The sequence below is a fragment of the Schistocerca gregaria genome, chromosome 2 (genome assembly GCF_023897955.1).
Source record: "Schistocerca gregaria isolate iqSchGreg1 chromosome 2, iqSchGreg1.2, whole genome shotgun sequence".
Classification (NCBI taxonomy): domain Eukaryota; kingdom Metazoa; phylum Arthropoda; class Insecta; order Orthoptera; family Acrididae; genus Schistocerca; species Schistocerca gregaria.
The window spans coordinates 469298281-469442459 of record NC_064921.1 but is presented as its reverse complement, the minus strand read 5'-3'; the positions used below and the strand labels follow the sequence as shown (position 1 = coordinate 469442459).

The 144179-nt window shown below is 41.8% G+C and overlaps 1 protein-coding gene and 1 non-coding gene across 2 annotated transcripts; one reads left to right on the top strand and one right to left on the bottom strand.

The window, feature by feature from the left end:
- Positions 1–53779: 53779 nt before the first annotated feature.
- Positions 53780–120331, top strand: LOC126335840 (brachyurin-like). The gene is made up of 8 exons (XM_049999309.1): positions 53780–53809; positions 60479–60578; positions 72856–73006; positions 77871–78049; positions 85744–85842; positions 91501–91640; positions 94979–95123; positions 120234–120331. The coding sequence occupies exons 1-8, from the start codon at positions 53780–53782 to the stop codon at positions 120329–120331; spliced, it is 942 nt and encodes a 313-aa protein (XP_049855266.1).
- On the bottom strand, positions 92085–92159 carry Trnap-cgg (transfer RNA proline (anticodon CGG)). The gene has a single exon. It is a non-coding gene; the product is annotated as a tRNA-Pro (tRNA).
- Positions 120332–144179: the final 23848 nt, after the last annotated feature.

Here is a 144179-nt window from a genome sequence, read left to right as displayed (position 1 = left end):
CTCATTTTTGAGACGTTTGTATTCCTTTTTGCCTGCTTCATTTACTGCATTTTTATATTTTCTCCTTTCATCAATTAAATTCAATATTTCTTCTGTTACCCAAGGATTTCTAGCAGCCCTCGTCTTTGTACCTACTTTATCCTCTGCTGCCTTCACTACTACATACCTCAGAGCTACCCATTCTTCTTCTACTGTATTTCTTTCCCCTATTCCTGTCAATTGTTCCCTTATGCTCTCTCTGAAACTCTGTACAACCTCTGGTTCTTTCAGTTTATCCAGGTCCCATCTCCTTAATTTCTCACATTTTTGCAGTTTCTTCAGTTTTAATCTACAGGTCATAACCAATAGATTGTGGTCAGAGTCCACATCTGCCCCTGGAAATGTCTTACAACTTAAAACCTGGTTCCTAAATCTCTGTCTTACCATTATATAATCTATCTGATACCTCTTAGTATCTCCAGGGTTCTTCCACGTATACAACCTTCTTTCATGATTCTTAAACCAAGTGTTAGCTATGATTAAGTTGTGCTCTGTGCAAAATTCTATAGGCGGCTTCCTCTTTCATTTCTTAGCCCCAATCCATATTCACCTACTATGTTTCCTTCTCTCCCTTTTCCTACACTCGAATTCCAGTCACCCATTACTATTAAATTTTCGTCTCCCTTCACTATCTGAATAATTTCTTTTATTTCATCGTACATTTCTTCAATTTCTTCATCATCTGCAGAGCTAGTAGGCATATAAACTTGTACTACTGTAGTAGGTGTGGGCTTCGTATCTATCTTGGCCACAATAATGCGTTCACTATGCTGTTTGTAGTAGCTTACCCGCATTCCTATTTTCCTATTCATTATTAAACCTACTCCTGCATTACCCCTATTTGATTTTGTGTTTATAACCCTGTAGTCACCTGACCAGAAGTCTTGTTCCTCCTGCCACCGAACCTCACTAATTCCCACTATATCTAACTTTAACCTATCCATTTCCCTTTTTAAATTTTCTAACCTACCTGCCCGATTAAGGGATCTGACATTCCACGCTCCGATCCGTAGAATGCCAGTTTTCTTTCTCCTGATAACGACATCCTCCTGAGTAGTCCCCGCCCGGAGATCCGAATGGGGGACTATTTTACCTCCGGAATATTTTACCCAAGAGGATGCCATCATCATTTAATCGTACAGTAAAGCTGCATGTCCTCGGGAAAAATTACGGCTGTAGTTTCCCCTTGCTTTCAGCCGTTCGCAGTACCAGCACAGCAAGGCCGTTTTGGTTAATGTTGCAAGGCCAGATCAGTCAATCATCCAGACTGTTGCCCCTGCAACTACTGAAAAGGCTGCTGCCCCTCTTCAGGAACCACACGTTTGTCTGGCCTCTCAACAGATACCCCTCCGTTGTGGTTGCACCTACGGTACGGCCATCTATATCGCTGAGGCACGCAAGCCTCCCCCCAACGGCAAGGTCCATGGTTCATGGGGGGGCTTTAAACATTAAGTACATATTAACAAAATTTATATCTGAAAGGTAGACTACAATCATGTCATTTCAACCACAAGATTTTATTTACATCTGATAATCAAAATTAAGGTTTCTTTTTTATAATTAAGCAGTATGTATTTCCCTGGATTTTCTGTCCTGTAAAGTATGTTAGTCTGTAGTCTACTTTCCTCCAAATAATATCGTGAAACATACAAAAAAATTTCAGATCTCTGGCCCAAATAGATTTTTTGTGCGTAAATAAACATGTTAGAAAATTTAATTCTCGGGAATTTCTTTTTAGGATTATATTTGATCTATGATTGTTGTTTCCTAATACATTTACGCTTCATCATTCTCTTGTTTAAATATTCCTTATCCTCTGTTTTCTTGTTTCGCCTGTTATTTTGACCTCTTTAGTTACCTCGAGGACCTCTTTTTCAGCTTCGGCTACTCTCTTGGAATCAATTCCCAACAATGATAGTCTCCTATAAAACTCAGAATATACTACAACGAACTCTGCAGCTTCACAACTGCAATCTTCCACATAATTTAAATAAATTACAGTCATGATACACAGAACGTCCCACTCATACCACATATACTATGCTGAAGCACCCTCACATTAAACATTCTTAATTTCTACTAAAACTTGGAACTCTGTGCCAGGTGATAAGCCTGCAATCACTCTTTTCGATCCGCTGCCAGTCACAATGTAAGTATAGGTAAAGCTCAATATTATGGAACCATTTAACTGTGGCTCAGTAAGTTGTGGAAACTCCAACGGCTGCGTTTCCTGATCTCGTAATTCAAGTACCTGCTGTTGTTGTGGTGGTGCAGCATACTGCAACAGTAGTTACAGTAAATCAGGTATGTCAAGTGTGCGCTGCTCCTGTGGTGGTTCAGACAACAGAAACTTAACTCCTGCGATTCGTCGTGCAACACTTCAACTGCTGATGCATCAGGAAGCTGTCGTACTGCTGGAAAAGAAAAAAAATTCTAGCCCAAAGCATTGATGATCTCTGCTGCTGGTGGTGCTTTATGATACTGTCACTACGGCATGCTAACTACGAATGACGATACTCACGATTTGAATGATAAAAAAGGGGGGGTGAGGGTGAATCCGCCATTTTTAAATAATCCTATTTTTCTATATGCATAGGGAATGGAGTAGGAGTTTGCCACCATTTTAGTGTCTTCCTGTTAGCCTGTTCAGAGAAGGGGGCAGGTTGATGGGGACTGAAGATACCACTGTAGATGGTGAGGGTTGGCAATACTATCTTAGGTTTTAAAGGTTGGCTACAGCGCGCATACACAAGCTCTGGAGTCTAAGATATTGTTGTCACGCTTCGCAGCGCACGGATTAATTAGTGGCAGTTTGGAAGGCAGTGTAGGAGACCGCCTGCTGTGGTGCGCACGTGTGTTGGGCGACGGGTCGTCGCCGAGCTGCCGTACTGCCGTGTCCGCCAGCAGCGACACAGGATATGGTATTGAGTTGATATTTTTTATAATTTTCTATCGCCCTTATTAATTTAAAGAAAAGGGTTAGTGTTAGTGTAGCAGCAGACGGTAATATTGATAATGATAGGAGTTGAATTCTTAAGGGAAACCATTGTTAGGCGAATAGATTAAGTACTGTAACTTCGTGGCAGATTAAAACTGCGTGCCAGACCGAGACTCGAACTCGGGGCCTTTGCCTTTCGCGGGCAAGTGCTCTACCAACTGAGTTACCCAAGCACGACTCACGCCCCGTCCTCACAACTTTACTTCTGCCAGTACCTCGTCTTCTAACTTCCAAAGTCGTAAAACATGTTGCTGGGGCTGTTAGTTAACGAGTCTTTTGATTTTCTGTGGTACATTCTGCTAAAATACGAATGTACTGTTCCACCACAGTTGTTTCGGGGAGCCTGGTAAACAAAGTTTGACATCTCAGATTCGGTTACTTTGCTATTTGAAATAGGGGAGATTACGTTAGTAAGACCTGTCAGATTCGTTACTTATGGCTATATTTTCTTCCATTTGAAAATTGCGTGTAATGACTGTTACTGCTGCATAATTATTATAAGTAACGGTTTTTCAAATAATTTTTGGTGTCTTTTTGGCTTCTTACTGGTGTAATCAAAGTGATTATCACCTTATTCGCTGATTGTTCAGATGTTTATTTATTTATGTTTGCTCTTAAATGGTAATATAATGACATATGTGCCACTTTTAGCAAAGCTGTGCACCGTTACTATTTGTCTAAGGTTAGTTCTTAGTCTATTGTAGTTCATTTCGTACGAGACTTGCCCCATCCATCAGCACACCACTGGGTGACGAGTTCACACCGCCCACCCTGTCCGTCATGTTACCCCACCTGTCGTCGCGCTGAACTTGGTCACCCACGGACGTGATGCATCGCTTATGTTACTACTATTGTTACCAAATCTGCTGCAGTCATTAAAGACATTACATTTAGAAGTCAACAGAAACAATTTGTAAATGTTAAGTTTTTGATCATTAATATGCAGCTTGGCTGACTTCGGACACCCGTTAATGTTTATAAATTGCTTAGTTTCTTAGTCGTTTAAAAGCTCTTTTCCTCGTTAATATTCGACAATTTGCTACATGGGTTTAAAAGCTATCTTACTGAGGTCGTAAGTTGCTGACTTTTATTTAAATAAAAGGTTATGCATGTTTTCAGTTGTGAACGCTGCTTTTTTGCCTCGTGGCCCACCCCTACTACTCAACAGCGTGTTAAGGTGCTTTAGGGCACCTACCTCCAATTCAATATAGAAAACAAGTTTGTCACACAAATGAAAATGCTAAATCTCTGAGGCCGTATTTAAATTATGTTCGTCTTCTGTCTCAACAAATATTTTAAGTTCTTCCGTCTGTGCAGTGGGCTGAAGTTCCCCTAGAGCTGTACACAGTCTATGTACTGCAAAGATAATCTAAAGGAAGTTTTGCAGCATCCAAAACCAAGAAGATAAGTCTGTCGGTGGCATCGGAGCGTCCCTGGACGTCGAACACAGCGGTGTCTGGGCGGCAGCGAGGACGGCGACGTTGGCGTGGACTTGGATGTCCGAAATGAAGTCCTGACTCAGAGTGAACTGTCGATAGACGACCATTCGCCGGTCTAAACACCATCCAGCGACAGGATATCTTAAGGTGTGTTTTTGATCACGTGCCTCACAGAAGCAAGTCGGTTCTCGCGACCCCGTGACCTCTGGCGGATCTTCTAGAGCCGCCTAGTGGAACACCAGTAAATCTGCTTTCTGGCGAGAGGTGGTTGCCTAGCATACGGGCAACCTACAACGCTGGGATGTATGACGTATTGTCGAACTTGCAGGCGTAACTTGATGAGATGCCAGTAACCTTAATTTTCCCGCCGATTATGTCATACAGTTGCCCGAGAGGAGTGGGTGACCTTTCCAAAGGCTTCACATGTGGATGGCGTCAGGCTATACCATGAATGTTCCACACACAAGCGTCCCAGATGTGCGGGCAACGAATGAGACTACAACGTCATCTAGACATGAGATCGATATGCCCACCACTCTCCTCCTGTTGACCGAAAGTGGTGAGGATGTAGTTCAGATACCGCATCGTTTGATTTTAGCGTCCTCAAGGTGACGTAGGATTTGATTAATAATGCATTAATGATTCCTTATGTTTTGGCAACTCACGACTGGCGTTAATTTTAGTAAATCTTTGTGCATAACCTTATGACAGTGCCCAGTGCATACTACTAACTCCTTTGGATGCCTGATTATCAATCTCTCTCATAACATGGTCAATGCAATTATTTCTCCAGTATCGGTGAATGTAGATTCGAACGTCATGCCTTGAGACAATGTTTTTCGTTTTGCTTCCCCAGTACCTGGTGGCCTACTCATAAGTGTCTAAAATACGAAGCACAGATCTTAATGCTTTTCCGCATGTTCTGATGGATCTCGAATTTAGCTTTGTGTATAAGCAGTGTATGTTTGTTAAAAAGTATAAACAGGTCAGTGACTGGAATTTTTCAATTAATTCTGTACCTAGATTATCCCTGCCTGTATTATTCAGTGATTTACGAGGCCCTTTTTTGCTTTTGAATATCTGAATAAGTGAAGAGCGTTCTGACTACCAGAAAGTCAAGCCAAAATGGGAAATTAAATCGGTACTCGCGTATGGCTCCTCGCAAATCCATCACAAATGGGAATGTAGTTGAAGAGAATGGGAATGTAGTTGTACACTGGACTCAGTACCCCAAACTGAGCAATGATAGCCGGCCGGTGTGGCCGAGCGGTTCTAGGTGCTTCAGTCTGGAACCGCACGACCGCTACGATCGCAGGTTCGATCCTGCCTCGGGCATGGATGTGTGTGTTGTCCTTATGCTAGTTAGGTTTAAGTAGTTCTAAGTTCTAGGGGACTGATGACTTCAGATGTTAAGTCCCAGAGCGCTCAGAGCCATTTTTTGAGCAATGAAAAGTAAGAGCTGGTATCACAGTGGCTTTGTGTAACCTGAGGTACGTTTTAACTTCTAGCTGTTTGCTTAAGAAGAAGAGTTGTCGGAATCAGCAGGCATTTTGTACATTTCTCAAGTATATGATTTGTGAGGCACAGATGTTGGTTGAAGGAAATTCCTAAATGATGTTATTTGACCATGAAATGTTGTGGTCGTTTATTATATTTAGATGAAGTACTTTGTTGGAGAAATATTTGTCGTATGTGTTGTCGTTAACTGCCGTCACTTTATTCATTGTGCACAATTTCACAGTAGAGTTAATTTGTTCTTGGTGGTATTCTGTCAATTAGTTGTATATAGGGCACCATCATCTGCGCATTGAGCTAAGTTCACACCCTAATTCAAAGGTAAGTGATCGATTATTGTATTGAACAGGATTCGTGAGAGCTCCGGGCCTTACGGTGAGCCTCCACCGATTGTCTTAGTTTCTGAAGGTTTTCTGTCTGTGGACACAGTGACACGGCTGTCAGGAGATGGTCCTTGATTTTAATACAGCAATCAGGGATCGTCGTCTTTGCCAACAACATTATCATCATCAATTTCTCTTTCGTATTTCTGGTAACGCTTTCGATTAGCCGGAGGGCTTCCATTTCCGTAGAGAGCTTCTTCTTAAACTCGAATTGCATCACTGCTTGTTTTATCCTGAACGAAGGGTTGTTAAATTCTGATTAGTATGATTTCTTCTAATTCTTTACTCATTGTTGATTCTAGACCCATAGGATTATAACTGTCAGGGTTTAAGGGTTGTTTCAGATCTTTCCCCGGTTTTGGCATCGTATCATTACGAATAATTTTTCAAATGTCTAGTAGATAGTTTAGTATAGAGCATTGGTTTAACACTCTTGTCAGTTATACCAGCAGTTTAATTGTTCGTTTGTTATCATGTCTAATCCGGGATCTGGAATTTCCTTTTTTGTTTTTATGAATATTCTTGATTGGTAGGAAATTTTGTTGCAGACTGGACTGCATGTAGCTAATCAGCAACTTTGTTCGGTGTAAGCTCTAAGTTTAGAAGAGTATTTTGGCTTTCATAAGTAATCGCAAATGTTCCTGTAATAGTCACAGGTCACACGAGAGATCAGTAGGTGTTATTATTGCTCTTTTCCGGTTTTCAACGGGTTTGGAAGCTTTAACAAGTTGTCATTCATCTTCTTACGTCATTAAAAGATTATTCATCTTACCCTCCATTCGTTTTTGTTGTTGTTGTTGTTGTGGTCTTCAGTCATGAGACTGGTTTGATGCAGCTCTTCATGCTACCTTATCCTGTGCCAGCTTCTTCATCTCCCAGTACTTACTGCAACCCACATTCTTCTGAATCTGCTGAGTGTATTCATCTCTTAGTCTCCCTCTACGACTTTTACCCTCCATGCTGCCCTCAAATGCTAAATGTGTGATCCCTTGATGCCTCAGAACATGTCCTACTAACCGGTCCCTTCTTTTTGTCAAGTTGTGCCACATACTCTTCTCCCCAATTCTATTCAATACTTCATCATTAGTTATGTGATCTACCCATCTAATCTTCAGCATTCTTCTGTAGCACCACATTTCCAAAGCTTCTATTCTCTTCTTGTCCAAACTATTTACCGTCCATGTTTCACTTCAATACATGGCTACACTCCATACAAATACTTCCAGAAACGACTTCCTGACACTCAAATCTATACTCGATGTTAACAAATTTCTCTTCTTCAGAAACGCTTTCCTTGCCACTGCCAGTCTACATTTTATGTCAACTCTACTTCGACCATCATCAGTTATTTTGCTCCCCAAATAGCAAAACGCCTTTACTACTCTAAGTGTATCATTTCCTAATCTAATTCTCTCAGCATCACCCGACTTAATTCGACTACATTCCATTAGCCTCGTTTTCCTTTTGTTGGTGTTCATCATATATCCTCCTTTCAAGACACTGTCCATTCCGTTCAACTGCTCTTCCAAGTCCTTTGCTGTCTCTGACTGAATTACAATGTCATCGGCAAACCTCAACGTTTTTATTTCTTCTCCATGGATTTTAATTCCTACTCAGAATTTTTCTTTTGTCTCCTTTACTACTTGCTCATTATACAAATTGAATAACATCGGGGAGAGGCTACAGCCCTGTCTCACTCCCTTCCCAACCACTGCTTCTCTTTCATGCCCCTCGACTCTTATAACTGCCATCTGGTTTCTGTACAAATTGTAAATAGCCTTTCGCTCCCCGTATTTTACCGCTGCCACCTTTAGAATTTGAAAGAGAATATTCCAGTCAACATTGTCAAAAGCTTTCTCTAAGTTTACAAATGCTAGAAACGTAGGTTTCCCTTTCCTTAATCTTTCTTCTAAGATAAGTCGTAAGGTCAGTATTGCCTCACGTGTTCCAATATTTCTACGGAATCCAAATTGATCTTCCCCGAGGTCGGCTTCTACCAGTTTTTCCATTCGTCTGTAAATAATTTGCGTTAGTTTTTTGCAGCTGTGACTTATTAAGCTGATAGTTCGGTAAATTTCACATCTGTCAACACCTGCTTTCTTCGGGATTGGAATTATTATATTCTTCTTGAAATCTGAGGGTATTTCGCCTGTTTCATACATCTTGCACACCATGTGGTAGATTTTTGTCAGGACTGGTTCTCCCAAGGCAATCAGTAGTTGTAACGGAATGGTGGCTACTCCCGGGGCCTTGTTTCGACTCAGGTCTTTCAGTGCTCTGTCGAACTCTTCATGCAGTATCGTATCTCCCATTTCATCTTCATCTACATCCTCTTCCATAGTATTCCATAGTATTCTCCTCAAGTACATCGCCCTTGTATAGACCCTCTATATACTCCTTCCACCTTTCTGCTTTCCCTTCTTTGCTTAGAACTGGGTTTCCATCTAAGCTCTTGATATTCATACAAGTGGTTCTCTTTTCTCCAAAAGTCTCTTTAATTTTCCTGTAGGCAGTGTCTATCTTACCCCTAGTGAGATAAGCTTCTACATCCTTACATTTGTCCTCTAGCCATCCCTGCTTATCCATTTTGTACTTCCTGTCGATCTCATTTTTGAGATGTCTGTATTCCTTTTTGCCTGCATTTTTATATTTTCTCCTTTCATCAATTAGGTTCAATGTTTCTTCTGTTACCCAAGGAGTTTTAGTACCCCTGTCTTTTTACCTACTTGATCCTCTGCTGCCTTCACTACTTCATCCCTCAGAGCTACCCATTCTTCTTCTACTGTACTTCTTTCTCCCTTTCCTGTCAATTGTTCCCTTATGCTCTCCCTGAAACTCTGTACAACCTCTCGTTCTTTCAGTTTATCCAGGTCCCATCTTCATAAAGCTCCCAATGGTAAAGTCTTATTATACTGGAAAAATACATATTTACTGAAATAAAAAGAGATACTCCGATCACCTTTTGAATCACAAATTCCAGTCAGCACATTTTTTTTGACGTTGTTTTATAAGTCTAGGTAAGCTACAGGACGAGATTATTGGATACCAAGTTGGTTGGTTTATAAATAAAATATGTATATACTGACATGTAGGCACTTATAGTAGAACAGCCTCAGCAGGCCGCTGTGGCCGAGTGGTACTGGATCCACGCTGCTGCTACGGTCACAGGTTCGAATCCGGCCTCGGGCATAAATGTGTGTGATGTCCTTAGGTTAATTAGGTCTAAGAAGTTCTAAGTCTAGTGGACTGATGACCTCAGATGTTAAGTCCCTTAGTGCTTAGAGCTACGTGAACATCTTGAAACAGCCTGTAGGTTCCATACCATTACCCCCCAAACGCTGTAGGTTACCTATCCCCCCTGTATGATGGGCACATCGTATGACAAATGAACACTTTGCATCCAGCACTTAACGGATATCTCATATGGTCCAACCGATGTGGTCACGATCCCAGGAGAGGCGGTGCAGGCGGTGTCGTGCTGCTAACAAAGACACTCGCTTTGGTCGTCTGCTGCATTAGCCCGTTAACGCCAAATTTCGCCACACAATTCCAACCGATACATTCATCGTAAGTCCCACATTGATTTCTGTTGTTATTTCACGCAGTATTGCTTGTCTGTTAGCAGTGACGACTCAAAGCCGTCGGCCACTGCGTTGTTCGTGAAGAAAGGTAATGCCTGAAATTTGGTATTCTTGGAACGCTCTTAACACTGTGGATCACAAAACATGGAATTTTCCAACTATTTCTGAAATGGAATGTCCCATGCGTCGAAACCCAACCACCATTCCGCGTTCAATGTTAATTCCCGTCTTGCGGCTGTTATCACTGGCGGAAACCTTTTCACATGAATTACCTGAGTGCAAATGAGAGCTCCGTGAATGCGCTGAAGTTTTAAACCGTGCGTAGGCGATACCACTGCCATCTGTGTATGTGCTTGTCGTTATCCAGTGACTATTGTCACATTATTGTATATAACACTTAGATTTTTATTCATTGTTTCCTTGCATAGAATTTGAAGCGCACCACTGATTGCTCTTAACTTATTGAATATAATGCGAAAAGACGAATGCGTAAAAGAAGAACTCCAACGTCAGCTTATAGAGATACGCAACAGAATAAGAGGTAGCTGCTTGTTGGAAATAAAACGTACACAAATACCTATCGCGATTGTATAGTATTTCGTATTGGCAGTTCCCGTATACGATAAGGCACACATTACATCATAGTGTAGAAAACCTGGTTCCGAAGCATTTTCTAGCTGTGGGGGTATTCTGAATTTCAGTTTCCAATGTAACAGCAGTTTAGATAGTAAATTTACAAGTGACTATTGCATAACAATAGTCCATTTGCATCGAGAGTGACAATGGGATCCTCAGTCAATTAAGAGTCGTGGTAGATTTCGAATCGTATGAATGGCTCGGTAATGGTGCTCATCAGAAAACATGTGAGAGACTGGCCTGCCATAAGTCAGGTATCACTCGATAGTGTCCACGTAGGGGAAGTGAGTAGAGGGGTTAAAATTAGACCCCCACAGCTGATTCTGGTAGGTAAGATGTACAGGATTCGAAGATAACCATGCTCACGAACACCAACCTTACTTGTACTTGTACAATATATTCATCCAGCAATGTAGCACTATGAGTACAAATTTATTGGTCTTTCTCAAAACGTGCACTATCGAACACACAATACATAATACATACAGCAAACAAGAAAAAACCACGTCAGTCCTGATGTTGCTTCTTGATCATACTCAAATATCTGGTGAGCATTTCGTGGAAGCCCCTCGTCTGCTAGTTTCCTGGACGTACAATAGTTAAGTCGCGACTAGGGGCAAGACGGTCCTCTGCCGGGCTACGTATGTCCTGTGCTAACCACTGACTTCTCTTCCAGGCAGCGGACCTGCGGCGGGCCAGCTGGCTGCACTCCCAGTCGCTACGGCTGCCACGTGCGCCGCCTTCTCTCCCTGCAACCAAGAGGATACCTGGTAAGTGACATAGTGACTGTGTGAGAGAACGATAAAATTTAGGCCCGTTATTACACCTTTGGTTCGAGTAGGGACTTTTCACAACATGCGGAACCTGTTGCAATCACTTCAGGCCGAGGACTGGTTTGCTGCAGCTCTCCACGCAAGTCTATCCTGTGAAAAACGATTCGTCCTTGTATAACTACTGCTGCCTTTATCTATTTGTACCTTCTCCATGTAGTCAAGCCTTGGTTTCCAATTTTTGCGCCACAGCAGTTACGTTACCAAACTGACTAATCTTTGATGCTACAGACTGATCCTGCAAAACCGATCCCTTCTCTTTGTCAAATTGTACCATAAATTCCATTTCTTGCAGGATATGATACAGTACCTCCTCATTAGTTGACTGATGTGCACATCAAATCTTCACCCTTCTCCAGCAGCGCCACATTTCGAAAGCTTCTATTCTCATAATTTATGATCTGTTTACGGTCCATAATTCACTTCTGCACAACATTAAACTCTATTTAAATTCCTTCAGAAGGCACTTCCTAGCATTTAAATCCATGTTCAATGCACACAAGTTTCCCATTTTTGGAAACGCTTTTCTTGTAATTGCCAATCTGCATTTTATATCCTCTCTACGTAGGTCTTCATCACTTACGTTACATTTAGTGTCTCATTTCCAAACGTAAGTCTCCCAGCATCACCTGAATTAATTACATTACCCTCGTTTTATTTCCGCTGATTTTCATCTAATAACCTCCTTTTCAAGACGCTATCAATTCTTGTATTAAAAAATTAAATATTCATTGTTTTGAAGTTTTTTTTAAATGACGTGTTTCTCCGTGGTTAGACAGAATCAGCTTAGGTAAAACTGTCAAATGAAGTTCATTCTGCAGGCTACCAAAACTCTGTCAGTCACTACACATAGAACCGTCTCGATGAAAATCTGGTTACCAGAATAAATAAAAGGAACTGCGTAAACCTTTAAACTGTTATAGAAACTATAACATCGAGATGTCTGTCTATAGAGGAATGGCAGCCCATTTTCAACTAGAGAAGGTTGTGACTCTGGGGTCTACGTTCTAAATCCCTCAAGATGTCTGGGCTCGGGACAGGCTAGAGCAATTCAGGAATGTTATTGTCCACAACCATCGTTTTATAGATCCTGTTTTGTAATGGGCTACATTATCTCGCTCATACAAACAATAATCATCTTCCAAACGGTGTAACATCCACGAGATAAATTTTAGCTACAGTGCGACGAGAGGAAATTATGCCTCTAACAGTTATAAGCAATATCTATCCGACATATGAAAAAACAGTGAAATAAATGATGATAAATATTAATTATTTACATAATATTTTATGATGTAGTTGGACATATCGATGTGTATCATACAAAGACAATGATAATATAATTCCTTTTATGATCTGCGTTTATCTTCCTTTGTTTTTACATTTTGTTGGTTGGCTTTTGTAGGTTGCGGACGCAAGACGTATATCAAACTGAGGTCTGTTAAGAAATTGTAATTATTTGTTAATTATTACTTGAGAATACAGTTCATTATTATTATAAATATGAGAGAAGAATTACTTGTAATTGCATTATCTGTGTTAATTATTTCTTTGCGCTGCAAGGAGCGCAGCCATTAATGATAGCGATTTATATCGCGTTTTTATCTGTGTTTCTTACGAAAGTATCAAAGGTTTGCTTGATGAAAGTTAGTCTAAATAGTGCGCAATATGAAAGCAAAGTTTAATTAGCATTTCAGATACCTATCCTGGTAAAAATAAATTTGCTCTAACTATAGAAAATCTCTATCAATTGTCTGCCGCCATCTTAACAATTATCTCAGCGGCAAATTCAAATTACGCAACTCTGCAGTCATAAATGCCGAAGGCAATAAAATTGTGTAAAAATAAATGTGCACCGGTGGTCCGGAATTTATTTTAATGAAAATAATTCGAATCAGATTGGTTCTTTAAAAAACAGTGCTCATAGCACGATCCATATAACAAACTTTTCTTGCTGATGCATGGAGCCGAAATTAATTACTCACGAGTTGCGAAGAATATAGTTTCAGGTAACATACGTCAGTGTTGTGTGCGGCTGTTATTTGGTGGTTTTAATGATCATTTTGCTGAAGGTAGCTGTTTCCATCACAATCAATAGTTGTATAGAATCTGTTGTATGAACTGTGATTTAGTAACACTTACACAACTTAGAAACAACACTTTAACACAACGTTAACTTAGAGTTCTTTAGCAACTTGACCAAATCTTTAGACGGGAGAAAAATAATTTAGTAATTACTCACTGTAATAAAATAAGATTATCGTTTTCATTTACAAATTAGTTAAATACCAAACCAATGAATAACACAGCGAACGCCGCACTGTGAAATGTGTTCATATCCTTCCGCAACAGATTTTTTCTTAAGCGCAGTGTGGGAATACAGCCAGACCGCAAAAGACATCCCATACCTCGGAACACCACCTCATCCGTATTTCACTGTTGGCACACAGGTGATGGCAGGTAAAGTTCTGCTGGTATTCGCAAACCGAAACCGCTGCATCGGACAACCACAGAGTACAGCGTCAGTCATCACTCCAGATCACTCGTTTCCTGCCATCCACTGTCCAACGGCGCCACCGTTTGCACCATCTCAAGCGCCTTAACACTGACTGCTGAAGTGTATGGCTGATGAGGAGCTCCTCAACCACCGCACTTCATTCTTTTAACTTCCTACGCACGTTCATTGAGCCGGCTGGATTGCTGATACCACTTTGAAACACACCAGTGATTCCTTCTGTTGAAAACTGTTGATTTGTTACAACCACAACCCGCAAAGGTTGACGGTCCCTGTCAGTACATGAAGTCTGCCTGGACTATGTTCAGCTGTGGTTCTTCTTTAGCGTCGCCACTTCACAGTGACGTAACCAACCATCGAATTGCGCAGCTTTAAAGATGTTGAAACGTCCCTGATAGATTTGTCACTCAGGTGACATCCAGTAACTATTCGACGTTCCAAGTCACTGAATTGTCGCCACTGATTTATTCTGCTGTTACTGCTTCTTTACGGACAACAGTATGCTCCCCGACATCTTTTGTATTGGTGAGTCCGTATCTTGTGTCATTTAGTGGTCAATTCCGTATTACGTAGGGTGCCGAAATACTTTTGGGCAGCTACCGTAGCACCGGTAGCACCGGACGAATAGGAGCAGTGGTTAGCAAGCACACTGGACTAGCGTTCTCGAGGACGATGCTTCAAACCAGCTTCCAGCCATCCTGATTTAGGTTCTCCTTGATTTCGCTAAATCGCTGCACGCAAATACAACATGGTTCGTTTGAAAGGGCTCTGCCGACTTCTTTCCCCATGCTTCCGTAACCGATGGGATAGATGACCTCGCTGTTTGCTCCCCTCCAACCAATCAACCCACCAATCATCATAGCTACCGTCGACTTTTCAACAACGTGACAAGCTTTCTTTTAAATGTGCAAATCCTATAAATAGTGGTTTGGTGCGTTAAATTAGTTTGATGTGTGTACCATACGTAAGTAATAACAGGTTCTTCGAAACCACTGTGTGCCCAAAAATATCAGTATATCTATTGCCGCATATACGAAAGACGATTAATTATGTGTAGAATTATCTATTGCACCTACTGTAACGTTTAACCTTTAGAAATACTGGCTGAATACTGTGGTAAATATTTCACAACAAAAATCCCACTTCACAGTAACATCCGATAAGGGCGAAGTTCTTTAACCTGATGGCGAAATCGAGGCCATTACAGATTAAAATATTCGTGTACCAGAGCCCATACAAATTCTGTAAAATCCCCGTAGCCGGGCACGTGAATATGTGGTCTGGCATCAGGATGACATCCTTTTCGAACTCACTCCTCTGTTTCCTATGTTCTACGAGTACATAAGATATCTCTATGATGGCTCCACGTCAAACACATAGCGTTCTGTATGGTATCAGGCGGTTTTATTTCACATTGCGTTTGAAGATATAACTGAAGTTGGAAAGCATGAAATTTTCGAACCAGACCGACTGATCACACAATAAGTATTTCACAAACGTATACTAGAGATAGTCTTCTCCATCATTTTTCGTTCCAACGTCTAAAAACTGTTAGTTGTGTTAACAAATCGTTGTAGAAACATGAGCTCGAAGTACTGCCGGGGAAGACAAGACAGGACTACTATACTGACTTTGTACAAGGTTATACTACTTGTCGTTGAAGTTAGATTTACGTCAATAGACTGATATTAATGCAGCTTCAGCATCATCTCCAACTCTAAAAGGAAATTCAGGTGCCTGAAAGCTTTTGTATTTCCAAATACTGATATGTGTCTCCTGAGATAACCAAGAAACGGATCATCTTAGTAGGGGTAGAAGAGGTTTTTGGAAACTTATCTTTTGCAAGCCCGAGATTTGACGCTATCTAAACCGTCCTACGTCATTTACCTTCCCCTGAGACCACCAAGAAAAGGATCACCTACGAAGGTCAAGAAGAGGTTTTTGAAAATTGTTCTTGGACGATCTTGTCATTATATGCTTTTGAGACCGTCCTTTATCATTTACATTGGCTTAATTTCTTATTTGGAGTGTGTCATCCACTTATAAATTCTTGTTCTGTTGCTGAATAGTTAAAATCTTATTCAAGTTTTACGTTCTGTGATGGATGTATACGTATCAGTCCAGAAAGGCTATCGAAGTGGTTTGAGCTACTTCTGCAGTTGAGCCTGACAGCAGCTCGATGAAAAAGTAACTCCAAATGTTTGCCTGAGCTTCATGGTTAATCTTGGTCAAAATAATCTCCGTTCATATCTCATCTGACTGAATTTTCTTACACATTAAATGTATTTGCAATTGCGAATACCTTCAACGCATTTGATAATGGCTGTAGTCGCCGCAGTTCTTTATCTTCGGACGTGCATGCATGTCGAAAGCAACTTTGTATCGCAATTCGGAATAACACAGACACTGCAATTTGTGTACTGAAATTTACACTTCACATTGTATTCTACACAACCTTCTGGTTCCGCCAAACACTTTTTTTTCTCCTAAAGGTCTCGTTGCTATAGATTTCAGTTTTAAGCTAATTTTCATTTAAAATATATTAGCAAAGATTTTCAGAAGTGCCTCAGTCATTAGGTGCGTAATGTCTTAATATCTGTGGGAGTTTTTTCAAGGAATCTGCTACGAGTACTTTGTTCGCTAAAAGTACATTTTTTCAAGGGGTTGTAACAAATCCTTACGTGTATTTCATATGCATTCATCTACACTGGTTGCCTCTCTGGTGCTCACATGAGCCACTTACAGGTGCTTTTAAATTTTACTTCTATGACTCACCACTAATATGCCATAGAATAAACTTTTGCAGAGATGCCAAATTCTTCAGTTTAACATCTCAGACCCAGAGACAGCGGTAAGTCCAAAGGGCAGTGCTGTTTTGCAACATCGTGTCTGACAAGAGGACTAATCATCTCCATCTTCCTTGATTCTCTACTTTAAAGGTCAAGTGTGACGTAGGAGCGCGGTGATAAACGTGCTCAACCATAATCTGTACCTTGCAACACAGTGTACCCCAATGGTTGAAGTGAGACTGTTCCAGTGTTTGCCATTCTTTGGAAGTGCTGATAATTAATACATCCTGTTTCCACTGTACCTACATTTACTGCGTTTTCAGTATCAGATTACATCTACTTCCACAGTTCAGTATAACGTGCGCAGCAGGGGGTACTATTATTCGTACTATACATTAAGGTTTCTTCAGTTTTCCTGGCTGTTATGCAGGCAGCTTGTCTGTTACACACGTTTGAAGCCGTTAGCTTAATCAAGAGACAGGTTCACTTTACCTTTGTCGTTTGAAGCCGTTAGCTTAATCAAGAGACAGGTTCACTTTACCTTTGTAGATAAGTCCGAAAAAAATTAAGTTGTTTTACATCTCTCTCTCTCTCTATTCGTTTAGTCAGTTCCGACTTTTCGTGACCCCATGAACCAAATCACGCCACTTTTTCCTGTCTTGCACTTTCTCTCGTAGACCTTCCAGGTTGGAACGCATTGCGATCCACCTCATCCTCTGACGTCCTCTTCTTCTAGCTCCTTCAATCTTCCCCAGTATTAATGTTTTTTCCAGCGAGGTATGCCTTTGCACTGTGTGTACAACGTAGGTCAGCTTTCGTTTTAACATTAGACCTTCCAGGCAGAAATCTGGTTTTATTTGCTCCAATATTGATCTGTTGGTTCTTTTTGCAGTCCATGGAACTCTAAGAAGTTTCTTCCAACACCACAATTCGGAGGAGTCAAATCTTCGCTGTTCAGCCTTTCTAATGGTCCATGTCTCACATCCATACATCACAAATAGAAAGACCGAAGCCCTCACAATATGGATCTTTGTTGCTAGTGTTATATCTCTGGACCTTAGAACCTTGTCAAGGTTTGACATCGTCTGTCTACCGAGCAACAGGGGTCTCTGGATTTCATGGCTGCAGTCGCCATCAGCAGAGATCTGGGAAGCGAGATAACTGAATGTGGTCACTACCTCCATGGTTTCTCCTGCTATATCCCACGAATTGGTAGGTGTAGTTTGCCATAATTTTCGTTTTCTTCACATTCAGCCTAAGACCCGCCTTTTCACTTTCGTCTTTCACCTTCAGCAAGAGTGTTCTCAATTCTTCTTCACTTTCTGCCAACAGGATCGTATCATCCGCGTACCTGAGGGTGCTTACATTATTCCAGCTATTTAATTCATGTTTCTCCTTCATCTAGCCTCGCATTCCTCATAACATGTTGTGCATACAGATTGAATAAGTACGGTGACAGAATGCAGCATTGCCGGACCCTTTTCTGAATCTTTATCCATTTCGTTGTTCCATACATAGTTCTCACCGTGGCTTCTTGGTCTAGGTATAAACTCCGTTTCAGATGAATGAGATGATCTGGTACACCCACGTTTTCAGTACGTTCCATAGTTTGTTGTGATCGACGCAGTCAAAGACTTTGGCGTAGTCAATAAAGCAAAGGTGCACATCTCTCTGGAATTATCTTGCTTTTTCCTATATCCACCAAATGTTAGCAATTTGATCTCTAGTTCCTCTTCCTTTCCTAAATCCAGCTTGTTCTTCTGGTAGCTCTCGATCTAGATGTTGGCGAAGTCTACTTTGTAGGATTTTCAACATGACTTTTCTAGCATGTGAGATAAGTGCGATTGTTCGGTAATCTGAGAATTCTGTAGAACTTCTCTTCTTTGGAATGGGGATGAATACTGATCTTTTCCAGTCTTCTGGCCACTTCTGCGTGATCCATATTTTTTGACATATTGAGTGCAGCACTTTCACTGCATCCTTTCCAGTGACTTTAAACAATTCTGCTGGAATTTCATCATGTTCACTAGTTTTGTTATCAGCCATATTTTCAAGGGCCCATTGGATTTCGCTCTCCAAAATATCTGGCTCCAGTTAATTTTCTCCATTTCTCTTTTCACTACGTCTAGTTTTCCTTGATACATGGATCTTACATTCCACGTTCCTATGCAGTGCTTCTCTTTGCACCATCTTACTCTTAGTGAAGCTCCTCTCAACCTGGATCACCCCGGAAATCCGATTGGAGAACTTGAAATTCCGGAACATTTTGATCTGAGCGAAGCCATGGGGTTTTCTTGGGATAGTTCAGTGGTGGTTTCCCGTTGCCTTCCACTATCCTCCAACTCCTATCTGCTCACCGACTCAGTTTCCCACTGGGGTTGTTTACCCAACCTTCTGCTGAGTTGCTCGGCTTAACAGGGGCACCACGTGTAGGTAGAAAGTTGGAGAATTGAGATGACAAAGGTTGTGACAACTCTCTTTGTGAGTTCTTGTAATCGCGTACCACCTCGATTTTATGCCAGCGTCTCATGGTGTCTGCAGAGACCCCCCACCCCCCAGGTCATTTCCTGGGCCCAAGTTGTTTTACATAGGTTTATAATAAAGTGTATGCGTATAACGTTTCGTAGTTCTTAACCATAATAGCTGCATAATTAATGACAGAAGGTTATATCTAAACTTCAGATACTTTATATGCCCTACTATTCAGAATCTTTTTCCTTTGTTTACAAGTCTAATATAAATAAGAATGTTTTATTTGGAGAATTTGAATAGTCGATCAGCAAATACGCTCATGCAGAAGAGAACCAGTTACTGTAAATGTTAAAAACTAACTGAGTTTAAAAATCGAACAATGTGGATTCGTTTCTGCGGCGGTTCCCTCATCTCCACCACCTCCTCCACGCTGCTGCGTCGACGCTTGAGTATACAGATTTTGTACTAATAATCGTGCGTTAAGTATATAACAGAAAGTAATATAACCACCAAAGCGTAGGCTCGATATCTCTTAATCAACAATAGTCTCAAAAAATCATACATTTTAGACAACTTTCATTTCAACTTCGATAAATATTTAGATAACATTTGCCTTTTGAAAGCACATACGGGGGCAGTGACTTTTGTCACTGAACTTATAATCTGAAAAAACTGATATTATCAAAAGATGACGGGATGTTTGCTTTTAGAGGGTGGGCAACATGAAACTGACTGAAAATATTTACAACTAGCGGACCTGGCGATCTTCGCAATTGATGAGTATATATGGAAACTGGTTATACGTCGCAATCTCTTTCCCTCGCTCTTCTCTCTATACCTCCCCTCTTAACAACACCTTTTGTCCATCTCTGTCCATCATCTTACCCAAGCTCCTCCCTTACCTCTCTGTCTGTATTCTTCTACCCCTTCTTTATACCCATTTCATTCACAGTTCTCTGTTCATCTCCGCCTCCCTCCCCCCTCCCTCTGACGTTATTTATTCTTATTACAAATGGAACCTTGACTGAGGACAGAAGTCAAAATGAATGGGTAAATAGAATGGAATCATTAACACACGAGGTATGAGAGAGACCTTTCCGGCTGCTCTATCTGTGAGGAAAGGAGCTTTATTGAAAGTATTTCGCATGGTTTTAATCCACGAGCAGGAATAATTACAAAGTTAGCTATATACATAACCTTCCTGTTTTCCGTTAAAAATGACTGCGGAAAAGAAAGCAAACCTACACATTTTCACAGTACAGCTTAGCATGTTCTTTCTCGCAGCCATTGGTGGATAATTTGGGTAAGCTACAAGGGTACCAGCAGAGCTCAACTGTTCCGGAGTAATAAAGGATTTCGCTTGAGAAATTCTTATTCGACTTTCCTCCAAACGCTGTATATACTCTTCGTCAGTTTCACTGACTCGACAATCATGTAGTTGGCCCGCGCTGAGCGTACGCCGAGCGATATTCCAACACCTCACTGGCGGAATTTTGTCAAAATAAATAAACTCGAACTGAAATAAACTGATCCCTTGTAACACACTAAATTACCAAGAGTGACATCAGTTCAATCTTCGCAACACACCAAAGATATCTCCACCAAAAAACACTGAAATACCGCTTTCAATTGTATTATTTTTCGCAAAATATCGAAAATGAACGTGGAATTTGTTGTTGTTACTTAATCATTTGACAGTAGAACCGTCAAACAGAGCGTAATATCTCTTTCATTGAGATTTTCACACAAAAATACCATACAAATTTCCGACTGTGATGGTGGATTTGCTAAAAATTTTCTTTCATACAATCCTTCTTCGGAAAATTGCGAACATGACAAAGAATGTCAGCCGGATCGATGAGCCGTTCTCAAGTGACGATGCGGATTTTTTTTTGTTTGTTATATATGGCCGAGACTACAGCAAAATTGAGCTGTTTTCGGGTAGTTATGGTTTTTATTCCCAACCGAGCCCGCTCCGAGCCATTTAACCACTAAGTTTTGCATTTCAGACTTTGTTGTAGGTTTTGCCAGGGTATTTACAATTTTAATCTCTTTCGCAAACAGCCCCACACATGGTTTCCACAAATTATATGGTTGAATGAGTAGGACTAAAAAATGGTGTCTTCATTAATATTAACACTAAATGTGTGTTCAAATCCTGTAAACTGACTCATTCAATTCCGTTTCGACAAAAGAATCGTTCAAATTATTTATGAAACATGTAGCTGAACACCCCGCTGACAAAATACTATACGCAAACGATTCACATTAAAAAAAAAAACTCAAGAAGATTAGCAAATAACATATAAGAGTAAAAATCCCACATTCGTGTCCTTTGACGTCACCATCCCCTACACAAATATTTCAGTAACAGAAACAATTAATACTACTGAAAACAGCTTGCTACGTGTAGAAAATAACCCGTTACAGGAATACAGGGTATCACGAAACAGCTGAAACTAGTACTAAACCATAATTACTTTGAATCTAGTAATGCATTATACACACATAACGATGGAGTAGTCATGGGGTGAAGCATAAACAATAGCTGATATATTTTCAGACACATCAGAAAAAAAATTTTTCAACACCACAAACACTGTTGCAAAGAAAATGTGCTACTAATAGACGGTTATGACACAGACTTTCCACAAAGACATAAAAAGTTTACTGAACTTCATCCCAACATGGAACTCACAATGGAACCAGAAAACAATAAAACGATCAACTTTCTGGATCTAACAATAAAAAATATTCACAAACACATCAATCTGAAGTCTGCACAGAACACACAACATCAGACATCATCATTAACGCAAATACCTGTCATCTTAAAACACACAAACGTGCATACTTTCATACGATGATAAACAGACTGACGAATCTACCATTACAATATATTAGGCATAGAAATCCTCAAATACATAGCACAACAAACAACTTCAGACTCATCATGGTCGACCAATCTGCGATAAACTCAACAAACCTGTACATATTAAGATTTATAGCGACATAAAATTAACAAGAGAGGCACCAACCAAATGGAAACTAACAAACATACCACAAACATATAAAGGAAATACATCAAACACACGTAAAGAATTACTACAGAATACTCCAGCAATATTTCCATACCGCACTGCACAAGACCTAAGCACAAAAATCTAGTCCAGGACAAAGAAACGTCCAGGCCACACATACTCAAGCGCATGCAGCACATAATTAATTGTAATTACTGTGAAAAATTCTATTGTGGACAGACGGGCAGAAATTTCAGAATCAGTCATCGAAAATATACCAAAAACAGTGATAACAAACTCATCCACAGTCTTCAGCCACATGCAAACAGAAATCCACAATGTAAATCTGATCGAAACTGAGGTTCAAATTGCGGGGTCTAGTTTAGCAGGGGATACAACCCGTCGGCTTTGACCAATGACGTCAGAATTAGCCAGAGATCATATATTATAAAGTTGAAAGAGCTGAGAAGAATGTTCAGAAACAAAGGAATGCAAGAAATAAAAAATGTATTTCACATATATAAGGGCCAGTAGTATTCTCACGTTAATGATATCGCATGTTTGTATCTTAGTATTTCTCCGCAAAATACAATGGAAAGACATGAATGAAATGTATTACTAGCAAAGAATACATCACGTTACATGTATGTCAGTTGTATCTCGAAACTCTTTCGAACTGTATTGCTTAAGTGCAGTACGGGATACAAGTTCAGCGTACGTCGATTTCTTAGTTTCAGCTAGCATTGCTGTCGTGTTGTTCACTTGAACTATGTATCCCCTGCTTCACTAAACCGTAAATGAAACACCGGATACAAATAAAAAGCTCATTCGAAGTGTTTTGCTTAAATACAGTACGGAATACGAGTTTGTCGTAAGTCGATTTCTTCGTTCTGACTAGCATTACTTTCCTGTTCTTCACTTGAACGATGTATCCTCCGCTTCAGTAAACCCTAAGTGGAATACGGGAAACAAATTGTAGATGTGTTATTTATTTCGTCTCCGCTATTACTAACAGTCTTTTCTTACGTACATACCAGTACTACTGATGACAGAAGGACCTACGTATGTAATATATGTTTACCAGACTTCCGTTGACCTCTATATATGTACACTGGTAACGAAAAAGTGGAAATAGACGTACGTTACATTTGCAACCTGAACCTCAATTGAACTACCCGAAGACAAAAAGACGACACATGTACAATTTGTATCATGTACTTCACTATGGGTACAGTTTCCTTGCTGCCTTGAACGCTAATAGTATCCCATTCGTTACGTGAGCTATATAGCTATAAGCAACATTTCTATCTTGAAACTTCCTGGCAGATTAAAACTGTGTGCCCGACCGAGACTCGAACTCGGAACCTTTGCCTTTCACGGGCAAGTGCTCTACCAACTTTTTTTAATTTATTTTTTTATTTTATTTTATTTTTTTTTTTGCAGTCGCGCGGTTCCGGACTTTTTTTTTACATTCTGCCGCGCTGATCACTTTTTATTTTTTTAATTTTTTTATTTTTTTAGTTATTTTTATTTTTATTTTTTTTTTGCAATAACAAACATAAACTGCTTCTAGCATTTTTTTTTTAATATAGAAGACGATGACTTCATAACATAAATTTTCCTGGGAAACGTAAATAAGTGGACTTTCCTTTTTTTACATAAGTGCGAAAAAAATAATAAATAAATAAATAAATAAATAAAAAATAAAAAAATAAAAAAAATAAAAAAATAAAAAATAAAAAAATAAAAAAAATCTTGCTTCCGTCAGGACAAAACAACAACGGTCTACGTTCCTCTTTCAGGCGCGTACCTCGCTAATCCCGTCATACCTCGCGTTGGTGTCGGGTACGTCTTCACGTGTGTTTGTGGATCCTCTCCACTGTCCTGGTCCTTTCTTGTTCTAATACTTATAGGTAATAATTACATTCTCCTACCCGGGACACCCCAACTGGGTGGGGGATCAAGCAAGGCACTCCCTAAAAAATTTGCGTAATATGTTCTATATCTCGGATGTCTCATAAGCTGTGAGTGATGATCCTGTAATAAGGCCCAGAAGTCAAGCACATTCTTACTGCCGTCTCGGAAAAGATAACGCACAGTCAAACCTCGAATCCAAGTCACTGCGTTTGTCTTTGTTCGGGGATAATATGTCCTATCTGGGAGAAGTAGTGTGCGTGGTTCTACTGTTTGCGGCCCCACCCGAAGGAGGAAGGCGATCATTTTTTTGACCAAACACCATACGTCCGCCGAAGGACCGCATATCAGGCGATGCTCATCTGTGTCTATAACATTGCACTGCGGACACAGTGGCTCGTCCGCCATATGAATTGTATGCAACCTGGAACGAGTCACGTATTTCCCATTTACCACCTGATACCACAGTGCGCGCGTTCCCGTATCAAGGTGTGGATGGTGCACTGTACGCCATACCACTGACCACGTAACTGTTGGTTGGCGGCGCTCCACGGCATTGTTCGGCCGTCGTCGAGTTAAGATGTGATATATATCACGTGCCGTTGCCGTCCTGGTAGTCGGTAGTTCCATATGTACATAACTGTGTTCCACAAAAAAAGTTCGCATATGGGTAAGCGATGGTGAGATGTGAGCCACCGCTACTGGAGCCGAACGCGAAGGTGGGGCGAGTTCGTCTATCAAGGTGCCCGTCAGACATGTCTGGTGTCGTGTCCACATCTTTATCATTGTGGTTACATAAATAGCCACTGCTCGGTCGCGTACGTGGACTAGTCCAAGACCTCCACGACTACGAGGAAGGGTGAGGGTTTCGTATCCTACCTTAAAAAGCAGACCCGTGCTCACAAAATATCCTAGTGCCGCTAGGATTCGGCGGGCCAGCACCACCGGCATAGGAAGAACTTGTGCCAGGTGGGGGATGCGAGAGGCTAGATAAGTGTTGGCAAAGGTGACCCGTTGTATCATATCCAGTGCCCTTAACCTGTGACTTCGGACACTCGCACGAATTGTTTGCAGAAGATGTCTGTAACTCAGTGCCGCCGTGCGTCGAACGTCTGTAGTGAAGATTATTCCTAGGCATTTCATCTTGTTGATCGGCTGTAATGGTGCTACACTTCCTGTCGGGAGTCCTCTCCCGATGTTCATCGCTCCCGACTTTGCCATGTTCAGGCGACTTCCCGTAGCCATACAATACAAATTAATCCAATGCAAGGAGGCTCTTGCCTCGTCTCCTGACCGTGCTAAAAACACTAGGTCATCTTCGTATGTTCGGCATATAAACTTGTTGTGCCTTATCGTCATTCCTTGGAGTCGATTCCGGAGCCCGCAGAGCAGGGGCTCGACAGCGATGGCATACAATATCGTTGACAGCGGGCACCCTTGTCTGACCGATCGTGAGATGGTGATGGGCCCCACCAAGCGTACATTGATGAGCACTTTGGATGCGGCTCCGTGGAGTAGTCTCATAACGACGGTGACAAAACTTTCCGGAAACTTCATTTTTGTCATAACGTCCGTGAGATAAGCATGACTCAGCCTGTCAAATGCGCGATCGAAGTCTATCGATACCAATACACCCCGGAGACGACATGTTGATGCCAGTGCGATAACATCGCGGTAGTCACTGAGTGCCGTTTGTATATTGCTGTCTCCTCCTAACTGGGTTTGGTCGAGTGAAATCACTTGGCGTATTACGCGTTTAAAACGTGCTGCAAGTATCCAAACGTGCTGCGTAGATCTTGTAGTCGCAATTAAGAAGGGTCAGTGGCCGGTAGGCCTGTATCCCTGTGCCGCCAGATGGTTTGTGGATGGGGATGATCATTCCTTCCACGAAGGCGGGTGGAAGAGGCACGTTGGGAGACGTCAATTCGCAGTACATGGCAGTCCATCGTGGAATCATGAGATCTTTAAATGTACGATAGAACTCTAACGGAAACCCGTCGGGCCCCGGCGATTTGTGCGACGCTCCCTTATCAATCGCTTCCATTACGTCGTCAACTGTGATTTCACCTGTTAACTCCAGGTTGGCCGGCTCGTCGAGACACGCGGAGAGCGTTCGTCGGACCTCCTGAAAGGCTGGCTGATCGTGTTCCGCTTCTTCATAGAGATGACCGTAGTGTTCCACGAAAGCGTTGGCAATATCTTTTTGCGTTGTCATGCGGCGACCATCTGGCAGTACGACCGTCTGTATTAAGGTTCTGCGGCTACGTTGTTTTTCTCTGATAACGTGATACATCGACGGTGATTCTCCACGGACTCGTTCAAAGGCCCTTGCACGGATTGCGACTCCCTCCAGACGGCGGCGCGTTATGGAAATTATTTGGGCCTGTGCTCGTTTTATACCGGCTCGACGCTCCTGTGAAGGTGCTTGCACAGAAAGTTCGCGGAGCATCGTGAAATAAAATTCCGTCGTGTGTCGCCTCCACATCATCTGCTCTCTTCCGTATGCAATTAACGCTCGGCGCAATGCAGGCTTAACGCATTCCAGCCACCACTGCAACGTCGTCGGATATGTCGGGAGGCGTCGTTCACACACGTGCCAAGCATCTTCGACTATGCGTCTGCACTCAGGTTCCCTGAGGTGTGCTGTATTCAGTTTCCAAACACTGCGACTCCTCCAAACTTGTTGACGACTCAGGGAGACCGTGCAAATATATGCTATGTGATCTGAAAAGGCGACAGACCACAATTCCGCATCGAGGATCGCAGGTTCGAGACGACGTGTTACGTAAATGCGATCGAGCCGACTCGCAGAGTGACTCGTGACGTAGGTGTATCCACGTCTGTCGCCATGTATCTTCTCCCATGTATCAATGAGATTCATGTCCTGTATGAGTTGTCGCAGCTCCGGGCATGAAGTATAACGTGGGTGTTGATCCTTTGGTGCGAGCACGCAGTTGAAGTCGCCTCCAAATAAGACATTTTCATACCGACCTAAGAATAGTGTTGCAATCTCCTCTGCGTAAAATCGGGATCGGTCGCGCCGTCTGTCGGACCCCGACGGTGCGTAAATGTTAACGACCCGTACTCCCAGCACTGTGAGAGCCAGTCCCCGCGCTGACGGCAGGTACACCACGTCCTCGGCTACTATGCCACTACGTAGAAGTATCGCTGTTCCGCTGCCGCCGTCGGTAGTAGGTGTAATGTACGTATCGTACTCATAGAGGTCGGGGAAGCTCTCAACACATACTTCCTGCAGCAGAACGATGTCGACGTCTGACGCATGCAACATGTCTCGTAATAACTGCAATTTTACAGGCGTTCTGATCGTATTGATATTAATAGAGGCTGTTCGATATGCCCGCCGCTGTTCCTCAGTGCGTAAAGCGCACATGAACGCTTATGTTAATTTGTGTGCTGCTGCCCGGTGACCTGCTGTCTGTGCGTCAATCTGCATCTTCTGCGCGGTTAACATCCTGTGGACGCAGCACTCGCCATTGCGGGTGCGTCGTCAGTGTGTGGGTCAGCATCGGATTCGTCGGCCCAGTTACTGTGCTGGAGGTCCAGCTCCCGTCGCGTCTCTCCGGCCGGGCTGACCGAAGGCGGTGGCGTTGCTGCGGTGGGTGGAGGGTCTCCTTCCGTCGGCTTTCCGTCCGGTGTGTCTGTATTCAACCCCTGTCTAGCGTGATTCGCGTCGTACTGCTTTGTGGGGGGTAGAACCTCCCGTTGCGCCTCCGGATGCTCTGTATCGACGTTACACGCAAGATCGTCTGACATGGACTGCAGTAAGCAGGTATCCGACGGCGCTAGCCGTCGTTTCTTGTGGCGCTTCGGCGACCGTTGTTTGCGCGTGTGCGCCTCCGTATCCGAGTGCGGAAGTGACTCCCGGTGCTCAGGGACGAAACCAGCTGTCGGCACAACCGCAGGATCAATTTCCATATCTCCTACCGATCCTTTCCGCTCGGTTAAGGGCGTCGTCGGCGCCGGAGCGGCAGAAGTGTGCGTCGTTTCGTCACTAGAGGCGGTCTCTGCTGCAGTCGGTTGCCGTAAACTGTCAGGATTCTGTACCTGGTCATTCTTCGGGATGGGATCTGTTCGGAATGCGTCCGCATACGTTAGTGGCAGCGGCGTCAACGTGGACGTAGGTACAGGTTCGTCATTTGGAACTTGCACTATCCTCCGCTGCATACATTCGGAACGCACGTGGCCCTCTTTCCCGCATCCTGAGCATGTTTTGGGTTGTCCATCGTAGATGACTATAGCTCTGCATCCGCCGATGAACAAGTACGAGGGTACATGTTGTGTCAGTTCTATTCTGATTTGACGCACCCCATTGAGAACGGGGTAAGTCGTGAAGTTGGACCATTTTTCCTGAACGTGGCTGAGCACTCTTCCATACGGGCGTAAGGCGTCAATGACCAAATCAGACGGAACCTCGAAGGGAAGTTCGAAAATGCGTATGTTTCGTAAGCCCAGTCCTGCATGATCAATAGTTACTTCTCCAACATGTCCATCAGAGTGACGAAATTTGAGTCCATGTTTGGTATCTCGGATGATTCTGTCACATACTGCATCGTTAATCAGCTTGACGTAAACGACACTGCTCACTATGGAGAGGTGGATTCCGAGAAGTTCGTTGTACTCAAGTTTAACTTCGTCTCGTAGGAACCGTTCTATTTCGTAGGCTTTCGGTCTCGCATATACATTCGAAAAACTAATCTTGAGAGTCGACTTTCGGTATGCATGTGCCATTCTGTATCGAGTCGTCTAAACGCGCGAGTACTCCGAAGAGGTAAACAACTGCGCGAGCGCGAACTACTCCGGCAGGGACGTAAACAGACGTCCGTGCCGTAGCACCGCCGAAGGCAGACTGTAACATTTCTATCTTGAAACTTCCTGGCAGATTAAAACTGTGTGCCCGACCGAGACTCGAACTCGGAACCTTTGCCTTTCACGGGCAAGTGCTCTACCAACTGAGCTACCCAAGCACGACTCACACCCGGTCCTCACAGATTTACTTCTGCCAGTATCTCGTCTCCTACCTTCCATACTTTACAGAAGCTCTCCTGCGAACCATGCAGAACTAGCACTCCTGAAAGAAAGGATATTGCGGAGACATGGCTTAGCCACAGCAACATTCGAAAATGTCGTACTGATACTAGTGCTGGGAAACGAAAGAAGATCGACAGCTGAGAAATTTCTATTACGTACTTCACAACACGAAAATGCCCATATTGCTGGAATAAAACAGAGAAATATGTAAGAGGAAAAAATGGAAAAGTGAACTTACCACACGGAAATATCGAGGAATAACCGAAGCTCGCCTAGACAGACAGTAACGGAAATTACATACCCACAAACAGACAAATCCATTCCTATAAACGAAAATAAGACACTAAAAATTGTTCTACAATAACAAACTAATACTCCAAATTACCTCAATAACATTACGAATAATTATTTTAATGTACAATGATAGCGTTTATTCGGAACACAGAACTGTTTTATTAGCTATGCCTCAAAGTGAAGACAGTTTTATCTCTGACTAAAGTATGACGTCATTGGTCAAAGCCGACGGGTTGTATCCCCTGCTTCACTAGACCCAAATTGCGTACATAACACCAAAGGGCTCAATAATGAACTTCGTAGAAGAATTTGGAAACTAAATACAAACATGAAAATATCCGAATAAAATACTTAACGAGCAAATCGACTTAAAACAAAAATAATACACTAACAACTTTATTGAAATTATAGAACGCGACGACATATAAAATAAATTTACAAGCAAAGACAACACTAGGGAACATCAGCAAAGACTTTACTACCACACACAACTTCATAGATGAATAAACCAGTAATGTAACCATACAACATCGCTGACTTATCTGTCAGTTGAAGTAGTCAAGTTACGGAAAATATTAAACAGGTTTTAGCGAACACTGCTAAACAATAAATTCCACTGCTGAGATATTAACCGCTATAGAATTAAAATTTCGTTTACTCTACACCTACAATATGCAGCAATACAAGGTGTTAGAGAGGGACAGTGTTAACGATGTGTTATGGAAATATGTACTACAATAGATACATATAGAACTATCATTAGTCAAGAATAGGCCAAGACACACATAATCCTATCATACACTAACAACTCCATATCTTGGCAAATAGCTTGACAGTGGCCATAGAGCCGAAATAAGCTTATGTCTCTAGAAAATATCTTAATAAAGAGACTGAATATAGCAGCATTCTGCCTTACTATACATATATTGTCCTTACAAGCCAATTTTAGATATTAATCTTTCTGTCGAAACCCATCCCGTGCGACAAACTGAGAGTTGTACAGAAATGTGCACTTGAGGTTAATCACCGTGCCCGAAGTTCCACTGTCACGGAGGCTCCCTTGAGTATTTCGTCCCTTAACGTGAATCTGAAATCGAGAGTTCTTGCTGACCAGCAATTCAAATGTTACAGTGCAGGTCTTCCCAACGAAACGCTAAGTCCTTCATACCTCAGTCCTGCGTGACCGCCAGTAATTGATTTTGTCTATGTAAACTATCTGTGCACATAAATTGTTGTGTGCCTTTCATTTTGGGTTCAAGAAAGGATCTGTGCCAGTAAATGCAAAAGTTGGATTCCAGGCAAGCGCGTGGACCCAGCCGATGCGGTAGGAGCCTGCGAACGTGCGCTTGACACAAAATGAAGCGTTTGGAAGCACACAGATAGAAGCATTTTTAATAATAACCAGGAAAATATAGTATCTTCTTAATCGCGATGAAGAACTTACGGTCGTGTCACACGGCTGATCAAGCTACTTTTCTCGCACTCACACGAGATAGAATCGACCTTCCGGAACCACACCACATAACGTCCGATTCTTCATCCACATCAATACTCCGCAAGCCACTGAAGATGTAGGACAGAGCGTACTTCTGGTACTCCCTTCCCGATTCCATTCGCGAATGGCGTGTACTAAGTACAATTGTCGTTAAACTTTTGTATTAGCTCTGATTTCTCAAATTTCATTTGTTCTGCTCATTTCACAAGACGTTTGAGGGAGGAAATAATAGGGTGCAAATCTTTCCGGATAGTACTCTCTCAAAAGTCTGATAGAAAACATGTCCATGATGCACACGCCTCTCTTCTACTGTCTGCCACGGGAATTTTTGAGTATCTCTGTAGCGCTCTCGAACGGACTAAGTGATCCCGTGACGAAACGCGCCGCTCTTCGATGTATCTTCTCAATCTCTTGTGTCAGTCCTACCTGGTGGGCGACTCAGATTCATGAACAAGACTCGATGATCAGTTAAACAAACGTCTTATAAGTCTCTTCTTTAGTGGATCTGGCATCTGTTTTTTCAGCTGCTTATTTTATGTGGCCATTCCACTTAAGGTGGCTCAGAATGGATACTCCTCGACATTTTAGGGTATTTACCGTTTTCATCACTTTGTCGTGAATAACGTACTTGTACAGTACTGGATTTCTTTCTACCTTCTGATAGACAATTACTAACTTCTAATAGACCTTTTTTACCTTCTTATAGATAACTACCTCCTTATAGACAACTACCTCATCTGCGTACGGCCTCAAAGAGCTTCTGATGGATTCGACTAGATAGACCATTTATATACATCGAAAACAGTCACGGTCCTGTCACACTTCCTTGGGCTGCCTGCGATATTACTTTTACAACTATCCATGTTATTCCGTTAAGAGCGACGTTTTGATTTTTATCTACAAGAAAGTCTTGAATACAGTAAGAGATCTGGTCTTATACTCTGTAAACTTGTATTTTTTCACTAAAAGGCAGGTGAGGTGATGACTGAAGTGATCGCTGTCTAAAAAAACTACAGATACCAGTCATTGAAGTCTGGCTCGTATTTTAACTGGACCAGAGGTTGAAATCTTCCTACACATTGGTCAAGGGGCCGCAGAAACTGGTTATCCAATAAAATGCAGTTTCGAAATGTAGACTGCTGAAAGGTGTTTTGATTTGACATTCTTAATGCGGAATATGTCAGTTTCAGAAGCAGTGCCCAGTAGCTTGCATCCATACGTTGAGATTCATATTCCACAGCAGTTCCTTTCTTTTAATGGATGATCTACCCACCCGGTTTCCCGGGTTCGATTCCCGGCGGGGTCAGGGATTTTCTCTGCCTCGTGTTGACTGGGTGTTGTATGCTGTCCTTAGGTTAATTAGGATTAAGTAGTTCTAAGTTCTAGGGGACTGATGACCATAGGTGTTAAATCCCATAGTGCTCAGAGCCATTTGAACCATTTTTGATGATCTACCCCTCTCATCATGGGCTAGAGCTGGAAAAGGCTAAATTTCGTGGTTTAGCAATATGAAGTTTCCAAGCATGGGGTGGATCAAGAGTTAATACGGTGTAATTGTCAGCACTGCAAGTATTGGCAGAATAATTTCACACAATTAAATTTGTCTAGCATGGTTTCTAAGTTGTAATGTAAATCTGAATGCTTCGGTTTCATTTGTGTTAATACTGACATTTCATAGCACACACCATTGCGTGATTTCTCAAGGTGTCGGATTAAATTCAGAGTAATGTAGTTTAGTTTCGTATGAGAACTGTAAATAGGAATATCGTCAGTGAGAAGGGTGGTGTGGTATAATTCTGGTCGGTTGTCATTAGTATAAATAGAAAATGGGAGTCCTTGTTGAAATGTGTCTTCTGCAGGTTTTAGTGAAATCTAGAATTTGTTGATATAGATGCAGAATCGTATTTTACAGCGGAATGATCAGAGGATACGAATTATACTGAGCCGACGCAGTTTTCGATTATATTTTTACAGAGTTTGCAATGGTCCTTTATTTTCTCACCCTACTGATTTTACTGTTAATGCTTTATGAAATAATTTTCAGAAATCTCTGACTTACAGTTAACTAATTAGTATTGAGTGTCATTAAAAATAATTGAAAATCTCTTCAGTTATCTTAAGAAGACGGTCGCCTTCTGATAGTTTACTTATGTACAAGGTATTTGTGTGAAGCGCGGAAAAATAATCCGGAAACAATTTGTCACGGTGTTGTTAACTGATTAACAGTTAAGAGTTACTTTGTCACAGCACACAATTACTAACCAGATAATTGATTAACTGCAGCGTGCCTAGACCGTGGATGACAAATAGGAAATCAGAATCCAAAGGCCCTACACACTGGACGATGACCGTTGTTATACCAATCAGTTCTCACAAATAATCACTTACTGACCGCTCATTATCTTCTTCTCCAGAGCTACAATTTTGTGAAACAGTGGCGCATATTTACCACTTACACAGCAAACTGTCACTCACCATTAATGCTTCCACCTAGAAGTCTGGAAATCCTAGATCCTCTAAAAGTTACCATCAACAAAAGAATTTGGTAGTGTCTGGATCTGTAAAAATTGACAGTAATGTTAAACAGTAACTGAAAGTTGGTGTTCAAAACAAGCACAAGCTCTGTGCCTATCAGGTGCTGTTATTTCTGTGCTTATGCATTCTGTTCCTGTGTTCAGTTCTAGGTTCATGAAACTCTGAAAGTTCGACTGCATTAATGATGTAATTTATCTCCTAAAAGGAAACTTGGCTACTGTCACTATAATTTTAATACTCCTGCCAAGGACGAAATCTAACAGCACGCTCGACTTTATGCAATTACTGACCCTATATTTAAATGTGTAACAGAGGCAACTGTGAATAACAAGGATTGTGCGTGAATGTATACGTTAACATTAAGATTATCATGTTGCTTAGATTTACTGCTAGGGGTCTGATGATATCCAGCACACTTTATACACCCAGAAGTCAGGTGCCAATATTTCGTGTTACGACCGTGTCTTTGATGGTTATTACATTTTCTTTGGATTAGTAGTCTTCAATGAAGACTCTGATATGAAACGTATGTATTTCGATATAAATTCGTTCTGAATTCATGTCCTTTGATAATGTTACATTCTATCTCGGCAAAATTGCAGTGTTGGGGGTCTCGTATCTTGGATTGACATACACTCCTGGAAATTGAAATAAGAACACCGTGAATTCATTGTCCCAGGAAGGGGAAACTTTATTGACGCATTCCTGGGGTCAGATACATCACATGATCACACTGACAGAACCACAGGCACATAGACACAGGCAACAGAGCATGCACAATGTCGGCACTAGTACAGTGTATATCCACCTTTCGCAGCAATGCAGGCTGCTATTCTCCCATGGAGACGATCGTAGAGATGCTGGATGTAGTCCTGTGGGACGGCTTGCCATGCCATTTCCACCTGGCGCCTCAGTTGGACCAGCGTTCGTGCTGGACGTGCACACCGCGTGAGACGACGCTTCATCCAGTCCCAAACATGCTCAATGGTGGACAGATCCGGAGATCTTGCTGGCCAGGGTAGTTGACTTACACCTTCTAGAGCACGTTGGGTGGCACGGGATACATGCGGACGTGCATTGTCCTGTTGGAACAGCAAGTTCCCTTGCCGGTCTAGGAATTGTAGAACGATGGGTTCGATGACGGTTTGGATGTACCGTGCACTATTCAGTGTCCCCTCGACGATCACCAGAGGTGTACGGCCAGTGTAGGAGATCGCTCCCCACACCATGATGCCGGGTGTTGGCCCTGTGTGCCTCGGTCGTATGCAGTCCTGATTGTGGCGCTCACCTGCACGGCGCCAAACACGCATACGACCATCATTGGCACCAAGGCAGAAGCGACTCTCATCGCTGAAGACGACACGTCTCCATTCGTCCCTCCATTCACGCCTGTCGCGACACCACTGGAGGCGGGCTGCACGATGTTGGGGCGTGAGCGGAAGACGGCCTAACGGTGGGCGGGACCGTAGCCCAGCTTCATGGAGACGGTTGCGAATGGTCCTCGCCGATACCCCAGGAGCAACAGTGTCCCTAATTTGCTGGGAAGTGGCGGTGCGGTCCCCTACGGCATTGCGTAGGATCCTACGGTCTTGGCGTGCATCCTTGTGTCGCTGCGGTCCGGTCCCAGGTCGACGGGCACGTGCACCTTCCGCCGACCACTGGCGACAACATCGATGTCCTGTGGAGACCTCACGCCCCACGTGTTGAGCAATTCGGCGGTACGTCCACCCGGCCTCCCGCATGCCCACTATACGCCCTCGCTCAAAGTCCGTCAACTGCACATGCGGTTCACGTCCACGCTGTCGCGGCATGCTACCAGTGTTAAAGACTGCGATGGAGCTCCGTATGCCACGGCAAACTGGCTGACACTGACGGCGGCGGTGCACAAATGCTGCGCAGCTAGCGCCATTCGACGGCCAACACCGCGGTTCCTGGTGTGTCCGCTGTGCCGTGCGTGTGATCATTGCTTGTACAGCCCTCTCGCAGTATCCGGAGCAAGTATGGTGGGTCGGACACACCGGTGTCAATGTGTTCTTTTTTCCATTTCCAGGAGTGTAAGTCTTTAACATCGTAATCTTTGTCTTTGAGATATATCACAAAGGGTTCTGCAGCAGAGTTCTTGAAGCACATGTTACTATTTCTGATGAGTGTAAAACTATAACTAGTCACTCGCTATAGATTTATAAGTTTTCTTGTAGTCCTGTAGGTTGTCAAAAATAATGTGTGATAGGATAGGCTCTATACAATTCCCTCAGTTAGACATAGATAGTGTCTTTTACTGCTTTATTGTATTTCAAATAGACCGATGTCTGGTACACCATCAGAATGGATATTCGAGTTGTTCTGCCATGATCTCATGTCTGTTTTTGAGAAATGTTTGCTTTAGGTTATCTCGGAAAGGTTTTAAAATAATGTTTACTTGGAATATATTTTTGTAACGTCGTTTAACTTGTGATGCTTCGCTGTTGAATAACTGCCAGTGTTCGTGACTGGCTCATGAGGTGACCTTAGATTTGGTTTTTGAGAACTGAATGAGTAACGCCCTGTGTACTTAAACAACAGTCTGTTGGTAGATACTTATCGTATATTTTGGTTATGTATCAATAAACTGAGTGTTACTTAATTTCTGTTTGACTTCTCGGACGTCCCAGATGAAGTTGTTTAATGGTGTACTTACAGGTGATCATGGAGTTTGTATTTCCAGTTTCGAAAGAGTGTAAAATTCTTTCTACTTGTTCACTTCCATTACTGTCATCTTCAGGAAACGCCACTGTGGAAGGTTTGGTATGCAATTCTTCGGGATATTATTGATAGTGAGTAACATTCTCTTAAACTGTAGTGTTCTTAAGAGAAAAACAACTGTAGTATGCTTAAGACAGAAAGAAATAATACCTGATAGACAACAGCAAATGTGAAATATGGCCATCCGTACAAACATGTTCCAATGTTGAATTTTTGTGTATTGTCAGGCAGTAAGATTGAGACGTCCATGGAGACGTAATTCCATTAGCCATAAATTGGGAAATGTTTCAGACAAGTGTTTGGACCTCTTCCGGCTATTCACTGTTACACTAACAGGAGGCTGATAATTTGTCCAAATAAAATCTAATTTTGATGGATCCAGAAAATTTGACAAGCATTCACGTTCACAATTATCAATTACAAAGAGAAATTAAGTAATACAATCGCGTGATATGCACCAGTGGTACTAACTGAAGAAAGATTATCTGTGGGAATATTTCACCCGCATTGTTGGTGAACCAATCAGTTAATTAACATCTCTGTGCATTTCACAGTCGCCAAACATGACTCGACGCAATGTATTCATTAGAAACCAAATACAGGAAAGTTACACACATGCTTCTGTTGAAAAATCTATAGCTGGCTCTTGTCACCGAGCGGTTCTTGGCGCTACTTAACATAAATTATCCTAAGGACAAACACACACACACATGCCCGAGGAGGGAATCGAACCTTCGCCAGGATCAGCCGCACAGTAACTTGTTCTAAGTCTAGGGGACTGATCACCTCAGATGTTAAGTCCCATAGCGCTCAGAGCCATTTGAATTTTCTGAAAAATCTTTAAATTTAGGAAGCACTGTTTGCTTCTGCAACTATCCTGATAACCATGTGTGACAGTGACAAAGGAAGTTCTAAAACTGAACGTTTGGGGCATAGCTGTGTCCCAGAGAAAAAGTGAACTACCGGGTCGGCCGTTGTGGCCGAGCGGTTCTTGGCGAAACAGTCTGGAACCGCGCGACCGCTACGGTCGCAGGTTCGAATCCTGCCTCGGGCACGGATGTGTGTGATATCCTTAGGTTAGTTAGGTTTAAGAAGTTCTAAGTTCTAGAGGACTGATGACTTCAGAAGTTAAGTCCCATAGTGCTCAGAGCCATTTGAACCATTTTGAACGACGGAAAACAACAGAAGAATGTTTGGAAAATGAAGTGGAGGGATAATCTACAAAAAGAGGAATTAACGCTACGATATCGTATAGTCCCTAGAAGCAGAACAGGGAGGCACTTCACTCTGAAATCAGCGGTAGGCCAGGCAGGTGGCTGTTACCACGGAGTGCTAGGCGCCATAAGACAGAGCGCGCAAGTAAACTATCTATAAACTGTCTGTCAGAAGGGACAGACAGTGAGTGAAATTTCTGGTAGTGCTTCTCAAGTGTGTCTACTCTGCTATATTTTGCGATTAGCTGGTTATGGTCGCAATTATCGATTTCGTGAACAAAGTAAATTGCTCAAATTAGTTGTTTCAGAAACCTGAATGTCAAAACCCTCATTCGGAAACCATCATTCTAGCTACATGTTGAACTCAAATTGCCACAGGTGCCCTCGTAGACATACAGTAAATCATCTGAGTGCAGAATAGTGCACTGGAAATCCGTATTAAATGAAGGAAGAAAATGGTAGAGGATGGTGAGAAAACCTCATCAGTATTCTAAGCACCTTACCGCCTCATTTCCTGTACATCTACAAAGCATGCAAAGAATATTCAAATTGCAGTGGAACAATCAGTAAAGGAAAAATATTGTTGAGCTAACATACGTTAGAATCCATAAATTCTTGAGAAGGTTGAGTTTTGCAGATTTGCACCGATGAAAGGCATACTAAGATGGTTATTAAATTACCTAAAAACATGGAGAAATCATCCTGAATACTCCTGCAGATAACTGTTTTAAGTTTCGACTTTCAAATACAGGAATTTTCTTTTTACTTGACTTAGCACAACAACGTAACACAAATTGTCACTTATACATGTCTGATAGTTTATTCACAGTCACAATTACGACTCCTGAATGTAAGCACAGGATCTAAACTAGTAATGTCTGGTTCATTGAAACGCGACCGATACTGTAAATAAAATTAATATAAGGCCAAAAACACACACATAAACAAGATAACATGGACTATAGGGTAGCGCCTTTGAATAGTAATTAGTACGCCCAGGACCTCAGGTTCGAACATAGCCACTGACCTTAAATCTTGCACAATAGTAATCAGTAATGGCAACCGAAGATTTCTTCCACAAAAGTCACCCTCTTTTTGCTAATGGCCTGGCAAAGACGGCGGAGAAGCGGCCAGTGGTTCAGGACACTCTCTTGCTCTTGGTACGGGAAACTACCCCTAAACGGCGAACAGATAGCAAAGATTAATGGCATGTGGATACAGACGGCAATAGAATCCACTGCATTAAATACAGGTAATGTGTTCCCGCTAGACATATTAATTATAAATGAAAAAGTGTCATGATAATCTCTACATCGGCAAAACACTTCGGATTAGCATCCCGTTCACAGCCCCAAAAGGGGTCTGCAACGGAGTAGACGATCCTGAGAAATGATGGAAAGAAACCAACTGAATGATGATATTCTCCGAATCGGAGTGCGGAATGAAATAATTTTGAATATAATAGGGAAGCTAGAAAATCTGAAAAGGGACGCTGAAAGAAGATAGTGTTTTCTAGTCAGACAAGTGAGCTGTTCCATCGATATCAGAGGATCTTGCCGCGAATGGCGACCATTATCTGTGGCCGGGGTGGAAGTGGGGCAACGTTGGTGAGCCCACATTCTCAGTCAGAGTTGAGGAAAACAACACTCTATTGGCCAGAATGTTTTAGGTAGCAGCCAGCAAAGGAGTGGTGCCACTGACATGCGACCACTGATCCACGTCGCAATGCAACGCCCCTAGCAACGGGGCTACTGTTATTGTTGTTATCTGCGCGCTGCTGTGTACGCAGTATGCCACGGCAAACTGGCTGACACTGACGGCAGCGGTGCACAAATGCTGCGCAGCTAGCGCCATTCGACAGTCAACACCGCGGTTCCTGGTGTGTCCGCTGTGCCGTGCGTGTGATCATTGCTTATACAGCCCTCTCGCAGTGTCCGGAGCAAGTATGGTGGGTCTGACACACCGGTGTCAATGTGTTCTTTTTTCCATTTCCAGTAGTGTATGTTTACCAGATTTCCGTTGACAGATATATGTACACTGGTAACGAAAAAGTGGAAATAGATGTACGTTACATTTGCAACCTGAACCTCAATTGAACTACCCGAAGACAAAAAGACGACACATGTACAATTTGTATCCCGTACTTCACTATGGGTACAGTTTCCTTGCTGCCTTGGACGCTAATAGTATCCCATTCTTTACGTGAGCTATATAGCTATAAGCAACATTTCTATCTTGCTCGCCAATTAACATGTATAGTGTCAGCGTAAAAGCGAAGTAAAGGATGGGATATAAATTTTCATTGTGTCGTCAGTGTGAAGGCGAAGTGAAGGACGTGATAGAAATTTTAGTTGTGCCTGGGGTTTCACCTGTAATATAGCAAGTACACATTCGAAAATGTCGTACTGATACTAGTGCTGGGAAACGAAAGAAGATCGACAGCTGAGAAATTTCTATTACGTACACGAAAATGCACATATTGGTGGAATAAAACAGAGAAATATGTGAGAAGAACAAATGGAAAAGTGAACTTACCACACGGAAATATCGAGGAATAACCTAAGCTCGCCTAGACAGACAGTAACGGAAATTACATACCCACAAACAGACAAATCCATTCCTATAAACGAAAATAAGACACTAAAAATTGTTCTACAATAACAAACTAATACTCCAAATTACCTCAATAACATTACGAATAATTATTTTAATGTACAATGATAGCGTTTATTCGGAACACAGAACTGTTTTATTATCTATGCCTCAAAGTGAAGACAGTTTTATCTCTGACTAAAGTATGACGTCATTGGTCAAAGCCGACGGGTTGTATCCCCTGCTTCACTAGACCCAAATTGCGTACATAACACCAAAGGGCTCAATAATGAACTTCGTAGAAGAATTTGGAAACTAAATACAAACATGAAAATATCCGAATAAAATACTTAACGAGCAAATCGACTTAAAACAAAAATAATACACTAACAACTTTATTGAAATTATAGAACGCGACGACATATAAAATAAATTTACAAGCAAAGACAACACTAGGGAACATCAGCAAAGACTTTACTACCACACACAACTTCATAGATGAATAAACCAGTAATGTAACCATACAACATCGCTGACTTATCTGTCAGTTGAAGTAGTCAAGTTACGGAAAATATTAAACAGGTTTTAGCGAACACTGCTAAACAATAAATTCCACTGCTGAGATATTAACCGCTATAGAATTAAAATTTCGTTTACTCTACACCTACAATATGCAGCAATACAAGGTGTTAGAGAGGGACAGTGTTAACGATGTGTTATGGAAATATGTACTACAATAGATACATATAGAACTATCATTAGTCAAGAATAGGCCAAGACATACATAATCCTAACATACACTAACAACTCCATATCTTGGCAAATAGCTTGACAGTGGCCATAGAGCCGAAATAAGCTTATGTCTCTAGAAAATATCTTAATAAAGAGACTGAATATAGCAGCATTCTGCCTTACTATACATATATTGTCCTTACAAGCCAATTTTAGATATTAATCTTTCTGTCGAAACCCATCCCGTGCGACAAACTGAGAGTTGTACAGAAATGTGCACTTGAGGTTCATCACCGTGCCCGAAGTTCCACTGTCACGGAGGCACCCTTGAGTATTTCGTCCCTTAACGTGAATCTGAAATCGAGAGTTCTTGCTGACCAGCAATTCAAATGTTACAGTGCAGGTCTTCCCAACGAAACGCTAAGTCCTTCATACCTCAGTCCTGCGTGACCGCCAGTAATTGATTTTGTCTATGTAAACTATCTGTGCACATAAATTGTTGTGTGCCTTTCATTTTGGGTTCAAGAAAGGATCTGTGCCAGTAAATGCAAAAGTTGGATTCCAGGCAAGCGCGTGGACCCAGCCGATGCGGTAGGAGCCTGCGAACGTGCGCTTGACACAAAATGAAGCGTTTGGAAGCACACAGATAGAAGCATTTTTAATAATAACCAGGAAAATATAGTATCTTCTTAATCGCGATGAAGAACTTACGGTCGTGTCACACGGCTGATCAAGCTACTTTTCTCGCACTCACACGAGATAGAATCGACCTTCCGGAACCACACCACATAACGTCCGATTCTTCATCCACATCAATACTCCGCAAGCCACTGAAGATGTAGGACAGAGCGTACTTCTGGTACTCCCTTCCCGATTCCATTCGCGAATGGCGTGTACTAAGTACAATTGTCGTTAAACTTTTGTATTAGCTCTGATTTCTCAAATTTCATTTGTTCTGCTCATTTCACAAGACGTTTGAGGGAGGAAATAATAGGGTGCAAATCTTTCCGGATAGTACTCTCTCAAAAGTCTGATAGAAAACATGTCCATGATGCACACGCCTCTCTTCTACTGTCTGCCACGGGAATTTTTGAGTATCTCTGTAGCGCTCTCGAACGGACTAAGTGATCCCGTGACGAAACGCGCCGCTCTTCGATGTATCTTCTCAATCTCTTGTGTCAGTCCTACCTGGTGGGCGACTCAGATTCATGAACAAGACTCGATGATCAGTTAAACAAACGTCTTATAAGTCTCTTCTTTAGTGGATCTGGCATCTGTTTTTTCAGCTGCTTATTTTATGTGGCCATTCCACTTAAGGTGGCTCAGAATGGATACTCCTCGACATTTTAGGGTATTTGCCGTTTTCATCACTTTGTCGTGAATAACATACTTGTACAGTACTGGATTTATTTTTACCTTCTGATAGACAACTACTAACTTCTAATAAACCTTTTTTACCTTCTTGTAGATAACTACCTTCTTATAGACAACTACCTCATCTGCGTACGGCCTCAAAGAGCTTCTGATGGATTCGGCTAGATAGACCATTTATATACATCGAAAACAGTCACGGTCCTGTCACACTTCCTTGGGCTGCCTGCGAAATTACTTTTACAACTATCGATGTTATTCCGTTAAGAGCAACGCTTTGATTTTTATCTACAAGAAAGTCTTGAATACAGTCAGAGATCTAGTCTTATACTCTGTAAGCTTGTATTTTTTCACTAAAAGGCAGGTGAGGTGATGACTGAAGTGATCGCTGTCTCAAAAAACTACGGATACCAGTCATTGAAGCCTGGCTCGTATTTTAACTGGACCAAAGGTTGGAATCTTCCTACACGTTGCTCAAGGGGCCGTGGCGTAATACATCACAGAAACTGGTTATCCAATAAAATGCCAGTTTCGAAATGTAGACTGCTGAAAGGTGTTTTGATTTGACATTCTGAATGCGGACTATGTCAGTTTCAGAAGCAGTGCCCAGTAGCTTGCATCCATACGTTGAGATTCATATTCCACAGCAGTAACTTTCTTTTTATAGATGATCTACCCGCCCGGTTTCCCGGGTTCGATTCCCGGCGGGGTCAGGGATTTTCTCTGCCTCGTGTTGACTGGATGTTGTGTGCTGTCCTTAGGTTAATTAGGTTTAAGTAGTTCTAAGTTCTAGAGGACTGATGACCATAGGTGTTAAGTCCCATAATGCTCAGAGCCATTTGAACCATTTTTGATGATCTACCCTTCTCATCATGGGGTAGAGCTGGAAAAGGCTAAATTTCGTGGTTTAGCAATATGAAGTTTCTAAGCATGGGGTGTATCAAGAGTTACTACGGTGCAATTGTCAGCACTGGAGGTATTGGCAGAATAATTTCACACAATTAAATTTGTCTAGCATGGTTTCTTAGTTGTAATGTAAATCTGAATGCTTCGGTTTCATTTGTGTTAATACTGACATTTCATGGCACACACCATTGCGTGATTTCTCAAGGTGTCGGATTAAATTCAGAGTAATGTAGTTTAGTTTCGTATGAGAAATGTAAATAGCAGTATCGTCAGTGAGAAGGGTGGTGTGGTATAATTCTGGTTAGTTTTCATTAGTATAAATAGAAAATAGGAGGCGCTGTTGAAATGTGTCTTCTGCTGGTTTTAGTGAAATCTATAATTTGTTAATAGAGATGTAGAATTGTATTCTACAGAGGAATGATCAGAGGATACGAATTATACTGAGCCAACGCAGTTGTCGATTATGTTATTACAGAGTTTGCAATGGTCCTTTATTTTCTCATCCTACTCATTTTACTGTAAATGCTTTATGAAATAATTTTCAGAAATCTCTGACTTACAGTTATCTAATTAGTATTGAGTGTCATTAAAAATAATTGAAAATCTCTTTAGTTATCTTAAGAAGACGGTCGCCTTCTGATAGTTTACTTACGTACAAGGTATTTGTGTGACGCGCGGAAAAATAATCCAGAAACAATTTGTCACGCTGTTGTTAACTGATTAACAGTTAGGAGTTACTTTGTCACAGCACACAATTACTAACCAGATAATTGATGAATAACTGCAGCGTGCCTAGACCGTGGATGACAAATAGGAAATCAGAATCCAAAGGCCCTACACACTGGACGATGACCGTTGTTATACCAATCAGTTCTCACAAATAATCACTTACTGACCGCTCATTATCTTCTTCTCCAGAGCTACAATTTCGTGAAACAGTGCCGCATATTTACCACTTACACAGCAAACTGTCACTCACCATTAATGCTTCCACCTAGAAGTCTGGAAATCCTAGATCATCTAAAAGTTATCATCAACAAAAGAATTTGGTAGTATCTGGATCTGTAAAATTTGACAGTAATGTTAAACAGTTACTGAAAGTTGGTGTTCAAAACAAGCACAAGCTCTGTGCCTATCAGGTGCTGTTATTTCTGTGCTTATGCATTCTGTTCCTGTGTTCAGTTCTAGGTTCATGAAACTCTGAAAGCTCGACTGCATTAATGATGTAATTTATCACCTAAAAGGAAACTTGGCTACTGTCACTATAATTTTAATACTCCTGCCAAGAACGGAATCCAACAGTACGCTCGACTTTATGCAATTACTGACCCTATATTTAAATGTGTAACAAAGGCAGCTGTGAATAACATGGATTGTGTGTGAATGTATACGTTAATATGAAGATTATCATGTTGCTTAGATTTACTGCTAGGGGTCTGATGATATCCAGCACACTTTATACACCCAGAAGTCAGGTGCCAATATTTCGTGTTACGACCGTGTCTTTGATGGTTATTACATTTTCTTTGGATTAGTAGTCTTCAATGAAGACTCTAATATGAAACGTATGCATTTCGATATAAATTCGTTCTGAATTCATGTCCTTTGATAATGTTACATTGTATCTCGCAAAGTTGCAGTGTTGGGGGTCTCGTATCTTGGATTGACGTAAGTCTTTAACATCGTAATCTTTGTCTTTGAGATATATCACAAAGGGTTCTGCCGCAGAGTCTTTGAAGCACATGTTACTATGTCTGATGAGTGTAAAACTATAACTTGTCACTCACTATAAGTTTATTAGTTTTCTTGTAGTCCTGTAGGTTGTCAAAAATAATGTGTGATAGGATAGGCTCTATACAATTCCCTCAGTTAGACATAGATAGTGTCTTTTACTGCTTTATTGAATTTCAAATAGACCGATGTCTGGTACACCATCAGAATGGATATTCGAGTTGTTCTGCCATGATCTCATGTCTGTTTTTGAGAAATGTTTGCTTTAGGTTATCTCGGAAAGGTTTTAAAATAATGTTTACTTGGAATATATTTTTGTGACGTCGTTTAACTTGTGATGCTTCGCTGATGGATAACTGCCAGTGTTCGTGACTGGCTCATGAGGTGACCTTAGATTTGGTTTTTGAGAACTGAATGAGTAACGCCCTGTGTACTTAAACAACAGTCTGTTGGTAGATACTTATCGTATATTTTGGTTATGTATCAATAAACTGAGTGTTACTTAATTTCTGTTTGACTTCTCGGACGTCCCAGATGAAGTTGTTTAATGGTGTACTTACAGGTGATCATGTAGTTTGTATTTCCAGTTTCGAAAAAGTGTAAAATTCTTTCTACTTGTTCACTTCCATTACTGTCATCATCAGGAAACGCCACAGAGGAAGATTTGGTATGCAATTCTTCGGTATATTATTGATATTGAGTAACATTCTCTTAAACTGTAGTGTTCTTAAGAGAAAAACAACTGTAGTATGCTTAAGACAGAAAGAAATAATACCTGATAGACAACAGCAAATGTGAAATACGGCCATCCGTACAATTATGTTCCAATGTTCAATTTTTGTGTATTGTCAGGCAGTAAGATTGAGACGTCCATGGAGACGTAATTCCATTAGCCATAAATTGGGAAATGTTTCAGACAAGTGTTTGGACCTCTTCCGGCTATTCACTGTCACACTAACAGGAGGCTGATAATGTGTCCAAAAAAAATATATTTTTGATGGATCCAGAAAATTTGACAAGCATTCACGTTCACAATTATCAATTACAACGAGAAATTAAGTAATATAATCGCGTGATATGCACCAGTGGTACTAACTGAAGAAAGATTATCTGTGGGAATATTTCACCTGCATTGTTGGTGAACCAATCAGTTAATTAACATCTCCGTGCATTTCACAGGCGCCAAACATGACTCGACGCAATGTATTCATTAGAAACCAAATACAGGAAAGTTACACACATGCTTCTGTTGAAAAATCTATAGCTGGCCCTTGTCACCGAGCGGTTCTTGGCGCTACTTAACATAAATTATCCTAAGGACAAACACACACACACATGCCCGAGGAGGGAATCGAACCTTAGCCAGGATCAGCCGCACAGTAACTTGTTCTAAGTCTAGGGGACTGATCACCTCAGATGTTAAGTCCCATAGCGCTCAGAGCCATTTGAATTTTCTGAAAAATCTTTAAATTTAGGAAGCACTGTTTACTTCTGCAACTATCCTGATAACCATGTGTGACAGTGACAAAGGAAGTTCTAAAACTGAACGTTTGGGGCATAGCTGTGTCCCAGAGAAAAAGTGAACTACCGGGTCGGCCGTTGTGGCCGAGCGGTTCTTGGCGAAACAGTCTGGAACCGCGCGACCGCTACGGTCGCAGGTTCGAATCCTGCCTCGGGCACGGATGTGTGTGATATCCTTAGGTTAGTTAGGTTTAAGAAGTTCTAAGTTCTAGAGGACTGATGACCTCAGAAGTTAAGTCCCATAGTGCTCAGAGCCATTTGAACCACTTTCAACTACGGAAAACAACAGAAGAATGTTTGGAAAATGAAGTGGAGGGATAATCTACAAAAAGAGGAATTAACGCTACGATATCGTATAGTCCCTAGAAGCAGAACAGGGAGGCACTTCACTCTGAAATCAGCGGTAGGCCAGGCAGGTGGCTGTTACCACGGAGTGCTAGGCGCCATAAGACAGAGCGCGCAAGTAAACTATCTATAAACTGTCTGTCAGAAGGGACAGACAGTGAGTGAAATTTCTGGTAGTGCTTCTCAAGTGTGCCTACTCTGCTATATTTTGCGATTAGCTGGTTATGGTCGCAATTATCGATTTCGTAAACAAAGTAAATTGTTCAAATTAGTTGTTTCAGAAACCTGAATGTCAAAACCCTCATTCGGAAACCATCATTCTAGCTACATGTTGAACTCAAATTGCCGCAGGTGCCCTCGTAGACATACAGTAAATCATCTGAGTGCAGAATAGTCCACTGGAAATCCGTATTAAATGAAGGAAGAAAATGGTAGAGGATGGTGAGAAAACCTCATCAGTATTCTAAGCACCTTACCGCCTCATTTCCTGTACATCTTACAAAGCATACAAAGAATATTCAAATTGCAGTGGAACAATCAGTAAAGGAGAAATATTGTTGAGCTAGCATACGTTAGAATTCATAAATTCTTGAGAAGGTTGTGTGTTGCAGATTTGCACCGATGAAAGGCATACTAAGATGGTTATTAAATTACCTAAAAACATGGAGAAATCATCCAGAATACTCCTGCAGATAACTGTTTTAAGTTTCGACTTTCAAATACAGGAATTTTCTTTTTACTTGACTTAGCACAGCAACGTAACACAAATTGTCACTTATACATGTCTGATAGTTTATTGAGCGTCACAATTACGACTCCTGAATGTAAGCACAGGATCTAAACTAGTAATCACTGGTTCACTGAAACGCGACCGATACTGTAAATAAAATTAATATAAGGCCAAAAACACACACATAAACAAGATAACATGGACTATAGGGTAGCGTCTTTGAATAGTAATCAGTACGCCCAAGACCTCAGGTTCGAACATAGCCACTGAGCTTAAATCTTGCACAATAGTAATCAGTAATGGCAACCGAAGATTTCTTCCACAAAAGACACCCTCTTTTTGCACAGAGAGTCACCCTATTTATGCTAATGGCCTGGCAAAGACGGCGGAGAAGCGGCCAGTGGTTCAGGACACTCTCTTGCTCTTGGTACGGGAAACTACCCCTAAACGGCGAACAGATAGCAAAGATTAATGGCATGTGGATACAGACGGCAATAGAATCCACTGCATTAAATACAGGTAATGTGTTCCCGCTAGACATATTGATTATAAATGAAAAAGTGTCATGATAATCTCTACATCAGCAAAACACTTCGGATTAGCATCCCGTTCACAGCCCCAAAAGGGGTCTGCAACGGAGTAGACGATCCAGAGAAATGATGGAAAGAAACCAACTGAATGATGATAATCTCCGAATCGGAGTGCGGAATGAAATAATTTTGAATATAATAGGGAAGCTAGAAAATCTGAAAAGGGACGCTGAAAGAAGATAGTGTTTTCTAGTCAGACAAGTGAGCTGTTCCATCGATATCACAGGATCTTGCCGCGAATGGCGACCATTATCTGTGGCCGGGGTGGAAGTGGGGCAACGTTGGTGAGCCCACATTCTCAGTCAGAGTTGAGGAAAACAACACTCTATTGACCAGAATATTTTAGGTAGCAGCCAGCAGAGCTATGGAGAAACTGAGATGCGACCACAGATCCATGTCGGAATGCCAAGCCCCTAGCAACGGGGCTACTGTTATTGTTGTTACCTGCGGGCTGCTGTGTACGCAGTACGTCGTCCGGGTTGACGGTGCACTGATGCCAACAATGAATGGAGGCCGTGTGCACGCCACTTTTCGCGGCCTTACATGGAGTACGTTGCTTTGACGGATGATGAGGAATTGCTGCTTGTAATGACTGCAGGCTCTCTACCTGCTGTCTTCCCACCACCGTGTACTAAGTATGGCGTGCAGTTTCATGCAGTGCTATCACGAGAACATACTAGCATGATTTGTTGGCTGTGGGCTGCTTGTGAGGAAATACCCACTATGGCAGTGGTCAACAGAATGACGTCACGCTCACTTTGTTGTGTTGCAACCGCCGTGTCGTCTGAGAGAGGGTATTTGTGTTCTTTTTTATTACTGCATGCTGCTTCAGCAGTGTGACGTATACCTAGAGTGTGGGCTAAGCAATGATGTGCTTTAGCGTCATTTCGGACAGTCATTGTGGCACAGAATTGAGTCACACTGTTTACAAGGTACCCCAGTTCGTCATTGTACGAATGACTCGGCTTTAAGTTGTCATGTTGTCTTCTGCTGCGTTTTTCTTCTCAGTGTTTTTTTTTTTTTTGTTTCTTTGGTTATGTTTGTGTTAAGTAGTTAGTCTCATTAGATTTCTCTTCTACTGTTGATTCGTGTCTTGTTTAATTATATATGTTGCAGGGCTGTGTCTAGCATAAAGGTAACGTTTCTTTACAGTGACAAGATGTTTCCTCATTCACCAACAACTTTAAAATTAAGTTTCGCTTCCATTTCATTCATTGGGTATGTCTGTAGTGACATAAGCAAATCTGTTGTTGTTGCCTGGTGGATGTAGTTCCCATTTGTTTGTTATAAAGTGTTTTGTGCCCTGCTATCGCCGAGAGTGGATATAGACGGTAGCATACTTATGAGAGTGCTATTATGATTCAAAGTTTAATTTAATTGCCACCAGCTGATTGTTTTGTAAATATCCGACTGTGTTAAGATCTTAGACTGATTCTTGCATCGGGGCTGTGGCAATCATTTCTGTGAAACAGCTTGATACAGTTCCTTAAATGTATGAGTCAACTTGTGAGCCGAAGAGTTTTCGTTAAAAGCTTGAAGTACTGAGATCTCAATGTTTTTTGTGATTGCCAAAATGATAAATTTGTTTAATTTATTGACTGAGGTAACCAAATGTCAATTAAATGTACCACGACTCGTGGTTGTAAAATCACTCTTGCTACCATCTGTAATGTGTTTAATAATAAACGATAACTTGAAACTATATCCAGTAAAACCCTCACCATGTTCCACTCACCATCTCCCATGCTTCTACGGACACATAGAGTAACATCAAAAGCAAAGAGAATTGTTAAAAGGGAGTAGGATTCGAGATACTTTGAACAGTTCAGTAATGAGTTTCTTCTCATCAAAATAGACAGCAACCCAACGCCGACATCCATCATTCAGGTATACATCCTGCCATCGAAAGCAGAAGATGAAGAGACACAGAAAATGTATGTCAAAGAAATGGCTCCAGAAAAAATGCTAAGAAATCATGAGTCATCGTCGGAAGGACTGCCTCATTATTTAGGAAAGTCAAAACAACCTTCAGTCAAATTAAACGCATGGGTGGCAACATAAGGGATGAAACGGAAATCCCACCTTAAACGAAAAAGAGAGAGCGCATGATTGGAAAGCGTGCACTGAAGGCCGGTATGAGGAGGAGCATTGTTTGATGAAATGACAGAAGAAGAAATCGGACATTATATGGAAGAGATACGTGATCCAATATTAGATCAATAATTTAAAAAAAAATGGTTTGGAAGACGTGCGTTAAATATTGCTGATCCTTCTCGTCTGAGACAGATGTTATTCCAACGTAATTTCTGAAACCATTGAGGAAGCGACGACCAAACGGATATTCGATGTGCTGCATACAGTCTATGAGACATACCACCATACTTTCGGAAAAATGTCATCCATTTGTTTACTAAGAGAGCAAGAGCAGGTAAGTGCCAGAGTTTTAGCATAGTAATTTTAATAGCTCACGCATCCAAGTTGCTGACAAGGTGATATACAGAATAATGCAAAAGAAAATGAATAACTATTAGATGACCATCAATTCGGCTTTATCAAAGATAAAGGCACCTAGGAGGGAGTCCAGAAGTTGCAGCTGATAGCAGAAGCAAGACTGAATGAATATGACCAGAAGCAAGACTGAATGAATATGACCAGAAGCAAGACTGAATGAATATGACCATACGATTTGTGCTCCTGGAAAAAGCGTTCGACAGTTTAAAATGGAATTTTGAGAAATATAGAAGTAACCTGAAAATAAAGGCGAATAATATGCAATATGTACAAGAACCAAGAGGAATCAATAAGTGTGGAAGATGAAGAACGAAGTGCTCTGACAAAAACTGCGTAAAATAGGGATGCAGCCTTTCGCCCCTACTGTAGCATCTATATAGCGAGCGCAGAAGCAAAGGCGAGAATAGAAGGACTGTTCTTGAATGGAATGAAATCTCAGTGTTTAAGGACCACACGAGTTGATTCCGGCTATCTGAAATTACCTCACCCGGCTACAAACGCTTGACGTCAGTTGTTTTCATTATTAAGGTGATAAGCTTGTACATATTTATCAGATTTTTTTTTTATCGAGCACGGCAATGGATATTGCCAAGGTCGTGGAACATATGGCGCCTGAAGTTCTGAGTACATGAAACAGCTACACATCACGTCTCTGGCACTGCTGACCAGCATGAAGTGCGATTTAGTGCTTATTCTGTTACTGGCTTCTGCGCTGCTGAGTGTCAAGTAAAATATCTTGATATGAGTCTTTACGAAAGTTGTAAGAACAAGGAATTAGAAAGTTGACATTATTTTATGGGTAGGATTATTGTACTCCAAACGATTTCAATTAAATAGTATTATCTTAGAGTTAAAATAAATGTCTTGTGACTAGGGCCTCCCGTCGGGTAGACCGTTCGCCGAGTGCAAGTCTTTCCATTTGACGACACTTCGGCGACTTGAGCGTCGATGGGGATGAAATGATGATGATTAGGACAACACAACACGCAGTCCCTGAGCGGAGAAAATCTCCGACGCAGCCTGGAATCGTACCCGGGCCCTTAGAATACTGATATGCCCAGGAAGCAATGAGATCAAAACTCTGGTTCACCTTTCGCATAAATGCCAATAATTCGAATACAACGACCTGTAGTAGATTCGTAAAATCAGAATCGCTTTGTAATTACACTCCTGCAAATGGAAAAAAGAACACATTGACACCGGTGTGTCAGACCCACCATACTTGCTCCGGACACTGCGAGAGGGCTGTACAAGCAATGATCTCACGCACGGCACAGCGGACACACCAGGAACCGCGGTGTTGGCCGTCGAATGTCGGTAGCTGCGCAGCATTTGTGCACCGCCGCCGTCAGTGTCAGCCAGTTTGCCGTGGCATACGGAGCTCCATCGCAGTCTTTAACACTGGTAGCATGCCGCGACATCGTGGACGTGAACCGTATGTGCAGTTGACGGACTTTGAGCGAGGGCGTATAGTGGGCATGCGGGAGGCCGGGTGGACGTACCGCCGAATTGCTTAACACGTGGGGCGTGAGGTCTCCACAGTACATCGATGTTGTCGCCAGTGGTCGGCGGAAGGTGCACGTGCCCGTCGACCTGGGACCGGACCGCAGCGACGCACGGATGCACGCCAAGACCGTAGGATCCTACGCAATGCCGTAGGGGACCGCACCGCCACTTCCAAGCAAATTAAGGACACTGTTGCTCCTGGGGTATCGGCGAGGACCATTCGCAACCGTCTCCATGAAGCTGGGCTACGGTCCCACACACCGTTAGGCCGTCTTCCGCTCACGCCCCAACATCGTGCAGCCCGCCTCCAGTGGTGTCGCGACAGGCGTGAACGGAGGGACGAATGGAGACGTGTCGTCTTCAGCGATGAGAGTCGCTTCTGCCTTGGTGCCAATGATGGTCGTATGCGTGTTTGGCGCCGTGCAGGTGAGCGCCACAATCAGGACTGCATACGACCGAGGCACACAGGGCCAACACCCGGCATCATGGTGTGGGGAGTGATCTCCTACACTGGCCGTACACCTCTGGTGATCGTCGAGGGGACACTGAATAGTGCACGGTACATCCAAACCGTCATCGAACCCATCGTTCTACCATTCCTAGACCGGCAAAGGAACTTGCTGTTCCAACAGGACAATGCACGTCCGCATGTATCCCGTGCCACTCAACGTGCTCTAGAAGGTGTAACTCAGCTACCCTGGCCAGCAAGATCTCCGGATCTGTCCCCCATTGAGCATGTTTGGGACTGGATGAAGCGTCGTCTCACGCGGTCTGCACGTCCAGCACGAACGCTGGTCCAACTGAGGCGCCAGGTGGAAATGGCATGGCAAGCCGTTCAACGGGACTACATCCAGAATCTCTACGATCGTCTCCATGGGAGAATAGCAGCCTGCATTGCTGCGAAAGGTGGATATACGCTGTATTAGTGCCGATATTGTGCATGCTCTGTTGCCTGTGTCTATGTGCCTGTGGTTCTGTCAGTGTGATCATGTGATGTATCTGACCCCAGAAATGTGTCAATAAAGTTTCCCCTTCCTGGGACAATGAATTCACGGTGTTCTTATTTCAATTTCCAGGAGTGTATTTTCCAAGTGCCGTTAATTTAAAACCACATAAAACATGCACTATTCAGATCGAATACACTGCAGACATTGCTGCTGCTGTCTCTTACCAGTTACAATGTAGAGGCATTTATTTTTCTCCAACGTTTGATCCAATCATATGTGGAAAGAAAACAATGGTCATACGTTATGTGTATATAGTGCGGGGTCACGTTCGGGCTGCATAATGATGCGAGAAGGGTTAGGATGAAACCCAGGTGCCATACCAAGGGTACCGTCGAGTTTAACGTTCTCATCCAAATAATAGGTCATCATCAAGAATTTCATATGACTTCTTTTCAAGAGACACTTTATTTTCCATGCTGCGTTCGCCCAGCGTCTAATAAGTTTTGTATGGCATGTAGTGGTCCACTCAGTAAGTTTAGCCAGGACCAATGGCCTCCACTGTGCAGTTCTCGTGCCACGCAGTTGAGGCCATGGGCTCCATTGCCCATGCAATACCGCTTGGATGGTGGTGAGAGGGGGGGCGTGGCGGGGGGGCGCCTTGTGCAGATCTCTTGTCCTCTTTCCTTGTGTTAATGGCAACTGTATCATACTTATAAAACTACTGCACAGTATGCTGGAAATAGGAAATTATAAAAGAAAACGTTTTTGATTTAAGAAGATCAATAAAAGGGGATAGGATCCGTGTGGTAGAGCTCCCTCCATCTGCGCTGAACCAGAATGAGGTCTCGGAATGAGACTACTGAAAAAGTATGTTGATATGATACTCTGCTTAATTATAGGTCAGTGTTTTAGAAGTTCATCAGTCATACTACGTTATACGTTCTACATCGTGTCTGTACACTATGTGATAAAGCGTTTCTATTAACATTTTTTTAATGCTATGTATTGCGTTTCTTCAAGTGTTTTACTGTGTGTTTACTCTTATCCTAATTTACACTATGTGTAAAAAAATCTGCGTTATTATAATAACAGAGCCCGCATCTCGTGGTCTTGCGGTAGCGTTCTCGCTTCCCACGCCCGGGTTCCCGGCTTGGATTCCCGGCGAGGTCAGGGATTTTCTCTGCCTCGTGATGGCTGGGTGTTGTGTGATGTCCTTATGTTAGCCAGGTTTAAGTAGTTCTTAGTTCTAGGGGACTGATGACCATAGATGTTAAGTCCCATAGTGCTCAGAGCCATTTGAACCATTTTTATAATAACAGATTTAAGGTGGCGCCTGGTTCAATAACCGGCCACGATTATGTGATAACATGCAGAGTGAAGAAAAATGTTATACCTGTCGCTGGGTATGTGATTTCTCAGCCCAATTCAAAACAAAATTGTATCTAGAAGAACCTAGTACCACCAACAGGTTTGACAGAAACACGATTTTATAAACGAGGCTCTGGAAGCGCTGTTCTGCTTGCGGCATGACCAACAACAGGCAGCATGAACTTGGCGCTCTACCAGAACAGTCCCGTTAGTTCAGTGACACAAAATAGTGCTGTGCGGAATGAATATTCAGACTCGTCAATGCGCGAGTACCTTTCGCGACAAAGATATTTTTCCCCCGGTAAAAGCGTCAAACAGTATTGAAATTATACTTCCACAGTGTGGTGTCTTGTGTACATCTTTCTGTTACTATTATTTTTATTTAAACATTAAGACATAGTATGAAACTTACACTCAAGCAAACGATTCGCTTTGTTTAGTCTATCACACAAATAAACCCAATAGAAAATAATAGTGGATACAGTAACATCGTTTGTATCCAGTGAGGTACAAAAGACACAATAGGCAGGTTACACAAGATTGCACATTATGCTACACATAATAATTCCACTCAGTATGTCTGAAGTCCAGGCTTCTATTCACAATTACAGTACATACATGTACGAGCAATTTTATCTTTAGAGAAGATAACCACAACTACCACCTTACACTGACACACACTTCGCCACTCGCTGGATAGTACTTCGCTGGACCCTAAGCAACACATCTGCATTCAGATACTGCCGAAGCAGCGTGGACGCGAAATATTATGTCATGTACATCCATGGGTGATCTATTAGAAACTCATTCTGGGTAAGTGAAAAAAATACTTCCAATGGCTCTGAGCACTATGGGACTTAACATCTATGGTCATCAGTCCCCTAGAACTTAGAACTACTTAAACCTAACTAACCTAAGGACATCACAGAAATCCATGCCCGAGGCAGGATTCGAACCTGCGACCGTAGCAGTCACGAGCTTCCAGACAGAAGCGCCTAGAACGGCACGGTCACACCGGCCGGCGGGGTAAGTGACCTCACGAAAAAAAACTAGCGGATTAAGGTGCGGGGAATGTGGAGGTCACGACAATGGACCAATCCATTTGGCTCGAAGCGCTTCATTTATTAGTTTCGCACATTCGTTCCAAAGTCTGACGCTGCATCATCATGCTGAAAACATAGCTGTCACCGAGCAACAAGTGGAACCTTTTGTAATGTGTCAGACACAGTACTGCAAAGATACGTACGATACACGGGCGCATTCAAATCATCCAGCAACGGGACTGAAAGTCAATCGAAGGAACACGAAAGAAATGAGAAGTAGCAAAAACGAGAACAACGGGAAATTTAACATCAGGATTGGTAATTACGAGGTATATGCAGTTATATAATTCTGGTAACTAGGCAGCAAAATAACCAATGACGGACGGAGCACGGAGGTCATACAGAACAAACAAGCACTGGAAAAAAGAGCATTCCTGGCCAAGAGAAGTTTGCTAGTATGAAGCATAGGCCTTAATTTGAGGAAGAAATTTCTGAGAACGTACTTTTGGAGCACAGCATTGTATTGCAGTGAAACACGGAGTGTGGGAAAATCAGAACAGAGGAGAATCGAAGCATTCGATAGGAGTGTAAGTAGGCTGTTTAGGTTTTTTTATTGGTAACACCGCCGCCACGTAGCGCTCTGTATAAAAATCACTGGCTGTGCCGTGTGCAGTCTGTGGCTAGTTTGCATTGTTGTCTGCCATTGTAGTGTTGGGCAGCGGCAGCTGGATGCTAACAGCGCGTAGCGTTGCGCAGTTGGAGGTGAGCCGCCAGCAGTGGTGGACGTGGGGAGAGAGATGGTGGAGTTTTGAAATTTGTAAGAATTGGTGTCATGAACTGATATATATATTATGACTATAAAGGTAAACACATTGTTTGTTCTCTATTAAAATCTTTCATTTGCTAACTGTGCCTATCAGTAGTTAGTGCCTTCAGTAGTTTGAATCTTTTATTTAGCTGGCAGTAGTGGCGCTCGCTGTATTGCAGTAGCTTGAGTAACGAAGATTTTTGTGAGGTAAGTGATTTGTGAAACGTATAGGTTAATGTTAGTCAGGGCCATTCTTTTGTAGGGATTTTTGAAAGTCAGATTGCGTTGCGCTAAAAACTATTGTATGTCAGTTTAAGTACAGTCGTGTATAATTTTTGTAAGGGGACGTTTCAGGAGATACCTTAGAAGAATGTTGAAAATCAAGTGGACTGAAAAGGAATGACGAGGCTATACGCGGTATCAGCGAGGAAAGGAATATATGGAAACCACTGACAAGGAGAAGGGACAGGAGGAGGGGACATCAGTTAAAACATCAGGGGATAACTTTCATGGTAGTAGTGGGAGCTGTAGAAGTTAAAAACTGTAGAGGAGGACAGAGGTTGGAATAAATGCAGCAAAAAATTGAGGACGTAGGTTGCAAGTGCTACTCCGAGGTGAAGAGGTTGGCACATGAGACGAATTCGTTGCGGACTGCATCAGACCAGTCAGATTTATGACCCAAGAAAAAAAAATGGTATAGGCCCAAAAGAACTCCTTCTGCAATTCCACTCCACAGGTTGATGGCAAAGTATGCCCAAAAGCTACATTCACAGGTGACATGCCGGTTGTGTCCCGATTAATAATGGATGTTGTGGACGTTGAAAACGCCTTCAAGTCTACTCAGTGAGCTACGACGGCTGGTACAGTAAATGTGGAGTGGTACACGTTCCTCTGTACAATAGAATGCGCTGCACGATGTAACCGTTGCCATCACCTCGTTTTCATTCATCTGTTTTCAAAATGTGCCCGATCTTATTTTGATGTATAAATTTTTGACTTACCTGGATGAGGAATCCTATATGTCTCTCTGGTTTGATCTATGTTTAACTTTCCCTTATTTTGGGTGGCTACACGTTATTCTTCGTGTCTTATGTCGTGTACGTCGATGTTGGAGGAGTCCGTAGTACGGGAGTCATCATCCGAACCAACGCAGTCGTCTCTTTGACGTCCGCTACGATGCCTGTAAAGTCTCATTTTCTTATAGATGGTGTGTTCTCTCTTATCAATATGGTCTACTAGTTCATTTAGTTGTTCCCATTTGTGTGAGCCGCTGAGCGTGTGTTGTAGTGTTACTGTTATGATTACTGTTGTGTTAGGCCGTGGGTGTACTGCTCACAGTACAACACGATGTGTTCAGGGGATCCTTGTTCGCCGCACTGGCAGTTGCCGTCCCAGAAAGTGAGAAACGATGTAGCTTCGCTGGATATGGGCCGTGGCCTGCCTGGAAATGAACCATGATGCGGCCGGGATTGACGTAGTTGGCATGATTCACCCGTAACCGTTCCCCGATGTTCGGAAAAAAGTTGTACACATGACGGCCTTTGTCTCCTGTTGCCAGACAACCAACCACCCAGAGTTCGATGCATTCCGCTTTAATTTCCTTGATTTTATCACGTCTTCCTCTTTTAAGCCAGTAGCATGCGGTCCCATGTCTGACCTTTATGTCGATTGGGAAGACACCCAACAGCGCACAAAGCGCCTCTGTTGAGATGGTGCGGTTTGCCCCCGACAGCTACATGAGGACACTCCTTTGTCCACACCTCATTGCTGTCCTGCTGGTCTTTAGAGCAAGTCCATGTGCGCATCACTTGCCGCGAAGCCCACCGCCTAATCATAGAGAGCGCTGTGGTTCGCTCTGACGTCTCTAATTGATTGTCTGTACAGTGTGGGGTTTACGCATGCGGATTTAAATAGAGTATTTCCTCTGCTTTACCAATAGTTCCTCTTTCAATGTTTTTTTATGTATTATGACCATGACACATTGCTCCGAGATTTAGAATACAATCCAGAACACTGGTGAAAAATATGTTTATCGGTAACTCGTAAGCAACCATCTCTTTTCCCCTTTCCGGGCAAATAATTTCTCTGAAAATTCTTCTATCATCTGAAACTGGACTGAATACTTTTGAGTCTAACACCACACACAAACGGGTTCGATTCTCGGCAGGGTCAGGGATTTTCTCTGCCGCGTGATGACTGGGTGTTGTGCGATGTCCTTAGATTAGTTAGGTTTAAGTAGTTCTAAGTTCTAGGGGACTGATGACCATAGATGTTAAGTCCCATAGTGCACAGAGCCATTTGACAATTTTTTTTTTTACCACACACAAAGACGAGCGTTAGCGACATCGTTTGTGTAGGCAGTCTCATGTCTAGAAATGTAGTTTCCTAACTTGTTTGCAGTTTACATGTACTATACTATTTTATTCGTTTTTGCTTTGCACAGAGATTGAGGTACGCCACTGATTACTGATAACTCGTATTGAATAAAATGCGAAAGACAAATTTGTAAAAGGAGAACTGGAACGTCGAGACACAGAGATAAGCAATAGAATAATAGGCAGCTGCTCGTTGGAGATAAGACGTCCAGGAGATATTGTACTATTTCGTACAGACGGCCAAGTGTGTGATAATTAAGGCATTACTTTTGTTTTCCCTTGTGCCGTTTTTCCCACAGATACCCAGGATCGGCATGGTTAATTGGATGTGGCAATTTTAGTAGAAGGGGTTCCAGAAATTAGTGTACCCCCACTGTCTCCGACTAGTGTAATCCATGGAATTGTGCGAAGGTGTTCAGATGTTTGCGAGCCGTGTAACTGAGGGGGGACGTGGGGACCAGCCCGGTATTCATCTAGGGGGATGTGGAAAACCGCCTAAAAACCACATCCAGGCTGGCCGGCACACTGGCCCTTATCGTTAATCCGCCGGGCGGATTCGATCCAGGGCCGGCGCGCCTACAGGAGTCCAGGAAGCAGCACGTTAGCAAGCTCGGCTAACCTGGCAGGTAATTAAGGCATTACATCATAGTGTAGAAAAGCGTGTATCCAGGCATAATTCAGCTGTGGGGTATTTTGAGTTGCACTTGCCACTGTAATAGCAGATAACTGAACTACAGTGTGACTAGTCGCTTTACATGTTTTTTGTGTACATAGTTCCGCGTAGTCCGCGCGTACACAACTTTCCCACTAGAGCGCGCCCCGCTAAGCACAACAGCGCAGGCGCAGCCCTCGTCAGTATCCGCACTACGAGATGGCGCTGCCTTAGAGACGGCCCAAATTCTGCTTCCGCCGATGCGCGTATTAATATGTAACACAGCCAATGAGTTTGCTTCTTACATAGAACCTCTTCTCCTCGCAGATCACACTCGTGCTGTGATACACAAACGCGTGAGGTATTATAACGAGTATACAGACCTCAGATTAGTCAGTCTGTATTTGTCTGCACCATTCTGAGCCAGTCATCCAGAACCAAGTTAAGTAATTTTTATGCTTGTTATTATTTTAATAAATGTGTGTGAATATTAATCAAGTTCTGTTTAAAGTAGGTCACCGTCAATCTGTTACTCTAAGCGTGCAAGTGGCATTTATACCATCTGACCTAATGGTATAAGGTAAACAACGCCACCATAAGACGACGAGACATATTTCTGACACTCACCTACTTCGTTATGGTGTGTACTGAAGGTCTTCTTACAGTACGCACACCACAATGTTAGTGTTAGATAACGAAAATTCATTTGCATCGACGCAGGAACCCTAACAATGGGCTCCCTAATCAGTGAAATTTTGACTGACGAGTCGTGCACCATTTGGAATCACAACAATGGTTTGGTTATGGTGCTGATCAGGAAACATAGGACGGAATAGATCACTAGGGCCATAATTCGAAGAGCCTTGGTTGCTGTCATCGTAGGGGAAGAGAGTATAGGAGTTAAAATTAAACGCCCACCACTAATCGTGGTAGGAAAGACGTACAAGATTCAACTGTTGATTATATTTACTTGCACCAACCTTATTGACACTTGCACAGTTTATCCATCCGCCGATGTATCGCTCCAGTGCTCTGGATACAACACTACTAACCTTTCGCAGAACACTACTTAACCTCTGCACTACCGATCACACCATACGTAACACATTCAGTAAAAAAAGAAACATCGATGTTGCCTCTAACAACATTAAAAAAATTGTTTTGTCATCTTCTTGAAGTCCCTGGTAAGTAGATTTCTGGTATCTTACAATAGTTAAGTCGCGGCTAGGTTCAAGACGGTCCTCTGCCGGGCTAGGTATGTCCTGTGCTGACCACTGACTTCTCTTACAGGCAGCAGACCCTCGGCGGGCCGGCAGGCTACACTCCCACTCGCACCTCAGGAAGCTGCCGCGTGCGCCGCCTTCTCCCCCTGCAGCCAAGAGGACCCCTGGTAAGTGACAGAGTGAGTGCATGAGAGAACAATAAGATGTAGGGATTTTTCACAACACGCGGAACCTGTTGCAGTCAATTCAGTCCGAAGATTGGTTTGCTGCAGCTCTCCGCACTAGTCTACCCTGTGCAAAACCTTTCGTCCTTCCATAAGTACTTCAACCTACATCTATTTGAACATACTCAATGTAGTCAAACATTGGTTTCAAATTTTTACGCCACACCAGTTACGTCACCAAACTGACTGATTCTTGATACCACAGAATGATCCTATGAACCGATCGGTTCTTTTTGTCAAGTACTACTACAAATAGCTTTTCTTCCCAATATGATTCAGTACCTCTTCATTAGTTGACTGATCTGCCCATCAAATCTTCACCGTTGTGCTGTAGCTCCACACTTCAAAAGCGTCTAGTGTAATAATGTCTGACCTGTCTAGTGTCCGCGATACACTTCTGCACAACACTAAACTCCATTTAATTACCTTCAGAAAACACTTATTAACATTTAAGTCCATGTTCGATGCTAACAAATTTCTTATTTCCAGAAACGCTTTTCTTGTAATTGCGATCTGCATTGTATATCCTCCGCAGCTAGGCCTTACCACTTATTTTGCTAGCAAAATAACAAAGATCATCTGGCTCTTTTAGAGTTTCATTTCCAATCTTAAGTCTCTCAGCATCACCCGATTGAATTCCATTGCCTTCGTTTTACTCTATCTAATTTTCATATATTAACATTCCTTTGAAGACACTGTCAATTCCGATATTAAAAATAAAATAATCATAGTTGTAAAGAGTTTTTATATAACAACAATGTGTTTCGTCGTGGTTAGAAATCATCAAATTAGGTAAAACTGTCAGATGACATTCATTGTGTAGCCTGGAAAAGTTCCAAGTCAGCCACATAAGACCGTCTGGACGAAAATCCGCTCGTCAGAATAACTAAAGGAAACTGAGGGAACCTTTAAACTTTTATAGCAAATATAACATGGAGACGTCTGTCTATAGAGGAATGACGGCCCATTTTTCAACCACAGAAGGTTGTGATGTTCGACTCTGGGGTGGACATTCGAAATCACTCCAGATGTCCGGACTCGGAACAGGCTAGACCAATTCAGGTATGTTATTGTCCACTGACCATCGCCTTATAGATGGTGCTTTACAACAGGCTGCATTTTGTCGCTCATCCAAACAATAATCGCCTCCGAACTGTTCCTCTACGATACGCAGTGTGGGGAACACACCCAGACCGCAAAAGACGTGCCCATACCTCGGAACACCTTCTCTTCCGTATTTGACAGTTGGCACCACAGGTGATGGAAGGTAAGGTTCTGCTGGCATTCGCAAACCGAAACCCCTGTATCGGATTGCCATAGAATATAGCGTGAGTCATCACTCCAGTCCACTCGTTTCCCGTCATCCACTGTCCAATGGCGCCACCGTTTGCACCATCTCAGGCGCCACTTAGCCTTGATTACAGAACTGTGTGGCTGATAAAGAGCTCCTCAACCACCGCACTGCGTTCTTTTTAACTTCCCACGCACATTCATTGAGCTAGCTGGACTGCTGATAGCACTAAAACTCACGAGTCATTCCTTCTGTTGAAAACTATTGATTTGTTACAACCATCACCCGCAATGCTCGACCGACCCTGTTAGTAGATGAAGTCTGCCTAGTCTTTGATCAGCTGTGGTTTTTCCTTAACATCGCCTCTTCTCAGTCACATCAATTGTCCAGTTCCGCAGCTTCCGAAGTGTTGAAATGTACTGCAGGTTACTCAGGTGACATCGAATAACTTGTTGACTTTCGAAATCAGCTACGGTCGCAAGTTCGAATCCTGCCTCGGGCATGGATGTGTGTGATATCCTTAGGTTAGTTAGGTTTAAGTAGTTCTATGTTCTAGGCCACTGATGACCACAGATGTTAAGTCCCATAGTGCTGAGAGTCATTTGAACAATTTTTTTTCGAAATCAGTAAACTCCCGCGACCGACTATTTATGCTGTTATTTCTTATCTACAGGCAACAAAATACTTCCCGACTCCTTTTGTACTGATGAGTCCTTCTCTTGTGACATATAATGCTACACAAATTCCGTAGTACACAAGGTGTCCAGATACTTCTGATCAGCTAGCGTATTCCATCACTGCTACCTTTGAGACTTCAAAGAGTGTATTCCAGTCAAGAACGAGAAAAGCTTTCTTTTAAATGTTCAAATTCTGTAAATATTGGTTTGGTATGTTAATATAGTGTGACGTGTGTTCCATACTTAAATAATAAAGTGTACTAGGAAACCACTATGTGGCCAAAAGTCTCAGAATATCTATTGTTGCATACAAGAAAGACAAGTAATTATGTGTACAATTACCTATTGCAAAATAGAATTGCCACTTCACAGTAGCATCCAATATGGGCGAAGATGATTAACGTGACCTCGAAATCGAAGTAATTACAGGTTAAAACATCCGTGTACCAGAACCCATGCAACTTCTGTGAAATCCTTGTAACAGAATACGCGAATATGTGCGCTTCCAACAGGATCATATCCTTTGCGAACTCACTCCTCTGTTTACTCTGTTCTGCAGAAGACACCTCAAGTCTCACCCATTTCATTCTGGTGGTGTCAGGCGGCTTTATTTCTCTTCGTGTTTCGAGACCTACCTTAAGTTAGGAAATACAAAATTTTGGAACCATACCTACTGATCACACAAGAAGCATTTCACAAACGTATACTTCAGGCGGTGTTCTCCCTCATTTCTCTTTTCAACATTCGAAAGCTCTTAGGTAGTTCAACAAATATGTTATGGAAAAATATGTTCGAGTACTGTTGGGGAAAAACATTGAGTTTGTGCAAGGTTGAACTATTTGTCGTTCACGTTAGACATATAAGAATGGATTGATATTAATTCAGCATCCGCATCACCTCTAACTTAAAAGAAATTCAGGTGCCTGAAAGCTTTCATGTTTCCATTAAATAATATGTGCCCCATTAAATAATATGTGCCCCGGAGATAACTAAGAAACGGATCATCTTCTTTGCGAAAGAAAGAGGTTTTAGAAAATTGTGCTTGGATAAACTTCCCATTAGACTCTTTCGAGACTGTGCCAAACATTTACCTGGGTTTAATTCTTATTTGGAGTGTGTCATCCATTTATAAAAACCTGTTCTGTTTGTCCGTTGCTGAGTAGTTACAGTCTCTTCCAAGTTTAACGTTCCGTAATAGATATATGCGTAGCAGTGCAGAAATGTTATTCAACTCTTGTGTACTACTTCTGCAGGTGAACCTGACAGCAGCTCGAGGGAAACAGTAACTCCAAATGTTCGCTTGTGCTTTGCAGTTAATGCTCACCAAAATAATCTCCGCTCACACCTCATTTGACTCAATTCCTTCCTGTACTGCAATTTACACTTCAAGCTGCAATCTACATAACCTTTCGTTTCCGACGAACACTTTGCTTTCTTCTAAAGATCTCGTTGCTAATGATTTCAGTTTTAAGCTAATTTTCATTTAGAATATATTAGCTGAGATTTTTAGAACTGCCTTAGTCAGTAGTTCTGTAATCTCTGAATATTCATGGGAGTTTTTTCAGCGAATCTGCTACGAGTATTTGGTTCGTTAAAAGTACATTTTTTTAAGCAGTTCTAAGAAACCCTTTCTTGCATTACACACACATTCGTCTACTTTGGTTGCCCTCGCTCGCATGAGCCGCTTACAGGTGCTTTTAAATTTTACTTCTGTGCGTCACCTCTAAGATGTCACAGCATAAACATTCGCAGAAATGCCAAATTCTTCCGTTGAACGCCAGAGACCCAGCGACAGCGGTAAGTGGCGAGAGAAGTGCAGAACACAGACAGCTGTTTTGCAACATCGTGTCCGATAGCAAGATTTTTCATCTCCGCCTTCTCTGTTATTCTATATTTTCGTCCATAATCTGTACTTAATGGCTAAAATGGCTCTGAGCACTATGGGATTTAACATCTATGGTCATCAATCCCCTAGAACTTAGAACGTAACCTAACTAACCTAAGGACATCACACAACACCCAGTCATGACGAGGCAGAGAAAATCCCTGACCCCGCCGGGAATCGAATCCGAGAATCTGTACTTAGCTACATGTTGTACGCCAACGGTTGACGTGAAGCAGTTACAGTTCTGATAATTAATACCTCCCGTTTCCCTGTACTTAGAATTTCTGCGTAGTCAGCTTCAGATTTTATCTACACCCACAGTTCATTATAACATGCGCTGAAGAGGGTAGTCTTAATCGTACTATACATTAAGGTTTCTTCTGTTTTTCTTATGTAGGCAGCTTGCTGCTTCCACACGTTTGAAGCCGCTAGCTTAATCAAGGAGCCAGTTTGTCTTACCTTTTTAGATACGTCTGAAAAAATGAACTTGTTTAGCATATACTTATAAAAAGTATATGTGTATATTGTTTCATAGTTCTTAACTATATTCTCTGCATAATTAACGAGAGAAGGCTATATCTAATCCAGAGATCATTTATGCGCCCTATCATTAAGAATCCTTTTTCTTCGTTTACGAGTCTAATATTAGTAAGTTCGTTCTGTTTGGGGAATTTGTATAGCCTAAATGGCATACACATACATTCTAAAGAGAACTCGTGACTGTAAATTTTAAAACTAACCAAGTTTAAAAATCGAATAATGTGGATTCGTTTCACTTTGTTTCCATTCATTGTGATGTACGTCAGATGACTTTAAAACCTCGTATGAAAAGTGTTCGTGTCTATTAACACGTAACACAATCTTATTTTGTTTAGGAGGACGAGGCAGTTGTTCAGTATGTGTCTTCGTCGTCGAATAATGACAATTATTCTTTACTTATAATGAGGTGTAGGGTACAAGTCGAGTGAATGCTAACCATCACTGTATTATTAATAAAAGGATGACAGTCGATGCTACATTTGGATTTGTTTTGGCATTTTGGCGGCATGTACGATCTGCTATTAACATAAACAGCATACTCTAAAACTGCCCTCACAAACTTCTAGGATTTTTAGAGGGGAATGAGTAGATAATATTGTGAACTGGAACCAAAGTATCGGTACGTACCGTTTCCGTACAATAGCCATTTGATAACATGTTGGTAAAGCGACCAGTTTCACAAGTAATTTATTAGGCATGACCGAGTACATCACATGTTCTACAATTCTTTTCATTGACAGCCAAAGAACTCGTTGACAGATTCTCTTGGTATTCTGCAAACATGAACTCAGCCAGTTGCTGTAACACTCACATGAATGAGGCTCGAACCAGGGCAGAAAAGTAGAACAGACGTCAAATGATATTAGACGATCCGACGTAAACACCCCCACCATGACTACCTTGTTGCATACCTACCTAGCAAACGTGTTTTCAAATAGCTGTAGTGCGGGAAAGATACGTTTCTGGACAAGGGTTCTAATTCAGAATATTGTCCACTCGGTGGCCTTTGCAGGTCTTATAATTTTGTAAGTGATATTTTAGAGCACTCCCTATAAGATCGTATGTAGATGACCATTTGGTTGCAAGCGGAAAAATACTGTAACAAGCAGCCTCAGTGTAACCGTGACTCCTTTCAATCAAAGTTGCAGTAGGGGCCGATATGAACTAGCTCCTCTGCATTCTAAAAGGAGAAGATGAAGAAGGAGAACTGAAGAAAGCCAACCCTTCTTCCTTTCTTATTCAGAGGAACTTCCGAAGAGGTGTCAGAAGTTGATTCACCTGCAGAGTCCGCCGGGGAATTTCACCAACATTAGTAGCAATATTTGTCAAAGTCTTCTTTTACAGTGGAAAGACGAATGGTGCAAATTTCTTACACATACCTTCCTAAGAACTGTCACTCCCCAAAGTAATCAATCTTACTGTTAGAGTATGAAGTCAGTGTGGTATCGTTCACCAACTCGTTGATATCGAGGTTATAAAATTAGCTCGATATACGTTATACGCCACTCTTCCCCAACTACTGAACATTAAGGCGTGTCACGCGAAAACCCACATATAACACTAACCTGTCGTGACACCAGTCAATGTCATTCTCTGAGAGGATTTGGGAATTTTGAGCGCATGTGTATCTATGGATAAAGATATCAGACTGTAAAATTGAATATATTGCAATTAACAGAAAATTAAACAGATTTCGAATTTTGGGTTAATGAAAGTAGCAAAATTCATATAAGAATGAAATAATGAACGGTCGCCAGCTCAATTAGGCACAATAATTAGGACATATATGTTTAAGAAAATTGTATATTAGGTAGCAGCAATTACCAATAATGCACAAAATAATAATCATAGAAAACAAAACTGTGCGAAACTTATACTAATAAGAGTTACACTCAAGATTATTACTTTAAACAGCACGGAAATGTTACTGCAAGAAGTGCAGAACTAAATTTGGACATGGATGGGGGGGGGGGGGGTTCTCACTTAACTGACATGTAACAACCACTAACAAAAAAAGACAAATAATATCACAATGTTTATACTCCCATTTATAGAAATATATCAGATTTCTTTAGTATCAACAATATTTCAATTACCTTCTAAGATGAGGAGTATATGGTGGGGACCCATAAACTGGTATAGTATCACTAGTTAAGCTCTGTGATTATTTCAGTAGCAAAGACTACTTCGAAAAAATTCACTCCTTAACTTCACATGGGTTAGTTTATATTTTACTTCTCAAGGCAAATTATTCAACACTCAACTCATTAACTACAACAACAAAAAACAATTATAGTAGTCGAGACTAAATTATGTTTCAGATAAGTTTAACGTATTTGTCTTTTTCATCACCTGTGAATCAGCTATTTCAGACAGTAACATTTACACTATCTGGTACTGTATCTTTTCAGAACGGTACTTTGCACTAAACTGAGAGTGCTTAAGCAAATTCCTAACTAACTAAATTCTCATGGTTTTAACTTCAACTTTTGCTAATCTTTGCACATTTGACCAACATAAATAAATCACTAATTCATTTGAAATACGAAACCCGGTTTTAAAAACACTTAGAAGAGGAACCTGCATAGCTTCATGATCAAGATAGAAGTTGTGGTTCCAAACACAGATTTATAGCATTAGGATTATTATTAAAGTCACTCACACAAAGTAACTGGTCCATGTTCTGATGTATATCTGTATGCATGAAGTTAGTGGAGCAGTGCCAAAGTTGTGGTGGTAAGCGACATGGCGGCTAGCTGTCCTCACGGCTGTTGATGTTTGAATGCTGTATAAAGCTACTTGTTGGCGACGGATTTTTAAAGTCTTTGAGACATTCCTTATTGGAGAGAGTACTAGGCAACAGCCAAATCCACATCCGAGGCAAAATTCTTTGCAAAACGGCTTCCAGTTGCCTCCCTTGGCACACTCGATGTGTACCTTGCAACAGCTAACCACTGACTGCGCACTGTTCCCGCCAAGTAGCCGCCCCGTTCGACCGCCAAAGCTACATTTTACATCTCGCTCTGCCACTTCCGTTGCGAAGGGACTTCCCTATGTCTTTTATATTTTACAAACACAAGTGCCCTAAGCATGTACCAGCTTCAAATACACATTGTTTTTCTTAGAAATATCCACATATAAAATTTCGTTATTTTAAACAATCATTCATCTTTTCAAGTATACAGGGTATTACAAAATGGTACGGCCAAACTTTCAGGAAACATTCCTCACACACAAAGAAAGAAAATATGTTATGTGGATATGTGTCCGGAAATGGTTACTTTCCATGATAGAGCTCATTTTATTACTTCTCTTCAAATCACATTAATCGTGGAATGGAAACACACAGCAACAGAACGTACCAGCGTGACTTCAAACACTTTGTTACAGGAAATGTTGAAAATGTCATCCGTTAGCGAGGATACATGCAGCCACCCTCCGTCGCATGGAATCCCTGATGCGCTGATGCAACTCTGAAGAATGGCGTATTGTATCACAGCTGTCCACAATACGAGCACGAAGAGTCTCTACATTTGGTACCGGGGTTGCGTAGACAAGAACTTTAAAATGCCCCCATAAATGAAAGTCAAGAGGGTTGAGGTCAGGAGAGCGTGGAGGCCATGGAATTGGTCCGCCTCTACCAATCCATCGGTCACCGAATCTGTTGTTGAGAAGTGTACGAAAACTTCGACTGAAATGTACAGGAGCTCCATCGTGCATGAACCACATGTTGTGTCGTACTTGTAAAGGCACATGTTCTAGCAGCACAGGTATAGTATCCCGTGTGAAATCATGATAACGTGCTCCATTGAGCGTAGGTGGATGAACACGGGGCCCAATCAAGACATCACCAACAATGCCTGCCCAAATGTTCACAGAAAATCTGTGTTGATGATGTGATTCCACAATTGCGTGCGGATTCTCGTCAGCCCACACATGTTGATTGTGAAAATTTACAATTTGATCGCGTTTTAATGAAGCCTCATCCGTAAAGAGAACATTAGCACCGAAATGAGCATTGACACTCTGTTGGATGAACCATTAGCAGAAGTGTACCCGTGGAGCCCATCAGCTGCTGATAGTGCCTGCACACACTGTACACGGTACGGAAACAACTGGTTCTCCCATAGCACTTTCCATACAGTGACGTGGTCAACGTTACCTTGTACAGCAGCAACTTCTCTGACGCTGACATTAGGGTTATCGTCAACTGCACGAAGAATTGCTTCGCCCATTGCAGGTGTCCTCGTCATTCTAGGTCTTCCCAGTCGCGAGTCATAGGCTGGAATGCTGCGTGCTCCCTAAGACGCCGATCAATTGCTTCGAACGTCTTCCTGTCGGGACATCTTCGTTCTGAAAATCTGTCTCGATACAAACGTACCGCGCCACGGCTATCGCCCCGTGCTAATCCATGCATCAAATGAGCAACTGCCAACTCCTCATTTGTAAACATTGCACTGACATCAAAACCACGTTCGTGATGAGCACTAACCTGCTGATGTTACGTACTGATGTGCTTGATGCTAGTACTGTAGAGCAATGAGTCGCATATCAACACAAGCACCGAAATCAACATTACCCTCCTTCAATTGGGCCAACTGACGGTGAATCGAGGAAGTACAGTACATACAGACGAAATTAAAATGAGCTCTAACGTGGAAATTAAGGGTTTCCGGACACATGTCCACATAACATCTTTTCTTTATTTGTGTGTGAGGAATGTTTCCTGAAAGTTTGGCCGTACCTTTTTGTAACACCCTGTTGTTGTTGTCGTTGTGGTCTTCAGTCCTGAGACTGGTTTGATGCAGCTCTCCATGCTACTCTATTCTGTGCAAGCTTCTTTATCTCCCAGTACCTACTGCAACCTACATCCTTCTGAATCTGCTTAGTGTATTCATCTCTTGGTCTCCCTCTACGATTTTTACCCTCCACGCTGCCCTCCAATGCTAAATTTGTGATCCCTTGATGCCTCAAAACATGTCCTACCAACCGATCCCTTCTTCTGGTGAAGTTGTGCCACAAACTTCTCTTCTCCCCAATCCTATTCAATACTTCCACATTATTTATGTGGTCTACCCATCTAATCTTCAGCATTCTTCTGTAGCACCACATTTCGAAAGCTTCTATTCTCTTCTTGTCTAACCTATTTATCGTCCATGTTTCACTTTAATACATGGCTACACTCCATACAAATACTTTCAGAAATGACTTCCTGACACTTAAATCTATACTCGATGTTAACAAATTTCTCTTCCTCGAAAACGCTTTCCTTGCCATTGCCAGTCTACATTTTATATCCTCTCTACTTCGACCATCATCAGTTATTTTGTTTCCCAAATAGAAAAACTCCTTTACTACTTTAAGTGCCTCATTTCCTAATCTAATTCCCTCAGCATCACCCGACTTAACTCGACTACATTTCATTATCCTCGTTTTGCTTTTGTTGATGTTCATCTTATATCCTCCTTTCAAGACACTGTCCATTCCGTTCAACTGCTCTTCCAAGTCCTTTGCCGTCTCTGACAGAATTACAATGTCATCGGCGAACCTCAAAGTTTTTATTTCTTCTCCATGGATTTTAATACCTACTCCGAATTTTTCTTTTGTTTCCTTTACTGCTTGCTCAATATACAGATCGAATAACATCGAGGAGAGGCTACAACCTTGTCTACTCCTTTCCCAACCACTGCTTCCCTTTCATGTCCCTCGACTCTTATAACTACCATCTGGTTTCTGTACAAATTGTAAATAGCCTTTCGCTCCCTGTATTTTACACCTGCCACCTTTAGAATTTGAAAAAGAGTATTCCAGTCAACATTGTCAAAAGCTTTCTCTAAGTCTACAAATGCTATAAGAATAGGTTTGCCTTTCCTTAATCTTTCTTCTAAGATAAGTCGTAAGGTCAGTATAGCCTCACGTGTTCCAGTATTTCTACGGAATCCAAACTTATCTTCTCCGAGGTCGGCTTCTACTAGTTTTTCCATTCGTCTGTAAAGAATTCGTGTTGGTATTTTTCAGCTGTGGCTTATTAAACTGATTGTTCGGTAATTTTCACATCTGTCAACACCTGCTTTCTTCGGGATTGGAATTATTATATTCTTCTTGAAATCTGAGGGTATTTCGCCTGTTTCATACATCTTGCTCACCAGATGGTAGAGTTTTGTCAGGACTGGCTCTCCCAAGGCCGTCAAAAGCTCCAATGGAATGTTGTCTACTCCGGGGGCCTTGTTTCGACTCTGGTCTTTCAGTGCTCTGTCAAATTCTTCACGCAGTATTGTATCTCCCATTTCATCTTCATCTACATCCTCTTCCATTTCCATAATATTGTCCTCAAGTACATCGCCCTTGTATAGACCCTCTATATACTCCTTCCATCTTTCTGCTTTCCCTTCTTTGCTTAGAACTGTGTTTCCATCGAGCTCTTGATGTTCCTACAAGTGGTTCTCTTATCTACAAAGGTCTCTTTAATTTTCCTGTAGGCAGTATCTATCTTATCCCTAGTGAGATAAGCCTCTACATCATTACATTTGTCCACTAGCCATCCCTGCTCAGCCATTTTGCACTTCCTGTCGATCTCATATTTTAGACGTTTGTATTCCTTTTTGACTGCTTCATTTACTGCATTTTTATATTTTCTCCTTTCATCAATTAAATTCAGTATTTCAGGATTTCTACTAGCCCTCGTCTTTTTACCTACTTGATCCTTTGCTGCCTTCACTACTTCATCCATCAAAGCTACCCATTCTTCTTCTACTGTATTTCTTTCCCCCATTCCTGTCAATTGTTCCCTTATGCTCTCCCTGAAACTCTGTACAACCTCTGGTTCTTTCAGTTTATCCAGGTCCCATCTCATTAAATTTCCACCTTTTTGCAGTTTCTTCAGTTTTAACCTACAGGTCATAACCAATAGATTGTGGTCAGAGTCCACATCTGCCCCTGGAAATGTCTTACAATTTAAAACCTGGTTCCTAAATTTCTGTCTTACCATTACATAATCTATCTGATACCTTTTAGTATCTCCAGGGTTCTTCCACGTATACAACCTTCTTTCATGATTCTTAAACACCCTGTATACATTACAATACTCTAATTTCCTGTCACAAATCAAGGACTTTAACTAATAAAGAACACACACTCCATAATCGTAGATATACTGTTACGAGATATAAACCTGCTACTAGCCGATATAAGTGTTACTTATATCCACTAAAAGATAACTAGCTGACAACTTCCTGACACATTAACATTTGTGAACTCGCGACTACCGCGGTTGCCAACCCCTCCTTCTCATTACACATTTGAGATACTCTATGATACTCTATTATACTTCCATTATTCATTTATGATGTTCTGAACTAATGCTCCTGGATCGGTAGGAGGGGGTCGACTTCGGGCCGCGAGTGTGTTGCGTCCGACTGCTGCCGTCATTAACGATCTGAAAAACGGCGTTTCTGTTTGTGCAATACCCATTACGAAGTGATTGTGGCGCAATTTTGTGCTGCGTTTTTCATTCATATATCTCGCAATCAGCGACGAAGCAGTTCCTGTGGCAGTTGTTATTGTCGTAGGAGCTCGATACGAAACCGTAAACACACTTATACTGCCGCAAATGCACGAGGAAAGTAAATCTCACCCCACCCCCCTTTGCCCCCCCCCACCCAAACCCACCCCCTTTGCAGTGCCACTCAGGCGGCGACAGTGAGCCTCCCGTTCTCCCCCCCCTCCCCCCCCCCCCCCCTTCCGCTGCCCAAGAGAATTCGGTCGTGAGCACGTGAACAGAGGATTCCTCTTTCGCAATTGCTATAAGCGATCGCTTGTTTTCCGCAGCATCTGCAGAAGGCCGCGTGGTGCAGGGTTCGCGGGCCGTGCAGGGCCAGTTCCCGTTCCAAGCGGCCATCACGATCGACGGCTCCATTTTCTGCGGCGGCTGCCTCATCTCCACCACCGCCGTCCTCACCGCTGCGCACTGCGTCGACGCGTAAGTACACACATTTTGTAGCAATACTGGCGCGTTCCGTATGTAAAAGTAATGTAATCGCCAAAGCATGGAATAATTAATACCAATACTCGACGCGCTTACATAGAAAATCTTAAGTGTTAGACAACCTTTCTAGATCAACAAATAGTTGGACTACATTAGTCTTTTGAAACCACATACCGAGCGAGATGGCCCAGTGACTTTTGCTACTGATAATCTGAAGAAGCAGGGTCTTCCAAAAGCAGGGGCAAACTGAAACTTGTCCGGGAAATATTTATGACTAGCTGACTCGACAATCTTTGCAATTGCTGAACATGTATGGGAATTGTATACACGTCTCTTTCTCCCCCTCTCTATCTCTCTCCTCTTCTCCCTTCCTTTGTCCATCTCTTCCTCCTCACCCTATCGCTGTCCATCATCTTTCCCCTGCTCCCTGTACATCTTTTATCCCTCACTCTCTCTATCCATCTCCTCCTCCCTCATCTCTCGGTCAGTATCCTCCTATCCCTTCTTTATATTTATTTCTTCCCCGCTTTCCTGCTCATCTCATCCTCAACCCCCTCTTACCTTATGTATTCTTATCACAAACGAAACCTTGATTAGGAATAAAAGTCAACATGAATGGGTAAATCGGTACTCAAGGGGTACGCACGGGGTATGAGAGAGACTATTCCAGCTATTGTATCTGTGAGCATAGTATCTTTAATAAGAATATTTCGCATTGATGCCTAACTCCACTGAGAACCGTGTGCATCACGACCGTATAATTGTCTATATGTTTTGGAGAAATAACAGGATCGGTCGTAAATATTGAAATATTTTATTTTACAGGTGATTACAGTGACCGAACTCGATCTGAAAAATAAAGGATTTCATTATTTACGAGCGATGCTGCCATTTGTCCAAAATATACTGGATACTTCGCATTGTTTTGATTTACTAATAGGAAAGATTATAAAGTTAGCCATAACAGAGCGTTCCTGTTTTCTGTTAAAACTTACTGCGGAAAGGAAAATAAAATTACGCATCTTCACAGCACAGCCTAGCATGTTCCTTCTCGCAGCCATTGCTGGATGATTGTAAGCTAAAAGTGTGCGAGTCGAAGTCCTACCCACTGGCAACATTATGTCCGAAGAAATAAATCAGGACCATGCACAGAATTGACGAACGGGAGTTTGATGTGAATGTGGTTTAGTTTAGGGATTTAAAGACCAAGCCGACTTTAATTTGAATGGGTTCAACAAAAAGCAAAATTAGCGCACATGGAGGACTGAGAACCCGCATTTCACGATGGAGAAGTCTCTTTACCCTCAACGGGTGCCTGTGTGGTGTGCAATGTCCATTCACGGAATAATCGGTGCGATATTCCTTGGTGGTACCGTGACTAGCGAACGGTAAGTGAAGGTATTGAAAGGTGATTTTACACCCATTGTACAAACTGACCCTGATTTCAACGAGATGTGGTTCATGCGAGAAGGAGCTCGCCTCAATGGAAGCAAGAAAGTGTTTGATGTCCTGGAGGAGAACTTTGGGGCCCGTATTCTGGCTATGGGATACCCAGAGTCCACTGACATGGGCCTCGACTTGCCGCTATATTGCCGCATCTGAACACATCCGATTTGTTTTTGTAGGACTATATTCAAGACAATTAGTACAGAAATAACGCGAAAACTATTGCTGAGCTGAAAATAGCCATTCGACAGCATCGATAATCGAACACGTCAGCGGGTCATGCAACATTTCGCGATTGGACTGCGCCACATGATCGTCAGTTTTGGCAAGTATATCGAACGGGTCATAACTCATAACCTACATCCGAATATCTGTATTGACATACACATGTCGAATAAATTGTGTGCACAGCGTAGTTTGTAACTAATTTACGTTTTTTTTTCATATAGTCAATAAATGTCACCCTGTAGAAACATTTGAAAGTACTTCATCGTGAATGAGGTGTAGATTATGTAATTGAATCAATGCGATTCTGTTGTTTTTACATGTACCTCAAGATAATTCATGTATCTTGGTAACTTACTATTGCATGGGATGCTAAAGTATAACAACTGTTCGGTTAATTAAATAGAAAAAAATTAAAAACTAACATACTTATGACTGCTTTCTCACCATTGGAGCGCTAGTATCGCTCCAGCTGCCCGTGGTAACAACTTTCGCTCCAGAAAGAGTCGTTATCTGAGGGAAAATATTGAATTGGTCTTACTGTATATTGCTATGCAATAAATTCCAGTAGAGAGCAACAGTTTTGTCTGTGCTACACCTACGATACGCAGAAGTACAAAGTATGACATAGTGACAGCGTTGATTGTGTTATGGTAATAAGTACAACATATATATACAGAATGGTTATTGGTTACGAATATACATAGATATGGGTACTAACACCTCCATATGTTTGCAGATAGCTTGACAATACCAGTGGAGCCGAAATAAGCTTGTAGCACTAGAAGGAAACATCTTAATAAACAGTCTATGACTATAATAGCGTTCAGGCTTACTATACATAAAATGTTTTTACAAGACAACTTAGGTGTTAATCTTAGTGTCGAAACCTATCACATAAGACTAACTGAGCATTGTAGAGACACGTGCACTTGAGGCTCATCACATTGCCGGATATTCTACTGTTGTTGAGGCTCCATTCGGTCAGTTCTCCTCTCTGACGTGGAACTGGATCAAGGTTTTCTTGACGAACAGCAGTTGGAATGTTACAATGCGTATCTTCCCAAAGAAACACTAGTAATCTCAGTCTATTATGATGACCAATAATTTATTTTGTCACTCTAAACTAACTTTTGAGCACATAAATTGTTGTCAGAATTGCATTTTTGGTTCAAGGAAGGAACTGTGCCAGTAAATGCAAATGTTGGACTCCAGGCTAGCGTGTGAACCCTGCCGTTGCGGTAGGAGACTGCGAAAGTCCACCTGACACTGATTCAAGAATTAGGAATCAAATCGATACAAGCATTTTTAATAACCGAGGGAATATAGCGTCTTATTTATCTTGGTGATGAACTTGCAGTCGAGTCACACGGTTGACAAAGGTAGTTTTCTCGCTATCGCACGAGAGAGAACCAACTTCCTGAAATCATACCACATGGCGTCTGATTCTATATCTACATCACTGCTCCCTAAGCCACCATAAGGTGACTACGGGAATTGTGGTACCGCAAACTGATGCCCCCTTCCCTGCTCCATTCGCGAACGGCGAGTCCGAATTGTGACCCTTGGTAATCCTCTATATTACCAAAATTTTTTTAGGTGTGCTCATCTCGCGAGAATGAGGGAGGATATAACATATTGTTCGGCTCTTCCCAGGAAGTACTCTCGTGAAATTATAACAGAAAATCACAATAGTAAACCTCTCTGTGATGCACAATGCCTCTACCAGTGGAAATTATTGAGCATCTCTGTAACGCTCTCGCACGAGCCAGACGATCCCGTGATGGAAAGCACTGCTCTTCGTTGGATCTTCACCTCTTCTGTCAGTCCTACCTGGCAAGCGTCCCAAATCGATTAACACTACTGAAAAATTCAGTCGAGCAAGCGTTGCGAAGCCTCTTCTTTAATGGATCTGGTAAACGCTTTTCCTGCTGTTTTACGTGATTTATTTCTCCAAGCGTAGTTCTGGATAGTTACTCCAAGGTATTTTGTGGTATATACTGTTTCCAGCAATTTGTCATCAATACTGTACTTATAAAGTAGAGGATTTCTTTTCCCATCTATGCGCAATATATTGCACTTATTAACGTACATCATCCATTAGCTCTTCGTATCTACATCAGCATAGATACTCTGCAAATCACATTTAAGTGCCTGGCAAAGGGTTCATCGAACCACCTTCACAATTCTCTATTATTCCAATCTCGTGTAGCGTGCGGAAAGAACGAACACCTATATCTTTCCGTACGAGCTCTGGTTTCCCTTGTTTTATCCTTACGTATATCGTTACTGTCTTCTGACGTTGCTACTTTCTTATACACAACCGCAACTTCTGTGGACAATCTTAAAGAACTTCCACGCTTTCTACCGGATCATTTACGTGCACCGTTAAAGTAACGGACCTATCACACTTCCCTGGGGTATTCTGGAAATTGCCTTTGTATCAGTCGATTTTGTTCCGTCAAGAGCGACGTGTTGAGTTCTGTCCGCAAGGAAGTCTTGATTCCAGGCTGGTTTGATACTCGCTAAGCTCGTGTTTTTCAGTAAAAGTCAGTGCAGCACAGTGTCAAACGCCTTCCGGCAGTCAAGGAACACGGCATCAACCAGAACGCCTATGTCACCAGCGCTGTACATCTCACGGAGAAACAGAGCGGACTGAGTTTTGCAAGATCTCTGTTCGCAGAATCGTGATTGATTTTTACGGAGGAGTTTTCCTTCTCCAAAACAGTCATAGCACATGAACATGTAACAGGTTCCACAGTTCTGCGACAGATTGACGCCAACAATATATCGTGCATCTATGTGCACCTGTAGACGAGCCTTCTTGGAAATGGGAGTGACGTGCGCTGTTTTAAAATCCCTTGGTTCGCCTCTTTGCTCCAGCGATCTACATTAAATTGCTGCTAGAAGGAGAACAAGTTCTTTTGAATAATCCCTGTCGAATCTTACAGGTATCTCATCTGGTCCACAAGCCTTTCTACTACAAGGTAATTGTTCTTATTTTTCTATTCCGCGGTCAGTTATCGGAATGTCTGCCATTTCGAAGTTCGTGGGACGATTAAAAGGATACACCATATTATGACCTTCCACTGTGAACAATTTCAGATACCTTATTCAGTATGTCGGTCTTCTCATGAGATTTGCTGAGGTAAAGCGCGACTGAGCCGCTGCTCACGACCTGTTGCAGCGGTTCGTTCTTCACAGTTCTGCTCGGAAGCCTGGAGCCGTTTCCTACGTCTGGGGACAATAGCCAGTCCATCACCACCACCGACGCCATCAAGAACGACGCCTTCTACACTCCGGACGGCAATGCCGCCTACTATGACGTCGGCGTCATCTTGTGGTCCGATCCCATCACCGTCACCGGTGAGTGTCTCCACTTAAATGTCTTCTAGGCTTTTGAGATGTAGGTCAGAGATTCTTAAATACTTTTGTTCCTAGTGCTAATATGGCTTCCAAGTCACAATTCTACGGTATGATTATCTATGGATTTGGCATTCAAACGCATACGACAGAATTGTCAGCGATAAACACGGGCTCCAACGTCACGTGCTTGAGATATGGCGTGAGGTTTGCCTGAAATATTTGGAATGTTAACATATTGATACTACAATCTGTTCCCGTTCAAAAGTGTAATTGTTTCTGCGCAAGCGAATCATATCGGAATGAACTTCTATAGACGTAAATCTTTGAAGACTTCAAAATTACGTAAGTCATAACATATTACTTACATACAGACTAATAAATGAATGATGTCTTAGGCCAGCGGTTGCGTCAACAGACATAAGCCTGTTTCGAACATAAGTAAAATTACAGATGGCACCGAATGTCTCCGCCACAACCTCTGTCAAATATGCCGTCACGGCCGTCAAATAGGCTGCACCACGCTCACCGTAGGTGGCGCTCACTACAGTTAGTTACATCGCGCCGTTTATCAGGCAACTAGTCAATATATACGACGATAAATTAATAACACGCCTACATGTGCAAATGAAGGAGCATATACTTATTAATACGAATGTCCAACAGATGAAATACTGTTGCATACGATCATTAGAGTGGTAGAACATTCGTATTAATAAGTATATGGTTCTTCATTTGTACATGTACGCTTGTTATTAATTTATTGTCGTATATATTGACTACTTGCCTGATAATCGGTGCCATGTAGCTCACTGTGGTGAGCGCCACCTATGATGCGCGGGGTGCAGTCTCTTGTGGTCGAGTCTCTTTTAAGAAATTTGACTGCGACTGCACTGTGAGATCGTGTCCTTGTACTCCAACTTAAAACACTTCGAATTTGGAGTTATGGCACATAGAATTTATCGATTTGTCATACTTTTAAATATTTTTATACGCTAAATTGTTATACTTTGCTCTTAACCACAGTTCTCCTTTAAAAATGCTGTAGAAAGAGGACAACTGCTCAGAGTGAAATGACATGGAACCAACAAATTTTAACGAAAATTTGAAAAATAGCTGTTGCTATAAACGTCAAAATATGCACACCAATAGAAGCACGGCACACGTCCTGAAGGCCCAATATAACTGCCTCTGTGGAGGCTCGCCCCCTGCCGGTAAAACTCGTTTACAAGGAAGGTGGGTATGCGGCAGTTGCCTGGAGACTATGAAAAAAGGCATTGGTCCAATGTCTGCTAAGAGTCTAGAGAAAATGACTACAAAATTCGAAAATACAGGATTTTTTTAATTGCTTTGTAATCAGAGGGAGGAAATGTGTCAAAAGGTGGTCACAGAATTGCAGGAGGGATCGAGCGGTGTTGTGCAAACATTCAGTGCACATGGACATGCCTGAAAGCACGGTGCATAAAATCCTACAAAATATCCTGCACTACTGTCCTTACAAAATCATCCATGTTCAGAAGCTACCTTCTGCTGACCTGGCAGCAAAACAAACGATCACTTTGGAATTTCTTGCTCGCGTGGAAGTGGACAATGAATGACCATGGACCACTCTGTGGACAGAAGAAGCCCATTGCCATCTCCAAGGACACGCCAATACGCAGAATTGCAGAATATGGACACAGCAAGTCCGCACGCACATCAACTGGTACTACTTCATTCTTCAAAGTTGATTGTGAGGTGCGGCATCGTTTGTTGAGGCGTCGTATTTTTTTTTTCGAGGAAATGACTCCTGTATCGTCACTGATAAACGCCATGCGTGTTCCATTCCAATCCTTCAACAGCGTGGATGTGTGGATAAGATCATTTTCGTGCAAGATGACGTTCCCCAGCACATTGCACAGCCAGTAAATCGTCTGCTGCAGAGGCATTTCGAAAACGCTAGAATTATCAGCCGTCATTTCTCTATGGCCTCACCGCCGAGATCACCAGATCTTAATTCGCGCCACTTTCGGATGTCTGAACGATGTTGAGTTCAGTGGTCCAATTACGAACGTGGCTCAACTGAAGACACGCATTGCGCAACGCATTCTGAACGTGACCCCTGAGACACTCCGATCTGTTGGGGAATACCTTGTTTCACACTTTCAACTTGTTGCAGAAAACGGCGGACAGCATATTTAATATATCTTGCTCCAGTCGCACAGCAGATAAAGGCCGATGACATTTTGCTTTTTATGTGGTTTTTCGACCTCGATTTTTTCCATCTGATGTAGTACGATGTTGCCTTGGTGAATGGTTTTACCTAGGAGTGCCACAACTGCTGACTGCCTAACTTTTGCTGTCATACATACTGAACAGTACGTCTGGTGTAATGAGCAACCACAGCTGTTGTGTTACGATTCATCTGTCACTTGTTGCCTACCGCATTTGCGCAAAGAAGCATACAGAGCCGCCTTTTGGTAAAATATTCGCGCATGTGTCTGTGAGAGGGTGTGTTTGTGTGTGTGTGTGTGTGTGTGTGTGTGTATGTGCGTGTTTGTGTGTGTTCCACGACATTTCCCCCTATCAATAATATGCTTTTCAAATTTGATGTCTTTCTAAGCAATGGTTCTCTAACTACATTTTTCGAAACGGGAAGTTAAATGCGAAAACCCTATACTTAGTGGAGTAACATTATTTTTTTCTTCCTTATGGGAAGTAAAATATTAATCGCAAATACAGGTAGACATTCTGTACATCATAGGTGCTATTAGTTCAGTGACACAGTAGACACAGTGGCCTTGATATTCGTGAAGCACGGAGGAAATGGCTCAAACTGTCAGGGACAAGTCTTATGCGCAGATGAATTTTGCTCTAAGTGTCTGTAAGTCGACTGAATGTCAGCACACTCTATCTACAAACATGTCTCTTAATTAGATGGCCATCTTATTAGATGGCCAGGCTGAAAGGTATTAATTCCTTATAACAGTGTAAATCCTGTGGCCGAGGGCTCCTAGGCGCTTCAGTCCGTAACCGCGCTGCTGCTACAGTCGCAGGTTCGAATCCTGCCTCGGTCATGGATGTGTGTTATGTCCTTAGGTTAGTTAGTTTTAAGTAGTTCTAAGTCTAGGGGACTGATGACCTCAGATGTTAAGTCCCATAGTGCTTAGAGCCATTGAACTACTGAACAATGTAAATCGTTCTTTTTCAACATGAAAATATATCTTATTACTATGAAAGGTTATTGTTAGGAGGCCAACAGCGTTGCCCCAATGGTACCACCGGTTCCCGCCAGATTACCAAAGTTAAGCGCTATCGGGCTTGGCTAGCACTTGGTTGGATGATCGTCCGGTGCTGTTGGCAAGTGTGTTGCACTCAGCCCTTATGAGGCCAATTGAGGAGCTATTTGAGGAGTTGCCGCTCTGCTCACGTAAACTGCCTACGGCTGGGAGTGTGGTGTGCTAACCATATGCCTCTTCATATCCACATTCAGTGACGCCTACGATCTGAGGCGGTCGGTCGGTCGGGCCGATGCGCCTTCAGAGGCCAGTTGAGACATTTTTATTATCAAAGGTTGGTAGCATGACAACGATAGTTACAGATTTGTGGTAGTATTCGATGAAAAGCAATGGTAAACTGAACTTGAATAAAACCACTAACAGCTGTTAGCTAAAATGGTACAAATGGCTCTGAGCACTATGGGACTCAACTTCTGAGGTCATCAGTCCCCTAGAACTTAGAACTACTTAAGCCTAACTAACCTAAGGCCATCTCACACATCCATGCCCGAGGAAGGATTACGACCTGCGACCGTAGCGGTCGCGCGGTTCCGGACTGTAGCGCCTAGAACCGCTCGGCCACTCCAGCCGGCCAGCAGTTAACTGATAATTTATTCAAAAGATCGGTTTTGCTTCGTTAAAGTAGCATCTTCAGTTCATAGTACATAGAAAATAAAGCAACCTTGTACTCTATACAAGTTAAAAAAAGGAGGATAGCCACTAAAAATAAAAGTGAATGAAAAGTACTTACAGTAGTGTCACATAATTAGCAAATGGAAAGACCATCAAATCAAGTAATCAATAAATTATAACGAACAGAGCATTGCGGTGAATAGTGCAGGAGAGAAGGCAATATGGCAAAAAGAACAGTAGATAAATGAAATAAATAAGATTAAAACAGAATACAAGAAACATAAATAACATATCATCAGTAGACCGTCTTTCTGAGAAACGTAATCCGTTAACCAGCCCCGTCACTACAAGGATAAAGAAAAACCAACTGGAAAAGTGTTGCAAGACAGAAAATCGAGAAACAGGAAGTTAATTAAGCTATTGGGCCTACATGTGCATCCATGTGCAAATTGATTGCAGGTGAAGGACTAAAAGTACCAAAGACTATAAACTTTATTTAAGTCATTGGCCTACAAAAAACAAGTCGTAACCGAGAATGAACGTTTCACGTAGTAGGACGCCCCATTCTTAATGGCGAACCTAGGAAACCAGAGAACAGATTAATAAACCATCCTACGTAACTTGAGTGTCCACACATACCAATACAATAAATTTACATACTCTGTAATTGGTTGCAGCGAGGTTAAAGCAAGGGGCGGTCAGCTGTACACTACACTAGGGGTTGGGGAGAGGGGGGGGGGGGGTTGCCACATGGTTGGAGGGACTGGTGAACGATGGAAGACCACACAACGTGTCGAGCGCGGCGGAATTTTGAACTTCAAAGGTTGAGGAACGTCTTCAGAGTAGAACATTATATCGAGGAACCAGAAGAACACAGAAAATCGAAGACGCGACTATTATCAGGATAGCATATTGCATTAGCGGAATGCCAGAATGTAAATAGTGAGGGAATAAGGTACCAAAAGTGGATACAAGAAATTTTGAGGCCCAATGAATTAAACTCTACTTTTTGAACACTTAAAATCTTAGCTCGATCCGATTGTTTAAAAACGCAATGGGAGTGTGTTCTTATGCGAACAGTCTAAACCTCCTCAAGGATGTTGAGAATCAGGTCTTTCTCCTGACGGTGCACAACAGATAAAAGATTGTTCGAGTTTGTAACTAAATGTTTCGTGTGGCGTAAATGTCTGCTTTAGGCTGCCAGCGAGCTGGCCAAATTAAGATGTTACCAGAAAAATGTGTTAAATGACCTACCAATCCGGTCAATATATCTTATTGAAAAATCACCGCACTGGATACCATAAACATCAGACACATTAAATTTACAAGTTGCTGAAATCTGTGCCTACATTTTTAACCAATCATTTGAGATATAAAATACGCGGGGAAATGTTGTTTGCTATGAGACTGACACCAGTCTTCTCAGAAATCTTGCCATAGTACAGGAGCCTATAGTAAAAATTGGTCTCAGTGTTGTTAACGATGGACTGGAAAGTGATACCATGGATGTCATCGAGCCCACGACTTTTTTCATTCATTTTTGGTACCTTATTCATTCACTATTTATATTCTAGCAGCCCACTAATGCAGTGTGCTATCCTGATGATAATCACGTGTTCGTTTTTGCTATGTTCTTTGGTTCCTAGATAAAGTTTTTTACTGTTAAGGTATTCCCCAACCTTTGGAGTCAGAATCCCGCGTCGCCTGTCACATGCTCTGGTCTTCTGTCATTCGCTAGCCCCTCCGGTCGTATGGATATCCCCATCAATGCAGTATACAGCTGACCGCCTGCAGCACTTTACCCTCGTCACAACTTTACCCTCTTGACAACCATCTGCAGGGTACATAAATTTCGTGTATTGGTCTATCGGTTCTTCTGATTTCTCATGTCTGCCACTATAAATGGAGTCTCCGACTATGTTATTGGTGAGTGTTTGAAGTAAGGTTTATAACCTTATAAATTTTTTAATACTCTTAGTCCTTCATCCGCAGACAGTCTGCACATGGATGTACGAGGAAAAATATCTTAACTACCTTCTTGCTACCCGATGTTTAATCTTGCATAACTTCTTCCTTCTGTTTTCTTTTTTAATTTTTTTACTAATTGGCACGGTTATTGGTTTACGTTTCTCAGATCGAAGCTCTACTGATGGTATCTAATTTTATGCTTCTTTTGTTATGTTTAAATGATATCTGTTACATTTAATTACCGTTTTTGCCATAGAGTCTTATCCCCTGCACTATTTACCCCAGTGCTCTGCCAGTTATTCAAATGGTTCTGAGCACTATGGGACTTTACATCTGAGGTCATCAGTCCCCTGGAACTTAGAACTACTTAAACCTAACTAACCTAAGGACATCACACACATCCATGCCCGAGGCAGGATTCGAACCTGCGACCGTAGCAGTCGCGCGGTTCCGGACTGAAGCGCCTAGAACCGCTCGGCCACAGTTACCGGCTGCCATTTATTATTGGTTGTCTACGTTCCGTTTTAATGAGACTGGATTCTGTGAGTACGAACGTTGGGTCGTCTTCGTATGGTAGTCTACGTGACGCTGCTTTTCAGTTAGGTTTATTGTTGTCGCTTTCCTTAATTATTTTAATTTTATGGACTACGAGGATGCCTCGCTTTCTATGCAGTATCATCTGAAGACGCTACTTTAATGCAGAGAAACTGGTCGTATGAATAAATCACCGATTAACACATGTTTGCATTTTTATTCAAGTTCAATTTACCATGAATTTCGAAGGTCGTGGCAGCCCATGTTATAACGTTGTATATGAAAAGTAAGTTTTCCTTCATTGGAGTGTTCCACTTTGCATTCGTAGCAGCAATAGTTGTTCACTATTGCTGTTACTATTGAAAAATGTGCGAAACAGGAAAAATTCGAGTAATACATATTAAAGCTTTGATATTAGTGCAAACTGTAAATACACAGCTTTGTACGAAAGTGCGGGTCTGAAGAGGGCAACTTGCACAGTTCACTATTCTCAATGCAGCGATATTTCTACTCTGTGTTCCAACTTTACGTATACTGTCCTGGAAGTTGTCCCCGACGGCCCCTGCCGACGAGCGGTTCTAGGTGCTTCAGTCCGGAACCGCTCTGCTGCTACGGATGTAGGTTCGAATCCTGCCTCGTGCATGGATGTGTGTGACGTCCTTCGGGTGGTTAGGTTAAAGTAGTTCTAAGTTCTAGGGGACCGATGACCTACTTTAAGTCCCATAGTGCTTGGAGCCATCTGAACCATTTGAAGTTGTCCCTCTTGTGGAACGGTCGTCTACCTTAGTTACAGTTACAGTAAACTTATCACTGTAGAAAAGTTCTGGTTTAACACACAACCATTCAATCACGATTCTCATTAAGGAACTGTGTAATTTCTTTTCAGTTCAGATAAAACGTTCAGCAAAATAGTGTGTAACCTTGTATTTGATGGGCGTTAATGACTGTAACTATAACTACGTCCTTTCAAAGCTGTTGATAGCACCGCATACATTTATTAACATTCGTAGATATAATATTACTACAGCACACAAATAATAACAAGACATTTACTACAAATAACATATTTCTTCCGTAGTTCTAGTTATGTCAAGTTTACGTTACCAAATAATGTTTTCCTCCCACTATTAGAATCTGAAAATGTTCATTTTAAATAACTTAAACGAGAAATGCTTCCTCTCCTGACCACTTCCAGTGATGAAACTACGTACACATACGATCCAATAGAAATACAGGTAATTCGCATGGTCGAATACGGCCTGATTGAGTACTTTATCTAACGCTTGCTTGTACCTCTCGTTGCAGACTATGTGAAGCCGATCAAGCTGCCATCGAGGTCGCAGGTCAGCGAGACTTTCGCCGGCTCCGACGCCAGCGTCAGTGGATGGGGACTCACTAGCAACGGTGAGCTGTTTCTGCATCTACATCTACATCTACACTCTGTAGATCACAGATAGAAATATGTTTAATGGGGGGAGAGGCACTGAAGTTCATGGAAGAATGTGTTTTGTAGGCTAAGATCAGTATCCACTGATACAACACTTACTGAAATTGAGCTTAATGAGATGCTCAGACCGGCAGGTACTAGAGATATTAAAACATCACAAGATTCTCATAAAAGAAAGTTAGTATAGTGCATCGGAATATCCGGTGATTGATGAGCTTATTGTTTGTTTAAACGATTTAGAAACTGAGGGTGGTGTAGATGTACTATGCCTGTCTGAAAATCACATATCCAGAGATATATAATTAGTAAATATAGATGCATATAAGTTTTCTGCACAAGTAAGTAGAAACCCTATGGAAAGACAATCAATGTCAATGAAATTCACCAACATCTGTTATCTTAAGATGTTATTTTATTTTATTTTGATGGCTACCAGTTTCAGTATATCACTATGCCATTCTAGGCCCCATATGCAAGATAAACCAACAGTGACTATGGAGAGAGGAAGTGTTGTCATATATGCACAATGTGAAACATTTAGAAACTGAAAATCATTTTTAGAGCAGCATACAGAAAAATGTGCCTGTAAGCTTAAAATAAACAATGGTACTTTTATAATTGTAGTTGTATGTAGATCTCCACTGGGATATTTTCAGATGTTTCCGAAAAACTTGGATTATTTGTTGTGCTATCTGCCAGACAAAGCAAATAATTGTATTTGGGGATTTAAACATAGATTTTCTGCAAGAGCATGATAGAAAGAATTACCTTCAAGTATTATTTGGTTCTTTCAGTGTGACTACTAGTATAGTACAGGAAAGCAGCACACTGGTAGATATTGTTTTTTGTAGACAAATATAGGTTTAATCAAATAAAAACTTTTCCTGTTAAGAATGATCTTTCTGATCATGATGCACAGCTAGTTAAAGTAAATAACATAGCTCCAAGCATATAAAGTAAAAACATCCTCCAAAATAGTGTGTTCGGTTAACGAATTAACAATTGCAAATTTTAGGGAAAGCTTGCAACAGTTAGACTGGTGTACAGGGAACCAGATGCTAATCTAAAGTTTAACCTATTTCATCATAACTTTATGAGCATATTTGAAAATAGTTTCCCTAGGAAAACAGTGAAATGTAATAATAAGAAACCATCTAAAAGCCTGAAGCTTACTAGAGTGACAAAAAATCTTGTGAACAGAAAACGGAAATGTATCTTGTAGCTCAAGTGAGTAATGATCCAGAGATATTCTAACATTATAATAGCTGCTGCACTGTGTTATAAAAAGTCATGAAAAATTCCATAAGCATGTGAATTATGTCTGAGATTAGCACCCCTGATAATAAAATTAAAACCATTTGGAATATTGTGAAAGGAAAATAGGGCATCCAAGAACACAAAAAGATTGTGATTCTATCAAAGTTAATGAAACATTTGGTGTCAAAAAGTTAGAATTAAAAAATATTTTTAATGATTGTTTTCTAAGTGTTCTAGAGAAAATAGGATCCAGCTGCTCATCAGAAAATGCAAGGCTCTGTATGGAAGAGGCAAGATCTATGTAATAAAATTGGAATGCAACCGCCCTGTTTTGTTGAAATTAGGAAAATAATATATCACTCAAAAGTAAAAGCTCACATGGAATTTATTTCATTTCCAACAGAGTAATAATAGCTTGTTCCCATCAATAAGGAGGAGTCTCGGACACGTTTGTAGTAGATCACTGAAACAGAGCATTTTTCCAGGCAGACTGAAATACATTATTGTTAACCATTGCATAAAAAGAGGGATAGACCTAATGTTAACAACTAGCGCCCAATCTCGCTTCTGACAACTTTATCCAGATTCTTCAAAACGTAATGTTTTAAAGAGTAGCTTCTCATATTTGTATAAATGAATGATTATCAGAATGGCTTTTCAACAGAAGATGCTATTTATGCTTTTACTAATAAAGTATTTAATGCTCGGAATAAATGAACATCACCCAGTGGGATCTTCCGTGTTGTCTCAAAGGTTTTGCTGTGTGAATCATGAAATTCTTCTACGAAACCATAAGTATTGTGTATGGATGAGACTCTGCACAAATGTTTTAATTCGTATTTTACTGGAAGAATGCAGAAGATTGAATTAACACTACAGATAGTCTGCATAATCAGCAAAGTCCTCTAACTAGGGAGACATCAAGAGCGGTGTCCCACAGTCTTGGGTCTCTTACTGTTCTTAATATGCATGAATGACTTGCCACACTATATTCATGAAGATGCAAACCTGGTTCTTTTTGCTGATGATAAAAGTATAGTTATCACGCCCAACATGGAAGAATTCGCTGAGGAAACTGTAAATAATCAGAAGATTACCAAATGGTTCTCCGCAAATAGACTCTCAATAAATTTTGAGAAAACGCAATTAATACAGTTCAGTACAGGAAATGGCATAAACCCATTGATAGACTTTTAATCGAAGTCTGTTGTTAAGGCAGAATATTCAAAACTTCTGGATGTGTACATTGATTCGAAATTCAAGTGGAAGAAACACATTGATGATCCGTTGAAGCGTTTGAATTCAGCTACTTATGAAATTAGATTTTTGCAAATTATGATGATAAACACATCAGTAAATTAGCTTATTATGCCTGTTTTCATTCACTGCTTTCATACGGCATCATATCATTAAGAGGAAAAGTATTCATTGCACAAAATTGTGTAACCAAAATAATAGTTGGAGCTCATCCAACATTACAATACCTTCACTACAGATACATTCACTTACGAAATTTGTTATTAATAACCCATCCTAATTCAAAATTAAAACCAAGATGCCTAGCTACAACCATATAAGAAAGGATGAACTTTAGCATTCTGCATTAAACACAGAAAGGGGTGAATATGCTGCCACAAAAGTCCTCGGTCATTTACCAAATGACATTAAAAGTCTGACTGATACCCAACCAGCATTTAAGAACATATTAAAAGAATTTCTGAACTCCTTTTACTCAATACATGAACTTTTAGATATAACATAATAAACGAAACAAAAGTAATATAGTGTAAGGAAATATTATGTGAAACTAACACGTCACACATCATCACAAAACATCATATCCCTGATGTAAGGAACAAGTACTAATGTAACGTATCAACATAGACTACTCGAATTGTACTAAATATTAGGGCTTGTTCCTATGCCACTCACGTAAGGATCATGAAATGAATTATTGTTAAATGCCACTGCGTCTTCTGTAATCAATCTACGTGATTCTTACAGCATCCATAAGCAGATGATTGGGGGGTATTTCTAGTTTCTTCACTATATACTGGTTCTGGAGACTTTATAAGAAGAGAGGTTTTCGCAAAATAGGAGAAATGAATTCAGAATTGTGAATACGATTAGATTGCAACTCACAATTTTTTTGTGACAAATAAAATTCTGTGCCACACCAGGGCCCAAAATTAGATTTTCTGCTTTACGCAGTCGGTTGCTTTCGTATCCCGCCTGGAAGGCGGCGCGTGGTTCTGGTCTTGAAAACTGAAGGGTAGGCCGAATTTAGGAAGCGAGTAGGAGCAGGTGAGGTAAAGCTCTCGGTACTGCAAGTAAAGTAGTAGTGGTTATACTATATCTCAACACAATAATAGACGTGAATGCATAACTTTGTACTGAGGAGCACGTAGGTGCAACGTTGTAGCTGGTGCACAGTCTCAGTAACAAATTAAGCTGAAGTGATGTTTCTCGGCCGTCTGCACTTGATGAACTCGCTTGATGAATGGGTCTGAATCTGGAGCGGCGCTCGCACAATTGCACACCGTCGGCTAGAGGGCGCTGTGGTCGGCGTTGACAGTCCGCTTTCGTAGTGCCAACTTGCTAGAGCGCACCTACGTTGTGGCATCGCAGCTAACGATACCTCAGTTGCCTTAACCATTTCGGCTTTCCAAAAACGTGTCCAGAACCCACCCAAATTCCCATACGTCACTGAGTGTCTACGTCCTGCACTCGTATAAATGCTGTCATTCCTGCACAGAGTGAGACTTTATTGTTATTGTGGTGGTGTGTTTAGACATGTAATACTATTTTCAATGTGTGTCTTTTCGGTGTTCTGTGCAATGTCCTTCAGACATGCATAAATGGATGCATACTCGGATAGCCAAAGTGGTTAAGGCGACTGTTGTGTATCCCTTCGTGCACAATGGTAAGGAGATTGGCTACGGTGTGGTGTGGCACATTGCCTCGTGGTAAAGCTGAACAAGAGCAGAAATGATTAGCGAACAAATAACACAGCAAACAGAACATTTACTTAACTTGTATTTCTCCAAATGTAGGAAGACGCATAACAAATGAAGCAACAAGAATAGAGTCCAGCTACTGATGGCGATATAGATGAGTTGTTCTGGATTACTGCAGGAACTATGGTGTCTGAGCCGAGATCTGACGGCGTTTGTTTAGCGACAAGTGGCGATGTGGCTCCGAGTGTGAGTGGGTTGGGCCACTGCTGCCAACCGCCCTTTATCGTGGTGGCAGACGGCGCTCATGGTACAGAGCCAGTGAAGATATGGCTTAGTTGGCACACACCATTGGGTCCGCTAGGTTCCACACGACCGCTATTGGCATTCAACGGAAACTTTCAATCCCATTACCAATGTAATGATTCTCATGGTGTGGTATCGATACATGATACCACAGCGACCACACATGTAAAGCAAGAAATCTAGGTTTGAGCTTTGATCTGGCACAGATTTTCGTTTGTTACTCATGGTGGAGCTGCATTATGACTGCATTCGCAATTCCGAATACATTTCTTCCGTTTCATATAGCTGTTGATCCTAGCAGTGCCAGGTCTTCAAACATGTATGCACATCTTAAAGACATTATATACTAAACCCAAAAGCAGACACTCCAAATAGCATTTTGCAGAATAGTTCCCTTCTGTCTTAGAGTGTTTGTCAGTTTAAGCTTTTCACAACCTCCATGATGAATTCACATAGCTAAAAGAATGCTTCGAACATTCGTCCTACCTATCTTTGCACACATTCAATAACCTCTGCTAGTGTAGCATGGTATGGCTCCCACACATTTGAGCAATATCCAAGAATGACCTCACGAGTGTTCTGGAAGTAATATCACTGACTTTTCATGCTGCTTTTGCTGTTTTATTTGACAGATTCTGATCATGGCACAACTCAAAGTGTGATGTAGAAGAAACATTGAAATGAAATTGAATAATGAAACTATTGCAATTCGTTTAACTTCATAGTGATGCTAGTGAGTTCATGTAGCATTATGCGAGAAGCGGAAAGCAACCTACAAGGAAATAAAAATTATGTAAACGAGTACAATATCTATTTTTCTTTGCCTACATCTAGGCTTATTACACTTGATTTAGCTGTAATACTGTATACATAGTTTTAAGCATCAGATGTAAATAACATTGCTTTCAGAGGATTGACATTGCAATGAGTTCTGCAAGGCAATGCCCAATAATTTCATATAACGATTACAAGAAATTTACAGTATCGCTTGGAGATGACAAAAAAATCTCATTTTATTATATCATACATTGGTATGTCCTAGAAATTGAAGTTACCATGCTAATGTATCCATATTTGCACTCTTTACCTTGTTTCCAGATGCAGGGACTGTTGCTGCATACCTTCAATACGCTGATGTGCAGATCTGGGATAACGCAGACTGCCAGGCTATATACGGCGAGCTTGTCGATTCAAATGCAATTTGTGCAATGGGCACTAATGGCCAGCATGTTTGCTATGTAAGTAAGCGCTCCACAAAGAACTTACGGAAAGTAAGGGACATTTTCTTACACCAGTAAGTTTATAGAAGGTACTACAGAAATAATTTGCACACAATCGCCACAGGTTTTCATTAACTTTTTCACAGAGTCACCTCGATCGTCGAGACAGTCGTCGCCTATTTAAGTACACTCTCCTCATACAAATTACTTCCCTCATATAAATCAGTCCCGATGTCGCCGTGAATTTGCTCAGCACTCTTTAAAAGCGTGATAACAAGGCATACCATTTTGGAAAAATATCGGATTCTAACGTTTCCTTGTTAGAAACTTAAGGCAGATCCAATGATATCGGGCGCATGTCGACCTCTAGTGATTCCTTTTGGTACAACAAGGAATGCGGGCGTGAGTTAATGTCTACGAAAGAAAGCTAGCTTCTGAAACTTCCTGGCAGATTAAAACTGTGTGCCCGACCGAGACTCGAACTCGGGACCTTTGCCTTCCGCGGGCAAGTGCTCTACCAACTGAGCTACCGAAGCACGACTCACGGCCGCTATTCACAGCTTTGCTTCTGACAGTACCTCGTCTCCTACCTTCCAAACTTTACAGAAGCTCTCCTGCGAACCTTGCAGACTAGCACTCCTGAAAGAAAGGATATTGCGGAGACATGGCTTAGCCACAGCCTGGGGGATGTTTCCAGAATGAGAAACATCCCCCAGGCTGTGGCTAAGCCATGTCTCCGCAATATCCTTTCTTTCAGGAGTGCTAGTTCTGCATGTCTCGCAGGAGAGCTTCTGTAAAGTTTGGAAGGTAGGAGACGAGGTACTGGCAGAAGTAAAGCTGTGAGTACCGGGCGTGAGTCGTGCTTCGGTAGCTCAGTTGGTAGAGCACTTGCCTGCGAAAGGCAAAGGTCCCGAGTTCGAGTCTCGGTCGGGCACACAGTTTTAATCTGCCAGGAAGTTTCATATCAGCGCACACTCCGCTGCAGAGTGAAAATCTCATTCAAGCTAGCTTCTGTCGCTGTTTTGAATTACCAACGTCCGAGTTTTCTACAACATCCGTGTAGATTTGTTATTTACATGCAATACGTAAGTGGTTTTCGTTCCACGATGAAAATTAGTTCCCTAGAAGACATGCTGGACATGTTGTTAATTCGTGGATATACGGGCTCCGACTGCCATATGGTTCCAAAAGTGCTGTAACGTTTGAGCAAAATTGCGGTTGACAATTAATCAGAGTACATTACGTCTCGTAAGCTAATTCCCCCCCCTCCCCCCACCCCACAGAATATAAAAATCCTCAATTTTTTCGACTCTCATTACATGCTGCTTCATATCATAACGGAATACTCAAAGACTGAGTATTATTCCGTAACACTAATTGTTAGTATTTTCAGACGACCACAGACTTTATTGGGCTCAAGCCCATTTCATGATTGAAACTCCATTAAAATTATGGTTTCTGTCATGAAACAACATTTATGAAATGGTGGTTATGGAGAAAACATAGTAATGACACGAAGTCAGTAGAAAGAGAAATGCCTGTAGGATCTAAAGCAACAATGGTTGATTCCACTGTGTTGATTGCAGGCAAAATTAACAGAGGCAAGAGAGGCTGTTAGGTGGTAAAGGGAGATAGCAGATTTTTTGAAAAACGTTGTGGCTTTTATCCAAATAAATGACGAGATAGAAGGAAGAAGAAGAATCAGATATTTATGTCCCGTCGACAACGAACTCATTAGAGACAGAAAACAAGCTCCCATTGTTTCAAAAACAGGAAAGACAATCGAGCGTGTCCTTTTAAAGGAACCATCCCGGAATCCACGTGGAACGCTTTAGGGGAATCACGGGAAATGCAGATCTGGACGGCCGGAAGCGAATTTGAATGTAAGTGCGAAAGGCAATAATGTCTCTGTCAACAAAACTTTCAAGTCCAGCAACACTTGGTACTCCAGTACCTCCTCGAACAATGGCAACAGTAAACCATCCGTTACCATGACCAAACGTATCGTTTATATCTAAACTAAAATTAAGTCTACAACCGACGAAAACTGCAGGACCATCCAGCAGAGCTTGTGCAGCGACAGACTTAACTGGAATACGATTCTTCTTGTCTCCAGCTGTTGTAGCAAATTCGATGTTCTCGATGGTCTTGTAGACTAAACTGTGCTAATCACTGCACTGATATGGACTGAATGTTGAGGTGGTCGTGGATACGTTGGTTTGATAGGAACCATGGCGGTGTGGGTAATACTGCGAGGGTTTTATTTTGTAGGACTTGAGTCTAGAATATGTCTTTGTCAGAGGCAGTGATTATAGTTTGCATCCAGACGTTGAGATATGTATTCCGTGGCATTAATTTCATACGTTGAGATATGTATTCCGTAGCATTAATTTCATATTTATAGATAATATTTCTCCTTTCATCGTGTAGTATGTTGGAAAAAGCAACATTGCGTTGTTTTAGCACTATGAAATTTCCAAGCAGGATGAGAGTCGAGGGTTGACACCATGTTATTATCAGCATTGGAAGTATTGTCATAGCAGTGTCATACAACTGAACTTGTCCAGCATGGGTTCTTCATTGTAATGTAAATCTGACTGCTTTGTTCCATATGTGTTAATTTTGATATTTCACAGCAAATACCATTGTGTGATTTTCTCAAGGTGCCGGTTTAAATTTATAGTAATGCAATTGAGGTTCATATGAGAATTTTAAGTATACGTTGAGATATGTATTAAGTAGCATTAATTTCATACGTTGAGATATGTATTCCGTAGCATTAATTTCATATTTATAGATAATCTTTCTCCTTTCATCGTGTAGTAAAGTTGGGAAAAGCAACATTGCGTTGTTTTAGCAATATGAAATTTCCAAGCAGGATGAGAGTCGAGGGTTGACACCATGTTATTGTCAGCATTGGAAGTATTGTCATAGCAGTGTCATACAACTGAACTTGTCCGGCATGGGTTCTTCATTGTAATGTAAATCTGACTGCTTTGTTCCATATGTGTTAATTTTGATATTTCACAGCGTATACCATTGTGTGATTTTCTCAAGGTGCCGGATTAAATTTATAGTAATGCTGTTGAGGTTCGTATGAGAATTATAAGTTGCAATAAAGTCAGCAACCAGGGTTGTGTGATACATTTTTAGTTCGGTTGCAATTGGTGTAAATGGAACACAGGAGCTCATGGTGAACTATGGCTTCTATTGGATTGAGTGAAGTTTGGAATTTGTTGACGGAGATGTAGAAATTTCCGTCCGAGAGAGCTCATGGTTTGGATTATACGAAGCGGATAGTGGTAGTTAAGGAGTCTACATTTGCAGACATGAACAGCCGACTTTCCTGGTTACAGGGCGACAGCGGTGGCCCGTTGGCGGTGACTGGGTCGGATGGCGAGCCGCTGGTGGTGGGGGTCGTCTCGTGGGGCACGGCCGACGACTGTGAGTCCGGCCAGCCCGACGTCTTCATGCGCGTCACAGCCTTCCTCGACTGGATCGGTGAGAATGCCGGCGTCACCATCTCTGCCTAGTAAGTGCCCGTGGCACACATGATATTGTGGATGCTAATAAATTCAGTTCGTGCTTATGGTTGTATGAACTTAATTCCACATCCGCTAGACAACAGTGCACCTTACAGAACTTTGACACGTTTTGGACTGTTTGTGACCTACGAAAGAAACACAAACACACGCTTGAAAACAGAAGCAATTTGTACAGCAATAAACTGTACAAACTGGACATTAAATCTGTAGTGCCAGAAAGAAGAGCAACTAACGAAATTCGATTATTGTACGTACACAGTATAGTATAAAGGATATATGATTAAATTTATAGATTTTTTTTTTCTTTTCTTTCGGCAAGAGCTGTGGCATCAGTATTCTGACAGGTTTGATACCCCTGTAACGAATTCCCTTTTTGTGCCAAGTAACCGTAGAGCTGCACTTACACCCAACGCCCTCTGTTATTTACTGAATATATTCCACTACCTCTCTTCTCCTACAGTTTTTACGTTCTACTGATCCCTCAGTACCATGGAAATTAGTAAGTTACGAGCACTTAAGTGGGATGTATAAAATGATTGTATCCCTGAGCTATATCCCGTTGGCTAAAAGAGCCACAAGCAAATGGAGATTCTATAGGACATTAAAATCAAAGTAAAAGATTTGGTCGCCACCAACTCTAGCCACGTGACAAACAAGAGGTTCGACTGAGTTGGAAAATTAATTAATTTAGTCATCAGAAAAAACTTGTAAAACAACATTCATTGTAAAGTCACTCATAAAATGAGATGCAATTATTAATATGACCCAGGGATTGTTCATATGGATCAAATATTAAAATAAAGTAAAAACTGTGTAAACACTGTATTAAGAGCAACTTGCAGCAAAATACCTGAAAACTAGATCTCTTCTAAAGAATTTGTTTTAATTGAAAAAGTGAATACTAATTGTTGGACCTGTGCACATTGAAATGCTGTGGATGGGCTAACAAGGAAACTACAAGGTGAATTGCTTAGGTAAAAGAGACGTAAGATTGCTACACTGGATAAGATTTGAAACAAAATTATCTATTTCTTGAGATATTAATATAAGACATCTACATAACTGCTGTTGCTTGGTAACTTCGTGCAATTGCTTGTGGAAAGCAATACGATTCACAACAGACTCTTTTAATTTAGAATCGCGGTAGCAATTAGAGGATGACAAGAAAAGTTTAACACTCGCATTCAGACCCATATACGCTCAAAGAGCAGCAAGGGCGGCCCCAACACTAACATGCTATGATGTTTGTTCCGCTGTGTTGAAAAATGATTAAATAAAAGAGTAGATCTGAATATCACGGTTGCGTTTAAACCTCGGTTTGGAGAAACCGCCTCAACGACAGCCATACATACACGCTTACGCGCTTAATTTGCAATCACAAACCACAAATACAATTGAATAATCCGGACAGGATATATTTAATATTCCAAAATCAGAGCAATAAGTAAACCCTAGAAAAGAGGCAGGGGGCCACCGGAAAGTTAGGCTCACAGTTAATTCGTGTTGCCGTGAGGTTCGTGGAGACACAATATCTAAGTGGCTCTGAGCACTATGGGACTCAACTGCTGTGGTCATTAGTCCCCGAGAACTTAGAACTACTTAAACCTAACTAACCTAAAGACATCACACACATCCATGCCCGAGGCAGGATTCGAACCTGCGACCGTAGCAGTCGAACGGTTCCGGACTGCGCGCCTAGAACCGCGAGACCACCGCGGCCGGCACAATATCTAAGTACCCTGGCCAAGTTTTAGGAACATTAAACCACGCAGTCGCGAACAATTAACATTTTACAGAGGACACATTAGAATATGGTAGACAAAGCATAATGGTAGACTCTAATATTAACCCACGTGGATGGTTTCCAACGGACATATAATAACGAAACAAAGAAAATTAAGGAAGAGGCAAAAACTATCAAGATTCGGGAAAAATTTGAATGTGTACACACGCATTCAAAGGCACACAAACATTCACACTGAACCGAGGGTGCACTTCAGACCGGAAACTAAAAGCTCCACTCTGGCTATGAGACAACTCGCCACGCGGTTAAATCAACTCACCCTTCTTCGGAGAGACCTCGAGAGTGCTCGAAGCAGACTGCCCATCTCACCCTAAAACTTCTCCCATACGACCCCGTGGCCAGGAAAGCCCAGAGATGAGGCTTCCGCACACCAAACTGACACCAATAACTTTCACACAAAGGGAATAAACCTCTTTGCCTACTGAGAACTACAAGGTTTGACAATTCTGTAAGACTACCGCTGATTCTCTGCAGCAGGCTAAACAACCGTAAAGAAAAATTAAACACACCCACATTCATTCACTCACACATGCCAGGGAGTTTTGGAATAGAAGAACAAGGGATAAACATTTTATAGGATAATAGTCGTGAGTTGGGTTACATATAGAAACGTAGAAGACTTATAATGGCCTTACAGACGCATTTGCAAGCCTGAAAAGAACCAATGTAACAACCATATGATGCTTGAAAATCGTAGAAATAAATAGGCTACGGCTAGATTGGATCATAGCTCAGTCTTCTCTGGTACAAAGTTTAACGAAGAAAACACCCGAATTGTTATGTAGAATGCAAAGTGCACTGGAAAGCAAATAAAATGATAAAAAAAGGGGACTACAGGAGCTTTTCTAGTTATTCCTTGATGTCTTAACACATGTCCCAGTATCTCGTCGATTCTTGTTCTCCATTTTTTCCATGCGGTTACATCCTCGCTGATTCTGTGGAGAATCTCCACAGTTCTTATCTCATCAGGCCATCTATTTTTCAACATCTTTCTGCAGTACGACACTTCGAATTTTTGATTCTCTTCTTTTCCGGTTTCCCACAGTCCAAGAGTAATTTCCATACAACGTAGTGGTCTAAAGTTACTTCCCGTCTTTTTTTCTCTGCTGTTCATCCAGTCTTTGTTTTATCATATTTTAACCCATCCTTTTATTTTCATCGAGAGCATGCCTGTGTCTAGCGACCAATGGAAACACAGTGAGGCGAAGACAGAGGAGCACACTACTCAGAATGTTTGGGGCTACTGGCTTCACATCGGTAGAAGCCTTGTGTGTGTTCTAAAGGACGTGGCCCATTGACATCACTCTTCTGCCACAAAGTGGAGGCATACTGGTTAAAACAGGGCAGACACGACAAGGTTCGTGAAATTACAGGAGAAAAGATTGTAGACATGCGTCAACTAAACAGGTCGAGCCTTGATACATGATGGGAATGGGAGACGACCTACAAAGACTGTTGCGTTTTCTTTTTTTATCTCCAATATACGTGAACGACTGATGTTGAAACATCCGAATCCAGGCCGTGGCATGGATCACTTTTTGACCGGCCACATGAACCGCTGGGACTCATCCAGAGTGCTACATGCATCTGGGGGGGGGGGGGGGGGTGGGGGGGGGGGGGTGGCATATGGCTCACTGGAACAGGTGACATTACGTTACAACACCCACACACGTAAGACATATAAAAGTATACGATGACATCAAATAAATGTTACGGGACCCACACAAATGGTGTGCTGTACGCAACATCGCTGATAAGGCTTCAAGAACACTGGATGACGTCTATAGACAAGAAAATCCGTATAGTGTATCTCTAACAGACGGACAACAAATACGACAACATGATCCTTTGGGGGATACAAACTCAGTCATAGATAGACTCATAACATAACGAGCATAACACCTAAAATAGGTGATAATTGAGTAATGTAAAGGATAATGACTAACGGAAACAATTGGACAGTCGTTCAATCTAATGGTTACGCCATACGGGCAGGCGAGTGTCGAAGTTCAGAGGATCCCCACCCACCTATGAAATCCATTCACGGATATGGCACAATGCACACAAACATACAACATGACAGCACACGTGCAACATGTAGAACCAAGTCTAGAAATAGCAACACAAAAAGCACAATCGGTAAGCCCTACACAAGCACTTAAAACATGAAATAAATAGTACTAGTTCCTAGGCAGTAGAAACATCTAACATCTTGCACCACTACGCATTGACTAATGTTTTTGTCTAATTCTACGAATGCTATGAACGTGTCTTTACTTTTATTAAATCGTGCTTCTGTTGGCATTGTGTGGATTAGAGTTTTTCGAAAGTTTTGATGTCTCTGGACTTAAAGATTCTAGAAACCAACTTAGTTACCACTTCCCGAAATGATTTTAGAAATTCCGAAGGAATGTTACATTTGCCTTAGGCCTTATTTGACCTAAAGTCCTCCAGACTTTTGTTAAAGTCAGACGAGCAGAGGATACCCTATGTTTTCCACATCGGATCCAATTTCTTCTGCCTCTCGGTATTAGCCGAGCGGTCTAGGTCGCTGCAGTCATGGACTGTGCAGCTGGTCCCGAAGGAGGTTAGAGTCCTCCCTCGGGCTTGGGTGTGTGTGTTTGTCCTTAGGATAATTTAGCTTAAGAAGTGTGTAAGCTTAGGGACTGATGACTTTATCAGTTAAGTCCCATAGGATTTCACACACACACAATTTCTTCTCCTACAACGTCATGACATTTCCTCCCATTCGTAGACACCTTCTGTATACCCTTTCCATAAATCCGCTCTCTCCTCTCTGTTTAACAGTGCTTTTCCTCTTGCACTTTTAATTCTCACACTCTTGCTTTTGGAGAGGGGAGATAAGTGTCTAACATCCCGTCGACAAAGAAGTCGATAGAGACGGAGCACAAGCTCGAATTAGGGAAGTATGGGGAAGGAAATCGGCCGTGCCCTTTCAAAAGATCCATCCCGGAATTTACTTGAAGCGATTTAGGGAAAGCACGGAAAACCTGAATCAGAGTGGCCGGACATGGGACGAATGCGAGTCCAATGTCCTAACCATTGCGCCACCTTGCTCGGTTATTGATTTTGATTTCACCGTAGGTTGTTTGGACTTCCCTGCAAGATAAATCAGTCCTTCCGATGACCAATGGTTTTTCGATTTCTTCGCACCTTTTCCCCCAGTTATTGCGCGTCAGCTTCACTCAAACACCCATTTAGTTCATTCCTATGTGACATATTGCTGTCTTCTTCTGAACAATTTGTGATTACTTCTTCCGTCGATCAATTGATTTCTTGTGTTACCATATGTGTTTTCACAGTTACCGTCCTTATATCTATGTTCAGCTGTCCAACTTCCATGAACACTCCTTCTCTGCAGCTGAACTGCCTATTTTGGTATTCACTATCGCAGTACCTACAGCCTTAGAAAACTTCGTACCCACCTCGTCATTATTCAGTAGGTCAGTATGCCAGTCCTTTCCAAATCTGTTCTTTGGTACGATTGTCTTAAACTTTAGTCTAGTCTTTATCGTTACTAAAATGTGATCTAAAACTATATCTGTTACTGGGTACGCCTTATGGTCCACTACCTTTTTTTCAGAATCTGTGTCTGATAGTTGCAGAATCCAGCTGGAATCTTGCAGTGTCTCCACGTTTGTTTCTTTTCTTTTTTCCCACGCACGGCATAACTTCTTCTCTTCTCATTTTTGGGCAATGCATTCACTATTATCATCTGAGGTTTATTGAAGAATTGTCTCTATTCTCTTTCACTCTTACTACAGAGCTGATATTCTCCTGTCTAATTTGCCAGTCACCCATGATTATTCGACATCCATCTCACTTTATAGATTGACTTATACGTAGAATATCCTGCGTGTCTTTAGCTTCTGCTTGCTAGATGGACATGTATACCTGAACTAATGTTACTCAAGTTGCTTTGCCGCCGTTGCTTATGAGAATAATCCCATCATTGAACTGCTCACAATAACTTCGCCCTACCTTCGTAATGATAACTAATCGTACTCATTTTCAGCTGTAACTGATACTACCTTAAGTTCGCCAAATTAGAAATCAGTATTCTCTTTCCGTTTCACTTCACTGCAACCACTCTATAATTAAACAGAGTTTTTTGCATTTTTCTATTATAATTTTCTGACTTGCTTAGCACATTCAAACATATGGCATTGCATACTTTGTTTTTTTTCCCAATGGAGAGAACATTATGACACTTTTCTGTTACAGTTGACATAAACTACTGGCCATTAAAATTTCTACACCACGAAGATGACGTGCTACAGTCGCGAAATTTAACCGACAGGAAGAAGATGCTGTGATATGCAAATGATTAGCTTTTCAGAGCATTCACACAAGGTCGGTGCAGGTAGCGACACCTACAACGTGCTGACATGAGGAAAGTTTCCAACCGATTTCTCATACACAATCAGCAGTTGACCGGCGTTGCCTGGTGAAACGTTGTTGTGATGCCTCGTGTAAGCAGGAGAAGTGCGTACCAATACGTTTCCGACTTTGATAAAGGTCAGATTGTAGCCCATCGCGATTGCGGTTTATCGTATCGCGACATTGCTGCTCGCGTTGGTCGAGATCCAATGACTGTTAGCAGAATATGGAATCGGTGGGTTCACAAGGGTAATCCCAACGTCCTCGTATCACTAGCAGTTGAGATGACAGGCATCTTATCCGCATGGCTGTAACGGATCGTGCAGCCACGTATCGATGCCTGAGTCAATAGATGGGGACGTTTGCAGGACAACAACCATCTGCACGAACAGTTCGACGACGTTTCAAGCAGCATGGACTATCACTTCGGAGACCATGTCTGTGGTTACCCATGACGCTGCATCACAGACAGGAGCGCCTGCGATGGTGTACTCAACGACGAACCTGGGTGCACGAATGACAAAACCTCATTTTTTCGGATGAATCCAGGTTCTGTTTACAGTATCATGATGGTCGCATCCGTGTTTGGCGAAATCGCAGTGAACGCACTTTGGAAGCGTGTATTGGTCATGGCCATACTGGCGTAATACCCGGCGTGATGGTATGGAGTGCCATTGGTTACATGTCTCGGTCACCTCTTGTTCGCATTGACGGCACTTTTAACAGTGGACGTTACATTTCAGATGTGTTACGATGTGTGGCTCTACCCTTCATTCGATCCCTGCGAAACCCGTCATTTTAGCAGGATAATGCACTACCGCATGTTGCAGGTCCTGTACGGCCCTTTCTGGATACAGAAAATGCTCGACCGCTGCCCTGGCCTGCATATTCTCCAGATATCTCACCAATTGAAAACGTCTGGTCAATTGTGGCCGAGCAACTGGCTCGTCACAATACGCCAGTCACTACTCTTGATGAACTGTGGTATCGTGTTGAAGTTGAATGGGCAGCTGTACCTGTACACGCCATTCAAGCTCTATTTGACTCAATGCCCAGGCGTATCAAAGCCGTTATTACGGGCAGAGGTCATTGTTTTGGGTACTGATTTTTCAGCATCTATGCACCCAAATTGCGTGAAAATGTAATCACATGTCAGTTCCAGTATAATATATTTGTCCAATGAATACCCGTTTATCATCTGCATTTCTTCTTGGTGTAGCAATTTTAATGGCCAGCAGTGTAATTCGTTTCCAGTAGAATGTTTTCCATTGACTTCTGCATTCTCTTACCTTTGACAGATGTTAATTCTACAAGAGTTTAGGGGCAGTTTTCCAGCCAAAGGCAAAAGGGTACTGCCAACCTCTGTCTGCACACATTTGTTTGCTTCCGAGCCCTCTTTGACAAGGCCGTTGGGAGAACGATTGTGAATCCTTACACTGGAAGTCTTTGGCCGCCATTGATTACAAATTTTATTGAAAATTTAACTAGTGTCTGGAATAGAAACTAAGTCTAAAGGCGTTTTTGAATGTTACTCCGAGACTCTAATCCTAGTCCACGGATTATACGGCGTGAAACCTTTTACACTGAGCTGCAGTTTCCAGTGGGAACACTGGCTCCAAATGGCCTGAGCAGTGACTCGAACTGAGCATTGGTTATAGATATGATAATGGCACTGCGTGCAGCCTCACGTCTACACCAGAGGTTATCAGTCACAGTGGTTGGAGAGCCGTAGCGTGCAAGTCTCTCGGAAACTCATAACCAGACCTTTTCAGATACTTAGTGATCTGGAGAGATTCCTGCCCCCCTCCCCCCCAACACCCTCGTTATCAGGCAGTACGCTGTCTTATTTAGAAAGTAGGATGCAGCCACAGTCCTTAACACATCATAAATGCGACAGGAGCTGCTCGGCCCAGTGCCATTTCACAGCTTCACGCCAAGAATTGAGACATTTATACGATGTTGTCTGACTCTGGCAACTTGCTCCACAGAATCTCCGTGGATGGGTATGTCAATTGTGGTACTGTATGCTGAACGGGGTGTCGTCTGAGAAGACAATGGCAAGTGTAATTCCTGCGTCTGGAGTTGTCGTTGTGTGCACCACTGTCAGGGCACCTCCCTCGGTACCGTGTGAGGGGAAGCTGTATGATTAATCGCTGTGTTCACAGTAAGTGGTGTTCTAGATGTCGTTGAACTGTCATTATAAATACATGTCTTGATGCAAACAACCCCATTTCCTCACTCAGTATACATGAGGTGGATGTGCGTTCATGTATGGCTGAGAGAAAAATATTCCTGTCCTCTCTAGCGCTAGTAGTGTGGGGTCGTTGAAATCGTGCATGGCGTTGGGTATGTCCCTCCTGAAACCATTGATTCGGTAAGCCCACGACAGTTGTGGGATACCGACCAACGCCAGCAGTAACTTCATGGAACGATGAACCACAGTCTCGACAACACACGATTCTTGCGGTGTCGATCCCCGAAATATGCTGGTAGCTATTTCCCCCTCTTACACGTGGCATAAGACGAAGTTATCATCTACAACCAACACTCAGATATGATTTCGGCGAAAAAGCCTGCTGTGTAACCATTCTTCATATAGGCTGAGGTAGCTAAGACTGGTTATCCAGTAGAGACAAATACATCGAGATATGGTTTTCTCCAGGCTATGGTGGACAATATGGTGAATTTAATGAGGTTCGCAAGTAATATTTACCGCTTATAGTCGCCGAATTACAGCAATGAGTTTGTTTTTCTTCTAATGTTACTATATACTTTTTTCTTAGTCATTTGAAATAAGCTTCTAAGAGAGCTTGAACAAAGTAATGTGTATGACACTTGATCAAATAGTATCGTCCAGTTCGTCGAACCACTGTCCCGTCGTTAGGACAAGAGATTCCACAAACGTCTCCCCTGTTATAGCAAATTTACAAAAACTCGTAACTCAGCTATGGTTTTGTGTTTAACTTTAGACCTGAAGCCAGTCTGTGTGTGTTGTGTGCTCCTAGAGCTGTTGAGCAATACACAATAAATGCGACAGTCGAAAAAGTGGACATCTTTTATGGCGGACATTTCAGTCTATTAGGGCAGATGTGCGGTTGTTTTGGTTAGTTTTGTTCAAGTGTGATTGCGAGTAGTTGTTACAGAAAACTTGCTGGTATACTATGGAAACAATTACGAGAAATAAAGAAAACTGGAGGCAATAAAGAGAGATGTTTGGGCCATATTCTTCCATAAGTCCTCTACTGATGATAAGCCATGTCATGGATTGTGTCCATCAGAAGAAATTTCGTGGTGCAAATACAATTGGGCTCTGGCAACTGGAGAATCTTTATTCTCACTAGCATTCTCTTCCTGCGGCAGTTCTTACAGCAAATAAACCTTTTTTCAGAGACTTGGCTCATCCTGACCTTCTAAGGAAATGTCTGCATGGGCAGACACAGAACCCAAAAGAATGTTTCAACAGCATAATTTGGAACCACCTTCCTAAAACTTTATTTGTAAGCATGCTTACGTTGAAACTAGGAGTTCATGGTGCTGTTATTACATTCAATTGTGGTAATATTGGAAAGTGTTTGGTACTGAAAAAGCTAGGAATTAATCCCGGTGAAAATATAATCACTGGGCTGCAACAATGCGATAAAATGAGGATAGGCGATGCAGACAGGTCTGCATCTGATATGGTAAGGAAAGCGAGGCAAACATCCAGGTAAATGAAAAATAAGCTGGAAGACCTGCTACAGGCCAGAGAAGGGCCATCATATGCAGCAGGACAGCTTTAATTAACTGTAATAACAAATTTCAAAAGTTTTTTTCTTTAAAGTCAATTTCCCGCAAACTAAAACGTATCAGAAACTATCATAGCTAAATGAGCGAAATTTTCAGAGACTCTGCAGAACATAAAAAGCCACCTCTGGTACTACATTCATTAATATTCCCCCATCAGGAAGTTCACAAAAAATATTTCTTGCAGAAAAAAAATAAATTTTTTTGTTAATAAATTAAAAAAGTGTTTCTTAAAAACTATAAAATGGATAACGTAGATTTTAGAACAGTTGACTCTATTCACATCATGTAATATACAGTAAAAATATTAAGGTTAGCCGGCCACTGGTGGCCGAGTAGTTCTAGGCTCTTCAGTTTGGAACCGCGCGACCGCTACGGTCGCAGGTTCGAATCCTGCCTCGAGCATGGATGTGTATGATGTCCTTATATTAGTTAGGTTTAAGTAGTTCTAAGTTCTAGGGGACTGGTGACCTGAGATGTTAAGTCCCATAGTGCTCAGAGCCAAATATTAAGGTCCTGCATCAAATAGCTTTTTCATAAATGGGTCAAATACTTGCCTGAATTAACATGGGTTAGATAGGTAGGGGGCGGTCTTCTTAATATGATAACTTGCTCTTAAGGCTGTTGAGATATTCACAATATATCAGACAGTAGAAAAAATTAAACCCGTTGAAGCCAAATGTCACCAAACTTAGAGCAGAGGTGTGGATGTATGCTGAAGGGTATCCAGATCTACATCAACACGAATACTCTTCAAATCACATTTAAGGGCCTGGCAGAGGGTTCATCGAACCACCTTCACAATTATCTATTCTTCCAATCTCATATACACTCCCGGAAATTGAAATAAGAACACCGTGAATTCATTGTCCCAGGAAGGGGAAACTTTATTGACACATTCCTGGGGTCAGATACATCACATGATCACACTGACAGAACCACAGGCACATAGACACAGGCAACAGAGCATGCACAATGTCGGCACTAGTACAGTGTATATCCACCTTTCGCAGCAATGCAGGCTGCTATTCTCCCATGGAGACGATCGTAGAGATGCTGGATGTAGTCCTGTGGAACGGCTTGCCATGCCATTTCCACCTGGCGCCTCAGTTGGACCAGCGTTCGTGCTGGACGTGCAGACCGCGTGAGACGACGCTTCATCCAGTCCCAAACATGCTCAATGGGGGACAGATACGGAGATCTTGCTGGCCAGGGTAGTTGACTTACACCTTCTAGAGCACGTTGGGTGGCACGGGATACATGCGGACGTGCATTGTCCTTTTGGAACAGCAAGTTCCCTTGCCGGTCTAGGAATGGTAGAACGATGGGTTCGATGACGGTTTGGATGTACCGTGCACTATTCAGTGTCCCCTCGACGATCACCAGAGGTGTACGGCCAGTGTAGGAGATCGCTCCCCACACCATGATGCCGGGTGTTGGCCCTGTGTGCCTCGGTCGTATGCAGTCCTGATTGTGGCGCTCACCTGCACGGCGCCAAACACGCATACGACCATCACTGGCACCAAGGCAGAAGCGACTCTCATCGCTGAAGACGACACGTCTCCATTCGTCCCTCCATTCACGCCTGTCGCGACACCACTGGAGGCGGGCTGCACGATGTTGGGGCGTGAGCGGAAGACGGCCTAACGGTGTGCGGGACCGTAGGCCAGCTTCATGGAGACGGTTGCGAATGGTCCTCGCCGATACCCCAGGAGCAACAGTGCTCCTAATTTGCTGGGAAGTGGCGGTGCGGTCCCCTACGGCACTGCGTAGGATCCTACGGTCTTGGCGTGCATCCGTGCATCGCTGCGGTCCGGTCCCAGGTCGACGGGCACGTGCACCTTCCGCCGACCACTGGCGACAACATCGATGTACTGTGGAGACATCACGCCCCACGTGTTGAGCAATTCGGCGGTACGTCCACTCGGCCTCCCGCATGCCCACTATACGCCCTCGCTCAAAGTCCAACTGCACATACGGTTCACGTCCACGCTGTCACGGGATGCTACCAGTGTTAAAGACAGCGATGGAGCTCCGTATACCACGGCAAACTGGCTGACACTGACGGCGGCGGTGCACAAATGCTGCGCGTTTCCTGGTGTGTCCGCTGTGCCGTGCGTGTGATCATTGCTTGTACAGCCCTCTCGCAGTGTCCGTAGCAAGTATGGTGGGTCTGACACACCGTTGTCTATGTGTTCTTTTTTCCATTTCCAGGAGTGTAGCTAGCGGAAAGAACGAACACCTATATCTTTCCGCATGAACTCTGATTTCCCTTATTTTATCGTGGTGATCGTTTCTTCCTATGTAGTTGTCAACAAAATATTTTCCCATTCGGAGGAGAAAGTTGTTGGTTGTAATTTCGTGAGACGATTCCGCCGCAACGAAAAACGCATTTGTTTTGATGATTTCCACCCCAAATCCCGTATCATTTCAGTGACACTCTTTCCCCTGTTTCGCGATAATACGAAACGTGCTGCCCTTCTTTGGACTTTTTCGATGCACTCCGTCAATCGTATCTGCTAGGGATGCCACACCGCGCAGCAGTATTGTAAAAGAGGACGGACAAGCTTAGTGTAGGCAGTCTCCCTATAGGGCCAACCACTCACGATCTGTCTTTGTAAACATTATAAAAGAAGTTCTAGAAACCGGAAGTCCGGAGAATAGAAAACGCCAAGCAAAAAGAAGAATAAGTGAAGAAAGAAATGAAACAACATTTTAGCAGCAGTAGCATACAGTGCGAATGTTACTAAGGGGCATATCGAAAGTACGAGTGATCTACGGACATTACGTTCCATCGCATTTCATTCCGTTTCCATTACGCTGCATCTAGATCGTCACGACAGTGATATTTAAATGTGGTTATGGTCCTCCGAATATTACTGACGAAAAGTGCAAAATGATGCAGTGTATCTATGCAGAATTTTGTTTAAGGACGAAGTATCGTTTCCAAACTACGGTTAAGCCATTCTTCACAATTTGCACAACCACCAGTTGAAAACTCACATTGACTAAAAGAAGTAGGTTAAAACAACGCTCCATCAACGTTTGGTGCATGTTTTTGAAGACTCGCATCATCGGTCCCTGCTTTGTTGATGTGAATCTAAATACATTCAGTTACCTCGTACTTTTTAAGGCTCACATCATCGTTCCCTGTTTTATTGATGTGAATAAAAATACATGCAATTATTTCGAGTTCTTAAGAATTTCTGCTGCTGCAGTTATTGGAGAACATCCCATTGGACATAAGCCTCAATGTAGCACCAACAAGACGGATGTCCCTCCCTTTCCGCACATCTAACGACAGACCCTTTCGAGACAATATTTGGAGAGCATTGTAATGTAGTTCAGAAACGTAAAATGGTCTGCACAATCACCAAACTTAACAATTCTATACTTTTATTTGAGGCGAAAATTCAAACACGTGGTCTATTTTGACACACCGCCGACTGCCAAAGTAAAAAAAAATCTTATAACACGGGCCTCTGCTGCCGTTAACTCCAGATGAAACTCAACGTGCAGTGTTTTCCTTCCAAAATCATTTTATGTTATGTAGAAATACTCAAGATTAACTTTTTAAGCACTTGGTATGACAGCCCTGGTAAGGAACACATGAACCATACCTGAGTTGTGTGCTTGCTTACATTTAGTGTAAAAGGGCGTGCGATTGTGGAATTTTAAATAAAACGGAAAAAAACTATATAGACTAATTACAAAAAAGGTCGGTGTTGTAATTGACAACTTTAAACGATAAAAGTTACTTGGGAACGTCAGAAAATTCTCCATACTGTGCGTTATAACTTGGCGAAATGGCACCTCGATATATTTATTCATTGTTTATATATTTGGGATGGCCTGTCCTAATTGCCTCGCTTTGTATAAAGCATGTTGATGACTTCGCTTCCACATATTTTTGTGTGGTAGCACTCAAATGCAAATCGTGTGTATATCAAAGCATGCTTTACACTTTACGCTGATTTGACGTTTGCTGTATGTCTATGTAAATCTACTAAATCGAGGTAAGTTGAAAGTAAGAGTTTTTTGATGCGTAGGTACTGATGACATTTAGGAAACGAAACCTTTATGTGAACTGATCGCTAAAAGTTACTCATAACTCCAGAACGAGAGAGGTAAATTACACAGGAAACATCTCAATGGTGTACAGAAAATTTCATTAAGCAGTGATCTCACCACGAACACAGTAAGAACAAATTAAGGTGTAGAAAGCCATAGTCCACCGCAACACATAGGTTATTTGGACTATTTGGTCCCATAAAATTAACAGCAGAGGGAATGAGAAGTGGAAAAGGTAGCAAGTTCTGGCGTGTAGAGAAAGACAGAGAGAGAGAGCGCTTATTACTAATGCTTAATACTCTTATGAATAGTAACGTACTACGACGTCTTCCAGAACACGATCTGCCTCCTCAGCGTTTCGGTGATTTTTGTTTGTTGTTGTTGTCGATGTTGAATGACGTAAGAAACGCTATTCACAGTTGCCAAAAATTTTTTGTTAATGGTGAATGACGTAAGAAATGGTATACAACATTGACAAAAAAAAAAAAAACGATCACCGACGGACTGATCGTATATGCATCCCAGGAGATGAGTGTCACATTCCAGTATGAAGGCGTACAAAAGAAAAGGAAAAAACAAAACGAGGAAGTAAAATCATAATCTTTTTTGTTCATTCAAGCTGTTGCCCAGACAACAGTGACGGTATTGTGTACTGCTCAGGGGGATTTACGAGCTCGGGTCTTCCATTCGTAAATCAAATTTAAATTCCTGGGATGTTCTGTATTTATTTGACAATCAAGTGTGTGCTCTGTCCTTGAAATTTAACATTTTATCTTCACCTGAAGTGTCTCAAGAACTGTAACTCATATACGCGGACAGGTCTGAAGGCAGAAGTTAATTGTCTAACGGATATGGACAATCAGATGCATCGTCCTTTCACTAGACACACCAGAACTCACAGTAATCCCAGCCATACAACCAACTATCACCGTTCTAGGACATGATCTACATCTGTACCAACATCACTAACTTCTGACTGACACAAAAGTACTTGGCAGAGGCTTCATCGACCGCTTTCAGACTATATCGCTCCTCTCTCAAATAACACTTTCAAAAAACTAACACTAAATTATTTCCATGCCAGCTCTGATTTCTCTTATTTTATTATGATGGTCATTTCTCCGTTTGCGTATGGGTATCAGCAAAATATTTACGCATTCCCAGGAGAAAATTTGTGATTGAGTTTTCGGGAAAAGTTCTAGGAGCAACAAGAAACGCCTTTGTTTTAAGGACTGCCATCGCAACATGCATACCATTTCCGTGATAGTAACTTTCCACTTTCGCGATAATACAAAATGATCTGTCCTTCTCTGATGTTTCCCAGTTTAACGGATTCCTTACAGTACTCATGTGGAGACCCCCCCCCCCTTTTTATTGTTTGATGTCAAATGTCACTTTTCGTATCCTACAGATAACTTGTTTAAATCTATTTGCAGTCTTTTTTGCTTTACTAGACACAAAAAATCTAAGAGGACTGCCCAGGTTGTGTGCTTAACCGTTTATGCAGATTAGGGACAGTAGATGACTTATATCACTTCCTTGGGGAACACCTGATAGCACTTCTGTTTTGCTCGAAGACTTTACATAAGTTACTACAGACGATGACATTTCTCACGGGAAATCACAAATCCAGTCACACAACTGCAATGATACTCCATAGGAACTCAGTTTGATAAGATCGCCCTTGTGAGGAACGGTGTCAAAAATCTTCGGGAAATATAGATGTATGGAATCAATTTGAGGTCTTCTTGTCAACAGCACTCATGGTTTACCCATAAATAAATTGTAGGTCTTGATTGTTAATGTAAATAAATCTTACTTCGCCATGTCCTTCTCACCAATTTAAACAGCGGATGTTTTTCGTTTCCAATTTTATGTGATTACCCGCTTTTATTGACGGAGTGTGTGACAGAATACAGCAGTCGTCTGATATAACTGAATTATGTCGACTTTATTGATAACTCAAAGTTATTTTGGAAAGCAAAATACTGTGATAAAATTAAAGTCACATTTGGTTTCAATGCTTCCATTGAACGACCAGCTTTATAGTGTTTTGTGTAGATTTATAGGTCACCATTTACTTACACATTGGGCCATAGGTATTTGACATCTTTCCCTTTTTTCTGATTCTAAGTTTAATATTGAATGTTAGTTTATACATCCTGTATTACATTAAACGATATTTTCCCTCTGCTATGAAATGCCTGTAGATTTCAGTTAGAATCAATAAATTATTGCGTTAACATGTTAGTAGGAAATATGATGCTGTTTGAGCAACTAGATCCTTATGGTTTCCTACTCATACATGTTTCAGAGAAGTTGTGAGGTGGCAGAATACATGAGGGTCAGATTTGCACCTTACATGAGAGCTTTATACATCGCAACAAGAAGGTGAATATGACACCTAACGTAATTCGGCGGTTATGAGCAAATTTGCCTATCAGTATGTAATGCAAAAGGGGATGCCAGTCAATCAACAGTAATTAACACACCATTCCTATATAATGCATCTCTTTGAGCAGAAGGTGGAACAAGCAGTGCCAGTTGTTTTAGTTTGAAAGCCAGAGGGACAAGGGCAGAAGCGAAGGCGCGCCACGGGGGATACCACGGAAACCACTTAAATGGGTGGCAGATGGAAAATCAGCAACCCAACCATGTGATTCAGGTGTGAGAAACGTGTGTAGAGGCACATCTGCAGAGGGACAGAGAAAAAAGCTTTAGAAAGCTGCGTTTAGGAATTCCAAAGGGATATGAACAACTTAGAAGCTAGATCAAGGAAAGGCAAACCTACGTTTCTAGCAATTGTAGACTTAGAGAAAGCTTTTGACAATGCTGACTGGAAAACTCTCTTTCAAATTCTAAAGGTGGCAGGGGTAAAATGCAGGGAGCGAAAGGCTATTTACAATTTGTACAGAAACCAGATGGCAGTTATAAAAATTGAGGGGCATGAAAGGGAAGCAGTGGTTGGGAAAGGAGTGAGACATTGTTGGAGCCTCTCCTCGATGTTATTCAATCTGTATATTGAGCAAGCAGTGAAGGAAACAAAAGAAAAATTCGGAGTAGGTATTAAAATCCATGGAGAAGAAATAAAAACTTTAAGGTTCGCCGATGACATTGTAATTCTGTCAGAGACAGCAAAGGACTTGGAAGAGCAGTTGAACGGAATGGATAGTGTCTTGAAGGGAGGATATAAGATGAACATCAACAAAAGCAAAACGAGGATAATGGAGTGTAATCGAATTAAGTCGTGTGATGTTGAGGGTATTAGATTAGGAAATGAGACACTTAAAGTAGTAAAGGAGTTTTGCTATTTGGGGGCAAAATAACTGATGATGGTCGAAGTAGAGAGGATATAAAATGTAGACTGGCAATGGGAAGGAAAGTGTTTCTGCAGAAGAGAAATTTGTTAAGATCGAGTACAGATTTAAATGTCAGGAAGTCGTTTTTGAAAGTATTTGTATGGAGTGTAGCCATGTATGGATGTGAAACATGAACGATAAATAGTTTAGATAAGAAAAGAATAGAAGCTTTCGAAATGTGGTGCTACAGAAGAATGCTGAAGATTAGATGGGTAGATCACATAACTAATGAGGAGGTGTTGAATAGGATTGGGGAGAAGAGAAGTTTGTGGCACAACATGACTAGAAGAAGGGGTCGGTTGACAGGACATGTTCTGAGGCATCAAGGGGTCACCAATTTAGTATTGGAGGGCAGCGTGGAGGGTAAAAGTCGTAGAGGGAGCCCAGGAGATGAATACACTAAGCAGATTCAGAGGGATGTAGGCTGCAGTACGTACTGGGAGGTGAAGCAGCTTGCAAAGGATAGAGTAGCATGGAGAGCTGCATCAAACAGGTCTCAGGACTGAAGACCACAACAACAACTGACGAATTCCAATCATGGTTCCAGCGAGTGCAACACACGTGAAGGTCAATGTACTTTAGACGTCTAGAATGGGCCCAAAATGTCCGATTGGTGGAAACGCACTAGGAAGGAGAAATATACTGAATTTCGACGATGTTTAATAGAAGGGACATTGCGACTGGTAGAGAGAGTTTCCACAAACAAGAGTGACGCTCCTTTTGCCCGAGAAAGGCCGCGACGTGAAGAACGAATGAACCCAAGTGGAGAGGCAGTTCAGCGATAGGTAAGACATGAGAGAAATTTGCATGGACTCTTCTGTGAGCTGAGGTCAAGTGCAGAACAGAGCACGTAACGCTCTGTTCGATGCAGAGAAGACATTTGTGTGAACACTGCATTCACAGCGGCAGAAATCTAACTAGAAATTACCTGTAGGAAAGTTTAGCTCCAACTGTGGAGAAACGATCCAGCCAATTAGTTAACTGTTCTTGCGAGACCTGAGAGGGCACTATAATATGCACGTTGCTCCAACCATGCACATGTATCTCGCCACATACTAAGACTAGGGCTGAATACATGTTTTCTCGCATAACGAGAAACACAGGAAAAATTTCTGCTGGAAAGTTCAGCAAAGGTCTGATTAGTTTTTAGGAATTTCAGCGGAAGAGAGCAGCCTAGCAGATGATAGCTCGTCGCAGCTTAAGGTAAGAACCGCATGCAGAGGTGTAAACTTTGTTGGTTCACCAGCTTGCATCCACTGTTAACTCGAGTGGCCTTGGGTAAAATTTCACTCAATTTGTCCCATAACTAATCATCCACCGCAAACATGATTGTCATACCAAATAGAAACAAATTTTGATTTGGAATTGGGATGATTTTCGTAGTACTGACCAACATCATAATGTATGTGTAGGAACAATTTTGTAAAGAAACTTTTAATTAAACATAAATGTTGTTGTGTTTAGGATTAATATTATTTCTGAGAGTTAATATTTGATATAGTTGTGTATAGGATCATTTCACTTTTTGATGTTGATGAGATGAGTTATTCTGACAACTGTTATTATGTTGTCAAATTGGAAACAGTGTCAAAGAGTGCAATTTTCTGCTAAAATTGCTGCGAAATTAAACATGTCATTTCACCTTACTCAATTGTTCTCAATCATATAATAAGTAACAATAACCACGTTACATAGTTCCTCTGTCTGCAGTGGTTTTTTTAATTATCTGTTGGAATTTATGCATTATAATATTCAACAGTTTTTGAGACTGTAGAATTTACATTACCCTTCATGATGATGACTTTTCCCGAAGACAGTGACATCTATCAACAAGATATTGCGCCATGTCACAAGGTTAGGAGTATGATGGATTGGTTCGAGGAACACAGTCGGGAGTTATTATTCATGTTTTGGCCACCCAACACGACAGATGAGAAGCCGATCGAACGCATCTGGTGTGTGTTTGAAGGTGGCGTTAGAGCTCATCGCATCCCTCTGCGCTATCCATGGGAGCTAGGTGACTTGCTCGTGTAGATGTGGTGCCACCTTCCTCTAGCGATCTACCAAGGCCCCACTGCTTCCATGCCACGATGCGTCACCGCTGCTATGCGTGCCAAACGAGGATATAACGGCTATTAGATAGGTGGTCATAATTCCCCGGCTCATCAGATTATATATTTGTTTTCATGTTAATATTTATGTCAATACTTACAGTAATGCAACTATAGTAGCCCTTATGTCCTCGTTTGGCACGGATAACAGCGGCGACGAGCGTCATAGCACGGAAGCAGTGGGGCATTGGTAGGTCGCTGGATGAAACTGGCACCACATCTGCAAGCACAAGTCACCTAACTTCCGTGAATTCCGGGGAGGGAAGCTCTGACGCCACATTCAATCGCACACCAGATGTGACTGATCGGGTTCAAATCTGGCGAGTTGCGTGGCCAGAACATCAGTTGGAACTCCCCGCTGTGTTCCTCGAACCTCTCCATCACACTCCAGGGCCTTGTGACATGACGCACTAGCTTGCTGAAAAATGCCACTCCCTTTGGGAAACGTCATCGTCATGAAGGGGAGCAACCAGTGTACGGTCCTCTTTGCCCGTCATGGCTGCACACAATTATGTCAGTGGGAATGTTCTCACCTGAGCGTAACAGAGCCGCCGCCAGCTCCACCCCGCAGTACAGATGTTCCCGTGGAAGACAACGGATCTCGTCCACCCATCAGCATGCTGAAGAAGGTATCAGGATTCTTCAGACCATCTAAAGCTCTGCCACTGCGCCAACGTCCAGCGCCGATGGTCACGTGCCCATTTCAGTCGTAGCTGCCGACGTTGTAGCGTTAACATTGGCACAGGCGTGGGCCGTCGGCTGTGGATGCCCATTGTTGGGAGTGTTCGGTGCATTGTGTGTTCAGACACACTTGTGCTCTGCCCATCGTTATAGTTTGTTTTTAATTCCGCCACAGTTCGTCGCCTGTCCTGTTTCACCGGTCTGCCCGGCTTAGAACGTCCGACATCTGTAATGAGGGGTGGTCGCCGAACCCCACGACATCTGGAAATGGCTACACCCTGCTTTCGCCACATATTGAAGACACTCAGTAGAACATTCCTCGAACACCCGGCAAGTCTTGCAGTTTCCGAAATGCTAGTGCCGAGCCTCCAGTCCATCACAATCTGCTTTCGGTCAAACTCAGATAGATCGCGCGCCTTTCCCATTCTACGCACGGACAGCTCGCTCACTGATACTGCATGTAATGTGCGTGTGTCTGACTAGCAGTCATTCCTCGCCAGGTGACGCTGCTATGACCTCGACGGGTTTATTTCAATGGTAGGTTGCTAGTCAAAATGTTCTGGCTGATCCGTGTTCTTTAAAATTACATATTGGTGTTCACAAGACATTTTGGCATTTGTAATACTGCTATAATTACCATGCCCAACAGCATACATTTCAACACATTTTTTCGAAGAATTTTACTGTAATCTAAAAAATGCTAGTCAAAGTGAAACTAGCGAAGTTTTGTTTACAAAACTACATCATACACATAATGTAACGACAGCAGTACAACAGAAAAAATATTAAAAAAATTAATCATGTAAGGCTTATAAATTTGAGAAATTACGTTACGATTATTAACTGTAGATGTTATACTCAAAGGCGACAATTATAGATTTGCTGCAACTGCCGGCCGGAGTGGCCGTGCGGTTCTAGGCGCTACAGTCTGGAGCCGAGCGACTTCTGCGGTCGCAGGTTCGAATCCTGCCTAGGGCATGGATGTGTGTGATATCCTTAGGTTAGGTTAGGTTTAATTAGTTCTAAGTTCTAGGCGGCTGATGACCTAAGAAGTTAAGTCGCATAGTGCTCAGAGCCATTTTTGTGCTGCAACTATCAAAAACTGGTAAATATCATAAAGCATAATTTTTTGTTTATTCTGCAAAAGATAATAAATGAAACCCCGTGAAGATGGAGATACTTTTTCGAAACATGCATAGATAGTAAAAAGAAGAAAAAACTGTGTTTGCTAAAGGCAAGCCACATTTCACTATTACATATTAGGAACCAAATGCGGATAAGGAAACAGCTTCGACTACAAAATGATTATTGCGCAACAGTATGACTTCGTTGACTAAGTTTTCTACTTGTTTGCTGATAGCAATTTTGATTGTAAGTGTTACGCACTTCCTGTAAACCTGTTGCCAAGTGAGGCTCTTAAAATCCATGTAAGATCTTAGTTTTGCACACGTTATAATCTACTTTTTGAAAACAGCCACAAGTCGCATTTTCTATTTTTTATGTATCAGTTTTGCTCTTCAAATTAACAAGAGCATCATAGGAATATGCAGTTTAAAGCTGGCTGACAGCATTAAAGATTCCGTTTAAACTTGACTGGCAGCTCTAAAGAGTAATCTGAGTATAGTACACTGCTTAAACATACGTTTAGCGTACAGTAGTAAATGGTGACTTTGACAACGCCGATCTGTATGTGCCTTTGGCGCAATCAACTGTATAAACCTCCCTCATTTCGCCAGAGATAATGTCACCTATTACTTCAATTAATTTCACATATGGGTTTTCTAGCCCTTTTGTGGAATGTGATATCTGCTTTTCTCAAGTACTTGCTTCAGCTTACATATGAAGTTCAGCAAAATAATTTTTTCTTGGAAAATTGAGTGTGATGTCATTTTTTTCTGATACTTCGCTACCGGAGACTTGACAGGGTTCATGATTGACTCCTTAGGTGATATTAGTTTCTTTTTTTTTTTCAACTGAAAAAGCATCTTCTGATTGTGTGGTGTTGTGTGTATTTACACCGTCATTCTTTATATTTCTGTTAATTGTCATAATTTGAGATTATGAAATTTAATATTTTCTCGGCGAATTAAATATTCGGAGAGATTCTGGGATTACAACCGGTCGATGTAAGTGAAGTTTACGACGGCCGGTTGCAATCCCGAAATCACTTGGAATAGTTTCGGATTGAGTGTTGTTTAGTTTCGGTTTGATCTCTCAGGTTTTTTCGACGTGGTTAATGACTGGTGTTCTTCCGTATGTTAAGCCGAGTTTGTATTTCCATATTCGCAAAAGTGAAAAGTAATTTCTTTTGTTCGTGCCCATTAATGTTATCATCAGAAAATACCACACCGGTAGAGTCAGTTACCGATTCTTCGATAGTCCTGTCCTGCGAGAAATAATTACCTCAGTGCCATTTCAACTTTTTCTAAAGTCCCTGTCTACTTTTAGTAGCCCTCCAACCCTCCTCTTTACGTAGAGTTGTTTTGCCATTTCTTCTTCAGATACGTCGAATGAGTTGTTATTAGTTGGTCTTTTCTTCCTGGACGGGAATCGTTTGCGTTAACAATTTGAGAGGGGTGGATGGGGATGAGGGACTTTTGTTTCCTGCCCTGTTTGTGTATTTTGGCCCCATTCTTGTATTTCTTTTCCTTTGCCAACAAGATATGGGCTTTTCCGGTGCAGTAGGTCCCTTGCGTTGAACAACACTAGCTAGAAAAACCCAGAGGCTATACCTGAAGACCTCGACTCTCTCTACAGCGGCCTAGTTGTTAAATACACGACACTCTTGAGACAAAACACAATTTTGCTAATATGTCGTTCCAAGCACCGTAGAACTTGTCCTCTGGAAGAGTTACACCACAGACTTCCTATTTTTATTCTAACGTTTGTGACAGTTAGAGGGGTCGACGGAAGAGCGCTAACCAACGAGTGCATAGTTTAGAGATATTGCTTCTTATGTGCATGGTTAAATTCCTAAATCGTAAATCACAATGGACGTATTCCTAACTTTTTCTGCGATAAATGCTACTACATTTTTAGCTTCATAACCTGCCATAAGAGTTAAAAATCGTTATTAGGTCCTAGAAAATTGTTCACTTGCAACATTATTGCTATTATTGTGGGCGAGCACTGCCTTCATTAGTGAATGGTTTATTAGAGATGATAAACATTAGAAAGAATTAAGTATTGCAGTAATGTGCACAAAGAAACAATGTCCAAACCATATGCAAATAAAATGCACACTCACAGGAAAATTTTGATATCAGTAGTGTTTGACACAGGCCCGCAGAATTTACATGCATGTTTTTGGGGTTTTCTTTAGTTTTCAGCAGTTAATCCTTGAAATTTTGTCATCGTAGCTTCAGCTCTTCTCAAGTGCAACCCTTTTCCTTAAGGGCCCTCTTTCTTCTCATCCTTAGCACTCACTGAATTGGTAATTGTATCTCACTCTAATAATAGAATCTCAAAATTAGTCAACTGACCAAATAACTACATTTATTTGTCTTTCCTGGCAGACGGAATGTTTCTTTCTCTGCATTCCTTTAGAAAGGAATAAAGATATAACACTGTTATATTCAGTCCACAATTACACTTTATATAGTTCTGGCATTCCGCTATAATGTCACTGGTATGTGAGTATGCTCTTTTAAGGCCATAGTTATTCTTCAGGAGTAGTTTTAGGCAATTTTCACGTTTACCCCTTTGATTATTATTGGGGGCGTATCACGTCTTGTTTTAATATGTTGTTCAAACGCCCTCTATTATCCTGCACAGTCAAAAAACACTTTCTGCAGATAAGATGCAGTTGTTCATCTACATTGATACTGAACTTATAGGACTTAAGGCTATGAGAAGACTGTGATAACAGATGCATGGTCAAAACCTCTTGCGGTCAGATAGGAGGTAAGATAATGCTAAGCCACGCTTGCGGTATTGTTAGCATCCACAAAATAATGTCCTACTGGGGCGTTAATTTATCGGAGGAGGAGGAAGAGGAGATTGTGTTTAACGTACCGTCAACAACGAGGTCATTAGAGACGGAGCCCAAGTTTGTATTATGGAAGAATGGGGAAGGACATCGGCCGTGCGCTTTCAAAGGAACCATCCCGGCATTTGTCCGAATTGATTTAGGGAAAGTACGAAAAACCTCAATCAGAATGGCTGGACAGGGGTTTGAGCCGTCGTCCTCCCAAAAGGAGTTCCAGTGTGCCAACCACTACACCACCTCGTTCGGTTTAATTTATTCACTCACTTGGTGGGAGTTTAGTTATTCTCTTTTGCAATGACAAACAAAATTTAATGAGTAGCAAAAAAGATATTTCTATATGAGGTTCCCTCCACTAGCTGTTAGGCTCTCATGCATGGCTTGGAGTGCGTTTGCAATGTAGCTGCACCACACGTCCTTGGGCTCTACGAATAGCGCTGATAGTTTAACGTGACTGTTTTAGGCAAAGGTTGTATTGAACGATGGTTGGTTAGGGTAACGGTAGACGTCAGGCCTCAACAACAGCAGGCAATTTTGCTGTAGCCGTTACCATATGTTTTTTGTATCCAGTTTTGCATTACATGTAGCATCTTATTGGATAGTATAACTAGTTTGTTTGTTACTTAGTGTCTTTTGGAAGGAGAAATTAATCTTGCTATTGACACAAAATGTTTTTGCAAGTGATGCACGTGTTAAGTGTTTATAGGTTGTACACTCTTTAAGATCAGAAATTTTAATACTTCGTCGACAACCGTGAAAGCCCCTCGTACGCTAATTTCCTGGACATACAATAGTTAAGTCGCGACTAGGGGCAAGATGGTCCCCTGCCCGGCTACGTATGTCCCGTGCTGACCACTGACTTCTCTTCCAGGCAGCGGACCCGCGGCGGGCCAGCAGGCTGCACTCCCAGTCGCTACGGCTGCCACGTGCGCCGCCTTCTCCTCCTACAACCAAGAGGATCCCTGGTAAGTGAGACAGTGACTGCAAGAGAGAACAATAAAATTTAGGCCCGTTATTACACCATTGGTTCGAATAGGGACTTTTCACAATACGCGGAACCTGTTGCAATCACTTCAGACCGAAGACTAGATTGCTGCAGCTCTCCACGCAAGTGTATCCTGTGAAAAACGATTCGTCCTTGCATAACTACTGCTGCCTATATCTATTTGTACCTGCTTCATGCAGCCAAGCCTTGGTTTCAAATTTTTGAGTCACACCAGTTACGTTAACAAACTGACTAATCTTTGATGCTACAGACTGATCCTGCAAACCGACCCCTTCTCTTTGTCAAATTGTACCATAAACGCCATTTCTTCCAAAATATGTTTCAGTACCTCCTCATTAGTTGACTGATATGCCCACCAAATCTTCACTGTTCTCCTGTAGCATCACATTTCGAAATCTTCTAGTCTCATAATTTCTTATCTGTTTAGGGTCCATAATTCACTTCTGCACAACATTAAACTCAATTTAAATTCCTTCAGAAAGCACTTCTTAGCATTTAAATCCATGTTCAATGGGCACAAATTTTCCATTTTCGGAAACACTTTTCTTGTAATTGCCAATCTGCTTTTTATATCCTCTCTACCTACGTCATCATCACTTACGCTACTTTTAGTGTTTCATTTCTAAACGTAAGTCTCCCACCATCACCTGAATTCCTTCCAATACCATCACTTTACTTCAGCTAATTTTCATCTAATAATCTCCTTTTCAAGACACTATCAACTCTTATATTAAAACATAAAAACATTATGGTTTCAAAGTTTTTGTGATTTTTACTTAAAAATAACGCGTTTCTCCGTTGTTAGACAGAATCAGATTAGGTAAAGCTGTCAAATGAAGTTTTTCTGCAGGCTACCAAGACTCTATGCCAGTCAGGTACACATAAAACCGTCTCCATGAAAATGATCATCAGAATAAATAAAAGGAACTGTGTGAACCTTTAAAATATTACAGCAACAATAACATCGAGATGATTTTCTACAGAGGAATGGCAGCCCATTTTTCAACTACAGAAGGTTATGACTCTGGGGTCGACGTTCTAAATCACTCCTGATGTCAGGACTCGGGACAGGCTAGACCAGTTCAGTTATGTAATTGTCCACAGACCATCGCCTTATAGATGGTGCTTTATAATAGGCTGTATTATCCCGCTCATACAAACATTAATCGCCTCCGAACTGTTCCTCTACGGTACGCAGTACTCAATGCTTTGAAATGTGTTCATATCCTTCCTCAACTGATTTTTTATGAAGCGCAGTGTGGGGAACACAGCCAGACTGTAAAAGACATGCTCATACCCCGGAACACCATCTCAACAGTAATTCACTGTTGGCACCACAGGTGGTGTCCGTTAAAGTTCTGCTGGCATTCGCATGCCGAAACCCCTGTATCGGAATACCACAGAGTACAGGGTGAGTCATCACTGCAGATCACACGTTTCCCGTCATCCACTGTCCAATGGCGCCACCGTTTGCACCATCTCAGGCGCCACTTAGCACTGACTGCTGAAGTGTATTGCTGATGAGGAGCTTCTCAACCTCTGCACTGCATTCTTTTTAACACCCTACTCACATTCATTGAGCCAGCTGGACTGCTGATACCACTTTGAAACTCACAAGCAACTCCTTGTGTTCAAAACTGTTGATTTTTTTACAACCACCACCCTCTAAGCTTGACGGTCTCTGTTCGAAGTACTGTCGGGGAAGACAAGACAGGACTACCATACTGAATTTGTATATGATTATACTACTTGTCGTTGATGTTAAAGTTATGTCAATAGACTGAAATTAATGCAGCTTCGGCATCACTTCCAACTCTTACAGGAAATTCAGGTACCTGAAAGCTTTCGTATTTCCATATAATGATGTGTGTCCCCTGAGATAACCAAGAAACGGTACATCTTAGTAGGAGAAGAAGAGGTTTTGAAAACTTTGCTTTTGCAAGCTCGAGATCTGACGTTATCGAAACATCCTGCATCATTTACCTGCCCCCTGAGACCATCAAGAAATGGATCACCTACGTAGGTGAACAGGACGTTTTTGAAAATTATTCTTGGACGATCTTCCCATTATATGGTTTCAAGACCGTCCTACATCATTTCCCTTGGCTTAATTTCTTGTTTCGAGTGTGTCATCCACTGATAACTTCTTGTTCTATTGCTTAATAGTTACAGCCTCATTTAAGTTTTATGTTCTGTGATGGATATACAGGGTGTTACAAAAAGGTACGGCCAAACTTTCAGGAACAGTCCTGACACCCAAATAAAGAAAAGGTGTTATGTGAACATGTGTCCGGAAACGCTTAATTTCTATGTTAGAGCCCATTTTCGTTTCGTCAGTATGTACTGTACTTCCTCGATTCACCGCCAGTTGGCCCAATTGAAGGAAGGTAATGTTGACTTCGGTGCTTGTGTTTTGACATGCGACATGCGACTCATGCATCAAGCACATTAGTACGTAGCATTAACAGGTTAGTGTTCATCACGAACGTGATTTTGCAGTCAGTGCAATGTTTACAGATGCCCATTTGATGTATGGATTAGCACGGGGCAATAGCCGTGGCGCGGTACGTTTGTATCGAGACAGGTTTCCAGAACGAAGATGTCCCGACAGGAAGACGTTCGAAGCAATTGATCGGCGTCTTAGGGAGCACGGAACATTCCAGCCCATGACTCGCGACTGGGGAAGACCTAGAACGACGAGGACACCTGCAATGGACGAGGCAATTCTTCGTGCAGTTGACGATAACCCTAATGTCAGCGTCAGAGAAGTTGCTGCTGTACAAGCTAACGTTGGCCACGTCACTGTATGGAGAGTGCTACGGGAGAAGCAGTTGTTTCCGTACCATGTACAGCGTGTGCAGGCACTATCAGAAGCTGATTGGCCTCCACGGGCACACTTCTGCGAATGGTTCATCCAACAAAGTGTCAATCCCCATTTCAGTGCAAATGTTCTCTTTACGGATGAGGCTTCATTCCAACGTGATCAAATTGTAAATTTTCACAATCAACATGTGTGGGCTGACGAGAATCCGCACGCAATTGTGCAATCACACAGATTTTCTGTGAAAGTTTGGACAGGCATTGTTGGTGATGTCTTGATTGGGCCCCATGTTCTTCCACCTACGCTCAATGGAGCACGTTATCATGATTTCATACGGGATACTCTACCTGTGCTGCTAGAACATGTCCCTTTACAAGTACGGCACAACATGTGGTTCATGCGCGATGGAGCTCCTGCACATTTCAGTCGAAGTGTTCGGACGCTTCTCAAGAAATGAATCGGTGACCGATGGATTGGTAGAGGCGGACCAATTCCATAGCCTCCACGCTCTCCTGACCTCAACCCTCTTGACTTTCATTTATGGGGGCATTTGAAAGCTCTTGTCTACGCAAAGCCGGTAGAGACTCTTCGTGCTCGTATTGTGGACGGCTGTGATACAATACGCCATTCTCCAGAGCTGCATCAGCGCATCAGGGATTCCATGCGATGGAGGGTGGATGCATGTATCCTCGCTAACGGAGGACATTTTCAACATTTCCTGTAACAAAGTGATTGAAGTCACGCTGGTACGTTCTGTTGCTGTGTGTTTACATTCCATGATTAACGTTATTTGAAGAGAAGTAATAAAATGAGCTCTAACATGGAAAGTAAGCGTTCCCGGACACATGTCCACATAACATATTTTCTTTCTCTGTGTGTGAGGAATGTTTCCTGAAAGTTTGGCCGTACCTTTTTATAACACCCTCTATACGTAGCAGTCCAGAAATATTATCCAAGTGCTTTGAGTCTGACAGAAGCTCGACGAAAATGTTTTACTGAGCTTCGTGGTTAATATTGGTCAAAATAATCTCCGTTCATACCTCATCTGATTGAATTTTCTTCCGAATTAAATGTATTCGCAATTGCGAATACCTTTAGTGCATATAGTCGCCGCACTGCTTTTTCTTCGGACATGCATGCATCTCGGAAGGAACTTTGTATCGTAATTCGAAAGGCACTGCAATTTTTGTACTGCAGTTTACACTTCACGATGGATTCTACACAACCTTTTGGTTCCAACAAACACTTTGTTCTCTCCTAAAGGTCTCGTTGCTATAGATTTCACTTTTAACCTAATTTTCATTTAAAATATATTAGCCGAGATTTTCAGAAGTGCCTTAGTCAGTAGGAGTGTAATATCTTAATATTCATGGTAGATTTTTTAAGGAATCTGCTACGAGCACTTTGTTCGCTAAAAGTAGATTTTTTCAAAGCGGTTCTAACAAACCTTTACCTGTACTGCATACGCATTCATCTACACCGATTGCCTCTCTGTTGCTCGCATGAGCCGCTTAAGGTGCTTTTAAAATTTACTTTTATGCCTCACCACTAATATGCCATAGCATAAACTTTTGCAGAAGTGACAGATTCTTCCGTTTAACATCTCAGACGCAGAGACAACGGTAAATCCCAAGAGCAGTGCTGTTTTACAACATCCTGTCTGATAAGAAGACTGGTCATCTCCATCTTCCTTCGTACTCTACTTTAAACGTCAAGTGTGACTTAGGAGCGCAGGTGATAAACGTGCTCAGCCTTAATCTGTACCTAGCTACACACTGTACCGCAACTGTTGAAGTGAGACAGTTCCATCCGTTGGAAGTACTGAAAATTATTACATCCAGTTTCCCCTGTACCTACAATTATTGCTTTTTCAGTATCAGATTACATCTACATCCATAGTTCAGTATAACGTGCGCAGCAGGGGGTACTGTTATTCGTACGATACATCAAGGTTTCTTCAGTTTTCCTGGCTGTGATGCAGGCAGATTGTCTGTTCCGCACGTCTGAAGCCGTTAGCTTAATGAAGGAGGAGGTTCGCATTAACTTTTTAGGTAAGACCGAAAAAATTAAGTTGTTTGTCATAGGCTTATAGTAAAGTGTATGCGTATATCGTTCATAGTTCTTAACCGTAACAGCTGCATAATTAATAACAGAATGTTATATATAAACCGCAGATACTTTATATGCCCTAATATTCAGAATCTTTTTCCTTTGTTTACAAGTCTAGTATTAGTAAGACTGTTTTATTTGGACAATTTGAATAGTCGATCAGTAAATACGCTCATTCTGACTTACTGTATATGTTAAAAACTAACCGAGATTAAAAATTGAACAACGTGGATTCGTTTCTGCGGCGGTTCCCTCATCTCCACCATCTCCTCCTCCCTGTTGCGTCGACGCTTGAGGATATAAATTTTCTAAGAATCGTGCGTTATGTATATAACAGAAAGTAAAATAACCACAAAAGTGTGGGTTCGATTTCTCTTAATTAACAATAGCCTCAAAAAATCATACATTTTAGACAACTTTCATTTCAACTTCGACAAATATTTAGATAACATTTGCCTTTTGAAAGCACATACAGGGGGCAGTAACTTTTGTCACTGAACTTATAATCTGAAGAGACAGACAATTTCAAAAGATGCCGGGATGTTTGCTTCTAGAGGGTGGGCAACATGAAACTGACTGAAAATATTTACAACTAGCGGACCTGGCGGTCTTCGCAATTGATAAGTATGTATGGAAACTGGGTATACGTCGTAATCTCTTCCTCTTGCTCTTCTCTCTATCCCTCCCGTCTTAACCCCACCATTTGTCCATCCCTTACCTCTCTGTCTATATTCTCCTTCCACTTCTTTATATCCATTTCATTCACAGTTCTCAGTACATCTCTTCTGTCCGCCCCCCTCCCTCTGACGATATGTATGCTTATTACAAATGGAACCGTGACTGAGAACAGAAGTCAAAATTAATGGGTAAATCGGCTGGGATCATTAATACACGGGGTATGAGAGAGGCCTTTCCAGCTGCTCTATCTGTGAGGAAAGGAGCTTTATTGACAGTATTTCGCATGGCTTTAGTCCACGAACAGGAATAATTACAAAGTTAGCTATATACATAACCTTCCTGTTTTCCGTTAAAAACTGACTGCGGAAAAGAAAGCAAATCTACACATTTTCACAGTACAGCTTAGCATCTTCTTTCTCGCAGCCATTGGCGGATGATTTTGCGTAAGATACAAGTGTACCAGTAGAGCTCAACTGTTCTGGAGCCATAAAGGATTTCGCTTGAGAAATTCTTATTCCATTTGACTCCAAACGCTGTCAATGCTCTTCGTCAGTCTCACTGACTCGACAATCATGTAGTTGGCCCGCATTCCGCGTACGCAGAGCGATATTCCGACACCTCCCGTCGTGGCATTTTGTCCAAAGAAATTAACCACGAACTGAAATCAACTGATTGTTTGTAACGCACAAAATTACCCAGAAGTGGCATCAATTCAATCTTCGCAACACACCAAAAATATCACCACCGAAAAACCCTGAAATGCCGCTTTCAATTGTATTCTTTTTCGCAAAATATCTAAAATGAACATGGAATTTGTTGTTGTTATGAAATCATGCCACAGATCGTAATATCCCTTTCATTGAGATTTTCATACGAAAGTACCATCACTGTTTCCGACTTTGCCGGTGGATTTGCAAAAAAATTCTTTCATACAAATCTTCATCGGACAGTTACGAACACCACAAAGATAGTCAACGAGATCGGTGAGCTGTTCTCAAGTGATGATGTTTCAAGCATGCGGAATTTTATTTTTGTTTATATAGATGAGACTAATGCGGAACTGAACTGTTTTAGGATAGTAATGGTTTTTATTCGTTACCGAACCCGTTCCCAGCCAGTTAACTACAAAGTTTTGCATTTCAGACTTTGTTGGAGATTTTTCCACAAATTATATGGTTGCATGATATAAATAAATAAATAAAATAAAATATTAATTATTACTTATGTATTATAGTGATTGGTTGTAATTAATATTTGCTTATCTGGAACGTGGACGTTTAATTATTTGGCATCAGACGCTTGACAATGGCTTTTTCGTAAATGCAATGTTATTCGTAGTTGACCGTGAAATAAGACTCAAATAATAGGACTTCGTTTTTAATCGTTTCCAAAGACTGCTGCGGTAGGTGCGGACTCAAAATCTAAATCTCAATATTAGAATAATTAGCCAGCCATGTCAATACGTCGTACAGAGGTGACTGTCTACTAAACATAAAAAAGTTTACACAGTTAGTTACATCAGATATATTCAGCGAATAAGCCTACAGTTACATAATTCAACTTACTTTCATAAATATAAATTCTTTACAGAATCGAGTGCCTAGTAAGATTGCTACTCGCAGTGTTCTTATATAACATCAAACATGGCGGTGTGCCGGTTAATAAAATATACGTGTTTCCCGCACCAGTTCTTCTGCTCGACCCCATCTTCTTAGAGAAACAAAAGAGTGTCCTAATTGTATTTTGTTTTATCAGCGGCACAGCGCTGCAGTTCTGTGCCATAGGCTTTATTTATTTGTCAGAGATTAATTATTTAACTAAGATTTCGCGTTTCCGAGGAAACTCACGCACGGCATGCAAATGTGCCTTTATAATGAGTAGGACTAAAAAGTTATGTGTTCATTAATATTAACACTACGCGTGTGTTCAAATTCTGTAAAGTGACGCGTTCAAATTCTGTTTCGACAAAAGAATAGTTCAAAGTATTTATGGAAGATGTAGCGGAACACCGCGCTCGCAAAATACTGTACATAAACGATTCACATTAAAAAACTCAAGAACATTAGCAAACAACATACCTGTATAACAGTAAAAATTCCACATTCGTGTCCTTTGTCGTCACCATCCCCTACACAAATATTACAATATCAGAAACAATTGATACTATTGAAAACAACTTGCTACAATATAGAAAATAACCCGTTACAGGAAACAGGATATCATGAAACTGCTAAAACTTGTACTAAACCAGAATTACTTTGAATCTGCTAATGCATTATACACACAAAACGACGGAATAGTCATCGGGTGTAGCATAAACAATAGCTGATATATTTTGAGACACATTAGACCAAACATTTTTCAACATCACAAACACTCTTGCAAAGAAAATGTGCTATAATAGACGGTTCCGACACAGACATTCAACAAACACACAAAACGTTTACTGAACTTTATCCCAACATGAAATTCACAATGGATACAGAAAACAATAAAACTATCAACTTTGTGGACCTAACAATAAAAAATATTCACAAACACATCAGTCTGAAGGCTACAGAAAACACACAACATCAGGCAACATCATTAGTGCAAATTCCTGTCATCTTAAAACACACAAATATGTATACTTTCAATAGACTGACGAATCTACCATTACAATAGTCCGCAATATATTAGGCATTGAAATCCTCAAATACATAGCACAACAAACAACTTCAGTCTCAATATGGTCCACCAGATCTGCGATAAATTCAACAAACCGATACATATTAAGATTCAAAGCGACATAAAACTAACAATAGAGGCACCAACAAAATAGAAACTAACACACGTAACACATTACTTCAGAATACTCTGGCAATATTTCCATACTGCACTGCACAAGTCCTAAGCACAAAAATCCAACCCAGAAAAACGAAACCACGAGGACACACATATTCAAGCATACACAGAACAGAATTAATTGTAATGACTGGGAAAAATTCTATGTGGGACGGACGGGCAGAAATTTCAAAATCAGTCCCGAAAATATATCAAAAACAGCGTTAACAAACTCATCCAGTCTTCAGCCACATGCAAACAGAAATCCACAATGTCAATCTGATCGACAATGAGTTGCAAATTGTGTACATAATACCAAAGGGCTCAATAATGAACTTCCTAGAAGAACTTGGAATGTAAATACACATATGAAAATATCCGAACAAAACGCTTAATGAACAAACCGACTTAAAACTAAAAAAATTCACTGGCTTACTGTATATATACTGTCCTTACACGATGACATGTAAATTAAATTTACAAGCAAAGACAGCACTATCGAACATCAGTAAAAAATTTACTACCACACACAACTTCATAGATGAATAAACCAATAATGTAGCCACACAACATCACTGACTTAGCTGAAAGTTGAAGTAGTCACGTTACAGAAAATATTGAACAGGTTTTAGCGAAAACTTCTGCACAATAAATTCCAATGCTGAGATATTAACAGTCTATAACATAAAAATTTCGTCTGCTCTACACCTACAACACACAACAATACAAGGTGTTAGAGAGAGAGAGTGTTAACCATGTGTTATGGAAATATGTACCACAATAGATACATATAGAACTGTCATTAGTTAGGAATAGGTCTAGGCATACATAACACTAAAATAAACTAACAACTTCATACGCTTGCAGATAGCTTGACAGTGGCTATATAGCCGAAATAAGCTTACGCCTCCAGAAAATGTCTTAATAATAAAAAGACTTGAATATAGCAGCGTGCTGGCTTAATGTACATATATTGTCCTTACAAGCCAATTTTAGAAATTAATCTTACTGTCGAAATCTATCCCGTGCGACAAACTGAGAGTTGTACAGAAATTCAAACTTGATGTTCATCACAGTGCACGATTTTCCACTGTTACTGAGGCCCAATTCGGTCATTTCGTTCCTTAGACGTGTAACTGAACCCGAGGGTTCTTGCTGAACAGCAATTGAAATGTTTCGGTAGATGTCTTCCCAACGAAACCCTAAGTCCTTCACATCTCAGTCCTGCATGGTAGCCAGTAATTTATTTTGTCAATCTAAACATCTATTTGTGCACATAAATTGTTGCCTGACTTGCATTTTGGGTTCAAGAAAGGATCTGTGCCAGTAAATGCAAATGTTGGATTCCAGGCAAGCGTGTGGACCCAGCCGTTGCGCTAGGAGCCTGCGAACGTTCGCTTGACACAAAATGAAGCGTTTGAAAGCACACCGATAGAAGAATTTTTAGTAATAACCGGGGGAATATAGTATCTTCTTTATCGCGGTGAAGAACTTGCGGTGGGGTCACACGGCTGATCAAGCTAGTTTTCTCGCACTCACACGAGACAGAATCGACCTTCCGGAACCACACCACATAACGTCTGATTCGTCATCCACAACAATACTTCGCAAGCCATTGACGATATGGGACACAGGGTACTTCTGGTACTCCCTTCCCTGTTCCATTCGCGAATGGCGTGTGCTAAGAACAATTCTCGTTAAGTCTTTGTATTAGCTCTAATTTCTCAAATTTCTTTTGTTCTGCTCATTTCGCGAGACGTATGAAGGAGGAAATAACATGGTCCGTCTCTTTCCGGAAATTACTCTCTCAAAAGTCTGACAGAAAACATCTCCATGATGCAAAACAACGTTTTTGCTCAGTACCCAAACATGTTTCAGGACCACTGTGCCACCATCTAGTGGGTTAGCGTTTTATTTATTCTGTAATGTGAACATTTTTATTAAATTATCACAAAATTATGTGGATGTTTAGTTCAAACATTAGTTCGTTTGTTTTTGTTAATACCATTACACTTCGTGTGCTTGATTTTTCCAGATCACTTGTATATTATTTGCTACAGGTAGCTGCAACCAAACGATGTTGATGATAAATTTTGCTGGGACTTAACCAATCATCTAGAATGTAATTTAGTTTGTTGAAATACACTCCTGGAAATGGAAAAAAGAACACATTGACACCGGTGTGTCAGACCCACCATAATTGCTCCGGACACTGCGAGAGGGCTGTACAAGCAATGATCACACGCACGGCATAGCGGACAAACCAGGAACCGCGGTGTTGGCCGTCGAATGGCGCTAGCTGCGCAGCATTTGTGCACCGCCGCCGTCAGTGTCAGCCAGTTTGCCGTGGCATACGGAGCTCCATCGCAGTCTTTAACACTGGTAGCATGCCGCGACAGCGTGGACGTGAACCGTATGTGCAGTTGACGGACTTTGAGCGAGGGCGAATAGTGGGCATGCGGGATGCCGGGTGGACGTACCGCCGAATTGCTCAACACGTGGGGCGTGAGGTCTCCACAGTACATCGATGTTGTCGCCAGTGGGCGGCGGAAGGTGCACGTGCCCGTCGACCTGGGACCGGACCGCAGCGACGCACGGATGCACGCCAAGACCGTAGAATCCTACGCAGTGCCGTAGGGGACCGCACCGCCACTTCCCAGCAAATTAGGGACACTGTTGCTCCTGGGGTATCGGCGAGGACCATTCGCAACCGTTAGGCCGTCTTCCGCTCACGCCCCAACATCGTGCAGCCCACCTCCAGTGGTGTCGCGACAGGCGTGAATGGAGGGACGAATGGAGACGTGTCATCTTCAGTGATGAGAGTCGCTTCTGCCTTGGTGCCAATGATGGTCGTATGCGTGTTTGGCGCCGTGCAGGTGAGCGCCACAATCAGGACTGCATGCGACCTAGGCACACAGGGCCAACACCCGGCATCATGGTGTGGGGAGCGATCTCCTACACTGGCCGTACACCTCTGGTGATCGTCGAGGGGACACTGAATAGTGCACGGTACATCCAAACCGTCATCGAACCCATCGTTCTACCATTCCCAGACCGGCAAGGGAACTTGCTGTTCCAACAGGACAATGCACGTCCGCATGTATCCTGTGCCACCCAACGTGCTCTAGAAGGTGTAAGTCAACTACCCTGGCCAGCAAGATCTCCGGATCTGTCCCCCATTGAGCATGTTTGGGACTGGATGAAGCGTCGTCTCACGCGGTCTGCACGTCCAGCACGAACGCTGGTCCAACTGAGGCGCCAGGTGGAAATGGCATGGCAAGCCGTTCCACAGGACGACATCCAGCATCTCTACGATCGTCTCCATGGGAGAATAGCAGCCTGCGAAAGGTGGATATACACTGTACTAGTGTCGACATTGTGCATGCTCTGTCGCCTGTGTCTATGTGCCTGTGGTTCTGTCAGTGTGATCATATGATGTATCTGACCCCAGGAATGTGTCAATAAAGTTTCCCCTTCCTGGGACAATGAATTCACGGTGTTCTTATATCAATTTCCAGGAGTGTATTTCGTGCCTATATTCGTTTTTACTCACGTTTTTCGTGGGGTAAGCCCTTTTTTTTCTCCACGTCATGGTGAGGTGTCGTGATGTACACGTAAATATAGCACGTATTTTCCACAAATAGGGTCGTAAAACACTTTTCACTTAACCAAAACACAGTGTGATTGTGGTTTGTTTTGTGTCCCAGCCCAGTCAGTGTTGATTTGTTCACCAGAGAGTTCGGGGCCAAATTCGAATTCATTTTATCTTTGTATGTGTGTGTGTGTGTGATTCTGTACGCTCCTTAGCTGTTTGTGTTGTCTTTTGCATGTTGTTCCTTTTGTGTGTAAATGGTGAGACTTCAGATTGTTGTGTATCAATTTGTGTGTGGGTGTGTGTGTGTGTGTGTGTGTGTGTGTGTGTGTGTGTTTGTGTGTGTGTGTGTGTGTGTGTGTGAGTGAGTGTGTGTGTGAGTGAGTGGGTGGGTAGACTTTATCTGTTTGAGTTGTCTTTTATGTTAAGTTCCTTTAATGTGTTAAAATTGTGCCCCTGCAGACTGGTCTCTATTCATTGAACACCTGTTTTCCTTGTGCTATTGCCTTCTGTATATGGAAGTTTTCTTCAATAGTCAGTTTGTTGTATAGGCTGTGGCTGTATTTTAGTAACCTTAAGTCTGTGTCTATTGTGGATAGGTGGTGTTTGTGTGCTACAAGGTGGTCAGCAAATCTGCTATAGGAGCTGTTGCCTTTTGAAACTCTGAGATGTTCTGAATATCTGGTTTTGAAGTTTCTTCATGTTTGATCTATGTACACTGACTGGCAAGTGTTTGCATGTGAGTTAATGTATTCCTGATCTGTTAAATTTATTTATGGGTATTTCTTGTGACCTAATCTTATATTTGGAATCCCAGTTTCCTTAATATGTTGCCTATTGTGTGACCAATCTTGTTATTGTAGGTGAGTATGTGCAATTTCGTTTTGTGTGTGTGTTGCTGCTCTGTTGTGTCTTGTGTGTTGTCATTGTTTGTGTTTTGTGTTATTCTATGTTGGGTGAGGATTTGTGTGTGTGCAGGGTGGGGGGGGGGGGAGGTATGTTCATTTTTGTACTGTTTACATATTTCTTGAATAAACATGTCTACAATATGGGTACCAGAACAATTTTCTACTGCTATTTCTTTTATTGTGTTTGGTTCTTGTGTAGTTTTGTTGGTTCATGCACGTTCTGATCAATATATGGAGCATTAATGTGAAGTTTGCTTGCTATGTGTCAATGGATGGTTCGATAGGTTGTGAATGGTGGTGCTTGTTGTTGTAGGTTTCCTGAGTGTTGTGAAGTTGTTTGTGTTGTTTATTTTATGTATGGTGAGATCTAGAAAATGTAGTGTGTTGTAAGTTCTGTTTCTAGTGTGAAGTCAAGTTTTGGATGTAAGTTGTTCATTTCATTGTGTAGCTGTTCTATGTGTGTAAGTGATTCATTAATCAGGCATATTATGTCATTGACATAACGGTACCAGTATATAACGTTGTAGTTTTTTGGTTTCATTATGTGTCTGAAGATCATGTTCTCCAGTGTGTTCATAAATATGTTAGCTAGGAGGCCACTGATTGGTGATCCCATTCACAGTCCTTCATGGTTGAGAATAAAATTCTTTGTTGAACACAAAACAATTTTGTGATGTTATAGTTTTGAGTATGGTTGTTATTTTATCGATGTGTGTGTCTGGTGTATTTCCTTGTTGCTTCAATCTTTCTGTGATGGTGTTGATTTTTTCTTTTATTGGAATACAACTGTCGAATATGTGTATGTTCTTGAGTCTGTCGATTAACTCCTTTGAGTTTTCCAGGTTCCTGTTGTTATCAAAAGTGTACAATTTTTTTAGTACTTTGTATGTCTGTTGGGGTAAGTGGTAGGATGGAGCATTTCGGAAGTTCATGATGGGCCTTAATGGATCTTATCCTTGTGAACCTTTGGAAGGGAATTTAGGGTGGGTGCTTTTGGATTTTTCTGTGTCATCCCCTTTACCTGCTCTTTTGAGAATGTATTTTTGATGTTTCTCAGAGTCTGTTGAATGTTTTCTGCTACTTTGCTATTGGGTCACTGATCAGTTTTGTGATATTGTTGTCTTTGAGAAAATCTAGTGTGTAGTCTTTTTCATCCATAATTACAGTAATATTCCCTTTACCTGCTCTTGTTACTACGGCATTGTTCTGTTTTAACTTTTGTTTTAAGTTCGTTGGCTGTGATTTCCTATGATGTTTTATGATTAGAAATAATTGTGGATTTGTGTGTTCTGATTATTTGTGTTATTTCTGCAGCTACTAATTCTCTTGTCAAATTTGCATTAAAATATGGTGTCCTCAGCCTTTCTCGTTCTTTTATAAAGTGTTACCATTCTGTTATGAGGTTTTCTATTGTTTTTTGTGATATATTTGTGTTGATGTTGTGTTTTGGTACTTTTTCAACTAGGCATTTTCTGTTGATTGGTAAGATTTACGTCAGTTAGGTTAATGATTCTGTCATGGAACTATTATCGTTGCTTGTGATTATATTGTTTGTGCTGTTGATTATTTTTTTGTGTTTTCTGTTTTGTTTCTCCTGTTTTTCTTGCATTAATTTCTGTATTTATGCCTCTTCTCTCTCTGCAGTTTCCTCCAAGTGGGCTGGTATTTTAAATTTGTGAGCAAATAAATGTGTTTGGTAAGGTTCAGTGTTGAGCGATTGCTTTTTAGCATATATTTCACTAATTTCCTTCTTTAGCCATAAAATTTCCACACTGTTTTTCACTTTCTTGGGTGCAGATGACATACGATTCGCAGAGCTTTTTATATAATCTGCAATTAAATTATTAGTTAGGCAATTTTTATTAAAGTGTATATTGAGAATTATCTTCAGAAGTTTCATTAAGGTGTTCCTGTATTTGTTGTAGAGCTTGATGCGGAATGCCTGGCTGGGAAACAAGATATTCATCATTTGGATTTGCAGCTCCTTGTGTTGCTCGTGTGTGCAGTTAAAGCTGTAGCATGTGAGATCCGCCAGCATGCAAAACACCGTTTTTTTTTTAGTACCCAAAGATGTTTCGGCACCACTGTCCCCTCATCAGTGGATTTCCGTTTTATTTATCCAGAACATTTTTATTAAATTATTACAAAATTATCTGGAAGTTTAATCAAACAATAGTGCGTTTCTTTATGTTAATACCTTTACACTTGGTGTGTATGATTTTTCCAGATCTCTTGTATATTATTTACCACAAATAGCATGTCATCTGCAACCAAACTATTTGATGATAAATTTTTCTGGGAGTTAACGTATCATCTAAAATGTAATTTAGTTTGTCGCGATATTTCGCCCCTATATTCGCTTTTACTTACGTTTTTCGTGAGGTAAGCCCTTTTTTTCTCCGCATCGCAGTGGTGTCGTGATGCACATGTAAATATAGCACACATTTTCCACAAATGAGGTCGTAAAACACTTTTCACTTCATCAAAACACAGTGTGATTGTGGTTTGCCCTGCCTCAACATCTCGTGAGGCTGGGCCCAACACTGGCCCTCATCCTACCTATCAAGTCTGTCTGGCAACATTAATATTATGGATACAAGTAGATTCAGTTCATGCTTATGGTTGTATGAATTTATTTCCGAATTAACAGAGCCTCTGCCTGCCAGAAATGCACCTTATGTATATTTAAAGAACTTCTGGACGCTTTGGCCTGTTTGCATCATTCCAATGAAACGACAGACACACACTTGTTAAAGAATTTTGCACAAAACTGAACATTAAAGCTGCACTACTAGGAAGGATATCAAGTAATAAAACTTGATTGTGTGTACAGAGTATAGCATGAAGGAAACATAATTAAATTTATAGGCTTATTCTATTTTGGGGGGGGGGGACATCACTATTCTGGCAGGTCTGATACGACAAGCCATAAATTTTCACTCCTGTGCCACATGATCTTGGAGGTGCAGTAGCACACAAGGTTCTCAGTTGTCTATTGGATCTGTTCCAGTCTCTCTCTTCTCCTTCACCTTTCACCTTCTACTTCTCTCTCAAGTACCAAGATACTGGTTGATGTCTTTGCACATGTTCTGTTACCTTCTCGATTCTACTTTTCCGTGTTTTCTGTCCACTTCTATCCTTGGTTATTCTGTGGAGACTCTCCACATTCCTAATTTCATCAGCCCGTCTATTTTTCAACGTCCTTCTACAGCATAACACGTCAAATGTCTTGATTCTCTTCTTTTCCTGTTTTTCAACAGCCCACGATTTATTTCCTTGAAATGCAATGCTCCGTTTTAACTTCCTACCTTTATTTTTCCTGTTGCTCATTCATTTTAACACGGGATTTGTGGGGGACTTTGCAAGTGTGTGCATGGGTACACAAAGCCACATAACGCACGAATGAATGATGAGTACAGGCCATTGTGCAATTTGAGGTACGACCTTCACTTGGATGTAAACAATCTTTACGCGCACGTCATGCTACAGCCTATGTACTGCAGGGTTCTGATGAGTGTCCAAAGAGAAAATCGACAGGTTGGGGAAAGAGATCCAGCGTGTGGCTGCAGATTCTGCTGGGTATATGTCTTTCAGGTAGGCCTGGCATATCCCATCAATTTGTATTACACACACACACACACACACAAACGCAAACCCACAGAAAGGGAGAGAGAGAGACTACTGTGTAAGTTAGTCCCGCAAAGTGGGTCTGTCCCCAAACTAGTGACAACCACAAGAAACAAGCAGAGATATATCCCACGCTACATAAAGCTCCAAAAATCTCTCAGTTTGAGGATGAGACTTATTACTATCACCCACAGCATCTCCTTAACCCACATTCCAGGTTGTAACGGACGTATTGTAAACTTGGGATTAAAGTGGTGTTTGTCTACTCATTTGAAACTTAATTAATTTTTTCAGCTGCTTTTTGATGAATTTTGCAGAACGCATCTGATATTTATCATGCTGCTTAGCTTTACAGTTAGAGGTTTGACGATAACCAGCACACTTTATACATCTAGAAGTCAGGTGCCAATATTTTGTGTTATGATCGAGTCTTTTACGAACCGTATGGTTTTCGATATAAATTCGTTCCGAATTAATGTCCTTAGAGAATGTTACAACGTATCTCGGCAAAGTTGCAGTGTTGAGGTCTCGTATCTTGGATTGACGTAAGTCTGATGAGTGTAAAAGTATAGTTTGTCACTCGCTATAAATTTATTAACTTTCTTGTAGTCCTCTAGGTTGTCAAAAATAATGCGAGATAGGATAGGCTCTATACAGTTCCCTCAGTTAGATATAGATAGTGTCTTTTACTGCTTTATTTAATTTCAAATAGACCTATGTATGGTACACCATCAGAATTGATATTCGAGTTGTTTTGCCATAATCTGATGTCTGTTTTTGAGAAGTACTTGGAGTAGTTTCAAAATAATTTTTACTTGGAATACTGTTTGTAACGTCGTTTAACTTGTGATGCTTCGCTGTTGGATAATTGCCAGGGTTTGTGACTGACTCATGAGGTGATTTTAGTTCTGGGTTCTGAGAAATGAATGAGTACTGTATACCGTGTACTTAAACATCGGTCTGTTGGTGAACCAATCAGTTAATTAACATCTCCATGCATTTCACCAAACATGACTCGACGCAATATCTTCATCAGAAACCAAATACAGGAAAGTTACACACATTCATCTGTGAAAAAATCCTTAGCCGGTCGTTGTGGCCGAGCGGTTCTAGGCGCATCAGTCTGAAACCACGCGACCGCTACGGTCGCAGGTTCGAATCCTGCCTCGGGCATGGATGTGTGTGATGTCCTTAGGTTAGTTACGTTTAACTAGTTCTAAGTCTAGGGGACTGATGACCTCAGATGTTAAGTCCAATAGTGCTCAGAGCCATTGCAATGTTTTGAAAAATCTTTCAATTTAGGAGGCACTGTTTACTTCTGCAATTGTCATGATGACCATGCGTGACTCTGACAACGGAAGTTCTAAAATTGAACGTTTGTCCCATAGAGAAAAGTGAACTACCGGAAAACAACAGAATAAAGTTTAGAAAATGAAGTGTTGGGATATTCTACAAAATGAGGAATTAACGCTACAATATCGTATAGACGCGAGAAGCAGAACAGGGAGGCACTTCACTCGAAAGTCAGCGGTAGGCTAGGCAAGTGGCTGTTACCACGGCCTGCTCGGCACCATAAGGCAGAGCGAGCAAGTAAACTGCCTATAAATTATCTGTCAGAAGGGACAGACAGTGAGAGAAGTTTCTCGTAGTTCTTCTCAAGTGTGCCTACTCTATTATTTTTGTGATTAGCTGGTTATGGTCGCAATTATTAGTTTCTTAAATAAATTAAATTGGTCAAATTACTTCTTTCAGAAACCTGAATGTCAAAACCATCATTCGGAAACCATCATTCCAGCTACATGAGTAACTGAAATTGCCACAGGTGCCATCGTACACATACAATAAAACATCTGAGTGTAGAATAGCACACTGGAAATCCATACTAAATGAGGGAAGAAAATGGTAGAGAATGGTTACAACTTACAAAGCATGCAAAGAATATTCAAATTGCAGTGGAACAATCAGTAAAGGAGAAATATTGTTGAGCTAGCATACATTAGAACCTTAAATTCTTGAGGAGGGTGAGTGTTGCAGATTTGCAGCGATGAAAGGCATACTAAAATGGTTATTAAATTACCTACAAAAATGGAGAAATCCTCCGTAATACTCCTGCAGATAATTTTTTAAGTTGCGTCTTTCAAATACAGGAATTTTATTTTTATTTGCCGCTGCATAGCAACGTAACACAGATTGTCACTTATTATATATTTATGACAGTATATTCACAGTCACAATTACGACACCTGAATGTAAGCATAGGATATAAACTACACTCCTGGAAATTGAAATAAGAACACCGTGAATTCATTGTCCCAGGAAGGGGAAACTTTATTGACACTTTCCTGGGGTCACATACATCACATGATCACACTGACAGAACCACAGGCACATAGACACAGGCAACAGAGCATGCACAATGTCGGCACTAGTACAGTGTATATCCACCTTTCGCAGCAATGCAGGCTGCTATTCTCCCATGGAGACGATCGTAGAGATGCTGGATGTAGTCCTGTGGAACGGCTTGCCATGCCATTTCCACCTGGCGCCTCAGTTGGACCAGCGTTCGTGCTGGACGTGCAGACCGCGTGAGACGACGCTTCATCCAGTCCCAAACATGCTCAATGGGGGACAGATCCGGAGATCTCGCTGGCCAGGGTAGTTGACTTACACCTTCTAGAGCACGTTGGGTGGCACGGGATACATGCGGACGTGCATTGTCCTGTTGGAACAGCAAGTTCCCTTGCCGGTCTAGGAATGGTAGAACGATGGGTTCGATGACGGTTTGGATGCACCGTGCACTATTCAGTGTCCCCTCGACGATCACCAGAGGTGTACGGCCAGTGTAGGAGATCGCTCCCCACACCATGACGCCGGGTGTTGGCCCTGTGTGCCTCGGTCGTATGCAGTCCTGATTGTGGCGCTCACCTGCACGGTGCCCAACACTCATACGACCATCATTGGCACCAAGGCAGAAGCGACTCTCATCGCTGAAGACGACACGTCTCCATTCGTCCCTCCATTCACGCCGGTCGCGACACCACTGGAGGCGGGCTGCACGATGTTGGGGCGTGAGCGGAAGACGGCCTAACGGTGTGCGGGACCGTAGCCCAGCTTCATGGAGACGGTTGCGAATGGTCCTCGCTGGTACCCCAGGAGCAACAGTGTCCCTAATTTGCTGGGAAGTGGCGGTGCGGTCCCCTATGGCACTGCGTAGGATCCTACGGGCTTGGCGTGATTCCGTGCGTCGCTGCGGTCTGGTCCCAGGTCGAAGGGCACGTGCACCTTCCGCCGACCACTGGCGACAACATCGATGTACTGTGGAGACCTCACGCCCCACGTGTTGAGCAATTCGGCGGTACGTCCACCCGGCCTCCCGCATGCCCACTATACGACCTCGCTCAAAGTCCGTCAACTGCACATACGATTCACGTCCACGCTGTCGCAGCATGCTACCAGTGTTAAAGACTGCGATGGAGCTCCGTATGCACGGCAAACTGGCTGACACTGACGGCGGCGTTGCACAAATGCTGCGCAGCTAGCGCCATTCGACGGCCAACACCGCGGTTCCTGGTGTGTCCGCTGTGCAGTGCGTGTGATCATTGCTTGTACAGCCCTCTCGCAGTGTCCGGAGCAAGCATGGTGGGTCTGACACACCGGTGTCAATGTGTTCTTTTTTCCATTTCCAGGAGTGTAGTAATGACTGGTTTACTGAAACGCGACCGAGACTGTAGACAAAATTAATATAAGGTCAAAAACACACACACAGACAAGATAACATGGGCTAGAGGGTAGTGTCTTTGAATAGTAATCAGAACGCCCACGACCTCAGGTTCGAACCTAGCCACTGAGCTTAAATCTTGCACAAATGTAATCAGCAATGGCAATCGAAGATTTCTTGCACAGAAAGTCACCGTATTTATGTTAATGGACTGGCAAAGACGGCGGAGAAGCGTCCAGCGGTTCAGGGCACTCTCTTGGTCTTGGTACGGGAAACTACCCACAAACGTTGAACAGACAGCAAAGATCAATGGCATGTGGATGCAGACGGCAATAGAATCCACTGCACTAAATACAGGTAATGTGTTCCCGCTAGACATATTGCCTATAACTGAAAAAGTCTCATGATAATCTCTCCATCGGCAAAACAATCCGGATTAGCATCCCGTTCAGAGCTACAAAAGGTGTCTGCTAAGGAGTAGATGATCCTGAGAAATGATGGAAAGAAAACCAAGTGAATGATGATATTCTCCGAATCGGAGCACGGAATGTAAGAATTTTGAATGTAATAGGAAGCTAGAAAATGGGAAAGGGGACGCAGAAAGAAGATAGTGTTTTCTAATCAGACGAGTACAAGTGAGCTGTTCCATTAACGTCTCTACCATCGATATCAGAGGATCTTGCCGCGAATGGCGACCATTATCTGTGGCCGGGGTGGAAGTGGGGCACCGTTGGTGAGCCCACATACTCAGCCAGAGTCTGCGTGCGGATGAGGAAAACAACACTCTATTGGCCAGAATGTTTTAGGTAGCAGCCAGCAAAGGAGTGGAGCCACTGAGATGCGACCACTGATCCACTTCGGAATGCCAAGCCGCTACCAACGGAGCTACTGTCATTGTTGTTATTTGCGAGCTGCTGTGTACGCAGTACGTCGTCCGGGTTGACGGTGCACTGATACCAGCAACGAATGGAGGCTGTGTGCATGCCATTTTTCGCGGTCGTACATGGAGTACGTTGCCTTGACGGATGATGGGGAATTGCTGCAAGCAATGAGTGCAGGCTCTCTTCCTGCTGTCTTCCCACCACCGTGTACTAAGTATGGCGTGCAGTTTCATGCAATGCTATCACTCTCGCTTGGATATCGAAGTGACGAGAACATACTAGCATGGTTTGCTGGCTGTCGGCTGCTTCTGAAGAAATACCCATCATGCCGGTGATCGACAGAGTGACGTCACGGTCACTTCGTTGTGCTGCGACCGCCGTGTCGTCTGAAGGAGGGTATTTGTGTTCTTCTTTATTGCTGCAGCAGTGTGACGTGTACCTAGAGTGTGCGCTAAGCAATACTGTGCTTAAATATCATTGTAGGCTGTCATTGTGGCACAGAATTGAGTCACACTGTTTACAAGGTACTCCTGTTCGTCATTGTATGAATGACATGGATTTAAATTGTCTTGTCTACTGCTGTGTTGTTCTTGTCAAAGTTTTTTTTCTTCTTTTTTTGGTAATGTCTGTGTTAAGCATTGAGTCTCATTAGAGCCCTCTTCTACTGTTAATTTGTGTCTTGTTTAATTATATATATATTGCAGGGCTGTGTCGAGGATAAATGTGGCGTTTCGTTGCAATGACAAGATGTTTCCTCATTCACCAACAACTTTAACGTTAAGTTTCGCTTCCATTTCATTCATTGGGTATGCCTGTAGTGACAAAAGCAAATCTGATGTTGTTTCCTGGTGGATGTAGTTCCCATTTGTTTGTTATAAAGTGTTTTGTGCCCTGCTATCGCCGAGAGTGGATATAGACGGAAGCATACTTATGAGAGTGCTAGTATGATTCAAAGTTTAATTTAATTGCCACCAGCTGATTGTTTTGTAAACGTCCGACTGTGTGAAGATCTTAGACTGATTCTTGCACTGAGGCTGTGTCAATAATTTCTGTGAAACAAATTTATACAGTTCCTTAAATGTATGATTCAACTTCTGAGCCAAAGAGTTTTCGTTAAAAGCTTGAAGTACTGAGATGTCAATGTTTTTTGTGATTGCCAAAATGATAAATTTGTTTAATTTATTGACTGAGGTAACCAAATGTCAATTAAATGTACCACGAATCGTGGTTGTAAAATCACTCTTGCTACCGTCTGTAACGTGTTTATTGTCTTTATTAATAAACGATAACTTGAAACTACATCCAGTAAAACTCTCAGCTTGTTCCACTCACTACCTCCCATACTTCTACCAACGCACATGATAATATCAAAAACAAAGGAAAATGTTGAAAGGGAGTAGGATTCGAGTTACTTTGAACAGTTCAGTGATGGGTTTCTTCTCGTCAAAATAGACAGAAAACCAACGCGGACATCCTCATTCAGGTATACATCCCGACATCGCAAGCAGAAGATGAAGAGACACAGGAAATGTATGTCAAAGTGAAATGGCTCTAGAAAAAATGGTAAGAAATCATAATTGATCGTCGGAAGGACTATCTCATCATTTAGGAAAGTCAAAATAACCTTCAGTCAAACTAAAAGCATGGATGCCAAAATTAAGAATGTAACGGAAATCCCACCTTAAACAAAAAAGAGAGAGCGCATGATTAAAAGGCGTTCACTGAAGACCGGTATGAGGAGGAACATTGTCTGATGAAATGACAGAAGAAGAAATTGGAGTCTATATCGAAGAGATAGGTAATCCAGTATTAGATCAAGAATTAAAAAAAAAATGTTTTGGAAGACTTGCGTTAAGTATTGCTGATCCTTCTCGTCTGAGATAGATATTATTCCAACGTAATTTCTGAAGTCATTGAGGAAGTGGCGACCAAACGGCTATTCTATGTGCTGCATACAGTCTGTGAAACATACCACCATACATTTTCGGAAAAATGTCATCCATTCATTTGCTAAGAAAGCAAGAGCAGGTAAGTGCCAGCGTTTTAGCATAGTAATTTTAATAGCTCACACATCCAAGTTGCTGACAAGGTGATATACAGAATAATGCAAAAGAAAATGAATAACTATTAGATGACAGTCAATTCGGCTTTATGAAAGGTAAAGGTACTTAAGAGGCAGTCCAGACGTTGCAGTTGATAACAAAAGCAAGACTGAATTAATATGACAAGAAGCAAGACTGAATGAATATGACCACACGATTTGTGCTCCTGGAAAAAGCGTTCGACAGTTTAAAATGGAAATCTGAGAAATAAAAGAGTAAGCTGAAAGTAAAGGCGAATAATATGCAATATGTACAAGAACCAAGAGGGATCAATAAGTATGGAAGATGAAGAACGAAGTGCTCTGATTAAAACTGCGTAAAATAGGGATGCAGCCTTTCGCCCCTACTGTACCATCTATACAGCGCAGAAGCAAAGGCGAAAATAGAAGGACTGTTCGAGAATGGAATGAAATTTCAGGGTTTAAGGATATCGATGATATGATACACGGAAGAGGTTGCTATTCTCAGTGAACATGAAGAAGAGTTAAAAGATATTTTTAATGGAATCAACAGTATCATCAGTACAGAATATAGTTCGAGGGTAAACCGGAA

Excerpts from the sequence above, each read along its gene's own strand:
- LOC126335840 (XM_049999309.1), top strand. The coding sequence starts at position 53,780 with ATGAGGTCTCGGAATGAGACTACTGAAAAA. Across the intron at positions 73,007-77,870 it reads GCTGCGCACTGCGTCGACGC|CGGTTCGTTCTTCACAGTTC; the intron begins GTAAGTACACAC and ends GACCTGTTGCAG. Across the intron at positions 91,641-94,978 it reads ATGGCCAGCATGTTTGCTAT|GGCGACAGCGGTGGCCCGTT; the intron begins GTAAGTAAGCGC and ends TCCTGGTTACAG.